This window comes from Dama dama, chromosome 23 (genome assembly GCF_033118175.1).
Source record: "Dama dama isolate Ldn47 chromosome 23, ASM3311817v1, whole genome shotgun sequence".
NCBI lineage: Eukaryota > Metazoa > Chordata > Mammalia > Artiodactyla > Cervidae > Dama > Dama dama.
In genome coordinates, this window is record NC_083703.1 from 59916790 (window position 1) to 60060000 (window position 143211).

The window sequence follows — 143211 nt, forward strand, 5'->3', positions numbered from 1 at the left end:
CAGTAACCTTTAATAAGTTCCTTTCTTGCTTAAGTAACCCACAGCCAGTTTCTGTTGATGGGCGATCACAAACTCTGGTTGACTCCCCTCCTCAAGCCCAAATGCTGACACTTCCCCTATCCCCAAGTTGCTTGTGTGTGTTTAGATGCTCTGCCTGTGCCTCTGGTCAAGAAGTTGGCTGCTGCGACCAACTTTCATCAGCAAATTACCAAGTTAGACCCAGGGCCAGGCTAATGAGTGTGGCACAGCCGCCATAACCTGCAAGGGGAAAGCAGACAGATCCTGGGTTCAAATCCCAGTTCCACGGCTTACCACGTGTGATCATGGGCCCTCCACATACCTCTCCGAGTCTCAGTTTACTTGTCACAACACCCCAGTGGTTCTGTTTTAGGGGTTTCAAGGAGGTAAGGGGTGGAAAGCCCCTTGCCCCATGCTTAGCACACTGTAGGCACTGGATCTGAGAAGAAACTGGGTCGGGAAGGAGCAAGACGTTAGCTCTCACGTTATGGGTTATGTCCCGGTCACCTGGAGAGGTGAGTCAAAGGTAGAGTAGGGTGCAGCAAGCCTGGCTGTGCCCTGGGATCTGTCTTTTTAACAATGTTCTCTACCCAGAGGTCTCTGTTGCAGGTGGCTGGGGTCAGTGCCCTTGGAGAAATACAGGATTCAAGGGGAATATTAGAGGAAGCGAGGGCCCAGATGGTGGGGCCGCCACAGTAGTGGGCCATCTGGGGACCTCAGCTTCCCACTTGCTGGAAGCTTATCCTGGGAGAAGCTCCAACCTGGATGGATGGTCCAGAAAGGATGTAAGTAATTTGTTTATTTGATCTCTGATCACATGTAAAGCAGTAATGGATACACTTTTTCTCACCTGGATAAAACAAAAATTCAATAACGTGGATATTATAACAATTCAAATTTAGCTGGCTCTTCCCATGGGCCCCGTGTCATTGCATACTTTGTGCTAATAAATACAAAGTGAAATCATTCTCAAAGGTGAGGAAACTGAGGCCCAGAGAGGTGGAGTGACCTCTCACGCGGCCTAAGCTCACGTGGCCTAAGCATAGAGATTTTAGCCCAGGCAGGCTGGGATTCCACAGCCATACAATATGCTGTGCCCCCTTTAGGATATCACTTCCGGGTATTTTTTGAGGGGGTGGTATTGTAAGGGGTCTCTGACCGGTGCCTGTCTTCCAAGCAAGGGGCTAAGTAGAGCTAAATGGGGTGAAGCATGAGGGAGTCAGCCCTCTGGCTCTCAGCTCCCACCTGGGAAATCCATGACTCAGCTATGTGGGGATGGGGAAGACTTCCAGAGCCCTGACGGCTAGATTCAGTTCACAGCCAGGGCCTGTTCACACACTCTGGCTGTTTGGCCTTAGGCAGGGTGCGCCACCCTCCTCATCCGGGGGCTGCGGGGAACAGCGTGAGATCAACGCAAGAGCAGAGCGTCCCACGTGCAGGCGGAGCACTTCCTGTTACCACTTAGCGGTACTGATGCAGCTGTGGTGACGTAACCCGGGTTTTCTACACCATCCCGGTTCTAGGCAGAGGGTAGAAGTATGCAGTTGGCACTTCGCTCTGCCCAGCAGCCATTCGCCCTTCTTCCATGAAAAAACCCCCTGTTTTCACTTGAACCAGTTGACTTTTGTTTCAGTAACTTGTAGCTGGATTCCTTCCAGGAGGAACTTGGAAACAAGTTTATGGAGTGTCAGCTATGTCCTAAGCACTGCATATGATTCATTTAATTCTCATGAGAAACTGGTAAAGCAGGTCCCACTACTCCATTTTTAGACGTGGAGACTGAAGCCCAGAGAGGTTTAGTAACTTGTGCAACGTCATAGATCTGAGACAGAGATCTGATGCCCCAGCCCAGCCCATCTTTTAAATGAGTTAGTCATTACATTTATATCTGTTATCGACTTTTCTAGGAGGGCATTCATTCGCTCAATAGATACTTACTGAGAGCCTATTATATGCCAGGCACGGTGCTGGCCCTATAGATGAGAATCCCATAGACAAGTCCCTGCTCTCAAGGAGTGCCTATTCCAGATGGCACAGAGGTTTCATCTCACAGGCCAAATCCAGGTGGTATTAGTTACCTGCCACATTATTCTGAGAGAATTCTGAGCTGCCTCTGGGCTCAGCAGGAAGGGGTGTTACTGGCTGATCTGTGAAGGGTGCTGTTACAGAGTTTCTGAGTGTATGGTACATATTGGATACCAATGGTTTAGATTTTTGAAGACGGTTATGCGAGTGTATGACAATGCAGAAACATATCCTGGTCGGAGCACAGGTTCTAGTTTTCATTTTGAAAATAGCCACTGTAGATCTAATAACTAGGCCCTACCCTCAAGAACTTAGGCTCTAATTGGTGGTTAGCCACCTTGATGGCTGAGATAGTAAAGAATCCGCCTGCAATGTGGGAGACCTGGGTTCAATCCCTAGGTTGGGAAGATCCCCCGGAGGAGAGCATGGCAACCCACTCCAGTATCCTTGCCTGGAGAATTCCCATGGACAGAAGAACCTGGCAGGATACAGTCCATGGGATCACAAAGAGTCAGACATGACTGAGCGACCAAGAGTGCACATGCTTAAAATATAAAAAAAATTAAAAAGGACACATGAACAATACAAGATGATTACTATCAAGGAACAGAACGGAATAGCACAGTCTGATCCAGAGTTCAGAAGCGAGACGGGCCACATGGATGGGAGTGATCGTGGAGGCTTCCTGGAAGAGGAGCTTGGAGTTGGGGCAGGGGGAAGGCATTCCAGGAGAAATAGCAGCAAAGGCAGAGGTAAGGAAGCTTGAGGTGAGAGTGGAGAGGCTTGCAGCCTGGCTGAGGTAGGATTGCTGGGGCAACAAGGTTGAAATGGTAATGATGATGAGATGGGCCATGGAGTCTTAATGTCAGGCTACGAATTTAGTCCTGATCCTGACCCTCCCTCTTTCCCTTCAGTTGTTCAGTCACTCAGTCGTGTCCGACTCTTTGCCACCCCATGGATTGCAGCACGCCAGGCTTGCCCGTCCTTCACCATCTCTTGGAGTTTGCTCAAACTCATGTCCATTGAGTTGGTGATGCCATCCAACCATCTCATCCTCTGACGTCTCCTTCTTCTCCTGCCTTCAGTCTTTCCCAGCATCAGGGTCTTTTTCAACGAGTTGGCTCTTCGAATCAGGTGTCCAAAGTATTGGAGCTTCAGTTTCAGCATCAGTCCCTCCAATGAATATAGGAGGGACTATATTCAATAGGGAACCACTGAAGACTGAGCAAGGGCATGCTACAGAAAAGTATCAATTCTTCTTGGTGACTTCGATAGGAGAGAAGTCAGCTGGAGGTGGCTAAAACACCAGGGCACGGAGGGTGCGCCCTGCATGTAGGTGGGGGTGAGGGGACACAGATCTTGTCCCAGATCTGTGTGGACAGACATGCTGTGTGACCACAGGCAAGTTCCTCACCCTTCTGGGCTGGTTTCTTCCTCCATCTTCTTGAAAAGCCTGCCCCTCCCCCACCGTGTTTTTTTTCCTTTCTTTTTGCAGTGCTATGGGTTCTTAGTTTTGCACTAAGGACCGAATCCCTGCCTGCTGCAGTGGAAGCATGCAGTCTTAAGCACTGGACTGCCAGGGAAGTCACGAAAAAGCCTATTTTAGACCCTGACTGAGTGAACTGAGTTACGTGTGTGTGGTGGGGGGTGAGGGCAGGGGATGTCACATGGTTCAGTTAGGGTCTCTATTTGCTACTTTTCTTCGGACTTGAAAACCTGACCTAAGGTGAGTCCATCACCCGCGGTCTCCCACACACTTCAGGCCCCTGTGGCTCAGCCCTTGGGTGTGTCCACACCTCAGCTTCAAGTGCATTTGTCTCATAGAAGGAAAAAAAGGACCTTGGAGCCACTTTGCAGCTGCGTCACTCAAGAGAGGGACTTTGCCTCTCAGCCTACTTCGCAGGGATGGCAGGAGCCACTGAAGTAATGACTGTGAGGCACCTGTGGTGGGGTCTTATGCTCTGCGTCCTTGCTGCTGCTCCTGTTTCCTGCTCTGGCTTTCAGTGTGGGGCTCTTGGCTATAAGTCCCTGAGGCTGGCAGTGTCTCCTCCGTGGGCTGAACACTTTCTGGGCGCCAGCCAGGATCTGACGCCCCAGTGCCCCCTGTCCAGGCTCCTCACAGGGACTGTGACGTGGGCCTGCCCGGCCTGCTGAGCCACCCTGACGTTCACCCCGCCCTGGGCGGCTGCCCTGCATCATTCCTCCCGGGACTGCCCAGGCACCAGGTGTGACAGTCACCTCTGTACCACCCAACCCACCAGGACCTCAGCTAAATTCTTCCCTGCTTTTTGTTTATTTTACATGATTATTTGGGGGGATGGTCAAATACATTAAATTTTTTTCAAAATTTAAAAGGCAGAAAAAGTGTGCTAGTACAAAAAAAAAAATCCCCTCCCACCTCATCATTGAGCCCCTTAGTTCTCCTTCTTGGAGATAACCCATCTAAATTCCTTTTTAAAACAATTAACCTTAATTTGATCCCCCCTTACAAAAATCATAAACATTCAAAGCAAAAACTAACTTCAAAAGAAAACCCCATCACCTTGAAACAGACACAGAAATACAAATCAAAGCCTATCCCCACAATCCCACCATCCAAATTTCTAGTGTTTTAGGATATGACCACCCAGACAGTTTTCCGTGCATATTTACTTTTTAAACAATGAAAACAAAACACAGGATGGCCGTCATAATACTGATTTTTTTTTTCAATATGTTGCCAGAACATTTCCTTGTGGCTTTTTAAAAAAAAATGAGACCATATTTTGTATTTTATTTATAAATATATATTAAAATTATAAATATTATGTATTGATATAATTAATTTATATAAGTCTATACTATTTATTATGTTAAAAACCAGGATACTGTTGAGAGGGTTACCGAATTTTTGGTTTTGTTTTTAGTTCTTTAATGATTTTGCCTTTTCTGAGCTTGCACAGTTTGTGGTTGTAGGTCCATAGTAAATTGAAGCTGTTTTGACTCATAAGAGAACAAACCCATGGTTGGTTACCAGAAGAGAAGAATTCAGGCAGCGGACAGCCAGGGAGCCCCAGGACTGACGCGCACACACTGCCACATTTAAAATGGAAAACCCACAAGGATACCCTGCACGGAGCAGGGGACTCTGCTCACCGCCACGCGGCCTGGACCGGGGAGGAGCCGGGAGGAGGACAGACGTGTGTACGTACAGCTGAGTCACTCCACTGTGTACCCAAAGCCGTCACAACATTGTCAATCAGCTATATTCCAATACAAAATAAACAGTTAAAAAAATTAAAACCTTACAAAATAAGCAAAAAAAAAGAAAAAATAAAGCTCTTTTCATCATTCATCACATGCACCATAAGATTTGGCCACTGATTTAGATGTAGGAAGTATAAAAGAAGTAGAGATCTCAGATGTGTCTAAGTTTTCTCATTTGTGTTACTAGGTGACTACTGATCACATTTACTAACAGGCAATGAAAAATGGAAAGGGTAATTTTGATGAGAAAAAAAGTTATAAAACATATTTCAAACTCCTCTAACTAAAACAATACTGATAAGAAAAACACACTTAATCCTTGTGTTTTTTCTTAATCACCATCTTTTTAGAACTTTGCATTTATCGTTGTGTAGTGATGTGTTACAGCAACCAAGAATACAGACTTTGTATTACAGGATGTAATACAGGATGCCTCATTGCTTCTTTAAATGACGGTGATGGCTTTCTGATCTTCCAAAGACACCTTATTTAACTGACCCTGATGATGGGCATTTGGAGATTTCTAGATTTCCCTATTATAAGAAACAAAGTGATGGGCCCTGAGACCCCACCCTACCCTACTTATTTTCTTATGACAAATCCCTAGAAGAGGAATTGCTAGGTCACAAGGTATGGCCATTTTTTAAGACCCATCAAACTGCCTTCATGTTTAGAGGAGTAGGTGACCTATCCAAGTCTGATTTCCTCAAGGTCAGGAAGTCTGGTTCATACCCCTCCCCACAGGAGCTGTGAGCCCCTAGCCCCATTTCTACATCTAGACTAAGGCCAAAGCCCTCCTCTGAACCTGGTCACCTCGGGCAGGTTGACCCAGCTGCAGGAACTTACTTGGGCCCATCCCAGGTCCGGGTGAGTCAGCTGACCAGGGAGCAGGAACCCAGCTGGGACAAGGGCCACCACTTTCCAGGGAGGGGACCAGAGTCCGTCAGCAGTGGCTGGAGAAGGACGAGCAGCAGCACCTGACTACAGGTAAGAGCCGGGCGCAGGGCCTCTCGGTGGGGGGGTCACCTCTCTTCTTTCCCTGTTTCGACCCTTCTGGGACTTCCAGGCCTATTCTTCTCAAGGTGCCTCTCTCTGGCATTGAAATGTGAACTGGGGTTTCCTCTTCTGAGCCCAGCCCTGGGCCAGGTTCAAGGATAGGTGATCTTTATCCAGACATCACTAGGGCTCCATCCAGGCTCCTTCTGACTGCCTGGGACAGTGATCACAGGGACGGGACCCACACTTTGTTCCTTGAAATGGGCCCCTGGGAACCAAAGAGCAATCTCTGCAAGGAACTGAATGCAGGCTTCAGTTTCTGTTACTTACTTCTCTGCCTGAAGCTGTTTCCATCAACAAGCTCCCTACCAAGGAAGGAGAACCTGCTGGGGGACTGGGCCAGTGGCCTGACCCAAGAACTGGTTTCCTCCTGTGGGGACTCCCACACAGTTGGGGAAACTGAATGAGGTCATGGATATAAGGAACATGTCTCCACACAGCTAGCCTCAGAAAACAGTGCTTAAGACGGGGCTGCTATGTGCTGGGCAGGCACTGCACTGGCTGTTGTACATACGGTGGTCCAAACTACTAACAACTGTACCACCATCACCTCTAGCCTGGGCTCTCTGTTCACTCGTGCTCCCTCTTCTATCTTCCAAATGAAAGTCAGACCATGTCATTCTGCTGCTCAACATTCTCCAGTGGCTGGCTCCCATCTCACAAGAGTCTATGCCAAGTCCTCAGCATGACCCACAGGCCATAAAGGATCCAGTCTCTCTCACCACCTCTCCAAGCTTCTGTCCTACTACTTCCCCTCTGAACAACTGACTTCAGTCTCATTGGTCAGACATTCCCTAAACAGAATAGGCACTCTGACCTTAGGACCACTGCAGTGGCTGTGCCCTAAGCCTCACTGCTTTTCCTCCGCCATTTAGGCCACTTGTGGCCCCCACCCCCAGCAGTGAGGCTCTTCTGGACTTCCAGGCTCTATCCTTCCCTATCACTTCCCTAACCACCTAACTACCTAACACTTGCAGAGGCACTTATTTATCCAGCTAGGTGACATTCAAAGGCAGGTTTTCTTTTGTTCCCTGCCTTATTACCGGTACTTAGAACAGTACTGGGACTTAGGTGCTAAGTGAATATACTGAATGAACAACAGCTAACGATTACTGCATGCCCTTTATTATGGTAGTACTTTCTGTACACATCTCTTCTTAAGAATCTTTTAACCTCCACAACAACTCTGTGATGCAAGTATTGTTATTCATATTACAAAGGAAGAAATGACATGCGGAAGGGACTTGTCCATGCTTGCTCTCCAGCCAGAGCACATCAGTCTGAACCCATCCTGCCTGCCTCCAAGGTCCTTGCTCACATTCTGCCTCTCCTGTGCCTGGGTTCGGAAGCATCCACACTCCTTGAAAGAAGTTCACAGTTTTTCTCCAGCAGGCAGTACAGCCTGAGAGAGGGAGGCGGGTATAAGCTGGTGGCCTAGCAACAGCCTCTTCTTTTCCAACTCACCACATCCCTGGGCTAATTTGGCCTTCCAGGAGCTATTCCTCTGACACCCTAACCCACGCTTCCCTCCCGCACACTGTCTTCTAAAGGATGGATGAGTTGTCCACAGGAACAAGTGGGTGTCCCGTAGTGTCAGCTCTTTGGAACAAAGTGTTCTCATTTCAAAGCCCAAAGATGGGGGCTGGTGACCCCTTTTCAGGCCTGCTGGTCTCTGAGAACCTGATTGCTGCTCGGTTGTGGGAGTTGCTATCACTCAGAATACAACAAAGTACAGAAGCTGAGATGGAAATTGTGGAAAATGCCGTGGGAGAAGAACATTTCTCTGGGTGAGCTAGGTTAGATGGGTTCTTTCCTTTCACAGGAGTCAATTAATTGTAGGAAATCACCAGCATCATATTGAGCAAACTCTTCCATTGTCATTACAGGAGCCAGCCTTTCCATCTGCTTCATCAGGGCACTGTTTTATCGCCCTTTCTAGGCCCAGAGTTTTTCTTCAAAGGTCTTTTTGGAACTTTTTGTCTTTCCCTTGAATCTGCTTCCATTTCAAGAAACAGTAATTGGACCTCTGCTGTGTGCCAGGGAGTGGGCACAGCACTAGGGCTTCAGAAGTGAACAACATTCCTCACCACAGAGGGAGACAGGCAAACAAATACAGAGTAGTGGACATCCAACTCAGAAAATGCAGACCTTGCTCACAGTAGGTGCTTAAAAAACAGTAGTGGATTGAAACGTGAGATTAATAGTGGAATGAGTATGAGATTCTGTGGTTTAGAAAAGGGAGATTTGCTTATCTGTGTCTGGTTGGGGGAATTTGGGGGTAAAGTGAGTTCACCAGATGAACAAAGTGGTGGGGGCAGGGGAGATGTGAATGGCATTCAAGACAGCGGGAACAGCACCTGTAAAAGCACAGAGGCAAGAACTAGCAAGTTGAGTTAGGATCAACAGGAGTCTAGAATGAATGAAATGCACGGTAAGTGCACAAGAGTGAGGTTATCAGGAGTCAGTGGAGAAGGTACCTGGAGTCAGGTCAGGGAGATTTGAATATCAAGATGAAGTCGGAGATTTTACTCTGAGGGTAGGAAATGGGTAGGCTGGAGGGCAGGAGCCAAGGCTAACTCCCAGGTTTCTGGCTCTGACCACGGGGTGCATTTGGTGGGGTCACTGTAGAAGGGCAGCAAAACTGGGAAAAATGAGTTTCAACCAGCGGGAGGTAGTAAAGACCTGGAAGGCGGCTGGACTCTTGGGTCTGTGCCTCCCATCCCTGGAGTAACATACTCCACTCTCCTCCTCTGGAACCTCCATTCTTCACAGTCCAGTCTGTGTTCCTTGGCTTCCTCCGGGAGGCCTTCCCCCTTGCTCCAGGCTTTTATCCTGCACCCCACAGACCCACCTGCCCGAATCTCTAATAACGAGCAGTGGGTCGTTTTGCTGTGGGAAGTGATCTGCCAGGCTAAGCCCAAGACCCTCACGCCGAGCGGCAGGGCCTCAGTCATTCTCGGGTGGGATCCCAGGGTGAATCTTCCTGGGGCGGAGCACCAGGACAGGAAGTCAGGGTGGGACAAGAAGCTTGGGAAGGTGACGTCTCAATGGGTGGGAAATACTCGGGGATCCAAGGTGCTTCCGAAACCTAAGGAAGCGAGGTTTCTTCCTCTTCCCTCTTCCTAAAGAGCAACAGGCAGGCCGGAGCGCAGGCGTGTCAACTTTGCCCTCCTCCCTCCCACAGCTGCCTGAGAACGGAATCCTATCAGTCAGGGGAGGGTTCAGCCGCACCCACTCTCCTTCGGGAAGCCGTTAATGGACTAACGCTCAGGGGCGTGAGGAGGTGTAGGAAGACGTTCCCATTGAAAGCGCAATTTGATCCGCGTAGCTTCCACACCGGTAAAGAGGCTATGCGGAGCCCGATAGAGCCTTTCCACCCCTTATTCTGCTGCTCTACCTGATTTTGTGTGTGTGTGTGTGGATGTGGGTGCCAGCCACGAGCGTCCGGAAAAAGCAAAAGGCCGAGGGGACGCTAGGATCCCACCGAACCAACTACCCGCAGAGGAGGCTGCCATTTTCCACTCACAACCGCGGAGCCCCCTGGGAACGCCGCGTAGTCGCGCGCAGCCCCGGATGGGTGAGACGCATGCGCTCTAGCCGCCGCAGCGCGCCCTAGCGGCCTGGCGGGAGGCTTTCCCGTAACCCATAGCAACCAGGGGAGGTCGCCTCTCTCATTCCGAGCAGAGTTCGGAGCTACGGGAGGGTCAGAATGGGAGTCTTGGAGATCTTTGATCAGCGATCGTTGGACAGATTAGGAAACAGGGCTGGGGTGAAGAACAGGCCCTAGGGACCTGTGGTGCTTTCTCCGGTCCTCCTATTCACGGAGTTGTGTGCCTGGCTGCTTCCAAAAAAAGCAGGAAATTGAGGCTGAGGGAGAGGGTAGGTTTGTAGGTTTGTCCAGAGAGTCTATTCACCCCCCACCTCTTTAGGAGGCATTGCTGTGAACAAAGCTAGTGTAGGTGATGGAATTCCAGCTGAGCTATTTCAAATCCTAAAAGGTGATGCTGTTAAAGTGCTGCACTGATATGCCAGCAAATGTGGAAAAACTCAACAATGGCCACAGGACTGAAAAAGGTCAGTTTTCATTGCAATCCCAAAGAAGGGCAATACCAAAGAATGTTCCAACTATTGCACAGTTGCACTCATTGCACATGCTAACACAGTAAGCTCAAAATCCTTCAAGCTAGGCTTCAACAGTAAGTGAACTGAGAATTTTCAGATGTACAACCTGGATTAAAAAAACGCAGAGGAATTAAAAGGCAGGGACATCACTTTGCTGACAAAGGTCCGCCTAGTCAAAGCTACGGTTTTTCCAGTAGTCATGTACAGATGTGAGAGTTGGACCATAAAGAAGGCTGAGCACTGAAGAATTGATGGTTTTGAACTGTAGTGCTAGAGAAGACTCTTGAGAGTCCCTTGGATAGCAGTGATCAAACTTGACAATCCTAAAGGAAATCAACCCTCAATATTCATTGGAAGGACTGATGCTGAAGCTGACTCCTTTGGCCACCTGATGCGAAAAGCTACTCATTGGAAAAGACCCTGATGCTAGGAAAGACTGAGGGCAAGAGGAGAAGGGGCCGGCAGAGGATGAGATGGTTGAATGGCATCATCAACTCAATGGACATGCGTTTGAGTAAACTCTGGGAGATATTGAAGGACAGGGAAGCCTGGCCTGCCGCAGTCTGTGCTAAGTCACTTCGATCATGTCCAACTCTTTGTAACCCTATGGACTGTAGCCTGCCAGGCTCCTCTGTTCTTGGGATTTCCCAGGCAAGAATACTGGAGTGGGTTGCCATTTCCTTCTTCAGTGGGTCTTCCTGACCCAGGGATTGAACCCCTGTCTCTCACGCCTCCTGCATTGGCAAGCAGGTTCTTTACCACTAGCACCACCTGGGAAGCCTTACTCTACAGTCCATGGAGTTGCAAAGAGTCAGACGTGACTGAGCGACTGAATAGCAACAAGTTGAAAAAAAACCCTAAAACAGCATGTTTCCCTGTCTGCACTGTAAAGAAGAAATGAGGGCAATGAAAGAAGTTTATAATAAAAGAAGATGCACTTCACTATGTAAAAGCTCAGACTGGGTTACACCGGATGACACTTGTACCTAACTTAAAATGAGGAAGTTTGGATTTGTGTGCTCAGATGCTCAGTCGTGTCCTTCTCTGGGATCCCATGGACTGTAGCCTGCCAGGCTCCTCTGTCCATGGGATTCCCCCGGCAAGAATACTGGAGTGGGCTGACAGTTCCTCCTCCAGGAGATATTCCCGACCCAGGGATCCAACCTGGATCGTCTGCTTGTAGGCGGATTCTTTGCCTCTAGGGCCACCTTGGATTTAATAGATAGTATTCAGCTGAATTTTGCCAAAGTTTATATTTGGCATCTTGAGTCAAAGCTTAAATGTATTTGTATACAGGCGTGGAGTGACTGTGCAGACACACACGAGTGTGCTGGTGACCTACCCGTGTTGTGGAGAATTGACAATGATTTTTCAAAATGGTGAACCAAACCAAGAATAACTTCCTCAGATAAGCTGGTGTATATATTTCTGGATGATATATTGTATATTAAAACCAGGGAGGAGAAGGAAATGGCAACCCACTCCAGTATTCTTGCCTGGAAAAGTCCATGGACAGAGGAGTCTGGCGGGCTGCAGTCCATGGGGTTACATGACTGAGCATGTGTGCACGAGGATGGAGGGAGATGGGTTGGTAGCAATAAAGTGGTAGAACTAAAAAAATAAAAATAAAACCAGGGAAAGTTTCATTGTATTTGTATATAAAACAGGTTATACACAGTTTTTTTTGTTGCTTCCATGAAGGTTTGATGGGATATTGGAAACTTGTGCGGGGCAGTTTGTTGTGATGAGCTGTTCTGTGCATTACAAAAGGTCCCGGTCACTACTCCCTGCTTCCTAAACGCTAGTAGTGTCCCCTCAGTCTTGTGACATCCAAGAAGGCCCACGCAAATTTCCAGTCTGTTTCTTGGAAAACCACTTATCTATTCAGCCAAATAGCAATTTTTGTCAGCATCTGTGTGCTGGGTGCTGTTTCAGTGGGGAGGCATAGGGTGATGAACAGGACACAGTCCCTGGCATTCTGAGTTGAAGTTCAGAATGAGGGGATACCCAGATAGTAATTGTATAATATGATAAATAACTTGACAGTAGACGCGGTACCAGTCAGTTTGGGAACACAAGAAGACCTAGCCAACTAGCCAGGGGTCCTATGGCCTGAAAAAGCCAAGCAGAGAAATCGCATTTGAGCTAAGTCTTGAAAGAGCGCTATGCAGAGAAGGGTGGTGTGCCCAGCAGAGGGATCTGCGTAACCAACAGGTCCAAGGTTGCTGGCACACAAGGGACACTCAAATAGTGTGAGTGAGTAGATGGATAATTGAATGAGATATGCATATTTCCTGGCAGGGAGCCATTCCCCACTATATTGTGAACTGCTAAAAGGCAGGGAAACACCTGCCTCTTGATTTCACCCAGATCCCTAACGTTGATTGAGACCCAGAGAAGATGGCAGTGGTGAAAGTGTCCCAGACCCGGAGGACAGGTTGTGTGATCCCAGCCTGGAAAGGATCTCCAGGAAGTGGATCTCAGATTCTGCTCGCCCAGATGGCAGCTGCTACAGATAGAAAAGCTCTGCTACTTTGGTGTTTGAAAAAGCAGGGCAGGGATGCCTCTTCTTTTCACATCTGTAGCTCATGTGTGATCCAGGGTGTTTTTGATGGGTGGTACCTTCTGAGGACTGTCCCAAGATCCAAGTCTCCTGGAGTGTGTGCACAGAAGGGAAGACCACAGGCAAAGGGGCCTCTCCCCTCAGCTGGTTTAAAGCAGGTCAGAGCCAGTCTCCCTCTCCCCATTGGACCATCCCTTTCTCCTTAAGATGGTCATTTCTGCCCCAAATACTAGGTGAGGGCAACGATCTGCAACTGCCTGTCCCCAGGAACCAAGCAGGCAGTGTGAGCCAGCTGGATGGGTACGTTGGGAAACAAGAGGTGTGTGCAACCTCATCTAAGGGCAGGCTGTGACTCCGGCCTGGCTGAGTGTTGCTTGTGTATGATTCCTGCTCTTGCATTGCCAAGTTGTTTTTTTTTTTTTTCCTTCCCATACAAGATAGAAGTGGAGAATTTTATATTTCCAGATTTTAGCGCTTTACTTTACAAGGAGAAATGTGGAAGCCCAGGCAGAATGCATTGCTTCTGGAAATATTGAGTTGATGTCCACGCTAGGGGCTAGGGGCTCCACAATAAATTAGAAAGTCCAGTTTCTGACCATTTGGAACTCCCAATAGGTAGATCAAGAGGCAACTTCGGAGCAGTGAATGATCAACAGACTAAGAACATGATTTGGGAGGGGAGGTGGGTGTGTGGGCAGGGGGAGCACACATCAAGGCAAGTTTCCTGAAGAGCCCTCTGATATGGAACTTGAAAATAATTGGAAGTTAGCCAGGTGGGGAGCAGAGGGAGTAGAAAGGTATGCCAGATAGAGGGCATAATAATACAGGCAAAGGCCTGGGGACATGAGAAAGTTCAATTAATTCAAGGATCTAAAAGTAGCTCATTGTGGCTGAAGCTGAGGGTGGGGGTTGGGAGAAAGATGTGTGGAAAGAAAGAAAGCGGGAATTAGGCAGGGGTGCAAGCAAATGTCTATTGGGACTCAGGGCCAATGAGTAAATCGGTCTTGATGTAAGGGACAACAGAGGCTGAGGGGGTCTGGGGTGCCTGGGAGTCGACTACGACTCAGATGTAGCCACTCAGCAGTGGTCCAGGGTTGCTAGAGTGTCCTGTTTTTCAGGAGCAGTGTGAAACTAGATTTTTAAATGCAGTGTCTAGAGTTCTAGACATTTAGGCTGCTAATTTTGAATGTACAAGGTCCTTGGCAAGATCAAACAACATCTGTTTGCATCTGGCCTGTGAACCACTGGTTCCAATCTCTGGAGGAATCGTAAAGGGTGTGTGGACTGGATTCTGAAAGTGGGGAGCCATTGGGTGGGGGGTGGGCTTTAAGCAGGGCCATGGCGTTCCAGACTCACACAGAAAGGACCTTTTGGCTGGAGAACAGCAGTCGAATTGACTCATTTTAGATGTTGTGGTTCCTGCAGGAGAATGCGGAGATGGAGGAGGACAATGTGGGGATGGGTGGGGAGACGGAGGAGGACAGTGTGAGGATTAGGGATGGAATATTGGGGAGATGGGGCGGATAGGCAGACTAGAAGGGATGGTGTGTGTACGGGGTCATTGGGGAGGCTTAAAGTTGATGTGTGTTAAGGCAGCAGGTGCAGAGAAAGGACAAGGAAGAGTGATGGAGGGAGATGACCTTGACCCCTGGCGATCACTCAGGGGAGATGCCCAGAGATTCTGAACCTGGTCCATGAATGTGGGCCCAGTAGAGTGAATAGAGTCCCCCTGGGTCCCCAGGAACTGCAGTTCAGGTGGGAAGACAGACTGAGGACAACTGAAGAGTCCAAGACGGGAGGCTGGTCCGAAGTCTCTGCTGAGGGCAGGGCCCTGGGTGGGAGCAGTGGTGACCTCACTGTTTGAGGAGCCAGGGCAGGAGGGTGGCGTAGGGGCTTCCAGCTGGTGAGGACTGGCTGAGCAAAGGCTGGTAGATGTGATGGAGCCAGTGTGTTAGTGGGTAAATGGAGAAGAATCCAGAAACACAAACCGCTCCTTGCTCACATATCATCTAGGGGGGAAATAAAGCTTTTCTGTGGGTAATTTCTTTCAATTTCTTTGGGTACCTTGCTCTAAGGTCCTGCTGGTTCTCTCCCCGACAGGTAAGAAGGTTTTTAGTAAATGCTTATGGTCCCCCATCATTTCTTTATCCCTCTGAACAATATTCTGCTAAGCATATAAACTCTGTTACAGTTTGTGTGCATGTTTTTTAAGAGTTTCCATTGGCCTTCATCATGATCAAGATCAATACTCGCCAGTGAAGCCAGAAATGGCAGTAGGGGCTCAAATGCCCAGAGATGGAGAGGGGTGTAGGGGGGCAGGGGAGGAATCCTAAAGTGCCTGCTGCCTTTCTGTTGTAATATGAAGTCCCCACCCACTTGACACTGGACTGAACCCCGAGTAGTTGTGGGAGGATGCTGCACAAACCCCTAACGCTGGCTGGGTATACAGCAGGTGCTCACTGTGCACCAACTGGACTGGGTTTAGGTCTTGAGTGATAAGATCTTGTAAGGCTGTCTGACCTCTGAAACAGCAGGGAAGGATATGGCCCCCCAGTCCTGCTTTACCTGGTCAGCATGTCCTGGGTGACCCCTGGGTCCAGGTTCTAAAGCCCAGAGTCGGCTGAACATGGTGCAATGGGATTTTGCAGGAGTGGAGAACATGGGCTTGGGAACCAAACAGTCTCTGGCTCAATCCCAGCTCCTCCATCTCTAAAATGGGGATAATAATACCTATTATATAACTGGTATAATATAATAATATATTATTATATAATACATAAATATATAACAATAGAATATATATTATATAATATATGACAATATATAATATATATGATATGTCATATGTATTATGTATAATAATGTAACAGTAGTGTAATAATAATAATACCCTTCCTGACATCTTTCTCATCCTGAGAGCGCTGAGTGGCACTGTCTCTGCCTCCTGTCACCCTCAGCACCCCGCTCTGTGCCCTGCAGGGTGTTCCAAAGAGCAACCATGGCCACGCTGTACCCATCTCTGGAGGACCTGAAGGTGGACCAAGCCATGCAGGTAACCTTTCAGGCTGTTAGCCCGGGTCCCCTGATGGGGCTTCGGGATTACCCGGGGATGCCTAAGGGAGGCCTGTCTTGGATCACGGTTGGAGGCCCCTGGGAGTTCCTTATTGGCCCCAAGGCACGCCGGTCCCCAGGGCAGGGCCTGCTGGGCAGAGCAGGAGTCCAGAGGCCGAGGCAGTGGGACCACAGCAGGTGGAGGAGAGGAGCAGCTGCAGGCAGGCCTGTGTCTGGTGCTCGCTCGGTCCCAGCGCTTCCTCCCTCGGGGTTCGTGCAGACCCCATGCTCTAGGGCAAGCTTCCAGGGTAAACCCCGTGGCTGTGGTGTTTGGCCTCCTCAGCCCCCAGAAGCCCTTTCCTCCTTCCATCCTGCATGAGGTCTTAGTGGGTTTTGAGAACTAGGGGCTTTTTGACTGACAATTACCTTGGCTGCCGCAGGTAGTAAACGAGTTGTGACATTCCGTGGGTTGCGGGCCCCTGGGAGAACCTCCTTCCTGAGGCATGGAGGTGTGCGAAGCCACATTTATTGAAGGGTTGGATACCCGCTCAGGCCACGAGCATACCTATTGCCCTGACCCCCAACCTCAGGGAGCCCCAAGCTCCAACGGCTCTGGAGTTCTGACCACAGCTGACTGGCACTCCCCTTCCATCCCCAGGCCCAGGCCAGAGCCGTACCCAGGGTGCCTGCCCTGCCAGCATGGGGAAAAGGGAACTCCCAGCCTCCAGGTGAGTGATGCAGATGGGGTGCTTCCTGCCGAGAGTGACTTCTGCTGGCCATTTCCGAGAGCCTGCCTCTTGCCTGCCACCGAGCCATGGGCACTGTGTACAGTTGTCCCCTCTACTTTGAGGGGGACACTGAAAAGCTGTGACCTTGTGAGGGCCCCGATAGCCCTGACTTAGGGCCACCAAGGAGACCAGGATGTATGCGGTGGCCCTGGAGCTTCTCTGGCCATCTTGACTCTGGTCCTGTGGTAGCAAACTTGAGCTCAGGCCCAGCTCCTCTCCTCCTCACCATGCAGTTTCCCAGAGCTGCCTCTGCGTCGGCTGGTGCCAAACAAAGTCAACTGAGCTGAACACCAAAGTGATCCGTGAGGGACTCTGTGTCCCAGGCTGCTCCTGGGGAAAGCAGACCACCTGAGGGGAGGACCCACGTTGCCAGCGAGTGTTCCCTGGGCTGCAGAGCCATCTCAAGAATATACTGCATTCTTGGGAGTAAACAGCATCACGAGCCCTTTTATTTCTTAACAAAGATGCGTGACCCCTTGGGACCAGGCAGGTGTGGCTAAGCTCATGGCCAGAGTAACATTTTTCTTTTCTCCCCCTTCCCTTCCCATCAGTTTTGTACCCTAACCTGGCAGAATTGGAAAACTATATGGGTCTTTCCCTCTCCAGCCAAGAAGTCCAGCAGAGCCTGCCTCAGACTCCAGAAGGTGCCAGTGTAGGTATTTTTCTCTTGCCTGATGCGGGCCCTCCTTCCTTGGTCTTGCCGTTTAAACAGACTTGAATCTCCTCTCTCTCTAGCATCCCTGAGGCTCTGTTTCTTGATGACACGTTTCATTTTGAACCTTCATGAGAAGTGCTGTGGGGTTTCATGGTTTCCTGCAGGCCTTGGGGCTAGAGGGCCATTGCCTGCCCTTTGACCTCTGATGTGCTGATCCGAGCCTGCTGGATGAGAAGGGAGGACGCTAAACCTGGCCTGAGCCCGGGTGCTTCTAATGAGGGGCTGCCTGTGACTTGCAAGCGACTGCATAGTTAGGCAGAGTCTGTGAGGACGAGCTTGTCAGCCCCCAGTCCCCAAATGAAATAAAAATCCTTGATTCTTATTCTCCATGGCTTCAGGGAGAAAAAAAAAAAACAAAACAAAACCATAACATAGAAATATTCACTCCTGAAAATGTATTCACTTATAGAATCAGTCCCAAACTGTCTCCCCATCAGCTTCAACATTCCTGGTTGGTCCACTGTGCTGGTCCAGTGCAAATAGATTGCAAAGTGCAAATACAAATCTTGGTAAGACTGCGGGATTTCATGAGATTGATGGAAGTGATGATGAGAGCTGCCACACTGACAAATGGGGATTTTACAGGAGATATCAACAAGGATGAGGACATGTGGGATTCTGAGCAAAGCTGGTGACACCCTGGAGTGTTTCTCCAAAATGACACCCTTGACAGTCACGTAGGGAAGCACACACAGGAAGCAAAGTAGGTCGCATTGTCCAATTTTAATCCATTGATTGATCTCTCTTTGGTCAATACCCTAGACAACCTACATTTGATAAAAAAATAAAATATGACAGATAGTGCACTTTCATAATTAAAATTTTTATTTATTTTTAGTTTAAGTAATCGGAGATTCAATCAGGAAGTTGCCAAAACAGAGAAGTCCTTTGTACTCTTCACCCAGTTTCCCCAATGGTTCCATTTTATGTAACTATACTATAACGTCAAAACCAGGCATTTTACATTGGTACAATGTGTGTCTAAGGTTCTGCGTCCTTTTATCACCTGCAGCCACCAGCACATTCAAGATCTAGCACTACATCATCACCACAAAAGTCTGTCTTATGCTGCCCCTTTATAATCATGCCCAGCCTCCCCTTCAGCATCCTCAGCCCCTTGGCAATCACTAGTGTGTTTTTGTCCCTATAATTTGATCATTTCAGAAGATTATGTAAGTGAAATCACATGGTGTTTGACCTTTTCAGATGGGCTCTTTCAGCATCGTGCCCTGGAGATCCTTCAGGCTGTCGCCTGTTCCAACAGTTCATTCCTTTTTATTGCAGGATTGCGTTCCATGGAGTAGCTATAGCTCAGTTTGTTTAACCTCTTGAGGGACATTTTGGTTGTTTCCAGTTTTTGTCTATTATAAACTAAGATATTACAGATGTTTGTGTACAGATTTTTGTACAGACATAAGTGTTTGTTTCTCTGGGATAAACGCCCAGGAGTGCAATTCCTAAGTAGTGTAATACTTGTATGGCTAATTTTCTTAGAAAGAAAGTGCCAAACAATTTTCAGAGCGGCTGTATTATTTTATTTTCCTGCCAACAATGCATGAGTGTTTTGTTGGCACATCCTTGCCAGCATTTGATATTATCACTATTTTAAATTTTACTCATGTGGGTGTGTAGCAATGTCTTATTGTGGTTTTCATTTGCACTTTCCTAATGGCTAGTGATGTTGAACATCTTTTCATGTGCTTATTTATCAGCCATATATTCTTTATGATAAAATGTTTATTCACATATTTTGCTCATTTTCTAAATGGATTTTTTTTAAAGTCAACTTTTGAGCCCTTATTCTAATGTCCTTTGTCATTTGATTTGTAAATATTTTCTCCCACTGTGTAACTTCTCCTTTCATTGTATTAAAAGAGTTTATTGCAGAACAAAAAGTTTTCAATTTTGATAAGGTCCAATTTATTGATTTTTTTTCTTTGTGGATCATGCCTTGGTATCCTAAGAAACTTCACTGAGCTCTAGGTTCTGAAAAAATTTCCCTTTTACTTCTAAAACTCTTATAGTTTTTGTTTAAATTTATGATTGAACTTGAGTTAATCTTTGCATCAGGCATGAGGTCACGATTCATATTTTGCCTATGGATGTTCAGTTGCTCCCAGGCCATTTGTTGAAAAGACTCTTCTGTCTCCACTGAATTGTTCTCACACCTCTGTTAAGAAGCAGTTGCCCCTACTTGTGTGAGGCTATTTCTGGATATTCTCTCTTCTGCTCCAAAGGTCTGTCTCTCCCCAACATCACCCTATTTTGGTTACTGTAGCTATATAGAAAGTCCGGAAATTTGGCAGAGTGATTTCTCCTGTTTTTTTCTTTTTGTCAGAATAGTTTTAGCTATTCTAGTTCCTTTGTGTTCTCAATGTAAAGTTTAGATTAACCTTGCCTGTATCTATAAAACATAGAGACTGTGATAGGAAATGTATTAACTATGTATATCAACTTGCAGACAGTTGACAGCTTCACCTAGTTTTTCTGATCCATCAATACAAAATATCTCTTTGTTTATTTAAACCCTTGATCAGGCTTCCCTGATAGCTCAGTTGGTAAAGAATCCACCTGCAATGCAGGAGACCCCGGGTTGATTCCTGGGTCAGGAAGATCCACTGGAGAAGGGATAGGCTACCCATTCCAGGATTTTTGGGCTTCCCTTGTGGCTCAGCTGGTAAGGAATCTGCCTGCAATGCGGGAGACCTGGGATCAATCCCTGGGTTGGGAAGATCCCCTGGAGAAAGGAAAGGCTACCCACTCCAGTATTCTGGCCTAGAGAATTCATCCATGGGGTCTCAAGGAGCCGGACATGGCTGACTGAGTGACTTTCACTTTCAAACTCACAATACATTAAAAACAACAGTAATGAGTACTCAAAATTTCTCTTTTTAATAACTTAACTATTTTCTACTAATATCTATCCTACTGAGGTTATTTCAGTTTATTTTATCTAAAGGTAGAAATATCATATGATGATGTGATGGGAATTCCATGGACTGTATATTCCATGGGGTCGCAAAGAGTCGGACACGACTGAGTGACTTTCATTTCACTTCACTTCTTTCATCTCCTTTATCAGTGTTTTGTCTTTTCCAGCGTACAATTCCTGTATATGTTTTATTAGCTCCACACCCAAGTATTTCTTTCTTTTTTTTTTTGAGTGATTGTAAGTGGTATTGTATTTTTAATTTCAGTTTCCATGTATTCATTGTTAGTATCTAGAAGTACAATTGATTTTTTTGGTATGCATTGGTCTTGTGTCCTGTGACCTTGTTGAACTCACTTATGAGTTCTAGGAGTTTATCTGTAGATTCTTTGCACTTTTCTAGTAAAGCATCATCTCATCTGAAAATAGGGACCATTTTATGTTTTCTTTTTTGATCTATATGTCTTTTATTTCCTTTCTTTGCCTTATTGATCTGGCTAGTTCTTCCATTACTGTATTTAACAGTAGTGGTGGGAGTGGACATCTTTGCCTTGTTCCAGATCTTTTGGGGGTGGGTTAGTATTCACTCATCTTGATACTTCTGACATAATTTTTTTCAAGGCAGAAATCAACTTGAGCTCCTTACCCCCCTCATTGTTCACTATTTTCTGTGAATCTTTTTATTTTTAAGTGGATTTTAAAAGGTTCTTCTGACACCAAGTTGTCTTGGAAAATGAGGACCCTTTTTCTATAATACACACCTGTCTTCCCGTCTCTATTTTCCAGGGCTGTGTTTTGGGAGGGGGGCGAGGGGGGGGTGGACTTTGACGCCCCCTAGTGGCTTCATGGCGCCATGTGTCCTCTTGCGCGCAGGAGGGAAGTGCGTGGTCTGCGGTGGGCTGTGGCTCAGGGTCCACCCCCTTCTCTTTTCCCAATCCCCGCTCCCACGCCTGGGCCTTTTTTTTTTTTTTTCCGCCTGGGCCCTTGAGGCACGAGGCCCCACGGCGCCGGCTGACCTTTGCTCCCCTGTGGTCTGCAGGCAGCGGTCTCGGGCCCCTCGCCGGGCCAGGTGGTGGCGCCGGTGTCCGGGAACAGCCTAGGCGCACTGCGTGCGGAGATCAAGCCTGGGGTGCGTGAGATCCACCTATGCAAGGACGAGCGTGGCAAGACGGGGCTGCGGCTGCAGGCCATCGACAAGGTGGGGCTGGGGTCGGGCGGGAGAGGAGGGTAGGGGCCCCGCGGAACGCAGAGGGAGAGCTCGCCCGCGGCCGGGCTGCCTGCGCTCCCCCATGTGCCTCCGGGGTTCTGGCCACATCGCCCACCAGCGGGAGGTGGTGGACCACAGTCAGGAAGGTGCTGCGCCGGGCGGAAGCCAAGGCCCACCTGAGCCCTAGGCAGGCTCGTCCTCTCCATCCCCTCCCATAAGGCACTAGGGCTTGCTCTAGGTTGTGCCAGGGACCCTCCTCTTGCCCCTCCTGGGACTTCATGCCTCCTTGCTCCTCACTCACAGGGATCTGGCTTCTGGGAGGCTTTCTGCAAACAGTGGAAGGCGAGGGTTGTGGGGGTGTTGGCTCAGATGCCAGTGTGAGAGGCCTTGTAGTCTGGTGACTGGGGATGCAGCCACTAGTTGGAATTCCTGAAAGTGTTAGTTGCTCAGTCATGTCCAACTCTTTGCGACCTCATGTACTGTAGCCCGCCAGGCTCCTCTGTCTATGAAATTGTCTAGGCAAGAATACTGGAGTGGGTAGCCACGCCCTTCTCCAGGAGATCTTCCCAACCCAGGGACTGACCGAGTCTCCTGCATTGCAGGCAGATTTTTTATCATCTGAGTAACCGGGAAAACTCCTGAATTCCTGACTCTGTTGCTTCCTAGCTGTGTGGCCCGTTTCCTTACCAGGAAAATGGGTACCCTGTATGTTACTGTACAGAGTTATAGCCCCAGGGCCCAGTAGGCTCTGAGAAGATCAAGAGGCAAACAGCAGCCCAGGAGGAGGCACCTGGGCTCAGGGTGGGCTGGGGGAACTGACTGCGGGGCTCACCTCCTTCAGGGGCTCTTCGTGCAGCTGGTCCAGGCCAACACCCCTGCGTCCTTGGTGGGGCTGCGCTTTGGGGACCAGATTCTGCAGATTGATGGATGCGACTGTGCTGGGTGGAGCACGGACAAAGCCCACCAGGTGGTGAAGAAGGCATCGGCCGAGAAGATCGTCATAGTCGTTCGGGACAGGTGAGCACCCGGGTCCCAGGAGCCTGTCTGTCTGCCCTTGGTTATGCCCCAGGCCCAGCTCACTGTCCCCTCCCTGCCAGGCCGTTCCAGCGGACCATCACCATGCACAAGGACAGCACAGGCCATGTCGGCTTCGTCATCAAGAAGGGGAAGATCATCTCTTTGGTCAAAGGGAGTTCTGCAGCCCGTAATGGGCTCCTCACCAACCACTATGTGTGTGAGGTGAATGGGCAAAATGTCATCGGGCTGAAGGTAAGTAAGGCGGAGCGTGGCTCCATCCCAGGGCCTCAGGGGCTGGGAGATCGAGAGGTGGTGGGAAGGTTCGTGTCTGTGGGTGGCTGCTGCCCTCACCCCAGCTTCAGTCCTCATCCTGAGGCTGCAGCAGGGATTCAGTGAGACAAAGGTACGAGAGCTCTGAGGACGGTGCAGACACTAAGTGCTCAGTAAATACTCACTGTTGTTACTTACGCATGAAGGCCAGAGGTGCGATGACAGGTGGTGGTGGTGGGACAGGGTGGGTGCCTTCAGGGAATGGACCCCAGAGGAGGATGAGTCACATGGCTTCTGGTCCCTGGACAAGTGAGAGTGGTTTATCCTGACTGATGCCACCAGGACTGAGAGTGGTTCTTAATGCCCGTTGTGATTTAGAGTAAGGGTCCCCCCTCCTTGGGCATCCAGGGCTTTGGGGCTCGCAGGCAGGTGGAGGTGGCTTGGGGGGGATGCCATCTCACCCCACAGATGACAGTCTTGGCTCCACTGCTCCTCCCTCATAAGGGCCATCTCCAGGTCACTCTTGTCACACATCTTCTCCCCTGTGCTTGATGGTCTAGTCCCATCTAGCACATCTCCCGTTGATCCTGGCACATCTAGGAAAGCACACAGCCTGGTCGGAGATCTGTGTAAAGGTCACGGTCTCCGAGTAAGGGCCAGAGGCTCGTCTCGTGGCCTTAGCGTTCGTGGCATACTCTTTGTAGGTGCTTTTCGTGTCTTGTTCTCCCCACAATCTGAATGGCTTCTGTAGGCCTTTCTTTTTACTGGTCAACAAGATATAAGAGGAAGAAGTACCCCGCGGGCTCAGCTCAGGCCGACAGGAGCCCAGAGAAGAGGGTGGGTGGGTGCCTACTGTCCCCCCTTTTCCCCCCACTGCAGCGTGGTTCTCTTTCTGCTTTGGGGTAAGAATCCCAGTGTCACTGGGGCCTGGGAGACGGCACACACGTGTGCTTGGTGGGATTCCCAGGGCTCTTTGGGGGAAGTCATGTCTGTGAGGCCAGTTTGGTGTCAGGCCCACACAGGTCCTCGAGGTGAGGGTAGGAGAGGTGAGTCCATTTTACTGAGAGAGCCTCAGATGGGAGGCCCACATTCTTGCTTGAGCTGGGGCCCTGCCACCCTCACTCAAGGGGCAGCCTATTCCCTACCGTCATTGTCAGTGGTGGACTCCAGCAGGGCCACGCTGACCACTTCACAGAGGTGCCTCAGAGTTGCCCCTGGTCCCCAAGGTGACCACTCACCTCTTTAACAGGACAAAGAAGTCACAGAGATTCTGGCCACCGCCGGGAATGTCATCACCCTGACCATCATCCCCACCGCCATCTACGAGCACATGGTCAGAAAGTAAGGCTGCCCTCCTCCCGACGCCCCCCTCACCTTCCTCCCTTCCCTTCCCCCGCCCGCCCCCCTCACCTCCCCACCTCCTGGCCACCGGCTTCCTCTCCTCTTCTGCAGAGCCTCCGCTCTCCTCCCCTCGCTTCCCTTCACGGGAGCCAGGGGCTTCTGGTAACTTGGGGTGAGGCAAGGGAGGCACAGGTTTTTGGGGGCAGGGGGAGAAGGTGTTGCCAGTTTTGGCGACTGTCGTTGTTACTGTATCAAGGTTGTCCCCGACCCTGCTCCACCACACCATGGACCACTCCATCCCTGACGTCTGAGGCCACGGGACAGCAGCTCAGCCCTGTCAGCCTCCTGCCGGAAAGGGAATGTCCCTGCCTGCGGAGGCGCGCTGTCTGGGGGCGGGGCCGTCTCAAGGGGGCGGGGTCTTCTCAAGGGGGCGTGTTCAGGGCGGGGCGACATGGCATCCTGTGCGCCTGTCATTTACATACACTGGCCTTGTTGGAGTCTCAGCCACTCAACAGGGCCCACAGGCAGCCATTCTCTGTGCTGATTTAAATGCTCCGCACGTCGTCAGGCCGGCTAAACACTTCCTAAAGTTGCAACTGGGTCCCTTTCAAATTTTTGCCTCTACCAGTAAAACAGTTCCATGTTTTGAGAACACAAATACATTTTTTTTTTTTTTTGTAAGAATTGTTTCTTTTTCCTTTACTTGTTCTTTGTCACAAACTGTATAGAGTTATAACCCTTCACTGTCTTTTGAATAAAGATTTGATTTTAAATAAAATCCCTTCCTCAAAAGTAATTGAAATTCCAGAATCCTCAGTCCCATGACGCACCAGTGTTGGTTGTCTTTTACGCAGTGGTGAGACCGATCCCTTTTCTATGCGTTGCCTCTGGGAACATGACTTGCCGCCGTCATATGCCGCCTGTCGGTGTGAAGCAGGGATGACTCGGTAGTGGTGGGGGGTGGTGGGGATAGTGTGGGCTCTGGAAGGGGACACTGGCTTTATAGCACCCCCTGCTCAGTGAGTACAGCTGGCTTCTGCATCTGTAGGTGTGAGAATCACTTCAGGGGTGCTAGAGAGGATGAAATGGGTGCACTCTCAGGGCCCAATGGGGCTGACACCCAGGGGGTGCCAAGTGACCCTGAGGAGGGGTCAGATGCATGGTAGAGCTGAGCCAGCTTGCAGCTCTCAGGTTCCCTCTACCTCAGGAAAGATCTCTGCCCACTCAGCTCTTTCCAGGGTGTGAGTTTTGACTCCCATGCGGGTAGGGACAGCGTGAGCCCCCTTCATCCCCCTCACTGCCCCAAAAGACACAATATAAAGAAAACAGGCTATGGATCTGGTTGTGTTTTCATGCTTTAATCCAGAGCTGTTCTGCTGTAGGTACAACTCTGTCAGATCAAAAGGACAAAGGAGACAAAAGTGAAGACCCCTCCCCACCTCCCACCCCCTTCCTGTGTCCCCTGAATTCTCTGTCAAGGGCATGGCTGAATATAACAGTGCACTATGAGTTGTTTGTACTGACCCCTAGGTCACAGAGGGGTCATGAGTTCACTGGGCAGAGGCCCCTCCGTAGGCCTTTACCCCAGAACCTTGTCACTTGCCTCCTGCGCTGCCCCCCGACCCCCAAGGTGCTGCCAGGTACCCCGGTGCTATTGGCAACTGGGAATGGTGTTCATTGAAAAGCTAAGTTACCCCCTTGGGAGATATTTGGAATAAACTTCACTTGAGGCCAGCTCTCTGAGCAGAGTCCTGCCCCTGACTCTGATTCCTGCTTGAGTCTGGACCAGAGGAGCAGCAGGGCCAACTCTGGCCTGGACCCCACAACTGAGGGGAAGCCACTTCTGGCAGTGGGGCTCCAAGGGACCGGCAGTTCCAGAAGGTGATTCCTGAGAACAGTGTTGCTCAGGATCTAATCAGCTCCAGCCAGAGGCTGGGGAGAGGGGAGACCCCAGAGATCTCTGCTCTAGAAGCGGAGGGCAGGAGAGAAGGTCACAGCCCAACAGGAGGAGGTATTAAGCAGGAAGGAAAAGGGGAGCCTTGGAGGATGAGCACTCAGCGGGAGGCTCCGGGGCCCTGGCTTTGCCTCCAGCCCCACATTCTGGGCCCTGCAGTCTGGGCTTGGAGCCTGAGCCGGCGGACTGCTGCCTCTCACCGCCAGAGCCGCCCAGGCAGCTCTGCCCCTTTTGCATAGATGCGGGATCCTGAACACACACACACGCACACAGGCACGAGCTGGAGCCCGGCCGACACAGTCCCAGCACCTGTCCCGGGCCTGGGCCGAAGGTTCGCCTCCTCCATTGACAAGAGACAAAGCCTGTCAAAGGTCCCACCAGACCCCACAAAAGAGAGGACCTGGAGTGGGCTGGGGCCCCTCTGACCAGGCAGGCAGGTCTCAGCCAGAGCAAGAGTAGAGGGTGGCACCAGGTCCTCTCCCCTTGTCCACAGACCTGATCCACATTCTTCCCGAGGGGCTTGTTCAGAATTAGGGACAGCGTGGACCATGGCCCCAGCCCTGACCACATCCACCAAAACACAAGACACAGTAGGAAGGCCACAGACAGCAAGACGCAGACAGGAGCAGAGGGGCTACGCAGCTCTACTAGATTCCAGGGCTGAAAAATATATAGATTTTATGTTGTCAAATATAGTCATACCTTTATTTTCTCGGCAAAGCTTTTGACTATTTCTAAGGAGACACTGCGCAGCTCCGTGAGTACACGGCATGAGGCGGGGTCCACGGCCAGTCTTGGCTTGGCTTTGGATTGGGGTTGTCCACTGCCCCTCCGCGTCACGACCCCAGGGTCCTGTGGGGCAGCCCAGCCCTGCCCCCAGAGTTCAGGTTTGGCTTGGCTGGGATGGGGGAAGCTCCACAAAGGATGGCAGGTCTGAGGCCTGGAGTGAGGACGGGGGGCTTCGGAGGCACGAAGCACGTGGCTGAGGGGCTCCCCCCCGACCTGGGGGTGAGGCTGGCTGCCCCCCCAGGGCATGCAGGCATCCCCCGCACCAGCGGAGGGCACAGAGAGGAAGGGCATAGTCCACGAGTCAGGGGACAGCTGCTGAAACAGCGGGGGTGGGCAAGCAACCTTGACGGAACCAGAGTGCCCCCCTAGGCCAGAGGGGTGGGTAAGACACAGGGTCCCACCAATGCTCCCCACCCCTGCTCCAATGTAGGGCATAACTCTGAAGAGTGGGTGGGGTGAGCAGACAGGTATACGCCCTGAAGGGGAAGAGGAATGGGTTTATTCTGTAAAATAAGAATGTTAATAAAGTGTCAGCAGCTTTGCTGGGGGACCCAGACATGGTCCTAGGGAAGGAGGGGGGGGCCAGTGAACCTTCCCAGGTTGACTGGGCTTGGGCTGGGAGCCCTACTCCACTCCCACCTAGGAGACATTTCAGGGCACCCTGCTTTGGCCTGGACGGACATCACGGCTTCAGCACCTCATCTTGCCATTCATCCTGTTGGATATTCCTCCAGAGGCAGATAGGTGTAAGATTTAGGAACCCTCATCCTAGAAAGCAGGCAGCCACCTCAGGGGAGATCCTGGGGTGCATGAGAATCAAGTCCCAAAATGAACATAGTGCAAAGAAGAAGTTGGTCCTAAGGTCCCCGGAGAAACTCAGGCAAGCTCCAGGGGCTGGAGTCAAACCAGCTGGGGTTGCTGAGCCCAGCCCCACCTCCCAGGCTGCAGGGCCTTGTCTCAGAGACTGGAGGAGCCCCCTTGAGCTGCCAGCCCCATCTCCTCTTGTGCTGGCAGAGTCTCCAGATGGGAGCTGGGGCTCAGGCCAGTCTGACTCTAATAGAAGAATGACCTGACACCCTCAGAAACGCCAAGAGGAAAAGTGAGGTGGGGAAGATATGAGATGAACAGACAGACAGGGGACCCACACTGCCCTCTGCCACCTCTTGCCCATCACCATCTTTCCTCCAGCCCGTGGCCTGACTGCGCTCCCAAATCCCAAGTGGGGAGCAGTCTGAAGAGGCTGGAGCTCAGCGCACGCCGAGTGGTTCCAGACCTGTTCCGAGTCCCAGTCCCCTGCCTGTACTTTGGGTCACAGCTGCCTCCATCTGAGGAGATAATACTGGCCCAGAAGCCTGGGCTGAGGGCAAGGGGTGGCTTGGGAGACAAGGCCTGGGGTACGCAGGGAAACAGACAGGACCTGGGGGCGGGGGATGGGGAGGCCGGGCTGACAAGTCAAGGCTGGCCTCCTCAGATCATCACACGGGAGACTTCCTGAGCAGCGACTGCCCTGTGTGGGGGGCTGGGTGGGCAGGGGGGCTGGGGTGGGGGCCTCGCCATTTTCTCTCTCTGCAGTGTGTCTGATCAGCGGGCCTCCCGGCCGGTGGTCTCTCTTCCCTTCTCTCCTGTTGCAGTTTTCGGACACCTTTCCCCAACCTTCACTCCCAGCCTCTGACACGGTTCTCATCCTGAAAAAGCCACCTCCAAACCCCAAACTAAAGAAATAAGATGATGCCCCAGGGGAAGGTGTGGGAGGGAGGGCGGCACCCCTACAATCGGTAGTTGGGCCGTGGGAGCCCCTGCCCGGGCCAGCCCTCCTCAGAGCTGGGAGCTGCCTCCGGCGGTTGTGCCAGCAGCACTCGGGCCCTGATGGCTTAGCGAGCGGCAGCTGATCCTGCGGATGGAGTGCAAGGCCACGGTGCAGCAGCCCCGCAGCAGGGAGCTGATGTTGTAAATGGGCTGGCCCTGGCGCCGCTGGGAGCGGCAGAGCCAGGCCACCGTGGGCACGGCGGGCACCACCACGGCCAGCAGATCCACGATATAGTGGCGGCTCCAGTAGCTCTTGGGCTCCTTCTCGGCCGTGGCTGCCTCCTCCTCCTCTTCCACAGGGCACGCCACACTCACTGACGGGCTGAGGTTTGGGTGGGCACCAGGGCGGTGTGGGGTGGGCCCCCAGATGATGGGCTCCGGGGCCTCCAGCTCGTCCCCCACCGTCACCACCACTGCAGAGTTGGGGTCTCTGGGCCCCGGGGGGTGGGGATCCGGCTCTGGGCGCCTGTCCCCTGACTCGGGGACCATCCCGCAGACCTGGGCCTGGGTCACTTTCTCCAGGATGGTGTCCAGGTCAGGCTGGGATGGCATGAAGTCCGTCTGGATGGCGCGCTCCTGCATGCAGCTGGCCTGCACGCCGGCCTCCGTGCCACACAGCAGCTTCTCGTAGGTGTTGCTGGCGGGGAAGCGGGGCCCCAGGCTGAAGGAGCTGTGTAGAGATGAGGGCTCCTCGGGGCCGCAGTCCACCCCTGACGACAGCAGGCTGCTGGCCTCCAACGCCTCCGTCCGGCTCAGGGTGTCATCGTTGGCCACGAAGCCGCTGTCGACCCCATCCTCGGCCGAGGTGCCAGGGTGGTCCCCGGGCGGGCGGTCGCCGCAGACAGCGGGGTCGCTCAGCTTGGTGTAGGTGGAGCTGCGGGTGAGAGAGCGGGCCGGGGAGCCACCAGCCGACTCAGCTGCGCCGTCCTCCTTGGCCAAGCCGTTCTGGGCCACTTCCATGCTGTGCAATAGCGTCTCCAGCTTCTTGTTCTGGATGTTGATGTCCACAAAGTACTTCTGCAGCCCCTTGTCCTTGTCGATCAGGTTGTTCTTGACGGTGTCGATGACCTGCTTGAGCTGCTTGATCTCCTTGCGGGCCTCCTTCAGGGCCAGCTGGGCCTCCACACGGTGACACTCCTCTTCAATCCAGTCCTCCTGCATGCGCGACAGCTGTGTCTTCAGGTCATCTATCTCTGTGTCCCTGTGAGCGGACGAGACACCCGCGCTCATCACCTGGCCGGTCACTCCACTGAGGACAGGCAAGGAGGGGGTTGTCCCCAAGGACAAAAGCACTAAAAACAAAGGAACGGCTCGATGTCTCCTTCCTCATCCTCTTTATTCCACTGGAGAAGCAGTGGGGTTGGGAGAGGCGTGAGGGGTCAGGACAGAGGAGCCTCCTCCTTGGGGACAAGAAGCCACCGTTGCATTCCCAACCACCCCAGAGCCGAAATGCGGACGACTGTCCACTTTGACATCCACTACCCAAAGAAAAGAGTTGATGATGAAGACCTCGGTTTAAAAATGCAATTCCTATAAAAACTTAACACATCCATTTAAAACTCTTAACATAAAACAACAAAGATGAAACCTAAAATCTCTGCCCAGAGGGATGTGACTTCCTACAAAAGCCGGTGGTGGAAATTTTCAGTGGAGGGTTATTTGGCCAGCAACTGCGGGGAGAGGGTGACAAACCACTTTGTTTTCATGAGAGAAATTACTGCCGCGAATGTAGTTGATAATGTTACATCTTCCCTCCAGGGGAGGGGTGAGAAGTGGTGGATGAGTCCAAGGAGAGTAACGAGAACAGAGTGGCTGTCTTTTATCTGTGCTGGATGTGTCCTTCTTATAAGTACTGTTGAGAGGAGAGGCCCAGAAGATTGCTGAAAAAGGCACAGAACTACTCCCAAGAGAAGAGGCAAGAGCAGGCAACACAGACTGTCAGAAGAGTCTTGGCCAGAAACTCTCAGGCTTTTAAAATCCCTAAGGCTTAGATGAATCTGAGGGGCAATGCAGGGGAGGGAGGTGAAGTAGGAAATGATGCTATCTAGTCCAGAGGTAAAGCCAGGGTGAAACTCATCAGGATGGGCCAAAAGCAGTAAGAAAGGAAAATCTTTCATGGAACTGAACCTGGCCTGCATGCAGCCACTCAGCCCAAACCCTCCATTCACATAAATAAAATCCAAATGGCATGTCCGTCACTTTGGGGTTTATAAGGCCAGCAGAGGGACCAACCCAGATCCAGCATCGTGCACTTTTCAAAGGTGGATTAGAAATTCAGGAAATGGGCCTAGGAATCTCACTCTGCAAAACACTGAAAGGCCTGGGCCTGGGGGGCTGCAGGGGCCACAAGATCAGCAATGGTATCAACTGGAAGGGAACAGAGGGGAAGGGATGCCCAGCAGGGCACAGCTCGGCAATGGAGGTGCGGTGGCAGCGGGAACTTGGAGGGGCTCAGAGCCCCCACAGGTGCGGGGGAGACTGTCCACTCCTCCTGCCTCGGGGTGGAGGGTTCACTCTAGGGTAACCCTGCTCACTGATGCTGAGCCCTGGGAGGAAGGGTGAGTTTGGAAGAAGGGACTGGGCATGATCAGCTGGGCTGGACCCTCTCCTCCTTGGAGCTGGCAGGACCCCAGAGCTGCGGCTTCCCAGCCCTGCCTCCGTCTCAGGTGGGCTGCAGGACGTTATATTTGAACTGGGTCTTGACGGATAAGTTTGCCAAGGAAGTGAGATGGGGGGAAAGTGCATCCTGGAAGTGGGGATACAGTGTATGAAAGCACAGCGTGAAAAGCCGTATTTGAGGAGCAGGCAGGCTACTGCAGGAATGAGAACATCACTGTTCGTAGCGTGTGTGGAGGGCAACAAGACAGCAAGTAGAGAACGGCCACAGTTACTGCACCAGTCATGGGTGGAGAGGCCAGGGAGCCGAGGGCAGGCACGTCCACAGCAGGGCATCCTGCCCAAACCACACAGGGCAGGTCGCCTGCTCTGAGCCACAGGGCAGTCCTGGAAAGGCAGCAGGGAAATGGGCTGTCTGCTCCCTGAGGGCATCGGAGCAAATGGCCAAGCAGGCCCAGGGCATCACTGAGAAGAAAACGGGAAATAGAAATTCCGGCTCTACAGACAAGGAGGCCCACAGAATGCCACCTGTGACCTCAAGTTCCAAACCACAACAAATACATACTGAATGGGTTACTTGGCAGAGCTCTGGTCAAGAAAGATGTAGTCTTATTTACTTTATATATATAATAGACACATTCACAGAGGGAGAAAGATTACTGGCTGCCAAGGATGGGGTTCTTGGGGAGAAATGGGGGCATGATTGCTACTGGGAACAGGGTTTCTGTCTGGAGTGATGAAAACATTCTAGAATTAGATACTCTTGATGGTTGCACCATTCTGTGAATATACTAAAAAACCACTGAATTGTTTACTTTAGATAAGTGAATTGTATAGTATGTGAATTATATCTCAATAAAATTGCTATATTAAAAAAAGAAAAGATGAAGGAAGGCATAGTCATGGTGCCCTGACCCCCAGTGCCCTGCCTGGCACCTTGTCCAGCTCACAGTTAGCTGTGTATCTGAATCCACACAGTTTGAAGAAGATGGGTAGATGATGCAGAGGTCAGAGGGCAGCCCTGCAGCTTCCATCATAAAGATGAAGCCGTCTGCCTGGAAAGGTGAAGGCTGGGAGGGTCAGGACTGGCCCTCGGGTCTGGATAATGAGCTCAGACAGGCTCATGGGGTCTCCTGGGAGACCCCTGGGCTGGGTGGGCGCTCAGAGAAAGGTTTCTCACAATGGATGAGGAAGAAGGCACCTGCGCCTGAACGATGGGTCAGGAGCCCCTGGTGACCCCCTGGGAGGAGGCCAAGGAGGGTTAACAGGTTGTTTCTCCCCCACCCCGCCCCCCCACCCCAGGGGCAGGTCAGCCAGGAAGAATGCCCTGGGCTCCTACTCCCCAGGTAGAAAGGAGCCAGGGCACGAGAAGTGGCCAAAAGGGGCTGCCAGGCTCCGACCGAGAGAGCACTGCCTTGGAGTGAGAAGGGAGGCGGGAAGGCCGGGGAAACCGCTTTCGGCTTGGCCCTAAGCAGCCACCTGAAGCTTCTAGGAGCAGCTGAGGGAGGGAAGGGACGGATGGGGTTTTGCGGGAGAAAGGAGCCCCCAGCCACTCCTTCCTCCCAGAGATGCCGCGGGCCCTGGCCTTCCGCTCACCGGTCCTGGAGCCGGTCCTGCGTGTCCTTAAGCCGGGCCTTCAGGTGCCGGATGCACACCTCCTTCTGCTGCAGGGGCGTCAAGTACTGCTCCGGGGTGGGGGGCTTGATGCCATGGTTGTCACTGCACAGCGTGTACTTCATGGAGCGCCTGCCAGGGGGCGCTCGTCAGCGGGGAGGGAGGAAGGGCCTGGCGATGCGCTGTGCCTCCAGGAGCGAGGGAGCCCCGCCTGCCCATCCCGGTGCCCCGCCCACTCACCCTGGAGCCCCGCCTGCCCATCCCTGTGCCCCGCCCCCTCACCCCGGTGCCCCCGCCCACTCACTCTGGAGCCCCGTCCACCCATCCTGGTGCCCGGACCCCCTCCCCTCCTCCAGCGCCTTGCAGGCCAGGCCTTCCCCTGTGCCCCTGTGGGCACGAGAACACCCGGCCCTTCTGGAAGGTGGGTTTTATTAAGGTTCTTCTGAGGGAAGGGCATAGCGTCGAGGTGGGGAGGTCAGGGCTCCTGTAGCTCGGGGTGGGGAGATTCGTCACAGAGCGTGTGGACAAGCCTGGTACCACCCAGGGCAATGCCATCTCTGTCAACCCAATCCCAGCGCTGCAGCCCAGGGCTGAGTCTCCCATCCCAGAGAATGAGGCTGAGGCAGGGAGAAGCCTCCCTCTCCTTGTAATTATCCCGGGGCCTGCCTGGTGGGTAAGGACTTATCTGTAGTATATGTGAGTGACTCGGTGTGGAAATCTAATAACTGTACCGCAAGAACCATATGAGCTGGCTCTGTGTTGTCATCACCGTCGCCTAAGCGTTCATTCTGTGTAAGGCAGGTACCGAAGTGGTAGCCTGTCCTTTCCCTGGCGTAAGGTGGGTGATAGTAAATATAAAATTAATAGTGTGTAAGTTTTCTTACTGTTCTACAACTGTGCTTTCAGAGGATCACATTACCCTACAGTATGCCTTTCTCTTGTAATTGGAGAAACTGCATATCAGCCTGTCATCACTGTAAGTGGTTTTTAGAAAAATGTAACAACGTTTCTCATACTATATTATGAATATGACTGTAATACTGTATGCCATAAAATTTTGATAATGATTCATTCATTAGATAGGCTGGGCTACCGTGAAGCAATCGTATTGCTGCTTCTTTGTTATCAATGTGTATTGTTATCAATACATGCATCATTATACTTGTAAGTAAATATGAATTTCTTTTTCACATGATCTTTTCATTTTTGATGTCTAGTCTTAGTGATACATATAATTCCTATAGCACTTTGTGTCATATAAGACAATATTGCTGTACTGACAGATGATTCATCTTAGAAACAATGTAAACATAACATGTCAATAAATACAGTGCTGTAAACATATTTTCTTGTGCTTATAATTTTCGTAACATTTTGTTTTCTCTAGTTTACTGTATTGTAAGCATATTGTTGATAGTACATATAACACACCAAATATGTGCCAGTCAACTGATTATGTCATAAAGGCTTCTGCTCAACAGTAGGCAGTTATGTTTTGGGGCAGCCAAATGTTATATGTGGATTTTCAACTGCACAAGGGGTCAGTGCCCCAACCCCCTTGTTGGACCAGGGTCAACTATTCTAGGACACCAGCTCATGAACTCGTTCCCACAAATGCAGGTGGATCCTTCCCATCTACACATGCCCACTCATGCTCTAGAGGCACATGCGAGCCCAGATGTGCTATGAGCATCGACCTGTTCATAGCTGTACCCTGAGGTGGAGGCAGGCTGGATACGCACCACTCCCAGCAGCCACATTCCCCTGCATGGGGTTGTGCAGACATGTGTGTGTGGTGAGCACACCCAGGTCCCACCAGTGCCAAGGAGAAAGAATTCCCACCCAGAGGAGGCGGGAGGGCCAAGGCTTTCACCCAGGGGCAGAGAGCACCCCAGTCCCACCAGCAGACCACGGCCTGACCTCAACTCACAGCTTCCTGCCTTTTCCCTGACAGAACTCCCATTTTGCTTGGGTGGCCCTGCAGCCAGTCAGTCACACCTGCACCCACCAGCACAGTGTAGACAAAACTTACTGGGGAACATGTTCTGTCTCAGAAAATATGAGCCTGGTGTAGGGGGAGGGAGGGTTGGCCTCCTGCCTGCTTCTTCCCTGAACGTGGATCTGATGCCTGAAGGTGTCGGAGCCAGCTGTACACCAAGGATGGTGGAGGTGGGGTCCTCGACACTTTGGGGAGTCGCCCACCTCTGGCCCCTTGTTCTGAAAGCATCACCCCTAGTTTGTCTCAGCCAATGTCTTTGGTTACATGCAGCTGGGTATGATCATATTCATGTTACAGATGGGAAACTGAGGCTCAGAGAGAAGGGACCTGCTCAAGGTCACATAGCCAGGGAGCTGGGGATGGTTAGAACACCCACACCCCCCAGGCCCCAAGGCGTTCAGGTTCCCCGCGGGCGGGGAGGCAGGAGGGAGGGGCCGGTTACCTGGGCGTGGGGCTGCTGTCACTGCCCTTGCAGGAGCCCGAGTTGCTGCTGCTACTGAGAGAAGAGGTACCGTAGGCATCCCGCACACTCACGGGCGGAGAGGTGCGCCTGGGGGCAGGGAGAAGAGGCAGGTGCTCGTTCTGGATGGTGGGCAGCTGCGGACACTGGGCGAACACCGCCAGGCCGCTGCGGCCCAGAGGGCCCCCACTTTGGGGTCACCGCCGGGGAGAGAAGGAGAGGAGAGGGTGGGGGGGACAGAACAGACAGGGGTGACAGAACAGACAGTGCAAATCAAGATGGAAAACCAGGAGGAGGCAGGTCCTCCTGGCTCCCCAGGGCAGAGGTGGAGGCTGAGCAGGGCTATGGGCCAAGGGTGGGGCCCAGCTACCCCTACCGAGGGTCCTCAATGTCCAGGGTCCCCCAAGCCCAGAAGCAAAGTGCCCTCCATGAACTGAGACGGAGGTGGAGAGGAATGGGCAGGCAGGCGTAGGGGCAGGAGGATGGGCATACGGGGAGGCCAGGTGAGCCTGGGTGGAAGGCTACATGATGTCTTTATGAGGATGGAACAATATTAATGATGGGAGAGATCCAATGGTTTAAGTCTTCAGAGAACTTTTCTATCCACGGTGTCATCTGAGCCCTTAAATAGTTCCTGAGGCAAGCGTCAGCAAGCTCATTTTAAAGACGGGAAAAGTGGGGGCAATGACTTGCTCCAAGACAAGTAGATGGTGGAGCGGAGGCAGAGACCCCCTCCCCCCACTTTCAGAGGCCAAGGCTCTGGGCAAGGGGGAGACTCACCTGCGGGATCCACCAGAGGCCCGTCTACTGCCTGGCAGGGACATGGCCATGAGGCTGCGGGTCCGGGTGAGGGGCGGGATGGGCGGTGTCCCCGGGGCTGAGGAGAGAGGGCGGGTTGGGGGGGCCGTGGGGAGGGCCGGGCCCGGCCACGTCATCCTCTCGCTGGGGCCACTGCCCGGCATGGCTTCTCCTCTCACCCTTCAGCAGGATACCCGGGACCAGATGGGGGGCTGGCAGGCCAGGTTCTGCCCACAACTGCCTCCACCAGTGAATTTAGCAGGGTCCCACCACCCAACTTAAAATCATGATCGTCAGAGCCTCAAGACAGCCAGAAATCATCAGTCCAGCCCCGTGTCCTCAGATGAGTGGATGGTGCCCCAGAAGAGCAAAGGCCTCCCCCCAGGTCACACGGACACTGGGGCAGGGCCTCCTGATTGGCTCAGCTCAGCACCGAGTCCGGCTGTGAGCCAGGGCCCCCAGACCCCTGACTCTCAGACCCCCCACCCCTGTGCTGGTCAATCCACCCTCCTCCTTGGAGGGGACTGCAGGCTGGAGGACTCCTGGAGCATCACCAGGAAGCCCAGATTAGGCTGGGCTAGTCTCGACGTCACCTTCCCAGAGGGCCTGTTGGTGCGAGGCTCAGGGCTTCCCGTCTATAGGGGAGACAAGACAGACCAACACACCAGCACACGTGTAGAAAGACATATGGATACACATGAACATGAAAAGGTACCGCATCCCTGCCATTCCAAGGCGTGCCGCACAGAGCTCAGGGAACATGCTCAGGGGGCCTGAGCAGGACATGCAGCCCGTGCCCGCCCTGCCCCCACTGCCCACATGCTACACACAGGCATGCCTTTGCCCATCCATGCAAATGCGCATGCTCATTTTGGGATGCATGAGGAACTCAGGGCACAGGCTCAAAGCAAATGAGGAAGGAGACAGATGGGAGAAGAAGACAACCCCCCCCCCCCCGACCCATTCAGAGCATCAATGTTGGCTGGACCCAGTAGGAAGTGACCATGCCTGCAGAGATCCATTCTTGGCCCTCTTGACAAGTGGGTAGGGAGACTCAGACCTGGGCTCCTGTCCGGGGATCCCTAGGGCCCTTTCCTGGGTAGGGGCTTGGGTTCCGAGGGCAGCTTTACAGATGTTTAAGGGAGGGAGAGGCCCCATGCTGGGCTGGTGTTGGCTGTTGTGGGAGGAGGCCTGTGCTGGGCTTTAGCCCAGAGCTCCTGAAGGCCAGGGCAGGGGGTGGGCCTGGACTCTTTGCAGCCAACATGCTAGTTCTGTGCCAGCTCCAGAGACCCTAGTCCCCTCCTTCCACACTCAGAGCAGGGACTAAGGACAGTCGCCTGGGTTACAGGACTTGGCCGAGGACACCGTGCACTGGACCTTCCTTCATGCTGGGAGAGAAGCGGTTGCCAAGCCCTACACCACGCCAAAACCCCGTGCCAACCACCTTACGTACATTACGCCATCGACTCCTCCCAACAACCCTATGAGGAAGTGCTGTGATTAGTCCCTTTTCAGATGAGGGATCTGAGAGGGAAGGGACTGCCCGAGTCCCTGCCCCAGTGTGGCAGGACCAACACCTCAGCCAGGCCAACACCAGATGCTGAGGGGCTGGATCACGGAGCCTGGATCCCCTGCCCAGGGCACCACCCCTTCCCACGTCAGGGCCTCTGAGGATCCCGGCTGCCCTGGCCAGTGGCAAGGCTGCCTCCTGAGCAAACAAAGGTGCTGCTCAGGTGGCCTGTTTCCTGGCTGGGACACAGACACGGTCTGTTCCCTGGAGGGCCTGGACACAGCCAGCATTGTCTGCCCAGAGGTGTCAGGTGCCAGGTACGGGAGCCGCTGGCACCCTACCTGTTACCTGAGCTGCTCGACCTGGCTTGGCAATGCATTCCACCCGCCATGCCCCAACCACCCAGGCAGGGCCTCCTGGAACTGCAGGGCTGGCCCTCAGAGGAGGAACCGTGGGACAGGGGCTAGGGGGACAGGGGTGCTCCTCCATACTTGCCAGGAAGGCCACCAATGTCTTAATACCTCCTAGGCACAGGAGGGCCTCAACCAGGAGCATGGGGGAGGGGCTGATTGTCCTTACTCATGGGTGGACAAGGGCTTCAAGCATCACCTGTCTTTTTTTTTTTTTTAATTGGAGGATAATGGCTTTACAATATTGGGTTAGTTTTTGCCATATTATAGCAAAGAGAATCAGCTATATGCACATACGTATCTCCTCCCTTTTGCGCCTCCCTCCCATCCCCCCACCCCTCATTCTACCCCTCTAGGTTGTCACAGAGCATGGAGCTGAGCTCCTTGGGCTACACGGCAGCTTCCCACTAGCTATCTTATGGGAATGTATATATGTCAATGCCATGCTCGAATTCATCTCACCCTTGATCATCTGTCATTGACGGAACTCTTCTGCCTGCTGCCAGGTGACCATGCTGAGTGCTATTATGTGCCTTGGCCCATTATTCCAAATAAAAAACCTTCGAGGCAGGTTCTGTTATCACATTCCGGTTCAAGGTCACACAGCTGCACGTCCAACAGACCCTGGCCTCTAGCCCCAGTCAGCCTGGCTTTACCGGCCATCCTCCCATCATCACTTCTGGCTTTTGGGAGGATGCTGTGCCTTCAGGAGGACTTTCAGCAGAGGCAGGACTCAGAGCTGAGGCCAGGCCTCACTCTTCCAAACTAGCTCTGGTGAGTGTTGCTAAGGAGCTCGCAAAGCCTCGGTGGAGCTCTAGGCTCCAGTTCTGGGAGGCAGGCACCAGGCCTGCTTTGCCTTGGAGCTGCGTGTGGCCTTGTACAATGAGGGCTTTGTCCCCATTCCTACCTTGCTTGGCAACCAATCCCACACCTCCCTCCTCTCTTGCTCCCTCTTCCTTCCTCTCTGGCCTGGGGAAGGGCGGGGCAAGGGGATGGCATTTGTACCTGGATGGAGCCGACAGTCTCCTGGGAGGCCAAAGACAGCCATTCATCCGGGACAGAGGTGGAAGTGGCATTTCCCCTGCTGGGATGAGACCTTGCAGGCTGGAGTCCCTCTGGGAGGGCAGAAGATACCCAGGCCCAAAGGGAGTCACCTCCCCAGGATCCAGCCCAGAAGTGTTGGTGAGCACCTGTGCTCTCTCAGGTCCTCCCTCCCCTCTGAGCCCCAGAGAGGAGGTAAGTTGCCATGGTGTTTGTTGCCATGCCAACTGCTTGGCCTGGAGTCCCGCAAGCCTATCCCCAGGTGGCCATTGGAATGGAAGGTGGAAAGGAAACCCCTAAACGTGGGGAGCTGGGCTGACAGTCGTCCCTCACCTCCACCCCAGGGTAAGCCCAGCCCCATTTCCCCATCCTGCCCACACCTTGGCAACCCTGTTGGATCCACCCCTTTCATCAGTCCCTCACACACCCAACAATGGGAGCTTGGGAGATGGAAAGAGTCAGAAATAGTCTAAGAGATCTGGGCTCAAATCCCAGCTCTGTCACCCTCTAGCTGCCTGCCTTGGGCAAGTCATGCCACTTCTCTGAGCCTCAGCTTCATCATCTGTAGGTATAAGCGAAAGCTCCTCATATGGTTACTGTGAGGATGAGATGGGATAATTCAGGCACGGGGCTTAGCCCAGTGCCCACCATACAATGAACACACAAAAATGGGAAGTGCCAGGATTTGGGTAGTAGGTAACTGCAGTGCAATGTGAGCTTTGAGAGAGAAACATTCAAGGCATAATAGTGTCTTCAGGAAGGTCAGGGAAAGCGTCTTCAAAAGGAAATTTACACTGGGCCTTAAGGGGTTAACAGGAGTTCACCAGGCAGAAAAAGTGCATGGGAGGGATGGAGAAGCCTGGGCAAAGGCAGTGAGTAGTTCAATAGAATAGTGTGGCTGCTTGAGGAAACTAGGGGGCCTAGTGGAGGCAGGGGCACAGTGGGAGTGAGGCTGCAGAAGGAGATGGGGCCAGATCACACAGTGCCACAAAAGCCAGAATCTTGTCCTGTGGGCAACAGGGAGCCATGGAAGAGCCTTAAAATGGGGATGGACATGATCAGATTTGCATTTTAGAAAGCCCTGCATAGGGGATCTTTGTGGATCATAGCTGGAAAGGAAGAGAGACCAGTTAGGAGGTTATCAAAAAATTAGAAGGGCCTGGTTCAGGGCATGGGCTTCCCAGGTGGCGCTAGTGGTAAAGAACCTGTCTGTCAAAGCAGGAGACATAGGCGACGTGGATTCAATTTCTGGGTTGGGAAGACACCCTGGAGGAGGGCATGGCAACCCACTCCAGTATTCTTGCCTCCATTATTCTTGTCTAGTATAACCCATGGACAGAGGAGCCTGGTGGGTTTTAGTCCATAGGGTCACAAAGAGCTGGACATGATTTAGTGAGAATGAATGCAGAACAGCCCAGGAACAATGGAGAAAAGGGCATGGGGGCTCCTAGAAATTTATCAGAGGCCCTAAATTAAGTAAAACGTAGGGCGTAACTCATCTTTTTTTTTTTTTTCTTTTTAGGTAAGAATTGGATTTATTTAGAGAGAAACACACTCCATAGACAGATTATGAGTCATCTCAGAAGGGGAGAACAGCCTAGGGCAAAACTCTTGACCATGGCATTCAAGGGCCTCTCATCTCTACAGATTCCAACCAGCTCTCAGCTGCTTGCTGACCCCCGAGGAAAGCCCTGTTGTTGCTCCCATGTCTGCAAAGGCTGTTTGCCCAGCTGACAGCCCTTGCCCGGCCTTGTCCTCATGCATACATTGCACTTTGTGTTAGGGTCTGCCCTGCAGGCCTTTCCTCCTGCGACTTCACCGGTCACTTATTCTCTCGACCACTTAGCATGCCATGGCTTAGGTTGAAACTCAGGGAACACCACCCTCTGGGGAACTTCATAAAAATAAACACAATCAACACACAACTGTTAGTAACACAATGGATTAAACAGACACGTATGATAGACCAAGCAGTTGGATTAGATGGTCTCTAAGACAGTTTTGGATCCAACATTCTCTGATTCTAGAGCTGTGAATGAAATAATAGAGTTCTAATTGATGCTTTCTTCCCTTTCAATGACTAGAACCCCTGGGTTTCAGTTTCTCCATCTGTAAAATTAGGAAGCTGCCTTCTTCAAAGCGAGACATGATGGAATTTTACTCAATCAGTGAGTCATGGGGGAGAAACCAGGCTCTTGAGTTAATCTAATATGCTAGCTAAGTGAAAGTCCCTGTATGTACCATAAATTATCCTCCCCCACCCCCAAAGAATTAGCCATCAATAAAAGAAGAAAGCTATCCAAAAATCCAAGGGAACAGAACAATCTGTGTCTGATGACTCAAGCCTCTCACAGCTGTGGAAAGCAAAGCAACACAACCTACAGACCAGAACTTGGGTGAAATCCTCTCTCTGCCAAGACTACACCAGAAGGCAGAACATTCCACCTGTCAAACTGCAGAGCGCCTGGTGCTCCTAGAACGCTAATGCAGAGAGGAGTGGCAGGTGGAAGACGGGCCTGGGAGTGTTCCAGCCACCCTCTCTGGATCTCCAGGTTAGTGCTCTGAGCGCTGCTCATGGCTGAGGGGTTTGGTAAACTTCCCCTGGCTTCAAAACCTCATCACCCACTACGCTTCTCCACACTGTCAGCAAAAGCCAGGACCTTTCCTCCTGGACACGGAACGGGAGGCAGTGGCCGCACGTCTCCAGCTTGCTCCTTGTTTCCTACCCAGGCTTCCCGCAGAGCTGGAGCCACAGATGCAGCCACTGGACCCCTCCTCACTGTGGCGACCCCAGCACAGCGCAGGGCAGACCCACAACTTGGCCACGCGCTGCGAAGGCTCTCAAGGCGAGCAGAATGGGAGTGAGGGCGCAGGCATCTGCTATGCTGGGTAGTCTCCGGTGGTTACACTCAGATCCCAGAGCTGGGAGGGCATGGAGCCCAGTGGCCTTCAAACCACCCAGAGAACTTGCCCCTGGGACTAAAAGGGGCTGTGGGCTCAGGCCTCCTTCCCCATTTCACCTGGAGAGGCTCCTCTTGTTTCTGTTCTACCTATGGAAGGTCAAAGTAAGACTACCTTTTTGGGTTTTGCAGGTTAAATATCTATGCAATGTATATTTTCTGTGATGAGATACTCCTTCATATCCACTAGGATGGCTATAATCAAAAACACAGATAATAATAAACAGGGGTGAGGATGCAGAGAAATTGGAACCCTTGTGTGTTGCTGGTGGGCATGTAAAACAATATGGTACAGCTGCTGTGGAAAACAGGCTGGCAGTTCTTCAAGTAAAACATTGAATTACCAAATGACCTAGCAATTCCACTGGTGGGTATTTACCCCAAAGAATAGAAGACAGATGTTCAAACAAAAACTCACATAGGGATGTCCATAGCAGCACTGTTCACAACAGCCAGAAGCAGGAAATGACCCAAATCAAATGTCCATTGAAGGATACATGGACAAAAAGTGAGGTTTACACATTTGGTGGAATACCATTTAATCAGAAAAAGGAATGAAGTATTAATATATGCAACAACATGGATGAACCTTGACAGTATTATGCTAAATGAAAGAAGCCAGACACCAAAAGACACATACCGTGATTCCATTTGTATGAAGTGTCCAGAACAGGCAAATCCATAGCGACAGAAAGCAGATTGGCGGTTGCCAAGGGCTGGGGGAAGGAGGAGTAGGGAATGACTGCTAGTGGGCATGGGATTGACGAAAATGTTTTAGAATTAGAAAGCGGTGACAGATATACAACTTTGTGACTATGCTAAAATCCTTTGTATTGTACATTTAAAACTGTGGATTTTATGGTATGTAGCTATATATCAATAAAAAATATATAATCTATATAATATTAATTTCAAATGAACTGGTGTAAAATGGCAGGCATGGTCCAAGAAGGGGAAGGGAATGATGGCTCAGCAAGCAGAGACTGGACACGGACAAGAAGCAGCCCTCCTGTTCTACCTGACTCCAGGCTGCTGGGCCCAGGGCGGCTGCTGTCCTGGTGCCCGTGAGAGCCTGGAGGAGACAGGTGACTAAGGCTGCCCCTTTTGAAGGTTTGGAATACACCCAATTCCATCTGATTCTCACAAATTCCCTGTGGAGGGAGGCCAGGTAGAGACCGATCCATGGACACATGGGAAATCTGAAGCTGCAGAGCTTTTGAGATCACTCAAGGTCACACCTGGACGTCTAGGTCTCAATGCCTGCATTTCTACTGCATCATGAAGGTCTCATAGCACAAGAGATCTGGGACATGTATTGTTATGCTGCATGAAAAAGCAAAATTCTACTCTCCCGGGAGATCCTAAAATACTGTGGGGGAGATGTGGGGTTACAGCCCCAAATCCTGTGCTCTTCATGCTTCCATAAAAGGAGGACATCGCAGGTGGAGAAAAGGGAAGCCTCATATACTCTTGGTGGCAGCATAAAATGAGGCAGCCTCTGAGGAAAACAGTGTGGAAGTTCCTTAAAAAACTGAAAATAGAACTACCATATGATCTAGCAATTCCACTCCTGGGTATATATCCAGAAAAATCAGTAACTTGAAAAAACATATGCATCCTAATGTTCAATAGCAGTGCTATTTACAATAGCCAAGACATGAAAGCAACACAAGTGCCCATCAACAGAAGATTAGATTAAGAAGGTGTATATATATATATATATATACACACACACACACACACACAAAATGAATATTACTCAGCTGTAAAAAGAATGAAATGTTGCCATTTGCAACAATGTGGATGGACCTAGAGAATATTATGCTTAGTAAAATGTCAGACAGAGGAGAAATATGTGATATCACTGATATCTGCAATCTAAATAATAATACAAATGAATCTATATACAAAACAAAATATACTCACAGATACAGAGCACAAACTTGGAGTCACCAGAGGACAGAGGGAAAGGGAAGTGACAAATTAGAGGCTGGGGTTAACAGACACAAACTACTGTATATAAAATAGATAAGTAACAAGGATATACTGAAAAGCAGTGATCCCCAGCCTTTTTGGCACCAGAGACCAGTTTCATGGAAGGCAATTTTTCTGTGGATCAGTGTGGGGAGATGGCTTTCGGGATGATTCGAGCTCATTACATTTACTGTGCACTTTGCTCCTATTATCATTACATCAGCTCTGCCTCAGATTACCAGGTATTAGATCCTAGAGGCTGGGAATCCCTGCTGTCAAGCACAGGGAATTATACCCATTATCTTGTAATAACCTAGAATGGAATATAATTTGAAAAAATACTCAATCATTAAGCTGTACTGCTGAAACTAACACAATAGTATAAATAACTATATTTCAATAAAAAGATGATAAAATAATACACTTCCTGAGACAAAAAAGTGGGACATCACAGAAACAGGAGGTTAGCAGAGCAAGGATGATTATTCAAAAAGAAATTCTTCATGTCTTCTCCCTAACCAGCATAAGTCTCTCCACATCCCTCCAAGAATCAGCCATGTGGGCAAAGGAGAAGCCCTCATTGCGAGGACCATTGTGTTCAACTCTTCCAACAGCTGTTGGCTGCACCCTGCTCTCTAGACCAAGTGCTTTGTGAGCCCAGCACTGAGAGACCCTCAGCTCCCCAAGCCATATCGCAGGGTCACTGTCATGACCTTGGGCCCTTGACATGTCTGAGTCTCAGCTGCCACATGCGTTCAGTGGGAGCCACCCACCTGACCTTGCCTGTCTCTTTAAGATCCAACCAAGGCAACGAATGCAACAACGGAGGAAGTGCTTAGACAAACAGAAGACAGAATATTTCTTGCCATTACTACGAATATCACTACCTTGAAGGGGATCTTCTCTCCTTTTTCAGAGATATTATTCTTTGCTTTATGTCAAGTCCCAGCAGGCACAGGGGGTGACTCTGAAATTACTGGCACCCTCTGCCCAGCTGACTGCCCTGGGCTGGCTCTCCAGGGCAGTGCCTGCCAGGTCTCCTATATGGGGAGGGGCGGCAGGGGGCAACACTGGTTTCTATCCCTCCACCATCCAGCGTGCCAAGGCTGCCCCTCTGCAGACAGCCACAGGGAGGCCTGGGGGACAGAGGGGCCCTGGTGCAAGCCCCAGCTGGGCAGATGCCTGGCAAGTGGCTCCTGGCAGATGGAGGCCCTCCAGTGACCTTGGACACAGCATATGCTTCCCTGGGCTTCCTGGCTGATAGAGCTGTCAAGCCATCGCCTGGCTCCTTTCCCCGCTGCCTCCTCTGCCTGAGGTTCCAGCTCTAAAGCCTCACAGGATGGGACCTCTGACTCTATGGATTCTCTCTCTCTCTCTCTCTCTTTTTTTTCTTCAAATCTCTGCCTTGGTTCTCAGAATCCTTGAGTTGGATTGAGTTGAGTCCACACCTATCCTAAATTTATCCCAAGTACCTCCAGGGGCTAACAACCTCACAGAATTCTAGAATCCTGGGTAGACTTTGTCACAAGCCATCATTTTACAGAGAGACACTGAAACCCAGGAAGAACATGCAATTTGTTTAAAATTGCCCAGCAAGTGGGGGATAGAGTCTGGGCTGGGAGTTCAACTCCTGGCTCCAGTGACAAAGCTTCTGCACTGTGGCCTCCACCCCACACCCCTATTTGAATCCAGGCAGAAGCATCCTAAAAGATGTTGCTGTGAAAGTGCTGCACTCAATATGCCAGAAAATTTGAAAAACTCAGCAGTGGCCACAGGACTGGAAAAGATCAGTTTTCATTTCAAATCCAAAGAAAGGCAATGCCAAATAATGCTCAAACTATTGCACAATTGAACTCATCTCACACGCTAGCAAAGTAATGCTCAAAGTTCTTCAAGCCAGCCTTCAACAGTACATGAACCGTGAACTTCCAGATGTTCAAGCTGGATTTAGAAAAGGCCGAGGAACCAGAGATCAAATTGCCAACATCTGCTGGATCATCGAAAAAGCAAGAGAGTTCCAGAAAAACATCTACTTCTGCTTTATTGATTATGCCAAAGCCTTTGACTGTGTGGATCACAACAAACTGTGGAACATTCTTCAAGAGGTGGGTATACCAGAGCACCTTACTTAATTCCTGAGAAATCTGTATGCTGGTCAAGAAGTAACAGTTAGAACTGGACATGGAACAACAGCCTGGTTCCAAATTGGGAAAGAAGTATGTCAAGGCTGTATATTGTCACCCTGCTTATTTAACTTATATGCAGAGTACATCATGCAAAATGCTGGGCTAGATGAAATACAAGCTGGAATTAAGATTGCTGGGAGAAATATCAATAACCTCAGATATGCAGATGACACCACCTTTATGGCAGAAAGCGAAGAAGAACTAAAGAGCCTCTTGATGAAAGTGAAAGAGGAGAGTGAAAAAGTTGGCTTAAAGCTCAACATTCAGGAAACTAAGATCATGGCATCCGGTCCCATCACTTCATGGCAAATAGATGGGGAAACAATGGAAACAGTGACAGACTTTATTTTTGGGGGGCTCTAAAATAACTGCAGATGGTGACTGCAGCCATGAAATTAAAGGATGCTTGCTCCTTAGAAGAAAAGCTATGACCAACCTAGACAGCATATTAAAAAGCAGAGATATTACTTTGCCAACAAAGGTCCACCTCGTCAAAGCTGTGGTTTTTCCAGTAGTCATGTATGGATGTGAGAGTTGAGCTATTAAGAAAGCTGAGCACCAAAGAATTGATGCTTTTGAACGGTGGTGTTGGAGAAGACTCTTCAGAGTCCCTTGGACTGCAAGGAGATCAAACTAGTTAATCCTAAAGAAAATCAGTCCTGAATATTCATTGGAAGGACTGATGCTGAAGCTGGAACTCCAATACTTAGGCCACCTGATGCAAAGAAGTGACTCATTGGAAAAGACCCTGATGCTGGAAAGATTGAAAGCAGGAGAAGAAGGGGACAACAGAGGAGATGGTTGGAGGGCATCACTGACTCGATGGACAAGAGTTTGAGCAAGCTCCAGGAGTTGGTGATGGACAGGGAAGCCTGGCATGCTGCAGTCCATGGGGTCGAAAAGAGTCACACATGACTGAGTGACTGAACTGAGAAGTTTGATAAATTAAGAACAAAAGCTAGCTTTTTGTGTAAAGAGGTCATGGAAGGAAAGCTGAGGGTAAGATAGAAATCTCACTAACTTTAAGGCAGCTCACAAATGGCACAGTAAAATATACACTGAAACTGAGGTCTGGGGAAGAAGGGAATACCTCAGCCTGACCACACATGCAAACGTGGTGGCAATAATGAGGTTCAGGGTCCACTCTGAGCTTCCTGACCACCAAAGCAAAGAGAGAAATTATGCCCAGTTTTCTTGTTCTTATAGTTAGAGGAGAGTGGGAAGCAGACTAATTCTTCCGGATTAATAAAGCTCTCCCTAAAATGATTGCTAAAAGAAACATTATGGCATGGGAATTGCTGTAGGGATAGAAGACTGCCCATTGTGAACCTGCAACAAGGGTCCCAAGGTAAGGGAAAGACGATCATCTCAGAGCTCACCCAAGTAGCCCTGTGTGTGCTATGCTCTGCTGACACGAGATTGAAAGACCCATGGAACACAAGGACCAAAGGCTAAAAGGGTGTACAGATATGATCTGATCTGCCCGGGACCACAGCCCCTTTCCATGGAGATAGCCCCACCCAACCTGAGATGAGAGAGCTTCTGTCTTTCTGTGTATCCAAACCAGGAGACCACAAAAACTCACACTGTGTCTTGCATTCTTTCTCTCTCCTTCTCTCCTGGCATTTCATGACAACCTAGTCCAACGGCCACATTTTCTAAAACGTAAAACCAACGACTTGCCAGAGGCCACGATGTGAGCTGCAGGGTCAGGGGACAGGAGACTGAAGGTGGGCCAGCTGAGTCCAATCGCACCAACCACTCTGGGCATGCTGCTTCTGTTGGAAGCCAAATCTCATCTATCTTCCAGAGGCTCTTGGGGACTTGGAGACACAGGCCCAGTTCATCCAACCGTTTCTTGGCCCAGGGGCCATGATGATCCTACATCAGCGTCCTTCACCTCTCCTCCCAGGTTCTCCTTCTTTCTCCAGCTGCCAGCTACCCTGCCATCCTTGGCAGCTGACTCTTACCCAGCTGATTTCCAATGGCACGTCCACTCTCAAGCTGAATTCTCTTGCCTTCACCAAGATCCAAGGTATTTGACAGTGCCCAACATAGCTCAGACTTTCTGGAAGAGGGTGGGTAATTATAAACCCCTGTTCCCAAAAGACTTCCTACTCTAGAGAAGCTGTGTGTGTGTGTGTGTGTGTGTGTTAGTTGCTCAGTAGTGTCCAACTCTTTTGCGATCCCAGGGACTGTAGTCTGCCAGGCTCTTCTATCCTTGGAATTCTCCAGGCAAGCATACTGGAGTAGGTTGCCATTTCCTTCTCTAGGGGATCTTCCCGATCCAGGGATGGAAGCCACATCTCTTATGGCTTCGGTACTAGCAGGCGGATTCTTCACCATGTGAGCCACCTAGAATTCTCTTTTCCAAACTTATGAATCCTTGGGATTCTTCAGTAAGTATTGGCTTCCAGGTAGCCAACACCCTTTGACTCAAATTGGAACACAATTGTAGGTCTCTGGAATTGCAGGCAGATTCTTCACTGTCTGAGCCACCAGGGAAGCCCCAGAGAAGCTGCTCTACCCCTTAATTTAGCTAAAGTGAACGTTTATAAATGTTTTAAAGGAGAGATTCTGTAAACATCTACATCTGTATTAAAATCCCTTTGTCTCAGAATGAGTTTTTACCCTTTGCTAAGAGACTAATTGAACAGAAAGACATGGCTTTGGGATCAGATAATAAGTCTGAATCTGAATTCCAAACTGAACCATCCACTATCTTCATGACAGTGAGAATCCCACTTTACTTCTCTAAGCCTCAGTCTCCTTATCTGTAAAATGGAGCTAATTACAGTTGTTGTACACAAGTATAGTCACGATTAGCAATTATGTGTGTCTAATTAGCTATTATATATGTGAAATGCCTGGCGAGGAAAGCACTCCATATGCTGTATTTATTTATTCACCTACATAGTCTTATTCTTGGGCTTCCCTGGTGGTCCAGTGGTTAAGAATCTGCTTTGCAATGTAGGACACATGTTCAACCCCTGATCCAGGAAGATCCCACATGCTGGGGAGCAACTAAACCTGTGCACCACAACTACTGAGCCGGTGCTCTAGAACCCACGAGTTGCAATTACTGAGCCCATGAGCCACACTTACTAGAGCCTGTGTGCCTAGAGCCTGTGCTCGGAACAAGAGAAGCCACTGCAGTGAGACGTCCACGCACCACGACAAAGAGTAGCCCCCACTCTTGGCAACTAGAGAAAGCCCAGGTGCAGCAACAAAGATCCACCACAGCCAAAAAATAAAATAAATAAATCTTAAGAAGTCTTATTCTTAATGTTATTCACACATGTTACATTTTTATCCCACCTTAAAATCTTCCTCTGAAATATCATCATAGTTTGTATTTCAGGGGGCCCTCTGTCTCTTCCCAGGCTTTGTTTTCTCCATAGTCCTTCACCACAGCTCATATATTTATATATTTTGTTGATTGTCTCTAGAACACAAGCTCTAGGAAGGTAAGAATGTTTGCCCATTTTGTTCTTAATTTAGTTTCCAGCACCTGGATTAGTGCCTGGCACCCCGCACACCCTCAAATATTTTCTGAATGAATTCGTGGTTCTGCATCCACTTTGATTGATGTCACTACCCAGGTAAAAGTAGGCTTCTGGCAGAAAGTGAAGAAGAATTAAAGAGCCTCTTGATGAAAGTGAAAGAGGAGAGTGAAAAAGTTGGCTTAAAGCTCAACATTCAGAAAACTAAGATCATGGCATCTGGTCCCATCACTTCATGGCAAATAGATGGGGAAACAGTGGAAACGGTGGCTGACTTTATTTTTTTGGGCTCCAAAATCACTGGAGATGAGTTCCAAGCTTACTCCTTGGAAGGAAAGTTATGACCAACCTAGACAGCATGTTAAAAAGCAGAGACATTACTTTGTCAACAAAGGTCTGTCTAGTCAAGGCTATGGTTTTTCCAGTGGTCATGTATGGATGTGATAGTTGGGCTATTAAGAAAGCTGAGCACCAAAGAATTGATGCTTTTGAACTGTGGCATTGGAGAAGACTCTTGAGAGTCCCTTGGACTGCAAGCAGATCCGACCAATCCATCCTAAAGGAGATCAGGCCTGGGTGTTCATTGGAAGGACTGATGTTGAAGTTGAAACTCCAGTACTTTGGCCACCTGATGCGAAGAGCTGACTCATTGGAAAAGACCCTGGGAAAGATTGAGGGCAGGAGGAGAAGGGGGCGACAGAGGGTGAGATGGCTGGATGGCATCACTGACTCAATGGACATTGGTCTGGGTAGACTCTGGGAGTTGGTGATGGACAGGGAGGCCTGGTGTGCTGCGGTTCACGGGGTCACAAAGAGTCGGACACGACTGAGCAACTGAACTGAACTGAACTGAAGCAAGTCAAAATGGGGCAAAAGAAAGTTTAGCAGTACTTAGTTTGTTACTCTAGTCCTTTTCACACATGGTGTCCTATTTAGGTGGGCTTGTCTCTCCTGCTAGATTTGTAAGCCTGGATTTTTTTTCCACTAATTTATTTTTTAATTGAAGAATAATTGCTTTGTAAGCCAGGGTTTTATCCAACTTCATATCCATAGTATCTAACAGGGTCTTGAGTGCAAAACTCTTAAAACCTGTATCTTGAAAGCATGAAAGCAGCACAGTTTGAAAGCTGCCATTTTACCAGTCTCTTGCCAGGCACTGTCCTGCGTGCTCCACATTGATCCTGTCAATTCACCCTTATATTATGGGGTGTTCTGTCTGAAACCAGAAACCAGTGAACTTGCATGAGGGCAGGTGGCAAGTAGGTGGTAATGCTGAGAGTAGAACTCAAACCATTCCAGCTGCCCCTCCAAATTATTGGGTTGGCCAAAAAGTTCATTCAGGTCTTTCCAGAACATCTGCTATAAAAACCCGAATGACCTTTTTGGCCAACCTGATACATCTCCCCACTCAGAAAATCCAATTCACTGTGTCAACAACCCCAAATACTAATAGCATCCCTCAGAGAAAAGTGAAATATTTATTACAGTGGATCCTCATTTTTTGGGGAGTCCATAGTTGTGAATTCACTTACTTGCTAAGGATTTATTTACAAGTCCTGTCAGTTGCCTGATGCCCACATTCCCAGCTCAGGTGGAACAAGGCAACCTTCTTACTTCTTTCCTTTCTTTCTTTCAAAATAAAACTTGATAAAAAATTAGTGTTTCAAACTGGAGTCACCAAAAGTACATAGTTATTGAAAATATACATACTTCACTTGGTTTGTTTCATTTCTTAAAAACAAATGTCTTTTTGTGGTCTATTTAGAGCCACGTTTTAACAGTTTTGTGCTCTTTTTTGCAGGGTGACTTTACTATTTAAAATGGCCTGCAAGTATAGAGCTGACATGCTCTCCAGTGTTCCTAAGCTCAGGAAGGCTGTTAGGTGCCTTACAGAGAAGATAAATGTCAGATAAGCTTCACTGAGGTGTGAGTTACAGGGTTGCTGGCACAAATTCAATGTGAATGTATCAACACTGTATATTAAAGGTGCTGTCTTAAAACAGAAACACAAATAAATAAAACAAGGTTTTATTGATCAGTTGATGAAAACATGACAAGAGACTTCCAGGAACCTAGCTCTGTTTTCCCTCGGGAGCAATGGTTTTGCATTAATTCAGGGTTCCCAGTTGGTTTATAGCGATAGAACATGACTATTGTAAATAAGAATTGACTGTGCTAAGCATAGGTGCCAAGGACACAGATATGCACAAAACAGGTCGAGTTGTATTCATGTGCACACTAGTACACACATATAACTATGTTCATCTGTGTGTGTGCAGTCCATGTACTCAACACTGCCATTAGCACCAGCATAAGTCAAGCATTTCGAGGGGCTGAGGAATAAAGGCAGGAACTCAGAGGGTAGAGCCAGACGTCCCTGGATTCAAGTCCCAGCTCAGACAGGAGCTGTGTGCCTGCAGGCCAGTCACAATCAGGGCCAGTTTCCTTATGTGCACATGAGGTTAATCACCGCCACATGGTGATGTGGGCCTGTGCATGTTAAGGTGCAAAGCACAAGGCCGAGCAAACCACAAGTCACAGAGGGGATAGGGTTTGGAGCAAGCAACAGGACAGGGCCTTTTAAGGCCCTTGTTATCTATTCCAGTAGTCAGGTACAGATGTGATAGCTGGCCCATAAAGAAGGCTGAGCGCTGAAGAATTGATGCTTTCAAACTGTGATGCTGGAGAAGACTCTTGAGAGTTGCTTGGCCAGCAAGGAGATCAAACCAGTCAATCCTAAAGGAAATCAACCCTGAATATTCATTGGAAGGACTGATGCTGAAGCTGAAGCTCTGATACTTTGGCCACTTGGTGTGAAGAGCCGACTCATTGGAAAAGACCCTGATGCTGGGAAGGGTTGAAGGCAAAAGGACGAAAGGGTGGCAGAGGATGAGATGGTTAGATAGCATCACCAACTCAGTGGACATGAATTTAAGCAAACTCCAGGAGATAGTGAAGGACAGAGGAGCCTGGCATGCTACAGTCCATGGAGTCACGAAGAGTTGGACATGACTTAGTGACTGAATGGCAACAATAACAATCTATACAGGGCATGTGTGGGGGCCCAGGAGTCAAACTTAGGGCCTCCTCCTTAGCACACTGGCCTCCTTGCTCTCACAGACCTGGGCTTCACTCTGCCCAGTGCTACTTCTAGGAACACCTGAGGCTAGGAGTCCAGGAACCAGAGGCTTGAGAAACGGAATATTTCCTGTCATATCAGTAAACAAGGCTGTCACAGTCATCAGTGATGGTATGTAGCCTTCCAAGCCACTGAGCCCTAAGAAAACTCAGGAAGGTGGAGAACACCTGCCACCTAGCAGCCATCAGACTGCAGCCACTCTCTACCGTGAGCCCTGAGGAACTCAAGGTGTAAAAACAGAATATTGGCCCCAGATAGCTGAAGTGCATATCAAAAGAATGGTGACTTCAGCACAGCCAAAAATATAGAAATAAAAAGACATATACACACACACACACACACACACACACATACATCTTGCATCTTCCCCAAAATAGAAAAGCACTAAATTCTTTAACTTGGGATATTCAGCTTTCTTTGATTAACAATAATCTTTTGATTGTTCAGACTGCCTGTTCTTTGTTGCAAAACTTCTGTATAATCTGGTTCCTTCCCTTGCCTCCTCAGAGCCGTTGTCTCAGGGTTACTTGAGATGCTGTCTCTTGGGCTTGAAGTCCTAAAAATTCCCACCAAATAAAACATAACTCTCAACTTTTAGGTTGTGAACACTTTCTAAGCTGACAGGGTCAAAACCAGAGGGTGCTCAGAGGCAGGCAAGTCCAGAGGTCCCAAACTGGCAGCCCACAGGCTGTATCGTGCCAGTAGACTAGTTTGCTTTGGCCTGCGTATGTGTGTATTTTATTTTCAGTCAACATTTATAACTTGAAAGATTTCATACTTATAAAAAGATTTCATACTTAAAAAACCCAGAGATTTCTAGCCTATCTTAACCCCAAAGATCCTGTGGCTCTGTCCCCACATTCCTGCAGGGCAGTGATGGACTGAGGCTGAAAAGTGGCTCCTTTTGGCTAATTCTCACCTGCACACTTGTTCTTTACCTGGTTTTGTTTTGTTTTGTTTTTTTTTTTTTGGTTAGCTGTCTGGTGTTGGAGTTTGGATTCTCTAGTCTAGTCTGACCCCATTTTATAGGTAGAGGATCTGAGGTTGGGGGTTTTTGGCCCTTGCCCAAAGCCCCAGGATGAACTGGTGGAGCTGAGACTCGAACCCTTGCAGTCCTGAACCCAGGCACTGGACACACAGGGGAGTTGGGAACATGGAATGACGGACTTGGGCTGAAGGGTAATTCTGCTTAGGAGAAGTCTGCTGGGGCAGAAAGGTAAAGCAGAGACCAACAGCTCTGGCTGCAGTTAGCACAAAGTTCTCTCTTCCCCACCTGCTGGCAAACACCGCCTCCTGAGTATATAAGCTAAACTCCTCTTGGCTGTGTTGACACAAGGCTCTCAGGTGTCCCTCTTCCTGACTTTTCTCTGGAGCACACAAACATCTCCATAATCACAGGGGCCCCTGAGGAGGCATGCAGAGCAGGGGCTTTTCCTAGGGCAGAATCTATCTGGAAAACTTAATTCTCAGCAGAGGACTAACCATGGGCTTTAGCTTCCTCATCTGCAGCATGGAGTTTCCATTGGGAATTTTAATCATATAATGCTTGTGAAGAGTCCTGGCACACACTACCCAATGAGCAATAATTCCATTTCCTTATTTTATAAACCAAGGCCCAGAGACATAACTCATCCCAAGAAGGTCATAAATTAGGTACAACTGGATAATTTTTAAATGTTAAATATAGCTCTACTTATGAATATTGTTACTATAGCTATAGGGCTTTGCTGGTGGCTCAGATGGTAAAGAATCTGCCTGCAATGCGAGAGAGCCTGGTTTGATCCCTGGGTCAGGAAGAGCCCCCAGAGAAGGGCATGGCAACCGACTCCAGTATTCTTGACTGGAGATTTCCATGGATAGAGGAGCCTGGTCGGCTACAGTCCATGAGGTTGCACAGAGTTGGAGATGACTGAGCAGCTAACACATTACAATTATAAAAGTAGCATACACCTTAAAAGAAACAACCTCCAGTTTTGCTACTCAAAGATAAACCACTGATTAATTTTATTGTTGCTCCTTCTAGTTTTTTCTAAGCATAAAAGAAAAACTGTATTGGTTGGGGGGGGTTGTTATTTTTACATAGTTATAGCCATGGTAGAGAGGGAACTTTGTATCTTTCAAAAATTTAACACAGTTTATGAATTGCCCATGATATGGCATTTTCTTTATAAAAAGTATTTCATGGGCTGTATAATAGTCCATTTCATGGCTCCATCATAGTTACCCTTAGCATTCCCTTTTGTTGAACATTTAGGCTTCTTCACTCTCAAAAAGGATGCCACAGTAGGCATCTTCGTGCATAAATGTTTTTCTGTATTTAGAATTACTTCCTCAGGATGAGTTCTCAGGAAAGATTTGTAGGGTTAAAAAGTATGAATATGCTGCCAACTGCTTTGCTAAAGGGTTGAGTTGCCAGTTGATTCTCCCCCCATAGCATATGCACAGCAGCTGTGTTTCCCCTCGATAAAACCACAGGCACTTAGTTTTGCCTCCTAAAAGGCAAGGAGTTCCAGTTCAAACACAAGAGTTACCCAAGATGGTCTTTCTGCGTCTCTTTGGCTAGTGACAAGTGTCCTCACCCCCATGTGGCAAAGAGGGAAACTGAGGCCTCCTGGAGAGCCTGAGCTCAAAAGTGGTCTACCTCTATGCCATCTCAGGCTTTCTCCCTCTCCTACTCACAGCCCTTCTTATCTGTGTGGCAGCTCTGGCAAGGCCATTTTGGTCAATGTTTACCAAGTGTCTATGTGCGCTGGGTTCTCCGCAGTGGTCCCAGTAATCAAAGCGTGTGTCAGGGAGGGGCCGGGCAGAGGATGGATGTCTCTGCAGAACTCAGGAGCAGGTTTCTGCGGATGGACGCAGAGCTGTCTTAGGGGATCATTCCAGATTGAGCACAGGGGATGGGAGTCAACACTCCAGAGGCCTGTGGGAGGAGGGCAGAGACAAGGGGCTGGGCACACCAGGTCGGACAGGGTAGGGCCCAAAGGGGAGCCGAGGGGAGACTGGGTGCTGTGGGAGCACCTTCTGAGGCTACAGTAAAGTTCTGAGCAGAGGAAGGACAAGGTCAGGTTTAGAGTATAGAAGGCAACCCTTCACCAGCTCTGCCGAGAGTGGGCTGGAAGAGATGAGGAGAGGCACCAGGAGACGGAAGATGGGAGAACAGGAGAGGAAGTAAGAGAAGTAAAGACGGCTTTGAGAGAAATTTATGAGGAAGACGGCCGGATGAGATGTGCGAACCAAGGAGAGGGAAGAACCGTGATGGCACCCAGGCCTCTGGACAGGTGGGGGTGATGGGCACTCATCACTGCCCATCCAATGTTCCTCTCCCCTCTTCCCTTAATAACAGAACCCTATTTTTGTTCAGGGGGAACTATACACCCAGTTTAAAACATACAAGTGTCCAGAGTGGTGGTGGCAGTTCTGGCCTGTGCACTGTGAGTAGTAACATCCCGGCTCGAGAGTTGGGCTAGCTGTTGTTTAGCCTGCGAGGGCCAAAAGAGAAGTGGGCATCACGCCTTCAGTGGCTCAGAGTCTCCCAGGTGCCAGGAACAGGATTGCACTCAGAATCAAGGCCTAGCGGACACCAGCTGAAGGAAGTCAGGCAGCCAACCAGGTGATCAGGGCCTGAGAACCCCATGTAGTCAATTCAGGCACCTGGGAATGGGCCCTGAGGGAGTGTCACCATCCATCTGTCCTGGGAGCACAGGAGAGAGAGCATGGAACTGGGAACCCGGACCCTCAGCTCTGCCACTGACTCACAGACCTGAGGGTGCCCCTCTCTTGAGCTGGTCCCTCAGTGTCCCCATCTATGAATGGAAGAAACACTCCAACCTTATGGAGCTGTGTGACCACCTGGCCTCTGCCTTCCTTGTCAGCCTTACCTCCCATCACACCTTCCCAACCATCTTCACTCTCACTGATTCATCCTGTGGATTCACCATGCTCTGACATGTGCCATGTCCTCCACCTAGAATGCTCTTCCAAGCTTCTTCCATCTGCTTATCTTCCAAGTTGAATTCAAGCATAGATGCCTGTGTGTGGCTCCACACAAGACAAGAGTTCACAGCTCAGCCATGGTGGCCGAACTGTACCTCTGACTTTTGGAGCACTTGTTACACCAATAAGACACGGGCTGTTTACACACATCAGCTATGGATCACTGTCTTCCATCTTTTGAGGGCTTCTAAGCCTACAGACACACACACACACATACACACACACACACACACACACATGCAGCATATAACTGCTGGAGAGCTGCACAAGGGCGCTGGCAGAAGAGATAATGATGTCCTGATCCAGGCTCCACATGCCCAGAGCAAAGCAGAGAAGTTTACCCTGCACTGTTCTAGCCCGTGCATCTCAAACCTGGCCTTCCTTAATGAATTCATGGCGCCTCCTCCTCTGTCTCCCGAAGGCCTTTTGTGGCAACAGGTGGTGCTGACACACTCCTTGTCCTTGGAGTTGGGATGGTCAGGGAGAGAGCTCTGCACCAGCCTCTCACCCACAGGAAGGCACAGCTGTGCCCATAGGACGGACAAGGTGAGGGAGGCACAGAGAGGTGACCTGCCTCTCTGGGGTCACAGGAATCAAAGACATCAAGACCTCCAGCCTGGGACCTCTTCCTCTAGAGATCAGAGGTCTATGTGGGCTCTGACACCACACCCCATGGTCTTAGGGACCCAGGCCCCCTGTTTGCAAAACGAAGTTCTAGAGGTGTGTGAACTTGAAGTATTTCTAGGTCTGTCTTGTGATTCCACATGCTAGTAGAGAAGGATTGAATTCAGAGGCTAGAGTCTCCCAGGAAGCTAGTTTCTCTCTCTTACACACATACGTACACACACGCACTGAGTCTGAAACTCCTACAGGGCCCTCTGGGGCAAGACAGAGATTGGGAGAAAAATAGTTGCAAAATATATATTTGACAAGGAACTTGTATCAAGAATGCATAAAGAACTCTTACAACTCAATAATAGTAAGACAGCCAAACGGTTAAATATTTAAAAGTTGGAAAAATTTTTGAACAAGTAATTCACCAAAGAAGATATATGGATGGCAAATAAGCACACAAAAAGATGCTCAACATCATCAGTCTTTAGGAGAATGCAAATTAAAGCCATAAGGAGACACTGCTATACACCTATTGGGTGATTAATGATAAAAAGATTGATCATACCCAGTGCTTTGAGGATGTGGAGAAACCAGAACTCTCATACACGCTGCTGGGAATGTAAAATGGCACAACCGCTTTGGAAACATTTTGACAGTTTTACCTTAAATATGTATTTACTAAGGGATCTAGCCATTCCACTTCACTCCTAAGTATTTACCCCAGAGAATAAGAAGGTATATCCACACAAAGACTTATACACAGATGTTCACAGTAGCTTTATTTGTAATAGCAAGAAACTAGAAAAAAAACCAAAATGTCTGTCAACAAATAAAGGGAAAAGCAAATCATGGTTTATCCTTACACACAATGGAGTACTACTCAGAAGTAAAAAGGAATACACTATTGATAAACACAACAACTTGAATCTCTAAATAATTATGCCAGGTAAAAGAAGCCAGACCCTCTCCCCCAACCAAAAAAAGTATATGCTGTATGGTTCCATTGATATAAAGTTATAGAAAATGCAAAGTAATTGATAGTGACAGACAGCAGATCAGTGGTTGCCTGAGGAGGGGAATGGAGAGGGAGGTATGAGAGGAAGGAATTACTACAAAGGTACCAGAGGAAACTTTGGGGGTTGATGGATATGTTAATTATCTTAATGGTGGTGATGGTTTCATGGGTCACATACCATGTCAAAAGTTACACTTCTAAGTAGGTGTAGCTTGATGATCAAGAGCTGGAAGGAAGGGAAGGGGCCGGAGAAAGAGAAGAAGGCAGGGCAGCAGCGAGCAGGAGGGGTCTTTCTTGGAAGTCTGGCACATGCACAGACGTGGACACAGATGCACGGATGTACATGCACTGAGTATGAAACCACCACATGGCCTCTCGGGAAGTTCTAAGAGTCTCTTAACTCAAGAGATTCCATCTGCAAAAAACATCAAGGCTATCTGCCATTCGCTCATTACTTGTCCAGAGTACTTCCTGCATGCCTGGCTTGCTCTGGGCACTGGGGATTCAGAGACAAATCAAACACAGGCCTTGCTCTGGGCAGTTCATGCTATCGACCATGGTGTAGCCTTCCCAAAATTCAGCCTACGCATTTAGCCTCATAACCTAAACATCCCAGCCGGGTTCCCTTCACAGGATGTGTGAGAACTCTTCTTCTTCGACCTCATTTTGTTTCTAGCCTCGTCATCTCTTGGGAGAAAGCCTTCAATTAGCTCATACCTCCAGCAGATTTTTGTCTTTTATCTGTGCTAAGCAGACATCCAAGCCAAACCCTAACTGTTTCTCATAATTGATTAATGAGATCTGAGTCAAAGTCTTCACAGAATCACAGAACTTAAGGACAGGAAAGAATGTGAAGATTTCAAAGCCCAACATCCAATGATGCTGATTGAAGCATCATTTCTCTGAATAACATTCCCGTTCTGCAGTTACCTAGACTCAGTTTGAATACCTCCAGGGACAGGAGAGCTCACTACCAACCGAAGATGTATCAGATCTTTGGAAAACTAGAGAAGTTATAAAGTTCTTTCCTTCTAACTGGGTGGAAGGGCACTAGCATTTTTTAAGCACCTACTGTGTGCTAAACCCTGTGTTGTGGGCTTTACACTCATGGGATTTCTAATCTAGTTTAATTCTCTACCCAGCTTTGCTCCTATGAGGCTGGAATGATGACTATGAAGCCCATTTTTACTACTGAGGAAACAAAAGGGTCAGACAAATCAAGTGACTTGCCCACAGTCACAAAGTAAGTCCATGTTCAAGACCAAGGCGGCAGTCCAAGCTTGTCCAGCTCCAAAGTCCGTGCTCTCAGCTGACCACTCAGAGAGCAGGGCAAGGGATCTGATGCTGTCCAGGCTTGGATCCTGGGCTCCTTCACTGGAAGGCTGACCTCTGAGATTCCTCACAACAGCCATCTCCTGCTAGTCCCAACAACTCCGAGGCCCATCCTCTCCCCGGCGTGGAGCCTACCAGCCCCCTGTTTTTAGAAGGAAGCCACAAGCCAGGCTGTTGGCTCAAGTAGTCCTACAGCTCTAGGCTGGGCCCTGGGTACCGGGGGCTGCTCTCTGTAGTGCAGGAAATGGGAGGGCTTGGAGGGTGAGGAGCTCTCCATCCTCTGAGAGCACAGAGCTTGGCCTGGTGACTAGGAGCCCGGGTTCTGGGAAGGAGCTGACGAACAGGGACTCCTGAAAGATAGCACATGAACTGGGCCTTGAGACAGATGGGAACATGGGGAGATAGCAGTGGTGATGCGAAGAAAATTTCAGGATGAATTAAAGTAAAAGAGGTAGGAAGGAGGGGCCCGTGGAGGGAATACTGCTGACTGGGATAGAATTTGACCAAGGGCCCCTTAGGACATTTCTGAAGCAGCAAAATACCTTTCTTTAGCTCTTAGGCTGGCTCATTCCAATCAGCCCCAGGGCTGGTAATCTTGCTCGCAAGAGCCCAGCTAAGGGCTGAGGGGGGAGGAAGGGATACGCACAGGCCCAAAGGAGCAGAAACAGGGAGAGAAAGAGAATGAAAAAGCAAAGAGATAAAAAGGAATGGGGAGAAGCTGGGCTCAGGAATCGGTTATTTGGTAGCTCAGCCACATACAAAAGACAAGTCATCTCATTTCCCTGTGACTTGACTTCCTCTTCTGTAATAATACTTTCCTTGCAGAGCGGTAGGAGGATGGGCCATGTCACACATCTCTGTGCCTCTTATCATTCGCCGGGACAAGGGTTGGGACCCAGCGGGGAGAGAAGCGATTGAGGCCATAGAGAGGAGGCGCATTTGTGGGGCCATCTGCCATGCGACGGCCCTTTTGGCAGATCATCCTCTCCTCTCAGGCGCAAATGATCGATCCCTCTTTGGTAGATGAGAACATGGCCCAGGGGTGGGGGCTGGGAGGGGAGGGTGGGGGGTAAGATAATTTGTCTGCGGTCCCAGGCTGACAAACAGCAGAACTGGAGATGAGCCAGGCCTGACTCTGAAGCCAGAGCTCACCCTGAGCAGCAAGTAGCCCCTGGGAGGCCCAGGTCGGCTTCAGCTCTGTGCCCCAAATGAGAGGAAGGTGACCTTACTCAGCGCCCTAGGCTTCGCCTCACTGCAGAGGCCACATTTGGCACACCTGTCTCCCAGGAGAGCTCAATGTCCGAAGTCTGCCACCTCCGAAAGGGAGGATGGAAGGAGGTGAGTGGTACAATGAAGAGAGGAGCAGCGGCTGGGAGGGAGGAGGGGGACGTGGTGCCAAACTAGCCTCCTAATGAGGCTTGGGAAAGACCTAGGAGTCCCTGTGCCATTTCTACCATTAAAAAAGCTCTGGAGAACAGGGGAGTGCCCTTCGCCAAGAGGTACTAACCCTCCAGCCCAGCTAGACTGGTGGGCTCACCACCCTAGGACTTGCTCAGCTTACCCAGTCCTACTCCTCTCCCTTTTCCCAACCCTCAGATCCTGCTCTAGTTCCTCCCACTAGGAAGCCCTCCCAGATAGCCCCAGCCTATGGTTACCCTTTCTCTTGGGGACGCCAGTAGCACTCACTGCTTGCATCACCTGTGACCAGTCCTATGCTAGAATTCCCGACCCTCTAGAATGCAAGACTATTGAGCATCGCCATTCCAAATCCCATCACAGTGCAAGAATCCCTTCTAGAACATTAAGACCTATGTGAGCAGCCTAGAGATGAGGAACTAGCTCTCAAAACATACTGTTTCACTGCTAGATGGTTTTTCAATTTAGCGTGTTCTTCCTTGAACTGAGCCTAAATTGTCCTCCCTGGCTGGCACCTGTAAGTGCTGATCTGGGGACTGCCCCTCAGGGCATGTGGAAGCCCAAGATCTCTCCTGTGACGGAAATTTGAGTTTCTGCATACAACTATCTTCACACCCAATGACCACTATTCCATCCCAGCAGTGTGGGAAGCCATGTCCAACATGCCTGGGTTGGGGTCCCAACCTCACCACTTTTTTGGTTACATGAGTATAGCCAGTTCCTTCTTTCCACTGGCCTCAGCTTCCTCAATGATAAAAATGCCCCACCTCACCAGGTGGCATGGCCTCACCTGTCGAATGTGGTAGCTTTATTGCTTTATTCATTAACCACTTTTTTTGAAAGAATATGGCTTAGAAGAAAGAACATAGCTTCGATGCCAAACGGACCAGCATTTAGTGTAGGCTCTGCTACACAGTACCTCTGAACAAACTACTTCCCCTCTCTGAGCCCCAGGGTCCTATCTATAAAATGAGGATAACATACACTAGGTGGGACTGAGTTGTTTTGCATCTTGTTTTTTCTAATAAGTGTCTTGGCCTTTCTTCTGGATCTGCCCAGTTTTGCAAGGTTACTATAAAGCAGCTACCCTTTTACTGAGCACCAGCATGTGGCAGGCACAATAAGTGTTTCAGATGAAGACTCCACTCAATCCCCATACCCACTCTCTAAAACAGGTACTACAATCTAGCATCTAACACTCGAAAGGCGCGCAATCCAATGGCAATTGTTATTAAATATTTCTATGAGCCAGGCTCCATGTATCATCCATATAGCTTTATCAGCCTCAAAATCTCCCTGAGGGGAGGGACTGCCCGTCAGCACCTGCTTATAGACCCGACACTGGACACACTGGCTGAATGAATGATGGAAATATTTCTTTGCATTCCCCCACAGTGGCCCGGGTAAAGCCTGACCACGGTAGGTGCTTGATGAATATTTGATTAAGTGGAGCCACAAAAATGTAAACTGTCCTCAGTGGCTTTAGTCTGAATCTCAGAATGCCTTGAAAGCATGTCAGTGGGGTTCCTCCAGCTAATCAGGAGGCCCTCTCTGAGAATGCTCCAGGCTTCCTTCACAATCAGATCCAAGCTTTTCCTTGGGGGTGGCTATGTGGCAGAGCTGTCAAAAAGAGACCACTTACTGTACAGACCTCATCATAACCCAGGCAGAGGTGGTAGAACCAGCGTGGCTTCCAGAGAACAGGAAGTGCCCCTCCTGCTGAGGAGATACCAGCACCTCTCCTCACACCTGCTTCTCAAGGGTGGCTTTTGTGCCAGCTTCACTGGCCATCAGTCAAGTTCCCCCTTCTGAGGCTGTTGACCAAGCTTCCAGAGACCCTGTGGTAGGGAGGCTGGCAGGTGCCAGGGGGCTCAGAGAGGTTTGGAAGCCTCAGTCTCCAGAGAATCCATCCTGACTGTGCTGCCAGAAGCGAAGGGGCACAAATTGGGCCTTTGAAGCAGGCGGCCCAGAAGCAGAAGATCCAAGTGGCCAAAGCAATGTGTTCCCCTGTCTTGCAGAGAGGGAGGGCAACCCTGGTCCAGGTCTGTACTCTCAGCTTCATTTCCTTTCTCTGTCCTCATCCTCAGCCAACAGCTATGAGCAATAAGTGTCTGGCATCTCACACTGTACATCAGGGAGCACAGACTGATGGCCTGACACAGACACACTTTAATTGGCGATTTTAAAAGGCTGCTTAGTTGGCCACATTAAAAAAAAAATCAAAAGATGTCACAAACATTCAGATTTCTGTCTTATTTTTTATTATTGTAATTATTTATTTTTTGGTCACGCAGCTTGTGGAATCTTAGTTCCCCGACCAAAGATCGAATCCATGCCCCATGCTGTGGAAGCATGGAGTCTTAACCATTGGAGAACCAGGGAAAGACCTGGATTTCTTTCTTATATATGAGATGATCTGACAACATGTGACCCACATTCTTGCATGGCAGCTGCCTCTTTCAAGCAAACACTCTCCAATTTGCTATCATCCTCCAAAGCCCAACATGGACAACAGAGTTTGAGGTCCCTTCCTTTACATGTTTTATTATAGCATATGGACCTCCTCTAGTGACCTTAGGAGGTAGATAGATAGCATCATGTCCCCATTTTACAGATGAGGAAGCAGAGGCTCTAGAGAAAAAATTACTTGGCCAGGATTTGAACCCTAGAGCCTGACTTCAGAGCCAAACTCAAGGACAGTAAGTGTGTGCAAAGTCACTTCAGTTGTGTCCGACTCTGTGTGACCTTATGGATTATAGCCTGCCATGCTCCTCTGTTCATGGGATTCTCCAGGCAAGAACACTAGAGTGGATCCTCCTCCTCCAGGGGATCTTTCTGACCCAGGGATTGGACCTGTGTCTCTTAGGTCTCCTGCACTGGCAGGCGGGTTCTTTACTACTAGCACCACCTGGGAAGCCCCTTGGTCTGCTGCAAAATATGGACAATGCAGTGAGACTTTTTTTTAATATTTATTTTTATTTATTTGGCTGTACTGGGTCTCAGTTGTGGCATGTGAGATCCTGTTCCCTGACCAGGGACTGAACCGAGGCCCCCTGCATTGGGAGTTTGGAGTCTTAATCACTGGACCACCAGGGAAATCCCTGCAGTGAGTTTTTAAATAAAGCAAAATGCATTTGATTTGAAGGAATCATTTTTTCCCCCTGATTTTATATAGCCTTCTTACTTTGGGAATAAAGGTATTAAAATGTTCTTTTTCTCTCTATATGACTGTAATAGTAAATAGAGCAAGTGTTATTTGTCCTTATTTGGCAGAGTAAAAAGTTGGCCAACCTAGGATAGACTCTCAAATTTACTGATCTTTGAAATCTGTCTGAGGACCATTGCTCTGCTATACAGCCTTCCTGTCCAGAATGAAAGCATGTTTCTGCTACTCCTCATGGTTCAAAACCCCCCCACCTTGATCCACATCTCATCCTATCTTTGAAGAGGTAGCTTTTGAACTGAGCCTTTCCCAAATCCTCTCCTTCCAGCAAACCCACAGAGCATGTGTTCATATCTCTAGTTATATTTATCTTATTCTTCCTCAGGTTACAGTTATCTGTATTCTATCCATTCTTGTACCCCTTAAAGTGGTTCTAGAACAGAAGAAAATGTTGCTGAATTGTTAACCAGTCAGTGCTTAAAGAGATCAACACCTCTGCCTATCATTTTGCAGGTGTGGAAAAGCAAAGAGCCTTGCCTCAGGCCACCCAGGGAGTCCAGGCAGAACTGAGGTCAGTCTCCTGGCTCCTTGGCACTCACTCTTTCCACTGTACCAGCCTGCTTCCCAGATGTTCCCTTTTGGTTGGCTCAGTACCTCAATTCAGAGGTGCTAGCATATGACAAACACTTCGTAAATATCTGCTCATCAAGCAGTACAAAGCAGCCTGGGAACACAGGCCTCCTCTCTCTAAGGGCCCTTCGCTTTATATCATCTGCACCAAACCTCGACTCGGTGTGAGCTGCCCATCAAATGAAGAAACGGCCCCTTAGGTCCCTAGTGACCTAGATGTACAAAGATACCCTTATGGTTCAGAAATGCAATCCCCATAAGGCCAGAGTTCTGATCCCAGCCTTGCTGAGTAATTTTGGGTAAATGCCTTCATCTCTCCAGGTGTCAGGTGCTCCAGACAGATGGAATAATGACACGAGGAAGTCCCCAAGCCTACTGGATGGTTATAAGCACTAGACAGGCTTTCCAAGAGGAGCCTCAGAGTCCTGCTTCGAGGCCTCTGATGACAGGGAAGGTTCCAGTCCCCCTGAGACAAATGGATGGTTCCTTTGGAACTAAGCCACAGAGTGAGTTGGGATGGTCCCTCAGATTGTGGCCACTTTTTGGGTTGCTGCAGTGAAGAGTCAAAAACTCCTTGGAAACGTCCTAATCTGGGTAGACCATTTATTATTATTACTATTATATGCAAATTTAATGCAGAAAATGGCATCATCTCTCTAAAGTCTTCCTGACCCATGGAATAGGAGAGGCCATCCCTTTCTCCCTGTCCCATTACATCCACATCAGTGTTATCACAGCTCCTAGATGGTCCAACCATACCCACAGGCTTAGATATTTGTCTCCCTCTATTAGCTGTGAGCTGCTTGAAATTAGGGATCGCCTCTTACTCTTTTCTGTATCCTATGTGCTTGGTCTAGGGCCTGATAAATAAATAATAAACAAAGGCTGATCTATGTTTAGCCAGACAAGGAAACCCCTCCACTCCTGTTCTGGGACAAGGAAGCATTTAGGCCATTTAGAGTCACAGAGGCATCCAGTGCACTGGGACATGCAGAGAGAAACTGGCTAACCCAAAGTCACGCTGTCAGTGAAAAGGCTCCGACTAAAAGCGGTTCTTTCAACTCTCAGCTAAACTGTCTCTGGTTCTATCACATATTAGCTGTGTAACTCTGGGCAAGATCCTTTGCCTCACCGCCCTGGCTTCCTCACTTATAAAATGGGTAAGATTAAAGTCTAAGCCTATATAATAGGATTATTTGAAGAGTAAGTGAGCCTGTGTAAAACAGCACAGGACCTAGGGGGAGCTCAAAACGTGTGCCTGTCAGGACTGGCATTCACTCCCAGCCGTTCTCCTTGGTAAAGGGGCACCGGCCACTCATCAGCAAAGCCGAGCTCACGCTGCAAGGAAGGCTTCACAGCACTAACTTACACACTCGTCAACCCAGCAAGTTCCCCCGCAACAGTCCCTTGGGGGAAATGCCTGATCTTTTGTCACGAATCCTTCACAGCTTCCCCTTCTCCAAAGCCCTAGGCACAGTTACAAGTGTACACACACCTCACAGCAACTAGAAGCAGGGTAGCAAAACCTTGGCAAGAGCTCACCCTTTCGACTCAGACAGACCAGGTCTCGGATAACAGTTCTGCCACTTGGAGCTCTGTAGCCTTAGGTCACTCTCTCTAAGCCTCAGACTCTTCCACTTTCACATCAATATAATCTGTTACAAGGATTATCTGAAATAGGTAATGGTCTGCTATTCCATAAATGATACCGAGAGTAATAATAGTTGTCTTATTTTTATTTAACAAAATCCACTTGACAAAATGTCAGAAGCAGAAGGAAGCTTCAGGATCATATCTTCTCATTTTATACCTGGGGAACTAGAGGTCCTGAGAGGAGGTATGATTGACCCAAGATCACTCAGTGCGGTGGTCGTAGAACAAGACCTGGGACCTGGGTCTCCTGATTTTTTGCTACATGTCCATTTTGACTTGTTTGATTCTCCTTATCTGCTCCTGCCCCGAAATACAAGAGGCTGGAATCACTCTCTTCCCAATCTTCTTCTCTTTATGCTCATCTTTCACCAGCCAGAACCACCTGTTTGTCAACATCATCACTCCCCAAGGCACATCTAGTTCTTTCAAGCCTGACTCAGGCAGAAGGTAAAACAACTGTTGGCCACTGGCAATAGCAATAGTAAGAGCAATAATAACGACAACCAACAACTGGCACAGTACTGTACTTAACAATGCTTTTCCCTACACTGTCAACACACTCCTGCAGTTTCTCTCTAACCTAGTTGGCTTAGGGACATAATTCCCTCAAACTTATTTGATCCAACACTTACTGAGAACCTGCTTTATGCCTAGCCATGGGCTAGAGGTTGAAGACATAGAGAGAAAAAAGTTCAGGCCTCTGCTGGGAGGAGCTCACAAACTAATGGGGAAGTAGTGGAGTTGGGGAAATTTCTTATGGCCCAAATGGTGCAGCAGCAAAATGCCCTGCACTACCCTTATGGGGAGTCTTCTTTATCATGCTGTCAAGAGGCAGAATATATCTGTGGAATAAACTGCAACAAGAAAGGCTGAATGTAAAGCTGAACAGGACAGCAGGAGGGAAGATAAAGAATAGGAAATGCAGACACCAAAATCTTGACCTCCGTATCTCATGGAGATTCTAGTGAGAGACTCCTGGAGCGCAAGGGAGCAGGAGTGGGATCCAGGTGAAAACAGGAAGGCTTGGTCCCTGCCTGCGTGTCAGCACATAAGATTTTGATGCTTCTGTTCCCTAAAGGACTCTGATCTTTGACGCCAACATTTTCCAAACCCAGTGCTGGGCTACATGTGCCTCCTTGGGACCATCATTTGCTGGAATGATGTCAGCACCCTTGCAGCAGAAATGTTTGTACCTCCTGCTTGCTTCCTAGGCCCCTCAGCCTGGCAGCCCAGCCCACTCCAGCACACATTATCCCCTGGCAGGGAACCATCTACAAGGATGTGGAAGAGACGGGTGGGGTCGGGGAGGTGAGAAAACACAGGACTAAGAGGAGCCACCTCTCCCCTCTTCCTCCAGTCTACCTCCCAAGTCCCACATCCCTGAGAACCTACTATGTGCCGGGTACAGGCAGTATTTTTAGTGCTTTTATATGGGTCTCATTCAGTCTTCACATCAACCCTCTGAGAAATTCTTCCCAGATTTACAGATGAGGAAACTGAAGCTTGGGGGAGGGAAGTAACTTGACAAAGGTAATTCCAGTGATGGCACAGGAGATGCCAATTCAGGACGGTCTGAAGCCTCCAGTTCTATAAGGCCCACATAGTCAGTGCTTCCCTTGAGAAGTCCTGAGTTTAAAGAGATCAACTGAGGAAACCCCAAATATTTCATAGACCCAAGTTTAAATTCTAGGTTGCTTTTAATAGAGATGTCCCCCTGACATGAAAGAGCTGCTTGAATGGCATATTAAAATTGTACAGACCATCTAATCCAACTCCTGCATTTAAAAGACGAGCAGACAGACACCCACGCCTAAAGAATTTTAAGATGGCTACTTGGGGCCTCTGAGCAGGCTAAGGGACATCGAGAACCCCAATCTCTGGCACCTTCTCTCCCCCACCCTGCCTGCAGAGATCACCTTCTTTGGGGAAGCAACTCCAGCCCATCCCACCTCCAGATGGACAGGGAAGGCGGAGGAAACAGGCCTCTCCTCAGACTGCAGGGGTGAGGGAGGGAATGTGGGACTCCCCTGGCTAGTTGGTGTCCCCAACAGCCCAGCTCCTGGCTAAGGAGCAGAAGGAGAAATTATCACATCTCGAGGAAGCTCCAGGGAGACTGAGGCTCAGAGCTCCTACTCTAGGGGTCAGGGGCATTTTTTTACAGATCTACCGCAGGGCCTTGATTCTTCTCAGGAGGGGAATAAGGGAAGGAAGCAGTCATTGGCATTTGACCTTGGGCTGGGTTTGAGGTTCCATCCTCCCGCCACCCTCAGGTACCCTTGCTCCTCCTCCAAGAAGGAAAGAGGCTTAAATGTTTGTCAAATGCTGGAACAGGAAGACAAATAGGAACGGGAGTGGTCCCTAAAATCCCCTAAAATCGCCCACTTCGGGCATCTTCTCTGCTGCCACCAAGCATCCTCTAACTGGTGAATTTCAAGGTGGTGGCGGTGGTGGGGCGCTTAGAAGGGTGTAGGGGAATGAAGGGAGGGTAAGAATGAGTCACTGTTAACCCCTCCGCGGCTGGTGCCCTCTGAGGTATTCTACCGCAGCGAGCGGCCCCCGCCCGCAGCCCGCAGCGGTGCAGCACACGCGGCCCCCCTCCCGGCTCCGCCGAGGCCTCCTCACCTGAGTCCACTCGCCCTCCGCAGCCCTGCCGGCGGCTCTCACCGCTCCGGCCCGGCTTGGCGCAGCGCCTCTGCAGTCGCTGCAGCAGCTGCCTGGCCCAGATCAGCAACCTGCGGCGGTGGGGAAAACAGACAGACAGGGGCTGGTGAGCGTGGGCGGGGACCCGCGGCGGTCGAGTCCCCCGGCCGCTGACTGCCTGGCCGCCGCAGCCCGAAAAGCCTGGAGGGCTGGCTGACCGCTGGGCGCTCCGGCCGCTCCCCCGCGCCTCCCCTTCCCCCACCCACACTTGGCCCTTTGGGCCGCGGCGGCACCCCTGGGGCGGTGGTCCCCGGAGGTCCCTGTCATCACCTGCGGAGGCTTCCATGGCTTCGGCTGCCCTGCCCAGGCCGCCGAACTGCTCTCCGGAGCCCCTGCTGGAGGCGGCTAGCTGGGTGCTCGCCGGGGCTGGGGCTGCCGGGAGGGAGGGAGGGAGGGCAGGGAGGGTGAGGTGGATGCAGGGGACCAGCCAGTCGGCGGCTCGCCGGCAGCTGCGTAAGCGCCCCGTCTTCACTTTCCTTCTTAAAGAGATAGTTAGCATCTTGCTCCAAGAGATTTCTGGAGCGGCGATGCCAGCAGGCACCGAATAGGGGTGGCTTCTCCCACTTCCACACCGGCCTGTACGTAGAGCCGGTGGTGGCACCTGGCCAGAGCATGTTGGCTCACTGGCAGGTCGTGTGACCCTGGACTAGTCCTGTCACCTCTCTGGGCCTCAGTTTTCTCATCTGTGACATGGGATATTGATACCAAACTCACTTCTTGTCATATGGTGGTCTTAAATAGTCATTTGATCTTAATTCCTTGAAGACTATTTTCACTCAAGTACCTCTGAGTATTTAATGCAAACAGTACTCAGACCACTTAGAAAAATGATAGTAAGAATCTTAAATATCTGAAAACAAAAAATGTTCTTCTTTGAGGTATTAAGATGGTGAATCATCAGAAAGATGGAAAGATAAAAACAATCACAACCTAAAATAAGTGTTCATTATACACCTCTCCCCTCTGTGTCTGTCTTCCATCCACTGTCACAGGGAAGAAGAGAAAAAAGCAAGTGGGAAAAGTCTAGAAAACTGGACTCTCTGCCTAGCCCTTCCACTTCTAGTCCTGTAACTTTAGATAAAGTAACTTACTCTCTGGGCCTAGATTCTTATCTGCTCTATGTGTGGGAAGCTGGGTGCAATGGGAAGGTGCTCCCTCCTTCAGAACCAGCCGTATCTGATCAGTAACTCCTTTACTCAAATCTTCCCTCAGTTCTTCCAGTTGTTGTTTAGTTGCTAAATAGTGTCGAACTCTTTTGTGATCCCATGGACTATAGCCTGCCAGGATCCTCTGTCCGTGAGATTTTCTAGGCAAGAACACTGGTGCAGGTTGCCATTTCCTTCTTTAGGGGATCTTCCTGACCCAGGGATCAGACCTGTCTCCTGCATTGGCAGGTGGATTCTTAACCACTGAGCCACCAGGGAAGCCAGGCCTTTCTTGACCACCCTAAATAAAATAGTGACTCCCTCCTCCTTCACTTCCTCTGCCCTAGTTTTGCTGTATTTCAGCACCATATTAAATTTTTACTATTTGTAGTCTTTCATTATTACCCCCACTAGAATGTACACTTCATGAAGGTAGGGACTTTGTTTTATCTCCTGCCATATTCCCACTGCTTAGATGATGCCTGACACATATCACATGCTCAATAAATATTGACTATGTAAATGAAAGAGTAAGCATGCATTGTGCCAAGCCCTAGTTTCTATAGAACATGAGGTCAGATACTATCCTAGTCTCCAAGATTCCTGTCCTTAAGTCTCTGTCTACTCTTGGCAAGGCTTAACTTGGTACCCTTCGCCCCAAGCTGACTTTTCCAGAGAAGTATTTGTAAAGTGAATTCTCTGACCTCATATCATGACTCTGCAATACTGGCCTGGTAAGAAATAGTTAATATTTACAACACATAATTATAATATTTACAATATACTATATATAATAAGAAATAATTATTTTAAGTGAACTGTTACTTTTCAGAGTTAAATCTTTTTTTGTAGCTCTGATTTGTGGTAAATCCATCATTCTGTAACAATACATATAATTTTGCAAAAAATGCCTATAAATTTTTTGGCATTGGTTATATTTACCCCTCATTCATTTAAACTGAATTCTTCTATCAGATGGCTGTATTATATTATGCTTCGTGGAAAAATATGACAGAGCAATCATAGTAGGAATAGGAAATTCTAGTTGAAAAAGCCATGTAAATTAAGGCCTGCTGTCTAAAAAACAAAAACCTAATGCTAAATCAGCAAGTTAATTGATGGAACATTTTATCTGCTCTAAAGTCCACCTAAATTATATAAGTGACTTACTTACACTTAAAGCAAAACCAAAGGAAGCCATGTAATTATTGTTTGTTTATCAGGAGATAATTTCTGAAATCCTCATTTAAAAATATTTTTTGTCTGTCCTCATGTTTTTTTCCTTGATACTTAGAAGACGACATTTCCCAGAAAAATCCATAAGGAACTTCACCCCCCAGAAGACAGAGGATCTCTATCCACATTACTGTCCTCTGGGATGGTGTTAGCTAGCAAAGACTCCTCAGCAACATAAAGCATGTGATTGAGAAGAAGATAGCCAATGTTTAGTTACAATAGAAATTGTAAGCAATGAGGATTTTAAACACAAAATGAATTATTCAAAAGAAACTAGTAGTTTTGCTTTTGTTTTGTACAAATTGAGAAATACTTAAATTTGTTTATTTTCAAAAGCATTTCTGGTTCCAGTTCTGGGTAAGTACATTCCTCCCACTGAATGTCACAATAAACCTGAAGAAAATGCATGTAGCATTTTCGAGGACTCTGAAAATACTAGCAGGCAAAATGGGGTAAAGGATAGAATTTGACACACCACTGACTAGTGAATTTACCAATTTTGCTTCCTCTGGTATCCCCCAGCCTGGTCTCAAGGTAGCCCCAAATCTGGAATTGGGGAATCAACACAGAGAAAATGCTTAGTTCTGACTTGAGGGTTAGGAAAAGAGACCCCTAATGCTCAAGGTGAGTGAGGGAAATAATTTTATTTTTATTCTCTAATCTTATCTCATGACCCAGTCCTAGGAAATCCTGCAGTGGTGGCTGTGACATCTGGGACCCATAGGTCTCTAAAACTGAGGGAGAAAAAACTTCTCCAATCAGAGTAGCTGTGGGCCTGAGAGTGTGAGCCTCTGCTGGTATTTGTGTCTTGTTTCTTTCTGTTCCTCCCACCATTTGGGTCCAGATACAGGTGCAATTGTGGGAAGAAGGCAGGAAAACAGAGTGGAATAAATAAAGCTACAATCTCCAGCTTTCTGGTGAACCCCAAAGAGGATGAACTAAATCATTATAAGGGTAATAATAAAAAAATAATAATTCTGGTTACTACTGAAAACTAAGAATAAAGAAAAATCTTGCAAGCAATCACAGAAAAATTATGTGTTATTTACACAGGAATAATGATTTGAATAACTGTGAATTTCTCAACTGAAACCATGAAGGGCAGGAAAAAAATGGAACAAGAATTTTATATTGCTGAGAGAAAAGAGCAGTCAACCAGGATTCTACACACAGCAAAAATATCCATCAGGAATAAAAGTAAAATAAAGACATTCTAAGATAAAGGCAAGATAAGAAAATTTATTTTCAGCAGAGCTGCTCTGAAAGAACTGTGAAAGAAAATTCTTCAAACAGAAGGGAAATTATATTAGAAGGAAAGTTAGAACACCAGGAAGAAAAGGACAATAAGAATCATAAATTTAATAGGCTATTCTCCTCTTGAATTCTTTAAAATATGTTTGACAGTTGAAAGCAAAAATCATAACACTGTCTAGTGGGTTTTCAATGTAGATAGATGTAATATATAAAACAATTATGATTACAATATAAAGTAGGAAGGCTAAAGGAACTTAAATGATACAAAGTTTCTACACTTCACTCAAGGCGGTAAAATATTGATTCTAAGTAGTGTGAAAATTTAAAAATTTAATTTTTAATCCTTAGAGTTACCATTTAAAAATATCTACAACAAAAGATATACTAAAAAAAAAAAAACCAAACAGATAAATTATATGGCATTCTAAAAAAAAGTTCAGATATTCCAAAAGAAGGCAAGAAAGGAGGAAACAGAAGTGAGAAATAGAAGACACAAATAGTAAACAAATAATAAGATGGCAGATCTAAATCCAAACATGTCAGTATTTACATTAAATGTAGAAACACATCAACTAAACAGAGATTATCAGGATGGACTTAAAAATGACTTAATTAGATGCTTTCCATAAGAAACTCACTTTAAAGAATGATGTAGGTAGGCTAAAAGTAAAATATGGGGAAAGATACACTGTAATACTAATCAAAGGAGAGCTGGAATGACTTAATATAAGAAAATGTAGACTTCAAAGAAAATAAAATTACGAGAGACAAAGGACCCATTATACAAAAGTAAAAGAGTTACTTTACCAGGAAGATATAATAATTGTAAATAATTGTAGAAGAGCTTCAAAATACATGAAGCAAAACCTGTCAGAACTGCATGGAGAAATAGATTCACAATTATAGCTGCAGACACAAACACTCCTTTTTCTGTAATCAGTAGAACTAGTAGACAGAAAATAAGCGAGGATATGGAAGGACTGAAATGCACTATTACAACTAGGTTCAATTGACATTTATAGAACAGTCCACCTATCGACTACAGAACATGTTGTTTTCAAGACAGACGCTATACTAGATCATAAAACAAACGTTAATAAATTTAAAAGAATCAAAATCATTTAAAGTATGTTCTCAGATCATAATGAATAGAATAATTACATAAAGGTAACAGGAAATTCTCCCTTGAAAATTAAACAACATACTTCTAAATAATCCACAAGTTAAAGGGGAAGTTTCAAGGGAAATTAGAAAATATTTTGAACTAAACAAAACTGAAAATACAACTTATCAAAATTAGTGCAATGCAACTTAAAGCAGTGCTTGGATGGAAATAAATAGCATTAAATGTTTAAAGAAGGAAGGTCCCAAATCAATTAAGCTTCCACCTTAATAAAACTAAAAAATAAGAGAAAAATAAACTCAAAGCAAGCTGCAGGAAGGAAATAATATCACAGTAGAAATCAATGAAATTGAAAAAAGAAAAGCAAAGGAGAAAGTCAATGAAACCAAAAGCTTTGAAAAGACCAATAAAATTAATATGCCCCTAATATGACTGAAAAGAAAAAAGAAGACAGAAATTAACAATATCTAGAATGAAAGAGGAGTTATTACTATGGACCCTGCAGACATTAAAAGGATAATCAGGGAACATTCCAAAAAACTACACAATTTAGATGAAAGGGAACAATTCTTTGGAAACCACAAACCAGTAAAACTCACCTAAAATGAAATAGATAACTGCATAGCCTTACAATTATTTAAAAAATTGAATTCATAGTTCAAAACGTTTCAAAATATAAATCTCCAGATCCAGATGGTTTCATGGGTTAATTCAACCATTCACTTAAAGAAGAAATAGTACAAACTCTGCATAGTCTTTTCACAGAAAAATAAAATAGGAAGAAACAATTTCCAATTGTTCCAACTGACCTCATAATTTTTATGAGGTCAGTACCATCCTGATCCTAAGATCAGAAAAAGACAGTACAAGAAAAGACAAATACAGACAGACCAATGCCCCTCATGAACACAGATGCAAAAATCCTAAACAAAATGCTAGCAAGTCCATATGGAAAGATGCTTAACATCATTAGTTATTAGGAAAATGAAATCAAAACCATGAGATATTACTTAAAACTCACTGCTGCTGCTAAGTCGCTTCAGTCGTGTCTGACTCTGTGCGACCCCATAGACGGCAGCCCACCAGGCTCCTCCATCCCTGGGATTCTCCAGGCAAGAATACTGGAGTGGGTTGCCATTTCCTTCTCCAATAGGATAGCTATAATCAAAAAAGGGGGCAATAACAAGTACTGGTGAAAATATAGAGAAATTGGAACTCATACATTGTTGGTAGAAATGTAAAAAGGCACAGATACTTTGTAAAACAGTTTGATAATGCCTTTAACGCTGCTGCTGCTGCTAAGTCGCTTCAGTCATGTCCGACTCTGTGCGACCCCATAGACATCAGCCCACCAGGCTCCTCTGTCCCTGAGATTCTCCAGGCAAGAATATTGGAATGGGTTGCCATGTCCTTCTCCAATGCATGCATGCATGCTAAGTCGCTTCAGTTGTGTCCGACTCTCTGCGACCCTATGGACAGCAGCCCCCCGCACTCCTCTGTCCGTGGGATTCTCTAGGCAAGAATACTGGAGTGGGTTGCCATTTCCTTCTCCAAATTCCTTTAATAGTTAAACATAAAATTATCATTTGACTCAGAAATTCTACTCCTATGTATATATCCAAGAAAGATTAAAACATGCATACACAAAAACTTGTAACTAACAAACTCTTGTTCACAGCAACATTATTCATAATAGTAAAAAATGGAAAAAACAACAACAATAAAATGGAAACAAGCCACATCTACCAACTGACGAATGGATAAATAAAACAAATATCCATATAATGGAATACTAATTTAGCCATTAAAAGGAATGAAGTACAGATACATTCTATAACATAGATAAACGCTGGATCATAGAAAAAGGAAGAGAGTTCCAGAAAAACATCTACTTCTGCTTTATTGACTATGCCAAAGCCTTTGACTGTGTGGATCACAATAAACTGGAAAATTCTGAAAGAGATGGGAATACCAGACCACCCGACCTGCCTCTTGAGAAACCTGTATGCAGGTCAGGAAGCAACAGTTAGAGCTGGACATGGAACAACAGACTGGTTCCAAATAGGAAAAGGAGTACGTCAAGGCTGTATATTGTCACCCTGCTTATTTGACTTATATGCAGAATACATCATGAGAAATGCTGGGCTGGAGGAAGCACAAGCTGGAATCAAGATTGCCAGGAGAAATATCAATAACCTCAGATATGCAGATGACTCCACCCTTATGGCACAAAGTGAAGAAGAACTAAAGAGCCTCTTGAGGAAAGTGAAAGAGGAGAGTGAAAAAGTTGGCTTAAAGCTCAACATTCAGAAAACTAAGATCATGGCATCTGGTCCCATCACTTCATGGCAAATAGGTGGGGAAACAGTGGAACCAGTGTCAGACTTCATGTTTTTGGGCTCCACAATCACTGCAGATGGTGATTGCAGCCATGAAATTAAAAGACGCTTACTCCTTGGAAGGAAAGTTATGACCAACCTAGATAGCATATTTAAAAGCAGAGACATTACTTTGCCAACAAAGGTCTGTCTAGTCAAGGCTATGGTTTTTCCAGTAGTCATGTATGGATGTGAGAGTTGGGCTATAAAGAAAGCTGAGTGCCAAAGAACTGATGCTTTTGAACTGTGGTGTTGGAGAAGACTCTTGAGAGTTCCTTGGACTGCAAGGAGATCCACCCAATCCATCCTAAAGGAGATCAGTCCTGGGTGTTCATTAGAAGGACTGATGTTGAAGCTGAAACTCCAATATTTTAGCCACCTGATGTGAAGAGCTGACTCATTTGAAAAGACCCTGATGTTGGGAAAGATTGAGGGCAGGAGAAGAAGGGGACGACAGAGGATGAGATGGTTGGATGACATCACCGACTCAATGGACATGAGTTTGGGTGAACTCCGGGAGTTGGTGACGGACAGGGAGGCCTGGTTCATGGGGTCGCAAACAGTAGGACACGACTGAGAGACTGAACTGTAACTGTAACAGGGTATAAAATTAACCTGCAAAAGTCAACTTTATTATAATGACAAAATTATAAAGATGGAGAACAGGCTAAACGTCTTCAGGGGCTAGGGAAGAAAGTAAGGAAGGAAGTGGCAGTAGCTACAAAAAAGTAACACAGGTCATTCCTGTGAAGGAACTGTTCTATTTCTTGACTGTGGTGATGGTCACGTGAAGCCACTTATGTAATACAATTGCATAGAACTAAACACACACAAACAAATGAGTGCATGTAAAACTGGTGAGATATGAACAAGGTGAGTATACTGTATCAATGTCAGTTTCCCTGATACTCTACTATAAATACGTAAGATGTTACCATTGGGGAAACTGGGTGAAGGGTATACAGGATCCGTATTGTTTTTCACAAGTTCATGTGAACCTACAGTTATCTCAAAATAAAAAAGTAAACAAAAATTCAACTGGAACTCACATACATTGCTAATAGGAATGCAGAAAGGTACATCTGGAAAATAATTTGTTAATTTCTTATAAAGTTAAACATGCACTGGCTATATGACCCAAGTCTAGGTATTTACCCTAGAGAATTAGAAACTTATATTCACACAAAAACTGTACACAGGTGTATTCAGCAGCTCTATTTTTAATTGTTAAACAATTTAAATGTCCTTCAGGAGTTAAATGGATACATAAACTGTGGTATATCCAGACAACAGAATACTACTTAACAATACATAGGATTGAACCCCTGATACATGCTACAATTTGTACTAATCTCAAAGATAGAATGCAAGACGTCAGTATGAAAAAGGTTACTTACTATATAATTCCATTTGTATGACATTCTTAAAAAGATAAAACTATAGTCATGTAGAAGAGTAGTTACCAGGAGCTAGAATGGGGGAAGGGTATGACTATAAAGGGTTAGTACAAGGGATTTTTTTGGTATCCTGGTTCTGATAGTGATCACAGGAATCTATACCTGTAAAATTCATAGAACTGTGCACTAAAATAAAAAAGTCAATCTTCCGTTTGTTAATTAAAAATTAAAGGAAATTTTTAAAAAGGCAATTTTGACATCTAAAACTTATAGTTTATAATGTATAGACTAATGTATAGTTAATACATTCAAAGGGGCCATTTAGAATTTAGTCTGCAGCATAATTCCATATACAATAGTATGGAGCTCACAGAGCAGTACATGAAAATTTCTTAACTCAAACTTCAACTAGGAAAAAAGAAGCTTTGGTTTTAATGTCAAAAATGCTCAGTATACACCATATAAAGAACATTTATTTTAGTTACATTTACGTGAATTATAGCTGAAAACAACATGCTGAATAAACATCCATTAATTTTTTCTAACGTTAGTTTTGCTGATACATAAATGATAGCCATAATAATCATTAATAGTAAATAAACAGGTTGCATGACCTATAATTAGACTAAAGCCATATTATATTAGACTCAGATAATTTGAGACTAAGAAAAATTTTATAACTCTTCGATTAAGATATTAGATTAAAAGCCAGGGCATTATATCAAATCAAGAGTGATATGCATTATAATCAAATAAATTATTATCTGTGGTGAAATAAGAAAGTGTTAATTATTAATTACTAATATTTATTAATAATTAATAATTATTAAATTAGAAAATTTAAGTAAATAATCCACTTTATAAAAATCCTTGAAGACACAAAGTATTTTTAAAATGTATCCTAAATGCAACATTCAAGTCAAGGAAATGGTAAATAATATGCATTCAAGTCAACTAAGTTAAAAATATTACTTAGCTACAATTATATCTGGAAGCATATAGGTTTCTAATTATGTCTATGATTACTCTGAACTTACAAAGAGGAAATATGAGCTCAACCTATCTATCTATGAAATATGAGCTCAACCTATCTACGAAACGGATCAGACCTTCAGCTGCTTCCAGACGGCTTTTGCATTAAACTGAACAATCTATACAGAAATTCCAATGATGACATAAATCTGCATGTTCTGGATTTCCTTCACATTTTATGGAACATTGGTCCCACTGTAGCTATAATATCTGCATAGGGAGCACTCTGGCTCAGCTCAATAGCCTGCTGTTTTTTTAGGACAAGAAAGCTATAGAATTTGGCAGCAGTTTGTTTTCGGTCACTATTTCTGCAGAGCTTCATCAGACTAAAGTACTGCATTCCCATCTTGTTGGATTCCTGGGAAAACAATTATGAAAGAGGAAAGGGAAATAAGATCATTAGAAACAAAGCAGGCTGTGGATGTATAATGAACAACAAATATTGGTATTTTTGATAAGTGACTGAAATTCTTAAATGGAGAAATGCAAATGATTCATTAGAACATAAAAAAAACATAGGTCATTGAGCACAGCTTGGTTCATTGAGAAAATACACGCAAAAGAACTCTAAAGTGTTACACAAATTTCTAATGTGCTATACAGATGTTAGGTCTATTGATGTTAACATAAATGACTCATGCGGAAAGTGCAATTAATTGAGACTTGCAGGCAGAAAAAAGTCCACAGGACCTTGGGAATCTTCAAAAATAACGATTATCAGCCCATCAGGTTTATTTTATAGGTACTGCAGTGTGGGGTTAACTAAACAACTCTAGTGGTAAATGCAATGGCAGGGGAATATGACTAAATAAACATCTCCCAGTTTCTTTGCACAGATTAAAAAGACATTGGTTCACTACATTGGTTCACTTGAAAAACTGAGGTACAATAAAATATTTAATTAGACTGCACTTGGAATCAGATTTCTAGAGTAGGAGTATTGTGTTTTAGTTAGAAATACTATGGTTAATACTGACCAGTATCCCTGTGACAATTGTACTAATTTGGTAGCTGTGAAGCTTTTTTTTTTTTAAAAAGACCATATAAAAGGGTTTTTTTTTTTTTTGCCAGTCCATAACATTTAACTGGTGGCTCAGATGGTAAAGAATCTGCCTATAATGCATGAGACACAGGTTCAGTCCCTGGCTTGGGAAGATCCCCTGGAGAATGGAATGACTCTACCCACTCCAGTATTCTTACCTGCAGAATTTAATAGAGAGAGGAGCCTAGTGGGCTACAGTTCATGGGGTCACAAAAAGTCAGACACAAGTGAGCAACCAACACTAACTTTTAACAAATTGACAAGTTACATATTTTATCATACTTTAATCTCAACCAAAGGAGTAGCACAGTGTCAGCAACCCTTGAGATGGCATGCCAAGCCTTCATTTATTCCCTCTCTTTGAAGGAGACAAGATGTGGATTGGTTGGTTTTCCCCAGGGAGAGAGCAGGGACAGCCTTGTAAATTTCAAGAATCCTTTTGAAAAACACCCTGAGAGGATTATTCTGTTTCCTCCAGGAGCTCCTCTAAAATGAAGGTAAAGAAATAAAGGAAGAAGAGAAATACAAAGTGGAAGACTTATCAGACGTAGAGAAAGCTGAAACCTAAATGCCAGTAGAGAGGATAGCCAGCAAAAGATACAGATACAGAATCTAAACCCTGCTTATGGAAAGCATTTTAGGAACTTACTTGGAGAACAAGAATTTTTGAGGAATGTAGTAACCTCTAGACTGAGATTAGTGAACTGCAACATCCAATGGATTTTCAGCCTCTAGCCAGCCCTGCTTACTTCTGACTGGCCAGACCCTATGACCCAAATTGGCATATGCCAATTCCTTAATCAATCTTGTTCCTTTTATTTCTCATGACTAATAGGGATTTTACACAATTCAGTGGTTTTTGTATGCCAATCAAAAAACTTACTAGTTTGTCTAAAGTCTGAAGTCAGGGGAGATTCTGTCAGCAACCAAGGACCTCTCAGTTCAGTCCCAAATGGGTTTTTCCTCCAACTGCAACTCAAAGCTTCACATCTGTCTTCCTCTCCCTATAGAGTTTATTTGTGCCACTAAATGTGTAAATGTATATAGACAGAACTTTACTTTCCCTCTAGCTTCTCTAATTGTTTAATATATTTTACAGTGTCTATTATATCACATTGTTAAAGCCAGTCATCTATTTATCTTTACATTTCAAAAGTCTGTACATAAGGCCAGCATTTACTTATGCTCAGTATTTAATGGTGAAATTTGAGTGTAAGTACAATAAGAGATGAAAACTGTGGGAAAAAAGCATTTCTACTAGTGAAAACCTTCCCATGAGAACATGCCTCTTGCAAAGGATCTCCTTCATCCTTCTCCGAAAGAGAAGAGGAAACACAGGAAGAAGCACTTGATCCAGAGCCCCAATTCCTACTCTATGGATGTGAAATGCCCAGGATACTATAAAATCACCACTGGCTCTAGCCGTGCACAAACACTAGTAGTTTTGTGTGTTGGCTGCTCCTTGTTCTTGCCACCCTACAGGAATAAAATCAAGGCTTACTGAAGGATGCTGCTTCAGACAGAAGTAGCACCAAAGAATCCAAAATCAAGATGAGTGGGAAACCATCCCAACAAACACATTTGAATAAAACAGAAACAAAACCCCTAAAAGAAACAAAACCTAGGAAAAATTCAGTGATTATAGGCAGCAGTATGTCATAAGCTAGAAATGAAGTGTGAAGTTAAAAACATGAGAATTCCTTAAAAGGCTACTTGGAAACAATTAGACCCTCAGGTTTACTCCACCACCTCACAGAGCCAGGAGACCATTAGTTGTCTTTCTGGAGATACCAACCATGAGGTTTTAGACTTGGGATATGAGGCACTGTGGATAGTGGAGGAGAAGTATTACAAACTGGGGGATTAAGAGAAATTCTAATGTCTAAACAGTGAGACCGCCAGCTTTTCCCTTACACCCTTTTGGTTCCTCAACCACGGACGTCATGCTTATATCTTCTAGACAGTAGATCTGACCATGCAAAAATAGACCATTCCAAGGAAAAAAATTCTATAGATCATGACATCTGTGTGCGTATGTATTGGCAGGGGTGGGGACACCCAAAATTATCGTGCTATGAAGACAACAAGGCTATAAGCCCCACTCATGCTTATATAACCTCCAATCAGCTTTTTGTTGTCTCATTCTTAAACAAAAACCAAAGATCTATTAAACACTTGGATAAAATTTCTAATATCTAAGAGAATCACTAAGGAAACAGACAATGTGGGCAGTAGAAGAAAGCTATAACCTCTGAAAATTAAGAGAAGATACCATCCACAAAAAATGATTAGGATGCTATTGAGAGAAAACAGATCAGTGGTTGCTGGGGTCTGGGGGAGGGGGACCAGTGGGGAACGTGAAACAAGGGATTATCAAGAGACACAAGGAAACTTCTGGAGATTATAGATATGTTCACTATCTTGACTGTGGTGAGTTTCCCTTGGTATACACATACATCAAAATTTATCTAACTGTATATTTTTAAATAGGTGTGGTTTATTGTTATGTTAATCATACTTCAATAAAACTATTAAATATAAATAAATAGATTGTGAGAGTCACTCAGTAGTGTCCGACTCTTTGTGACCCCATGGACTATACAGTCCATGGAATTCTCCAAGCCAGAATACTGGAGTGGGTAGCTGTTCATATGCTATAAAATAAAATAATTTAAAAATAAAATAATTAATAATTAAAAACTGAGAAAAAAACTCCTGGAAAACAAAAAAATTATAAAGATGAGGATAAAGCTGAAGAAATCTTCTAGAGAGCAATAAAGAAGAACTATGGATGGAGGTTCATGACATTGTACAGGGGTCAGGAAATCAAGACCGTCCCCAAGAAAAAGAAATGCAAAAAGGCAAAATGGTTGTCTGAGGAGGCCTTACAAAGAGCTGTGAAGAGAACAGAAGCAAAAGGCAAAGGAGAAAAGGAAAGATACACCGATTTGAATGCAGAGTTCCAAAGAATAGCAAGGAGAGATAAGAAAGCTTCCTCAGTAATCAATGCAAAGAAATAGAGGAAAACTATAGAATGGGAAAGACTAGAGATCTCTTCAAGAAAATTAGAGATACCAAGAGAACACTTCATGCAAAGATGGGCTCAATAAAGGACAGAAATGGTATGGACCTAACAGAAGCAGAAGATATTAAGAAGAGGTGGCAAGAATACACAGAAGAGCTATACAAAAAAGATCTTCCCGACCCAGATAATCATGATGGTGTGATCACTCACTTAGAGCCAGATATCCTGGAATGCAAAGTTAAGTGGGTCTTAGGAAGCATCACTAAGAACAAAGCCAGTGGAGGTGATGGAATTCCAGTTGAGCTATTTCAGACGAGATCTGGCACGTTCAGGGTGGTATGGCCATAGACAAGTTGAGCTATCTCAAATCCTAAAAGATGATGTTGTGAAAGTGCTACACTCAATATGCCAGCAAATTTGGAAAACTTAGCAGTGGCCACAGAACTGGAAAGGGTCAGTTTTCATTCCAATCCCAAAGAAAGGCAATGCCAAAGAATGCTTAAACTACCACGCAATTGCACTCATTTCACATGCTCCAAAGTACTGCTCAAAATTCTCCAAGCCAGGCTTCAATAGTACGTGAACCGTGAATTTCCAGATGTTTAAGCTGGATTTAGAAAAGGCAGAGGAACCAGAGATCAAACTGACAACATCTGTTGGATCATCGAAAAAGCAAGAGAGTTCCAGAAAAACATCTACTTCTGCTTTACTGGCTATGCCAAAGCCTTTGACTGTGTGGATCACAATAAACTGGAAAATTCTTCAAAAGATGGGAATATCAGAGCACCAGACCTGCTTCCTGAGAAATCTGTATGCAGGTCAGGAAGCAACAGTTAAAACTGGACATGGAACAACAGACTGGTTCCAAATAGGAAAAGGAGTACGTCAAGGCTGTATATTGTCATTCTGCTTATTTAACTTATATGCAGAGTACATCATGAGAAACGCTGGGCTGGAGGAAGCACAAGCTGGAATCAAGATTGCCAGGAGAAATATCAATAACCTCAGATATGCAGATGACTCCACCCTTATGGCACAAAGTGAAGAAGAACTAAAGAGCCTCTTGAGGAAAGTGAAAGAGGAGAGTGAAAAAGTTGGCTTAAAGCTCAACATTCAGAAAATTAAGATCATGGCATCTGGTCCCATCACTTCATGGCAAGTAGGTGGGGAAACAATGGAAACAGTGTCAGACTTTATTTTTTGGGGCTCCACAATCACTGCAGATGGTGATTGCAGCCATGAAATTAAAAGACGCTTACTCCTTGGAAGGAAAGTTATGACCAACCTAGATAGCATATTTAAAAGCAGAGACATTACTTTGCCAACAAAGGTCTGTCTAGTCAAGGCTATGGTTTTTCCAGTAGTCATGTATGGATGTGAGAGTTGGGCTATAAAGAAAGCTGAGTGCCAAAGAATTGATGCTTTTGAACTGTGGTGTTGGAGAAGACTCTTGAGAGTCCCTTGGACTGCAAGAAGATCCAACCAGTCCATCCTAAAGGAGATCAGTCCTGGGTGTTCATTGGAAAGACTGATGTTGAAGCTGAAACTCCAATACTTAGGTTACCTCATGCGAAGTAATGACTCATCAGAAAAGACCCTAATGCTGGGAAGGATTGGGGGCAGAAAAGGAGAAGGGGACGACAGAGGATGAGATGGCTGGATGGCATCACTGACTCGATGGACGTGGGTTTGGGTAGACTCTGGGAGTTGGTGATGGACAGGGAGGCCTGTCTGCTGCGATTCATGGGGTCTGCTGCGATTCATGGGGTCACAAAGAGTCGGACACGACTGAGCAACTGAACTGAACTGAACTGACTGATACAGCTTATAAAAAATTTCACTATAGAGTAATTTGGCCTCAATAAGAACACAGTGAAAATGGTTTCATTTTTATTAATATCTAGAGGACTGAACTCAACTTTTTATTTATTTTAAAACTAAAAACAGTGTTGATAAACCCTACGAAGTCTTACCTGCAAACTATGTAACATCTTAAGTATTCTTGAATTCCATCTTTCTGCTTCAATGCTTTGTTCATTCCCCCATGATTCCTGTTTGAATAATTGATAAAATATTTACCTTAATCAAAAGTTACTGAATGTTTACTATCTGCCAACCATAGTGTAGAAATACAAGACACACAACCGTTAACATGGGGTCCTGCCAAATAAGGAGGTTATCATCTGCAGTTGAGAGAATAAGACTAACAAACAGATACAGCTCAGTTTTTATAGCCTGATATCTATGCTCCCAGGCTATCTTCTGACAAGGGGCTCCAGAGTAGGAGATTCTGCATCTGTATTGGTGATGCATCCCAGGCATTGTGCCCTTACTTTTAAAAGTAAAGATGACCACTTTTGGCTAGGACTGTCTCAGCTCTGGTCAATCTGAACTCAGATGACAGGAGTAAACATAAAGCTAGAGAAGAACTGCACTGTAAAGATGTTTATTTGAATTTATCTGGTGATATAAAGGTTCTAACAATAACTGATGTTTAGTGAGTTGTGTCCAATTGGGTTAGGAACCTTTCAAATTTCAAGGGTGCCTTGTCCAAAAAAGATCAACACACTGCCTTTCATGTTATGTGAATAGATCCAACTTTTCAATCTTATTTTCAGTTTTTAGTCACTTGCAGAAAGACTGTAATATTTAAAAACTGTAGACTTGAAATCCCTTCACAGGAACTCACTCTAAGTTTCCTTACCAACTAACAACTTATAAACTGAGAACAGAACTGAGCATAGGACAGGTGCTGATAAGTCTGATAAAAAAGCATGCCTACAAAGGGTCTGGGGCGGGGGGTGGGCATGGGCAAGTGGCACAGATTTGACCTATTAATACTTTATAATTTTTCCTATGTTATCTCTGTTATCATGCAACCTAACAGCTTCTGTGTTACCCTTATCACAGCTCCACTGTTTGTCAAGCTTTCATGTATACCTCTGGAGCCCAGACACTTCCTAACAGTGCTTTCAATTTCATCAACTCCAAGATGACTTCAGAAAGCTTCAGAATATCCTATATGATATTTTAAATCATCTAAGGCTAAAGGGACTGCCAAGTCCCCAGTCCTGCCAGCTGCACTGGCTTTCTGGTTCTGCCTATACAGCATCCTTTATTACATTTCAAAGAGACTGATCTGAAAATATGGTCAATATTATTCTGAAGAGTTTTCTAAATTCTTCTAGGTAAAATTTAAGTTTATTCCTTACTGGTTGATTCTGGGATAAATTAGTTCACCCCATTACTAATGTTTTATTTTATTGTTAAATACACAAAAGCTACTTTTCAAATGTGAAAAGTAATGGCCCAACTCCTTGTTAAAGACCGATGAGACTGCAGCTTCATTTATATTGCACAACTAAACTAACCAGGAAAAGCCTCAGAAAAAGTCGTCTGTACACTTTGCTGAAGCCTGTCTACTTGATCTATCTGGATATCCTACAGCTGAGTCCATTGTGTGGAAAGCCTAGTTGATTATTAAAACAGTTGAACTTGTGCTATGTTATGGTTTTCTTGACCAAATGTGAAAATATCCTGTGTCTAGAAGCAAAGAGAAAGGTGAAAGTAACTCAGCTGTCTTCTGGTTCAGCTGTTTGGACGTTTCAGGTAAAAATTTCAGGTATTTATTCTGTCCTAGATTATCCAGAGAATTCAGTCATATAAAAAAAATCCAATTTAATAGACTTGGAACTCATTATAATTTATCTGAAAACAAACTAACATTAGGCATTAGTAGGTGCTTCAATATTATTTACCAAGAAACTTTCTGTCAAAATTTATTACAATCTTAAAAATGCCTTCAGCACTGTGGGACAGGGATTATAGAAAGGAGACAGTAATCTCTGTGGAGTCAGGTGAGTCAGATATTAGCTCAGGCTTTGCTATTGACTTGTGGTCCTCTGCGCAGACCATCCCCTTTGAACCTTTTATTCCTTTACCCGAAGTTTATGCTTTAATCTTCAATTCCATTCTTATTCTATTTCCACAAATGGAGAACAGATAAGAAATACAGTCAGGAATGGGAAATGGTCAGTAAAGACCATTCCCTTTTTCTGATCTCTAGAAGTCAGAACATTTTTTTCATTTGAAAAATGAAATTTCAAATGTCTTAAGGCATACCCCTGATACAGCTCTGTTTCTTTAGAGATGTTTTAAGAATAACTTAAAAAAATGACTCTCAATATTTTAACCAGGACTATATTTGATAAGCATAAAAATCTCTTACCTTTAAAAGCATTACTTAAAATTTTAAAATAAATCAAAGAAAGAATAAAAGATCAAAGCAACTCTACATATGCTCTGTCAAGCTAATCATACACATCTTTGTTAAGATCACAAATTTAAACTGCAATTTTAGAAAGTAACATGACAGCTAAAAATAATTTTGGGGTAAATAAGGTGTTAACTATTTAGGAACAAAGTTTTAAAGAACATTCTCAAGACTATACATCTATTTACCAATTCCATTGGACAATTTTCAATTTCCTGTGCCAAGATGGCATTTGTTGAAGATGATTCCTCAGCAGCTGAAGACACCATTTCAACAATATCCTGCTAAAGCAAATTCGGGAAATATAGGTAAGTCATCACAGTAGTAGTAGTCATCACAGGAACAATCTCATTTTGTTAAATGATTTAATCACATGGATGCTCATTTCTAAAACTAATTTAAAATACTATCTGCATTCTCAAAATATCATTTCTGAAATATCCCAGACTTAAATATTCCTGTTTTCTTTATGCCTCCCACACATGAAGAACTTGCATGTTCTGCCCTCCTTGCTTTTTTCCTCCTATATCCTATTCCTATATCCTATATTATATCTTATATTCTTGTTCTTCCAATATCTTTTTTCTTCTATTTCTGTCACTACCACAAACCTCATATCAAAAGTCTCTGCTGCTGTGCATCTGAGACCATGTCTTTTGAAGGAGTCTGTCCTTGCCCTCGTCCCCTACCTTTATTTTCATGCCAGAACCAGGTGGCAGAGGAAGAACTGTAAGCAGAGGGAACGAGAATGGGAGAAGCACTATTAATATCCCTTCCTAGGGCTATGACAGGATTCCTGTCACTGCTGCTGGAGCTGCCAATGGCAAGAGGGAAGAAAAACTGTGTCCGCTGGAAGGGAAGTGGAAGAAGAAGAGAAATTCTCCATTCCCCACTGCTCCTTCCTCATTGCTGTAGAAGCTGTTGGCCCCCTTTTCATCTTCAACCTGTCTCCAAGCTTCATTCCCCAGCTGTCATCTATGATTGTGATTAAGTTAGAAGCTTCCTACAATATAGCTTACTTGACTTTTCACTTTAGCTTTAAAAATTTTGCATGAGTATCAGTCCAGTTCAGTTCAGTAGCATGAGTATAACAGGGTGCATTTGATTCTTTAATATACATGTTTGCGGAGCCCTATCATGTTTTCCCTTTTAATTTCTGTGAATATTCCACATTTTAGATAGTTTCTATTATGCAGTTAATTTACATAAAAATTGTTTGAATTTTTGAAAGATTTGAAAATGATTAATCAGAATCAACATTTTTCTGTGTATTCAAATTAACTGTGATTCCATTCCTGACTATATTTCTTATCTGTTCACCATTTCTGAAAGTAGAATAAGAAAGGAATTGAAGGCTAAAGCATAAATTCAGGTAAAGAAAGAAAGAATGTTCAAACTACTGCACAACTGCACTCATCTCACACTCTAGCAAAGTAGTGCTCAAAATTCTCCAAGCCAGGCTTCAACAGTATGTGAACCGTGAACTTCCAGATGTTCAAACTGGATTTAGAAAAGGCAGAGCAACCAGAGATCAAATTGCCAACATCTGTTGGATCATAGAAAAAGCCAGAAGATATCAGAAAAAATCTGCTTTATTGATTACGCCAAAGCCTTTGTGTAGATCACAACAAACTGTGGAAAATTCTTCAAGAGATGGGAATACCAGACCATCTCACCTGCCTCCTGAAAAATCTGTATGCAGGTCAAGAAGCAACAGTTAGAACTGGACATGGAACAACAGACTGGTTCCAAACTAGGAAATGTGTACATCAAGGCTGTATATTGTCACCCTGCTTATTTAACTTCTATGCATCATGCGAAATGCTCGGCTGGATGAAGCACAAACAGGAATCAAGATTGCTGGGAGAAATATCAATAAGCTCACATACGCAGGTGACGCCACTCTTATGGCAGAAAGCAAAGATAAACTAAAGAGCTTCTTGATGAAAGTGAAAGAGGAGAGTGAAAAAGCTTGCTTAAAACTCAACATTCAAAAAACGAAGATCATGACATCCGGTCCTATCACTTCATGGCAAATAGATGGGGAAACAATGGAAACAGTGAGAGACTTTATTTTCTTGGGTTCCAAAATCACTGCAGATGGTGACTTCAGCCATGAAATTAAAAGATGCTTGCTCCTTGGAAGAAAAGCTATGACCAACCTAGACAGCATATTAACAAGCCGAGACATTACTTTGCCAACAAATGTCTGTTTAGTTAATGCTATGGTTTTTCCAGTATTCATGTATAGATGTGAGAGTTGGACTATAAAGAAAGCTGAGCACTGAAGAACTGATGCTTTTGAGCTGTGGTGTTGGAGAAGACTCTTGAGAGTCCCTTGGACTGCAAGGAGATTCAACAGTCAATCCTAAAGGAAATCAATCCTGAATATTCATTGGAAGGACTGATGCTGAAGCTGAAACTCCAATACTTTGGCCACCTCATGTGAAGAGATGACTCATTGGAAAAGACCCTGGTGCTGGGAAAGATTGAGGGCAGGAGCAGAAGCGGACGACGGAGGAGGAGATGGTTGGACGGCATCACCGACTCAATGGACATGAGTCTGAGCAAACTCTGGGAGTGGGTGATGGACAGGGAAACCTGGCGTGCTGCAGTCCGTGGGGTCAGAAAGAGTTGGACATGACTGAGTGACGGAACTGAACTGAAAGTAACATTGGGAAAATATTGGAAAGCACATCATTTCCAACTATATTTTTAATAAATATGTTTTTCAAATGGAAATTAAAAATAATTTTATTGGTAATGGATCCTTAGATATTCTTTCAGATTCAAGGCTGGGCCTCCCTGGTAACTCAGCTGGTTAAGAATCCGCCTGCAATGCAAGAGACCCCAGTTCGATTCTTGGGTCAGGAAGATCCCGTGGAGAAGGGATAGACTATCCATTCCAGTCTCCTTAGGCTTCCCTGATGGCTCAGCTGGTAAAGAATCTGCCTGCAATGTGGGAGATCTGGGTTTGATCCCTGGGTTGGGAAGATCCCCTGGAGAATGGAATGGCTACCCACTTTAGTATTCTGACCTGGAGGATTCCATGGACATATAGTCCATGGGGACACAAAGAGTCGGACACGACTGAGCGACTTTCATTTTCACTTCAGATTCAAGACTGAGGTAATTGGTGGCTCTAACACATATTATTCATAGAGGTAGGAAGGGTGAATTTATGAATAGAAGGAAAACATGGGCATATTTCTTTTTAATAGGTGTATTGTCTAGAGTTTTTAAGGATTCCTTGATATATTGAATGTGAAGCCTCAGCATATGACCAGGTTCAGGTATAATAATTTATTCAGTGTACCATGCAAAATACTATTTCAGCATGAAACTACTTATCTTGTGATTTACTATAATATCTTAAACTTCTAGAAAAACTGTTTTGGATGGAAATTATGTATTACCCTGCAGTACTGCTGCATACTAAAGAAGATATAGAGTAACATAAGATGAAATATAAACTATAAATGTAAGAAGATAAACCAGAGTCTCAATTTTCTTTCACTATAAATGTCAGGAAGATAATATTTTTATGATTCTCTTTGATTAACTTACATCAGAGTTAATGTTTTTATTGGTATCCTCATGAGAACTACATTTTGATCCATCAGTCACTTCCTTCCAAGTTTTAGGTTGACTTAACTCTTGCAGGAAACTTGGCTCTTCCATCATGGAGGTCTCTGAATTGTTAAGGAAGTAAAAAAGGTTGCACCAAAGTATCTTTCAAACTTAAAACTGGAATATGGTTTTTACAAAAGAAAAGTTTTGACAGACAACTTAGAATCCACGAATTTAAGGATGCACAAGCTTTCTTATAGCACCCCAAGTCTCACATATTTATTTTACCTTTCCCCTCATTTGCCTCTTTATCACCTCTACTGAATGTTCCACCAACTGTCTCCTCCACACTCGCTCCCACACATTCAACTCTCAAGACAACATGGATAGCTCAAGCCTATCTTGGTATATTGTTCAGCAGATTTTAATGCCTTCAGGAAGCAGGAGTTCACTCACCACAATAATAAGTTGGTTTTATTATTCCTTTATAGTAGTCACAATAATAATTATTAATATCTCATGTCTTTTCTGGGGGATAGAAATATCTATGTCTCAGGTTAACAGTAGTGTTTAAATGCTATTCTTATCAAGTGATTTCTCAGGTTAGTTGTCTTAAAGTGATATATTATCCTTCTAGATATAAAGTATTTCTTTATCAAAGGCTTGCGAGTACTAGCTCTGAGGGTAGGAGAGGTGGGAAAGAGTGAGATTAAGAATAGCCCACAAAGTATACATGCTTCATCTTTTTAAGGTGGTTTGTTGGACAAAAATTTATTTGCACATAGAAAAATGCAATGTTGATTTAACAATTTCTTTTAAGTATTCTTCTAAGAGCATTTACATTTGGGAATATGGAATTAGATCCCATCTTTATTTTGAAATGTAAAATCAAATTTTTGTTTCTACAACATTCCCTCAACACCAACAGAATTAGTATGTCTCACCTACTATATTTTCGCTTCTCATTTCTTCCCTTACTGACTCCTTCTGTATCAATTTTCTTCCAAGTTTAAAGCCAGAGGACACAAAGCATTTTGTAAACAACTGTAAAAATATACACTTTTTCTCATTTTTTGTACAAGTAAAGCAATTCAACAAAATACAAGCACATATGCTAAAAAGTAAAAACTATAATTCATGTACATACATCGAGCAAATTAATTCAAAAGTAAGGGGGTACTTTTTCACGGGTTTAAATTCTGTTGCATATATGAATATAAATATGTATTTATTTATCACCAAACATTTCACCCATGTCAAAGTATGGAAACTGTTACCATTTTCAGTTTAGCATGAGTCAAATCCTGGGCAGCAGTTGACAGAAGAGTATCTGCTCCTCCCTTTTGCTTCCACATCATCAGTCTTTGGGTAGGAGGTGCAAGTTCCAAAACCATGAGTGTGTCCGTAAAGGAAGTAAGCTGTCTATGCATAATTTTGCTACTGATCTCCTTGACTGGATCTATGAGCAATTTCCTGTTTTTACCTTTTCTTTTTTCAGCAATATCTAAATATAAGAAATATGTACAAATGTGATAGGTTGAACAGCTCTGTAAAATGATATTCTAGGGACTGCAGATCTAAGAAATGTCTAACACAATACACCCTACAGAGTTGCCTTAAGAAAAATCCCCTTCTTTCTACTGAAAATTATCCTTTTAAGGTTTTTGCACAGCTACTGTGTCTCAGCAACCAAGGGTTAACACATTTTGTAAACTGCTTGGGAGACAGTTGACCTACTAAGTGGAGAACTGAAAACTGTGGAGCAGGGAGTACATTGAGAGGGAAGTCACTCAGTTTTGAAGTTCCTTAAAATAACTAACAGGATAACAAAAAAAAAATTACTGATAGATTAAATATTGATTTCTTTATTTTTCAGGATAAATTTTTGAAACATTAATTTGTATCTGTCCAGTGCATTTTCCCCTTTCCCACTGAAATTCATATGTAAATTCCAAGTAGATAGCTAGAGTCATGGGATTTGCTCCTTTAACTAATTTTGCCAGGTAAAAAGTCAAGCTTTTCCTTAGTAAAGATGCAACAGTTGGGGGATGGTTAGATTTCTTGGACAGGGTGGAATTCTGAGATCAGATGGAGCCAGAAGGAACCTGCTTGCTGATGTGTCTCAGTAAAATCCTAGGAATATGACAAGATTCCAAAGAGGCTGGCTGTGTGATGACCACAGAGACTATGCAGGCTGGGACACTGGGTATCACCAGGTGGTATGGCTGATGACCAGAGGTTCCCTTCCACCTACTGTATCCCTCCTTCAAACTTGATACTACATGGTTCAGGGCAGATAGGGGAGCTATGCAGATTGAATTTCTTGCCAACCAAGTGGAATAGGGGCTCAGAATTGAATTCTGTAAAGAAAAAGTTAAATGTTTTATTCTTTGCATGCCTGAATTTATAAACTGAAATTCATATCAAAGATAATACTTAAAACTAGGATATGCTTAAAAGATCTAGGGATATGTTCGATTCATATCCAGTGCCTCTATTTGGATCCTTTCACTCTGTCTTATTTTAAATATGCAAACATTCATTTGCATGTTTATCTTCCCAATCAAATTTTAAGCTTCTTAAAAGCAGGAACTATGTCGTCTTCATTTCTGTGCTCAGAATAAACGGCTTGATAACTACTAGAACTGAACTCAGGTTTAAATTTTCCAGTTTCCCAAACTGGATAGATGGTTTAATCAGGACTGGGTATAATAAAATTATCATCTCAAACTTTCTTCACATTCTTCCCTTATTGTATTATAAATGTTATTACTAGATTGACTACCTCCTACAACATTTTAAGAATTATCAAAATATCTCAGGGTAAATAACATAGTAGTGCCTCAAAGCTAAAAATAAAAACATGAATGATTCTGACCTGAAGTATCAATTGGGTCAAGGGTAAATTCTTCCTCTTCTTTTGATACTGTAGTTTCATCCATTTTTTCATTTTCAGGTGAACACACACACTCTGGATTATCTGGTTCTACTCAACAACATTGCCATAAAAGGATTTATTAAAAAAAATAATGATTATGTTGCAAACTAGAAGACTATATGAGAATTAAAGTGAAAGATTAACTATAGATTTATATTGCTAACTGGAGCCACAAATGAATTTTTAGAATCATGTGTTTAATAGAGTTGAAGAGGTTCAGAGATTATATAGTCTGGGACCCACAGTGTCCAGGTGGGTCAAATATTAATCACCCACTTTTGCGCCTGTGACATCTAAGGCTAGGCTACAGTCATGGCAGAAGTAAAAACAGTGGTAGGAACCACAATAAATGACTGACATAAATTTGACAATATGTCTGCTAAAAACTGTATTCTGTTAATGATTATTTGACCCATAAAGAATCATACATAACTAAATTTTTATTGCCCATCTCTTTTTATTTTAAATTTATACTACTGTGTTAGAAAGCAAATGCAACACACAAAAGTGAAAAATCAAAATGGGGCTAATCATTTTTTTATTTCTCAAGAAAAATAAGACTACAAAGACTTCAAATCATCTGAAGTACTTTCACAATCAATTTCAAGTAGAAAATATCCCCATATTTGTGATTTCTATAAAACTGTATGTAGATCATCAAGCCATGTTAATATTAATGTGGTATTAATGTTAATAATAACAATGTTAATGTCAAACATTAATGATGCTTTTCACTATGTAACATATTATTTTAGTGATTCAAAAGCAGGATATTTTGCCAGAGTATTTAAATATGCTCTCATAACAAATAAACCCAATCCTGATTAAACACCCATCATTGTACTTTTCTCAAAACTTAATTTTCTATGTTCTATTGTCGAAATCATGCTAAGAGTTTGAGGGACAACTCTCTTTAATATCTTTCACTATACTATACTGCTACTTAAACCTAGAAGTTTTGAGGCTTAATTTGAATATTAATATCTATTCACTTTCTACACAAAAGAAAATTCCTACATACCCACTACAGTATTAGGAGGCTCAGGAAGCAGGGAAATTTCTGTATTTAAATGCATTTCTTCTGACAGGATATTCTGATCATCTTGCAGTAGATTGTCTTGAAAACAAAATAAGCACTTTTCTTATACAGAGCTGAATCTGTCATTTGTTCACTAAACACTTGATCGCTTAGTATGCAACGAGTTGTCAAGGGATATAAAAAAGAGTGAACTCTAATTAGATTTGATTGGTTACATGGACTACCATAGGGCTTCCCTGGTGGCTCAAATGGTAAAGAACCCACCTGCCAATACAGGAGATGTGGGTTTGATCCCTGGGTTGGGAAGCTCCCTTAGAGAGGGAAATGTTAACCAACTCCAGTATTCTTGCCCGGAAATCCCATGGACAGAGGAGCCTGGTGGGCTATAGTCCATGGGGTCACAAAAGAGTCAGCCATGACTGAGCGATTAAACAACCACCTAGACTAGCATATTTCATGCAGTAGGATATAAAATTTTATATATTTAATTTCCTTTCCTTTATTAAACATGTATTTTTAAGAGTTTAATGTCAGAAAATATTTACCAAACTACCAAGATAGTAGCCTTGTTACAAAGCCATGTTTAGACTTCAAATCAAGAAATAAAAGTTCTCAAACCCCTTTAGTAGAGATCTAAGGTAGAGCCACTATTTTTCATAGTTTTCAAATTTCATTGTTTGCCATAACCAGCCTTTTATTGTAAATTAGATAATTAAAAAAAGATTTGATATATAAAGGTTAGTATCATTATAATTAGGTACATTTAGACTTTCCAGTTTTGTCTATCCTATTTCTATGATTACTTTACTGTAAGATCATAATAAAATAATAATATAAAATGCTAGACAGATCCTTTAGACTAGCCATCCCACAATTTTTGCTAAAGAAAACAATGTTTCTAGTATACGATCTAGTATATTTTGTGAGGAGTACACTAACCTCACTTCTTCCTCTCTAGAAACTAGAAATTTGTAGAAAGAAAAACAAGAACCTATATGATAAATGTATTTCACCACCTATATAATAAATGTGTCAAAGATGGCTATTTACTTAGATCTAGCCTAAATGTTTAAATATACTATAGACTTTGAAAACTTATGTAAAAAATATTTTAATCTATATGACACAGAAGCATATCCGAAATTTCTGTTTGTTGGAATAAATCTTGCAGTTTGTTATAGTAATTTGACTGAAACAAATATCCAGTTTCTATATGACCAGAGAGCATACCAATCATTTCTCCTGCAGCTCCTTCATCTCCAAATCCATCTCCACTGCCACAGAACAGAGATTTTTCTCCAATGGGGCTTTCAGAACTATGTTCAAGTAAAAGACCACTGGAACTCAGCAATATGTTGTCATCAAATAAGCTATGTCTTCTGAGAATTTCAGGTTCCTCCCCTAAATAAATACATATCATTAATACTGAGTTGGTCATAGCAACACAAAATTTTAAGGTTAGAAGCTAGAATTTAGATATCATCTTGTATAGCTCATCTCATTTTATAGATGAGAAAATTGAGATCTAAAAATTTACTTGAATTATTCAAAGAAGACAAACAGATGGCCAGTAGGCACACAAAAAGATTCTCAACATCAATAATTATTAGAGAAATGAAAATCAAAACTACAATGAGGTACCACCTCACACTGTCAGAATGGCTGTCATTAAAAAGTCTACAAATACTATCATATGTAAAATGGATAGCTAGTGAGAAGGTGTTGTACAACACAGGGAGTCCAGCCTGGCACTCTGTGATGACCTATAGGAGTGGGATGGGTGGGGGAGAGGGAGGCTCAAGATGGAGGGGATATATGTCTATTTTGCCTGATTTGTGTTGTTGTACGGGGACTTCCCTGGTGGCTCAGATGGTAAAGACTCTGCCTGCAGTGCATGAGACCGGGGTTTGATCCCTGAGTCGGAAAGATCCCCTGGAGAAGGGAACAGCTACCCACTCCAGTATTCTGGCCTGGAGAATTCCATGGACTGTATAGTCCATGGGGTCGCAAAGAGTCGGACATGATTGAGTGACTTTCACTTCACTTCACATCACCATCAACCCTTGCAGCCCTGGTGCCCTCATCTGTAACCAGGTGTTTAGTGGCCTGAGACTCTGGGCTCAGATAATCAGACTTTCATTTCCAGGAGCCCTACCTTGGACAAGTGCTTCAACAACCATATCAAATTCCTAGAGGTGCTGTGGGGATGAAAGCAGACAGTTATTGTGGAAGTTCAAGCCAGTGCCCACACACTGTCAGCACCATTCCAAAAGGCTCCCTGGGACTTCCCTGGTGCTCCAGTGGCCAGGACTCCATGGGCATAATGCTAAGGGCCTGGTTGGGCCATCCCTGATTGAGGAACTAAATTCTGCATGCTGCAAATAAGACCCAGAGCAGCCAAATGAATAAATATTTACAAAATGCTCCTTGGAATCCAGGTTCAGCCACTTACTAGCACCATGACCTTGGAGAAAATCACTTAAACCTCATTGTGCATAAAAATCTGTGCTTTGAGATTTGACAAACTCTTGGAAAGCAGTTTCTTCCTCCTGCTGGTTGTGGATGCATTTTCCCTGCAAAAAGTTGTTAAGATGCTTGAAGAAGTGGTGGTCGGTTGAATATGCTGGATGAATATCCAGGATGAATATGCTGGATGAATATTCAGGTGAATATGCTGGATGAGGCAAAACTTAATAAAGTTTTTGTTCAATTTTTGAAGTGTTGGTTGTGAGATACGTGGTCGGGCATTGTTGTGAGAATAACTGAGCCCTTTCTGTTGACCAGTGCCGGCTGTATGTGTTGAAGTTTTCGGTGCATCTCGTTTTTTTTTTTTTTTCATGGAAAAGGTCTTAGTTTATTCTTTCATGAAAAATCTGCACAAGCACCACAGATACAGTCACTGCAGAATCTTTACTCCTTCTTTTTGCCAGCACCAACATTGGCCTTTGCAGTCCCCCTGACTTTCTTCATTCTGTTCTTGCGTTCTTTTCGCTGTTTTCTTGAGGTCTTTTTCTTCTCATACAGGCCATGTCTTGCAAGCCTATGTTTGGGCTCATTCTTCTTCGCGTAATCCAAGGAGTCATAAATCATGCCGAAGCCAGTTGTCTTGCCACCACCAAAATGGGTTCTAAATCCAAATACAAAGATGACATCTGGTGTGGTCTTGTACATTTTGGCCAGTTTTTCCCGAATTTCTGTTTTAGGTACTGTTGCCTTTCCAGGGTGAAGAACATCAATGACCATTTGTTTCCGCTGAAGCAGTCGGTTGGTCATGAACTTCCTAGTCCGGATAGTTACTGTGTCGTTCATGATGGCGGCTGATCTTCAAGTAGCCAGGGAGGAAAAGGGCATCTCGTTTTTTTACTGAGCATACTTCTCAGATGTAATGATTTCACCAGGATACAGAAAGCTGTGGCAGCAGGCCACCAAACAGTGACCATGACCTTTTTATGGTGCAAGTTTGACTTTGGGAAGTGCTTTGGAGCTTCTTCTTGGTCCAACCACTGAGCTAGTCATTGCCGGTTGTCGTATAAAATCCACTTTTCATCACATGTTACAATCTGATCGAGAAATGGTTCCTTGTTGCACAGACTAAGAGAAGATGACACTTCAAAATGACGATTTTTTTGATTTTCAGTCAGCTCATGAGGTAACAAGTTCATGAGGTACCCACTTACTGAGGTTTTTACCTTTCCAATTTGCTCCAAATGCCGAATGACCATAGAACGGTCAACACTGAGTTCTTTGGCAACTTTTCACGTAGTTGTATGAGGATCAGCTTCAATGATTCTCTCAATTGTTGTTGTTCAATTGCTTAGCTGTGTCCAACCCTTTGTGACCCCATGGACTGCAGCATGGCCAGGCTTCCCTGTCCTTCACTATGTCCCAGAGTTTGCTCAAACTCATGTCCATTGATTTGATGAAGCCATCTGACCATCTCATCCTCTGTTGCCCCCTTCTCCTTCCCTCAATCTTTCCCAGCATCAGGGTCTTTTCCAATGAGTCAGCTCTTTGCATCAAGTGGCCAAAGTATTGGAGCTTCAGCTTCGGCATCCTCTCAATTGGTCTCTGTCAACTTCCAACGGCCAGCTTCTACACTTCCCATCTTCACCTCATCTCGTCTCCTCTGCAAAATTTCTTGAACCATCATTGCCCTGTATATTCATTAGCAGTTCCTAGGCCAAGCATGTTGTTGATGTTGTGAGCTGTCTCTATCGATTTACAACCCATTTTGAACTCAAATAAGAAAATTGCTCTAATCTGCTTTTTCTGTCTAACATCATTTCCCTAGTCTAAAATAAATATAAAATAAACAGCAAGTAATAAGTCATTAGCAAGAAAAAAACACAAAGTAAGAAATGAGCATTAAAATGATGTATAACATAACCACATTTATTTAAGAATGTATTCCAATGTCAAACAGCAAAGTTCAACAACACACAACTGCAATTACTTTCACACCAACCTAATATTCAGCCATTTGAAAAAAGAACAAAATAATGCCATTTGTGGCCACATGAGTGCAACTAGAGACTATCATACTAAGTGAAGTAAGTCAGAAAAAGAAAGACATATGCCATATGATGTCACTAGTATGTGGAATCTAAGATATGGCTCAAATGAACATACCTACAACACAAAAATAGACTCACAAACATAGAGATCAGACTTGTGGTTGCCAAGGGAAGAGAGAAGGAGAGGGATAGACTGGGAATTTGGGGTTGGTAGACGCAAACTATTACATTTAGAATGGATAAACGACAAAGTCCTACTGTATAGCACAGGGAACTACATCCAATCTCCTGGGGTTAAACCATAATGGAAAAGAATATTAAAAAAAAAAAGAGGTATATATGCATAAGGGCTTCCCAGGTGGCTCAGTGGTAAAGAATCCACCTGTAATGCAGGAGATGTAGATTTGATCCCTGGGTCAGGAAGATCCCCTGGAGAAGGAAATGGCAACCCACTCCAGAATTCTTGCCTGAGAAATCCCATGGACAGAGGAGCCTGGCAGGCTACAGTCCATGTGGGGTGCAAAAGAGTCAGACATGACTTAGCGACTGAACAACAAAAGTTTATATTTGTAAAACTGAGTCACTTTGCTATACAGCAGAGATTGGCACAACACTATAAATCAACTATACTTCAATAAAAAAGAAAAAGAGAAAAACTTATTTGAATTATTCAAGTAAATTCATCCTGCTAATCAGTAAAGACCAGATTTCTAGTCGAATGCTTTTCCTAATACAATGAAGAAAAACTGCCAAAATACTAGGATTGAGTTTTTAGTGGTGATACAATTTAATAACTTCCCAGAAAATTATTATTGGCAGTAGAATTATTTATCCTACCTTAGGTGGGTCATATCCTGCTTGATCGGAGAAGGCAATGGCAACCCACTCCAGCACTCTTGCCTGGAAAATCCCATGGACGGAGAAGCCTGGTGGGCTGCCGTCCATGGGGTTGCTAAGAGTCAGACACGACTGAAGCGACTTAGCAGCAGCAGCAGCAGCATCCTGCTTGATCAAGTATTATTTCATATTATTTCAAGGACATTAGAGCTTCAGTTGTTTGAGTTGTTAGTCCAAAATGAGGGTTTGGAATATAAGGAGTATGTTTGCCTTCTATATAATGGAAAAGTAGGTAGAATATTAAAGAATGGGTTTACAACATTGTTTAGTATTTATTGAACGACTAAGTAAGTAAGTGGTAGTCACTCAGTTGTGCCCGACTCTTTGCGACCCCATGGACTGCAGCCCACCAGGTTCCTCTGTCCTTGAGATTTTCCAGGCAAGGATACTGAAGTGGGTTGCCATTTCCTTCTCCAGGGGATCTTCCCAACCCAGGGATTGAACGCAGGTCTCCTGCACTGCAGGCAGATTCTTTACCAACTGAGCTACAAGGGAAGCCCATTGAATGACTAGGTATTAGGCAATATGCTAGGGGTTGGAGACACAGCAGTAAGAAAGACAAAATCTGGTCAGCTGAGACTTCCCTGGTGGTCCAGTGGTTAAGAATTTTCCTGCCAGTGCTGGGGACATGGGTGCAATCCCTGGTACAGGAAGATCCCACATGCTGCGGAGCAACTAAGCCAAGCACCACAACTACTGAAGCCTGCGCTTCCTAGAGCCTGTGCTCCACAAGAGAAGCCATCACAGTAAGAAGGTTGTTCACCTCAATGAAGAGTAGCCCCCGCTTGCTGTAACTAGAGAAAGCCTACACGGCAATGAAGACCCAGTGCAGCCAAAAAGAAATAAATGAGTAAACGTGTGTATGTGTCCAACTCTTTGCTACCCCGTGAACCCACAGCCCTCCAGGTTCCTTTGTCCATGGGATTTTCGTGACAAGAATACTGGAGTGAGGTTGGATGCATGAGACAAGTGCTCGGGCCTGGTGCACTGGGAAGACCCAGAGGGATCAGGTAGAGAGGGAGGTGTGAGGGGGGATCGGGATGGGGAATACATGTAAATCCATGGCTGATTCATGTCAACGTATGACAAAACCCACTACAATATTGTAATGTAATTAACCTCCAACTAATAAAAATAAATGGAAAAAAAAAAAAGAATACTGGAGTGGGTTGCCATGCCCTCCTCCTGGGGATCTTCCCAACCCAGGGAACAAATTCTCCGATTCTCCTGCGTCTCTTGCATTGCAGCTGAATTCTTTACCACTGAGCCACTGGGGAAGCCCAAATAAGTAAATAAATCTTAAAAAAGAACACCTGGTAAGCTAAGATAAACTGAGTGCTTATTATGTGCATGCATTATATTATGTAGTAGAGAATACTATTACAGTCCTCAGTACAGACAAGGAAACATCCACAGAAAGGTTTTATAACTTGCCTACAGTCATATCCTAAGAAGTGATAGAGCCAGGATCTTAACCCAGCAAAGACAGTCTTCATATCAGTGTTAGAATTCTGCCAAAATGGAGACTTATGACAGAAAACTCCTAAGACACTGACAGCAGCAGATAAAATGAACTCCCTGCTTCAAACAGACCTGCTTCCAGATTGGCTGTCAGTACATGCATATCCCTTTCTTGGATTTGAGTCTCTTGGTCCAAAAGTCTAAACCTCAGAGATGAGAGTCTAGCAGTCTGAAAATCCTAGAGGTTAGAGGTTGGTCCTCTCTTCCCTTCATCTAACAACCCATGTTAATGCTAATCGATAAAGAAAATCATGAAGTATCAGTGCAAGACCCACATTTCTTCTAGAAAAAAAAGAGCTAAAAAAGGCAACTTTGACTGCACTGAACTAAAGATCTGCTCAATAGAAGAGATTAATTTTTCCAAAGAACTAAAAATATTGTTCTCAACTTCCAGGTACACCTTGATAGCCTCCAAAAGAAAAACTGGTCTTGGTCAATACAACAATAACATTTATGAATAGTACCATATTCTGAGCACTGAGCATCATGAGAACCTGAGATTAAACCAAAAAATTAAGGAAACAGTCTTGGTTTCACTTTTATTTTATAATCCAGAATAGGATGAAATAATATTAAACATCTCTTAGAGGACATTAGGTTTGAGCTAGTGTTTGAAGGAGAGAAAAGTTTCTTATTGGTAGAAAGTACTGAAGGAGAGAGTATGGGAAATAACTCTGTGATGTTGCTAGCAATATCCCAATTTTACGAATAGGGCAGTAAGGCTCAGATGAGCTAGGTGATCTGCCCAATATCACACAGCAAATCAACAGAGGAAGCTCAGGCTCAAACCCAGGTCTGTCAGTCTACTATGAACATATTCTTCCCACCTTCTTGAACTGTAGAGGAAGACAGAACTGAGAACAATTAAACTGTATCGGGTGACTGGTACGACATTTGCTTGACTGGAGCAAAAAGTCTGTATTAAGGTAAAACAAAGTTAATAGAATAAAGATGATGATAAACCGGTAGAGTGCCCTGAGGATAGGCAGAAGTGTCTATCAGTTAGTTATAAGGACCCAAGGCACTTAAGAGGAATGTGACATGGAAAAAAAAAAGGAATTTAAGGACAATTGCTCTTGCACAGATGTATAAAATGTGGGAAGAGACTGAGAGACATGTCCAACTTTAAAAAAAAAAACAACAACAACGGACACTGGGATGAAGCTTAGAGAAAACATAATTAAAAGTGATCCTAAAGCATCAGGGCTGAAGAGTATTTACAGGAAAATGTACATAGAGTGCCTTGGGCAGTAAGAACTACGATTAACTCTACCAATGTGTTAGATTTCAAGGTTTGGTGTAACAGCCAGTAAGAGATGTGTGCTACTCGAAGTAGGGTCTGTGGACAGTGATGATCCACAACAGAGTAAATACACAAATTAGAGGTAAATGTTTACAAAGTTTTAAGATAATGTCATAGAGTAATTTTATACATGTTGGATTTAATAACAAAAACGTAAGGCTTATATGTTGATTTAAAAATTTTTAATTTTTCTAGTAATTCATTTTTATTATATTTTACAAAAGTATCACTCCATGACAGATCGGAAATTGACAAAGTATAAAGTTGGTCCTTCACCATAGCTCATTTGAGAAACACTGCTATAGATCATAAGAGTTACGGAAGAAGAGTTAGGATGAAAAGCGGAGGTTACGATGTAGCTCAAACATTACTATCCTGACCACCCTCCTCCATCTAAGACAGGTTTAGGCCATCCTTCTCCTATGCTCACGCATTGCGCATTAAGAAAATCGAAGATGAATATGACACAGATCTTCCCCTCATGGAGTTTTCAGAATAATACAGACCAATACAATAAATGTCATGATACAAGTCAGAGAGTGGTAAGTGTTACAAAAAAGAACAAATACTATAAAGTTAAATTACACCATACAACTTCAATTTGAAAATACATTAAATAGTTTCTACTTCCCAATCAATGTATATTTAGTGTGTATTTCTTCCTCATTTCCAAGCTATTTTAAAATCTTGTTATTGATATCATATTTAAAAGAAATATATTTTAAAGACTCTGTATGCAGCACACATGCAAAGCCTTGTGTACATGTTAACTATAACAACTGTTATAGTTGTTCTCTCCCAGCCTGAAGTTCCTTGAAGGCAAGAAATGCTTCTTTAAACTCTGCATTGCCCATCCTGTGACAGTATCTGACATATAGTAGATATTCAATAAATGGTTGTACACTGAGAAGGGAAATATAGGCTAAGACTGAGTCTTAGCATTTGACACCTATATCAGAAAAAGGCAAAGATAAACTCACTGCAGGGGTTAAATTCATATATCAAAAATTCATTCTACAGATATTTCTGCTGGCATAGAAATAGCTTTGGTGTTGTTTTATTTATACAACAAAAATGAAAATATAACTGATTATGACTTGTAGCTTTAATTTCTCAAATGTTCTCACCAAAGCTTCCAGCGTGGAAAAGTAGATCATTGCCATAATCTTCTCTAAGTGTGATTTCTTCTGGTTTGCTTTGGTTCTGAATAGAGCATTCTGAAACATCAATAGCACTATGGAGAAATACAAGATTGAGGGAAACATGTGAACAGAACACAGTGACTTTGCAGTATACTAAGAAACAAACAAAATCCTTTAAAAAACAGGTTTTATTACAAAAATAAAGGAGAATTTGCTCAATAGTATTACTTATAAACATTAGTTTATTATACATGCATATCATCTTCAGGTTGTCAAATCCAACCAGTAATTCTCAATCCTTATTTTACTCACCATAATCAACAGTATTTGAAATAGATGTTCACTCCCTTCCTCATGGAACACTTTCTCCTCTTAACCCCTGCAATAACTACTGACCTCTACCACACTACTGTATCTTGATTTTCTTTCTGCCTCATTGGTTGCTCCTTTTCCATCTCCTTTATTAGTTCTTCCTCATCTCCCAGACTATTAACTAATAGGAATGAATCAATATTCAGTCTTCAGATCGCTCTCATCCCCCCACTTTCTCTCCTTCCTTCCCCTCTCTTTAAAATCTACACTTATTCCTTTAGGGATCTCTTATGACTTATGGTTAAAGTTCCATCTACATATTGAGAGAGTCAATTCCTAGGCAGGTTGATAAGAAGTCTAGGTTCCCAGAAGAGGAGAAAGGGGTCTGAAGCTCTCAAGGAGGAGATAGGGGTTTGGATCTCTCAAAGAGGAGGAAAGGACAAACTTTTTTCCTCTACATTCTTTAGTCTTAGTCACATAAAATGTTTTTTTTCTTTAAGCCGGGAACTGATGATTACAAAACAAACAACTCAGTTTAAACTCTGTACTAGCGGATAATTGAAAAAGCAAGAGAGTTCCAGAAAAACATCTATTTCTGCTTTATCGACTACGCCAAAGCCTTCGACTGTGTGGATCACAGTAAACTGTGAAAATTCTGAAGGAGATGGGAATACCAGACCATCTGACCTGCCTCTTGAGAAACCTGTATGCAGGTCAGGAAGCAACAGTTAGAACTGGACATGGAACAACAGACTGGTTCCAAATAGGAAAAGGAGTACGTCAAGGCTGTATATTGTCACCCCGCTTATTTGACTTATATGCAGAGTACATCATGAGAAACACTGGGCTGGAGAAAGCACAAGCTGGAATCAAGATTGCCAGGAGAAATATCAATAACCTCAGATATGCAGATGACACCGCCCTTATGGCACAAAGTGAAGATGAACTAAAAGCCTCTTGAGGAAAGTGAAAGAGGAGAGTGAAAAAGTTGGCTTAAAGCTCAACATTCAGAAAACTAAGATCATGGCATCTGGTCCCATCACCTCATGGGAAATAGATGGGGAAACAGTGGAAACAGTGTCAGACTTTATTTTTTTGGGCTCCAAAATCACTGCAGATGGTGATTGCAGCCATGAAATTAAAAGACGCTTACTCCTTGGAAGGAAAGTTATGACCAACCTAGACAGCATGTTAAAAAGCAGAGACATTACTTTGCCAACAAAGGTCCGTCTGGTCAAGGCTATGGTTTTTCCAGTAGTCATGTATGGATGTGAGAGTTGGACTATGAAGAAAGCTGAGCACTGAAAAATTGAACTTTTGAACTGTGGTGTTGGAGAAGACTCCTGAGAGTCCCTTGGACTGCAAGGAGATCCATCCAGTCCATCCTAAAGGAGATCAGTCCTGGGTGTTCATTGGAAGGACTGATGCTGAAGCTGAAACTCCAATACTTTGGCCACCTCATGCGAAGAGTTGACTCATTGGAAAAGACCCTGATGCTTGGAGGGATTGGGGGCAGGAGGAGGAGGGGATGACAGAGGATGAGATGGCTGGATGGCATCATCGACTCAATGGGCATGAGTTTGAGTAAACTCCGGGAGTTTGTGATGGACAGGGAGGCCTGGCGTGCTGCGATTCATGGGGTCACAAAGAGTCGGACACGACTGAGTGACTGAACTGAACTGAACTGAACTGAACTAGGGCTTATATAACAACAACGTATCCTGCTTGAGGACAGTTTCTCCTTCCTGAAAACCTTCTGACTAATCCTGATGTCTTAAAATGTAAATTATGGAAGTGGATCTAGTAGGATTCTTCTATTGTTAAATTCTGATCCTGTTATCCTAAAGTGCAAATTGTAGGAGTGGGTCTGGTAAAATTTTCACAAACTTGACACATTCTTTTGATTTATTGTAATAACTAATTAAAAAGTATATAATTCCCTTGCTGAAGACTAGTGAGTGGGGCATTCTCAGCCCCCTTCTGATGTCTATGTCAGAAGGTTTCTCTGTCCCTTTTCACTTTAATAAAACTCTGCTATACAAAAGCTCTTGAATGATCAAGCCTGGTCCCTGGTCCCAGAAGCTAAATAATCTTCTTTGGAGATCACAAATCTGATACTGTTCACCGTAAGTTATCAATACTCACAACTCTCAAATTTATGTATCCTATCAAATTTATATATCCCATCAAACAACTTTCCTGAATTTCAGACCCACATATTCAACTACCTACCTGCTCCCTTGGATGTGTAACAGCCATCTCAAAACTTATGTCCCAAACCTAATTTACTTTCCTTTACCTTGCCCCTTTAAGCTTACCATTCTCTAGTTATCCTAATTTTATTAAACTGGTAACTCCATTCTCACACCAGAAATCATACAGTCAACCTCACCTCTTTCTTTTTCTTAAAGCCATATCCAATCCTTAGCAAACACCATCTAGATAAAATGAAGACTAAAAACTGATCACAGAGACTGCCATTTCTCATCTGATTTCTTACAGCAATAATTTTTTCACAGGCTCTCTGCTTCCTCCCTTTCCCCCTTTTAGTAAGTAGCCAGAGGGAAGCATGTTGAAATCAAGATCCAGTCACTTAACCTGTTCAAAACCCTCCTGTGCACCCCATCTGAGTAAAAGAAAAGTCCTTATTATAGCCTACAACACCCTCTGACATCTGCACCCCAGCTACTTCTCTGACCTCATATCCTACCACTTGGGCCTTTCATTTACTCCACTCCAGGCTCACTTGCCTCTTTGCTGTTCTTTGAACAGATCCAACACGCTCTGCCTTAGAGTTTTTTCATTTGATTTACATGGAACTTTCTTCCCCACATTACTGAATAATTTATTCCTTCATTTCTTTCAGGTTTCTGTTCAGAGCTTATCAGTAAAGCCTTTCTTGACCTTTCTGACACTTTATTTTCTATTTCTCTCCATAATGTTGATCATCTCCTAGTATATTGTGTATTTACTTGTTTGTCTTATTATCCGTCTCTCTGCAACTAAAACATAAGATTCATGTAACCAGGAACAGTGTTTTATTCATTGTTACCTCCTCAGCGCCTATAACAGTGCCTGGCATATGGAAGGCACTCAACAAATATTGAATGAATGACTGTACTGTCAATATTGCAAACTATATTCAGCAAACATAATGATACATTTTTGGTGTTCTTCTTTGAAATTTTGCACTAAATTTAAGTCTTTGTCAACTACATGAGTAATTCAGCTATTAACTATGTTCTATTTGTGTTCGTGAAATCTGAAAATGTAAGCAATAAATTACCAGGAAAATCAAATTGAAGGAAAAGAAATAAAATAATTTACTTCATAGTCTGGGTGTCAAAATCATGAAATTCTTCAGGCAATGTGATAGCACTGTATGCCGCTTCAAAACTCTCCTTTGGAAGGTCAACCAATCCTGAAAACGATAAAAAAAAAAAAAAATGAAACAAAACTCCCCCCACATTCAATAAACTAAATCTCTACTTCCTCTCACTGGACTGTTTAGTCTCCTAACTCGTTTCCCTGTAATCTGCTCCTACCTCTCTTCAGTCTATTCTCTACAAAACAGCCGGAGTGATATATTAAATACGCAATTAGGTCAGATCACCCTCAAACTTAAAATGACTCAGTGACTTCCCTAGTACACTTAAATAAAATTTAAATTTCTAATCAGGGCCCTGCACCCCTACAAAACCTGTAGGCATCATCTAACAACATTTTGCCTTACTCACTCTACTCGAAACGTACTGGTCTTTTTGCTCTCTGAATGAGTCAAGCACCTTACTACCTCAAGACCTTGGCTCTTGCAGTTCCCTCTGTCCAGAATGCTATTCCTTTAGGGATGTCTTACATGGCTGGTTACTTCTCTTTCTTCAAGTCTAAGCTTAAATTCTATCCACTCAGAAAAGCTTTTCCCAACTTGCTTAACTAAAATACATGTCTGTTATTTTCTGTGGTAGTACTCTTTTCATATTTCTTCATAGCACAATCTATAATTATTATAATAATTTTAAAAATATCTTTTTCATTATCTGATTTCCTCACTAGGCCAAAAGGGACTTTGTCTTGCTTGTCTTTGTAACCAGAGCCTAACATAGTGTTTCACACAAAGTATGAGCTCAATAAATATTTATGGAATATATAAGTGAACCACAACTATCTAGAAATCTTACAAATATTTTAAATAAAGAAAAAAAAAACCTTGTCAATATTGATTCACCAGTACTAACTGAGGGAACACTATTTACATGGGACTGAGACAAGTACTGTAAGTGATTCAGAAAATAAATATCACAAAGATATTGCCTTAAAGGAGCTTGCAGACTGGTGTGAGAGGAAAGGTTTGTACCTAAATAAACATAATACAAGGTGGAAAATGATGAAAGTCATAAAATTAAAATTAAATTAAAAATTGAAGACATTCTTTTTATGACACATGTAAATCTCTAGCACTTTGGAATGCCTAGAGATTTTCTATAATATTTCATAAATAGTGTGCTACTTAAGAGTCTTCAGAATTCTGAAAACAATGACAATTATTGATATCTAGGTTCTGTCAATACCTTATTTCTAATTTACCTCATAAAGGCAAAAGCAGATATGGCAAACAAAGAAACTCATTAAAACTGAATGTCAGAGTATCTTATACAACTGTGGTAGCTTTAAATACATTTCTTATGTAAATATGCAAGAACATTTCAAGTTTTTGAAAGTATAACCTCTTGCCCCAAACACAGTAAAAGAGCAAGGAAAATAATATCATTTGTTCTTAACCGTGGAAACTAAGTTCCACTCAAAAGGAAGTTTTCCATTCATTATACCCACCCTGGAATTATGAAGTATCAACAATTAAAAGAGCCCACCCAAACTAAAAATGCAAAAGGGAAAAAAAACAAGTGAGACAAATCAATATCGCACTTATACCTGGGCGAAATGTCATCTTCATTTTAAGCAAGGCTTCACTGCAATCTGCCAAAAGATATTTTGCCTTTCTATTATAGATTCGAACAACTCCCAAAAGAAGGTGTCCTGAAGTTCGCAGTGCAATTTTCACCTTTCAATAATTTTTAAAGTATTAGAATATTAAAAATTAGATTTATAAACTCTGTTCTTTGAAAATTATAAAATCATAAGAATTTCTTCTCTTTAAAAAGCAGATGTTTTTGTATTCTTATTTAAGGTAAATCACCTTGTAAAATGATTAACTTTTTAATTTAGTGAAGATAATCTAATGTGGCATTTAAATGAAATATGCTATTGTTGATTTTATGAAAACAACATAAACTTTGCAGTCAGGCAGACTTGCGTTCAAGCCTTGGTTCAGTTGCTGAGGCTAAGTCATTTAACCTTCCTGAACTTCAATTTATTAATAATGACTATAATTTATTATACACTTGTTTTGTGTCCTAAGAGCTTTTCATACATTAATTTATTTAATTTTGACAAAACCTCTATTTACAGAAGAAAACACTGAAACTCAGACGTGATAAACAGCATACCTAAGTAACAAAACTATAAAGCGATGAAGCAGAAATTAAATTTGACCAATTCAGAAGTTCATGTTCTTAAATACCACATTCACTGAGGCTAAAAGAAGCCTATCTCATAGGGTTACTGTGAAGATTAAACAAACTAAAAAAAATTAAAGTCTAGCCCAGTGCCGGGCACAAGGTAAGATTTCAATATATAATTGAATATATTATATATTGAAAATTATTAAATATTATATATTGAATATATTGGATATATAATATATAATTCATCCTTCTCTTAAGAAGAAAAATACCTAACCTATACAAATATTAAAATAATATTTTAATGCAAATTCTAGTAACTTGTAACTGTTTTATAATGAATATAGTACTTTGTTTAATGAAGTTTTCACATATATTTTTATTTATACTCAATCCTCCTTTCCTTCTACTCTCCCTATTCATTCACTCATTATTTTTCTAAGAAATATTCACTTGGTACCTACTTTGTATATAATATTTTGTTAGCAAATAAGAAACAATCACAAAATAGTTATAAAGCATGGTCTTTATCCTTCAGGATCCAGTCTATTTATGATAAACATATTAAAAAGTTAACTACCAACAGAAACCAATATATGTTTATTTTCAGACAATAAATGCTTAGGAATTAAAAAAAAAGAAGACCATTTGAGTAGTAAAACTTCCTAGGAAATACACTGCATGGTATAATGTCTTTTAATTCCTTTCCTCTTCATAAGCCAGAGTAAATACATCCTATAATTTTAATCAATAACATACCTTAGGAGAAAGAATTTTTTCAATGGTTATCTCTAGATTACATTCAAATATATGGGCCTTTGTGAGTTTCTTCTCCCAGTGAGCTGCAAGCCAGATTTTGGCCAATGGCCCTCGCTTACTCATAAGCACATGTGTGTAGAACATGTTGCCTGTATTCCTTAATAATATTTAATGAACTAGAGAGAATATGAAAAGATATTTAAATTTGAATACAAAACACTATTAGTGTTCTTTTACAGTAAGCAAAACCATTTCTCATTAATTCTATAACAGATTAACTTCTAATTCAATACATTACTCAACTCAAATTACTTTCTTGTGAAAAGAAACTGCTTTAAAATACAAAACTATAAACTAATGACAGAACTCTATTAAAACTGTGAATAGCACCTGGTTTAAATGTATTCTGATCACTGAGCACTTCATACATTGTACATATACTATATAAAGGATTTGAACTCTAAGAGCTTGGCAGGCTATAGTCCATAGGGTCGCAGAGTCGAACAGGACTGAAGCAGCTTAGCAGCAGCAGCAGCAGCATAATCAAATAACAGGCTTCCCAGGTGGCACTGGTGATAAAGAACCCGCCTGCAATGCAGGAGGCATAAAAGATGCAGGTTCAATCCCTGGGTCGGGAAGATACCCTGGAGGAGGGCATGGCAACCCAGTGCAGTATTCTTGCCTGGAGAATCCCACAGACAGAGGAGCCTGGCAGGCTACAGTCCATAGGGTCACAAAGAGTCGGACAAGCAACTTAGCACACACACAGTAAATAAATAGAGAAGGAAGACTGGGGGGACAAAAAAAAACAACAACAAAAAACAAAAAAAACAAACAGGAAATGGAAATAGGGGGAAAGCAACAGAATAGCAAAAGGTAGAAAAAACTAAGAAAAGCGAACACAGGTAACCACTTTTCTAAAACTTTAGTTTGGGAAGTGTGAGATCATTGATTTATATCCAGGTATTGAATTCCTTTGTTTTAAGATACTATGGTTTATTCAATGATGTATTAATTAATGAAGTTAAAATAATGGAAATCCAAAGGACCATAAAGTAGAAAAATTAAGAAAACAAGAGACTACAGAAAAAGAATCAGAAGAACAAAAAAGAATCGGATTTAAATGTTTTGAAATAAGAATGGTAAAAGAAAACCTTCACTTGAAGGTAAAAAATTTATGAACATTTCTACAAACTGTACTATTCTCAGTAACATCATAAGGCTTCATTATTAGCAAAGGAATGTCAGGACACCTTGACTGACTGACAAAGAATCAAGTTATTGCTTACATATAAGTAATCTTAACCTGCCACTAGAGAAGCATCTTTTTGCTTCTTTCTTAAAGTTCCAATAAAAGGGAAAACTGAGCCAAAATAAATACAAAAACAAAATCAGCCACAGAATTAAAAACTCAGGTGATCAATGCCATTTCCACCGCAAGAATCAAATCGTTGGACCTAAAATAAATGTGGTTATGCAATCTACTAAACCACATTTCTCAGTGGGTGGGCTAAAGATTTTAATGAATATGGCCTTTGTCTGCCTTGGCTCCGCTGTCTTCCTTTTTAATCTGTGTGTTTGGTATCTTGGAATAAATTCCAGTTTGTCCTTTTCAATTACTCCCAGGTGTATGATTATTAGTAAGCTTTAAGAAAAAAAGTAAACCTGTGATTTAGTATTCCTGAGACATTGATTTTCTCAAGCCTCCAATCCCCCATCCCCCACAAAATCCCGCCCCCCCCCCCCCCCCAAATCCCTCACAAAAGTCCCAATGTCCTGAGAGTTATTTGTAGGTTGAATTGAGTTCATGAACCTATAGCTAGGGAAAGAAAAGAGTTAGTCACTCAGTCGTGTCCGACTCTTTACGACTCCATGGACCGTAGCCCGCCAGGCTCCTCTGCCCATGGAACTTTCCAGACACGAATACCAGCATGGGTTGCCATTTCCTTCTCCAGGGAATCTTCCCGACAAAGGGATCGAACCCGGGTCTCCCACATTGCAGGCAGATTCTTTACTGTCTCAGCGACCAGGGAAGCCCAACGTAAGGCTAAGGATAGTATGGTAGTAGAAGCCAGGGAGTGGCCTTAATTCGTGGGAAGGGATCCCTGGTGAGGAGTGAGGGTGGTGGGCGAAGGGGAGATTCAGGGCAGGATGAAGGGGCAGAAAGTGGACGCTCCGGGAGGTGGGGGAAGAGCCACGGGGGGTGGGGGGTACTCCTTCCGGGGAGCGAGAAGGAGGGAGGGGAGAGGAATGGAAGGCGCTAGGGTTGGATGGGGGTGGGGGTGTGAGGAGAAGACAACGAGCATCAAGGACACGAACGTCTAGGGCTTCCTCCACACACGATTCCTCAGAGTTGAAGGCCCGAGGCTCAGAGGGAGACACTGAGGCTGAGGGGTGACCGCAAGCGCCCGTTTCCTCTCCTCAGAGGGTCCCTCAGAGGGTCCCTCAGGGCTCGCGCCAGTGAGGAGCCTGGCAAGGCCACTTGTGGGGATGAAGGTGGCCGTGGCCCCCGTGACCCAGTCAGCCTCCAGTCCCCGGATCCCACCCAGCGCCCTACTTCCAGCGCCGGGTCTGAGGCGAGACGAGCCGAAGCAGCGGCAGGAAGAGTCGCCCGGTCTGCGAGGTGAGTCCTAGACGCTCAGCTCCCAGACCTGGTAGGCTTCAGGGAGGGCGCGGCAGGGCGATGGGCGGGGCGGGGCCGCGGGTTGGGGCGGGTTGGGGCGGGGCCACTGAGTGACAGGGCCCCAAACTGGGGCGGGGAGAGGGGAGGGGCATCTGGGAACCGGGCGGGGCAGTGGGCAGGAGCAGGCCTGGGGGCGGGGCGGCAGGAGTGGGCAGGGTTAATGGTCTGTCCGCAAGGAGTGGATGAGGAAAAGGGCTGGGCCCGGGAAGGAACCCGGGACCCGGGCGGGGATGGAGCGACAGGACGTGCAGCTTTCCACCTGGGGCTTGCTCGTGCAGCTCACTGTTCAGGGACCTGGTCCGTACAGAATAGTTGTGTTAGGTGGTAATGTCTAACCCCTCTGCCTGGCCTCTGAACATCACTAGAATGGAGTCTTCCACTTATGAACGAGGGGCTCCCTGGAGAAGTTATTTAATCTCTTTAACTTCACTTCCTCTCACCTGTAAATTGGAAATGCTAATGAAAGTACCTGTGCCATGGGATATTGTAAGAGATGAGTGAGATGAAGCATGTAAAAAGCCTAGCAATCATAAATGCTCAGTAAATATTCAGTTCAGTTCAGTCGCTCAGTCGTGTCCGACTCTTTGCGACTCCATGGACTGCAGCACGCGAGGCCTCCCTGTCCATCACCAACACCCAGAGCTTACTCAAACTCCTGCCCATTGAGTCGGTGATGCCATCCAACCATCTCATCCTCTGTCCTCCCCTTCTCCTCCCGCCTTCAATCTTTTCCAGCATCAGGGTCTTTTTCAACGAGTCAGTTCTTCGCCTCAGGTGGCCAAAGTATTGGAGTTTAAGCCTCAGCATCAATCCTTCCAATGAACATTCAGGACTGATTTCTTTTAGGATGGACTGGCTGGATCTCCTTGCAGTCCAAGGGACTCTCAAGAGTCTGCTCCAACACCACAGTTCAAAGCATCAATTCTTCAGCGCTCAGCTTTCTTTATAGTCTGTCCAGTCTGGCTCTACAAGCAGGGTTTCCGGAAGCGTGATGCAGCGGGAGAATAAGAAACAAGACACAAGAGTTCAGTGAAAGGCGAGGATCAGGGGACCAGCACCACTCCAAGGTGAAGGTGCCGAAACTGAATCCGTGCCAGCTTTGTTATACTCTCAGCCGTGAGGGAAGGAATGTTCAGGGGGTTAAGCAGTAACTCATGTGGCCTTCAGTGCCAAAGAACAAAGTGATCATTAACCTTTGGGTAAACGAGAAACAATAATCAATAACAAATCACTAACTAATATTCTTATCTATAGATTTCCTCCAGATACGAAAAACATGTGACTCTGAGAGGCCAGTTGGGAAACACTCTGGGGTTGGTTTTCCACCCCCAGGATCACATCTTGTTTTCAAGATTATGAACTGTTCCCTCTGGACTAGTTCCAAGAGTCCCATGCCTTAAAGCATCCAGTTTACCAATAATCATAAATTCCTTCTGTGGCCCTCGCCTGGGCCTGCTTTTCTTCTATTCTTCCTGTCTCCTACATCTCCCCCTTTTTGATTTTCCACATGATGAGAAATGGTGAGAAATGCTAGTTGCTGTTGTTGGCTTTGTTGTCTCTTGATTGTTCTTCTCCAGACTATGCAGAAACACAAACACATAATTAATAGCATTCCCATAACCAGAGCAATTCCATATCCAAATGTTTTGGTCTGTTTTAAGGGATTAAGAGAAGAAAGATTATCAGCAACTTATCAAGAAAATCTGATCCAGTAATTACATTGAGATGTTTATTAAAAGTTTTTAATATATCTTGTTGTAAGTCATGAATATCTACAGAAATATTACCTTGGTTCAATAGGTGTTGTTTAACTTTATCCCAATTGAATTGTGTCTTCTTATATTTGTAAGCCATTACACAAAAGGAAGTATAGTTCCAATCACATTTTAGTCTCATCTGTTTTTATAAACTGACTAGTTGATCTCCTAATATAATAACAGATTGTTGAAGGTCAGCCACTTGGGAAGCCAACTTTCCGTCAATTTTTTGTTTAGTGGTCCAAAGGACGTCGGCATCTCTATGCCATTCTTGTATAAAATGAACTGTTTGTGTAGACTGATGAAAAGCCACTCCAGCTATGGCTGCCATAGTGGTCATAGCTATCTATAATGCCTAAAATGACAGCGATTAGCAATCCCAGAAAACGTTTAATACATTTAAGATTTTACAATATTCCTTCAATAGCATATAATGTAGAGCTTTCTTGCCAAGGTCATTGTAAATCAACTGGAACCCATATGCCAGTTCTGGTTTTAAGAATATAAATACTTTGCCAACTTTCATTAAAAGGAATGGCATAATTTATACATGTATAAAATGAACAATTAAGACATGTTATTAATCCCAAATTTGGATCATATTTTGCTGGTACAGTCATAAAAACAAAAGGAATTCTTACACAAGTTTGAATAATGTGGGTAGAGTTTTTTGTAAAGTTAAAGGTAGCTTTTGGGTCATTATCTTCCACTCTAAGCAATTAATTTTTTCAAAGTCATGGGTATGTTCCATATTTCATTTTGAATAAGGTAATGACCTAAACGAGGCATGAGGGGAGCAAATCCTGCTCCATGCCATATGAGGGATTGACTACCATAAGTACTAAGGGCCTTATTTTTATATACCCATGGGGAAGACACTTTAGATTCTTTAAGTTTAGGGGTTCCTCGGGATCCCTAATTGATAATGGAGCCTTCTGTAACATTTAATAATAAGTGACCTTCTGATCCCTTACATAATTTCCTTTGTATCCAATTTTCAATACCATGGCTAATTTCAGCAATACAGTCAGGACAGTCAGGTGGATTCATCATGCTGCAAGTTTCCTCCTTTTCTAAAAAAGCAAGAGCAGTTAAGAGAAAGAAGAAAGTCTTATTATCATTTGATTCTTTGACAACTGACAGCCATTTTTGATATCCTGTTTTAAGGCATACACTCCAAAACCAATACAAATAGGAGTGGCATCAGAGCCAATATTATAATTTACCAACCGGCGACCTTCTTCTTCCTTTTTAATAGGAAAATTTTGATCATATGGTCCGGGGAGCCAGGCCAAATCATTTACCAATAATGGGACTGGTGAGTCTTCCCGAGTCACAGGTCTCAGCAGGGGAGGATTAGGTATATAAGTCCAATAGTGATGACTATCTATAGCTTGTGTACTTACCGCATGGTCAGCAAAGTGACCATAGCCAAGAACAGGTTGTCTGGTGTTTTGGGCAGTCTTCTATGTACCGTCTTCTCTGCCTCTAGAGATAGTTTCTCTATCTGTCCTCAAGTTGGCAAAGGTGCTTCTTGGGTTATTTTTGATAGAGATAGTCCAGTATTAAGGAGAAGCAGTGACATGGCTCCAAGCGTGGGTTCAAATAGTGGGTCTATATCAAAGTAGGTCCTTTTCTTTCCAGGGCCGGATTTTTCATTTTGGGATCCACCGATGTTCATCTTCTTCTGTTAAAATAAGAACATAACCTTGTCCTTGTTTAAGTAAAATTCCCTTTTCCAACTCTTATTTTCTTTCCATAAGACTTGTTGAGTTTGTTGTAAGGTTTCTTTTTTAGAAAGCAAGTCATTAGTAGTTTGATTATTTGTCCAGTGTATTGTAGCTGCTGGTTCTGTATTGTCCCCTCTAATATCCAAAAAATTTAAAGTAAAAAGAGCTATTGCTAATTTATTTTTGGGGGAATTAGGTCCTATTCCATACCTTTCTCCCTCTTTTTGCTTTTGTAAAGTGTTTTTTAATGTTCAGTGGACTTGTTCAACTATAGCACATCCTTGTGGGTTATATGGAATTCCAGTGATGCGTTTAATAGATCAGTCTTCAAAAAATAATTTTAACATGAGACTTGTACAAGCTGGTCCATTATCAGCTTTTTTATGTTTAGGGAGTCCCATGTAAGCAAAAGCTTGTTTGAAGTGAGAAATCCACTGATTTGCAGTTTCTCCTGTATGATGTGATGCAAATATTCCAGAATAAGTGTCAATAGACCCATGGACTAGTCCAGCATTGCCAAATGTTGGAATATGTGTTACATCTGTTTGCCAAATATCGTTGGGAAATAATCCCTGTGGGTTAACACCTTCAGGCAATGTCTGAAGTAGAATTAACTTATTGACAGGAGGGACAATGAGATACAATATCTTTAGCTTGTTGACAAGTCAATTGAAGTTTATGTTATAATCCTTTAACTTTTAAGTGTGTTAGTTCATGAAATTGTGATGAGAAAGAAATGAAATGAGTTTAGTGTCAGTAGTATTTTTTCCTTCTGCTAAAGGTCCTGGAAGTTGTGAATGTGATCGAATATGAGTAATATAAAAAGGATTGTTTCTATAAAAAATAGTATTTTGTAATTGATTAAACTGTTGAATAATAGGCAGATTAGAGTTAGGTACTCTTACAGTCTTGATTAAAGAAGTAACCTTGACAGCATATTGTGAATCAGAAACAATGTTAACAGGTTCTTTAATATCCAATAATACAGTGTAAATAGCTTCTAACTCAGCCTGTTATACAGAAGAATATTTAGATGGCCAAATCTTTAGTAGGACCAAAATAACCTGTTTTGAGGTCCTTATTTGCGTCAGTAAAATAGGTGACAGCATTGTGAATGGGCTCTATTTTTCTTATTTTATGGAGAATCAAAGCATGCTTTTTAAGAAAATTGATTAACTTAGAAGAATGGTAGTGGCAATCAATGTTGCCAATAAAATCAGAAAGAGCAATTTGCCATTCAATATTTTGAATATATAAATGTTCAATTTATATTTTAGAAAATGGTACTATTATAGTCTTTGGATCGTAACCCGACAATTGTTGAATACGAGTTCTCATCTTAAATATTAACTTGCTAACCATATCAATATAAGTAGTCAATAACTTAGTTTGTTTACGACACAAAAAGACCCATTCAATTATAGCTTCTGTTTGCCAGATTATTCCTGTGGGAGGATATGGAGTGGGCGTAATTAAAGCTGTTATAGGCTGATTTAATTCTACCCTAGTCAATTGTTGATTTTGAATTACCTGATTAATTTGTTGTATTTCTATTTTGGCTTCATGGGTTAGAGACCAAGGACTTTTTAATTCATTATCTCCTCATAATATATTAAATAGATTTTTAAAGGCATAATTAGGAATCCCTAAGATTGGACGGTGGCTCAGACGGTAAAGCGTCCGCCTACAATGCGGGAGACCAGGGTTCAATCCCTGGGTCTGGAAGATCTCCTGGAGAAGGAAATGGCAACCCACTCCAGTATTCTTGCCTGGAAAATCCCATGGATGGAGAAGCCTAGTAGGCTACAGTCCATGGGGTCTCAAAGATTCAGACACGACTGAGTGACTTCACTTTCAAGGTTGGACGAAGCCAGTTAATATCACTTAATAATTCTTGAAAACTATTTAAAGTTTTTAATTGATCAATTCGAATCTGTGTTTTTTGTGGAGATAGTGTTTCTATTTAATATATAACCCAAATATTGATAAGGAGCTTCAATTTGAACTTTATCTGCTGCAATAATTAATCCATACAATTCTAAAATCTTTTGGGTTTCTAAAAATATTTGTTGAAGAATTTTCTTATCAAAGTATGCTAATAAAACATCATCCATATAATGAATAATATAGGCTTGTGGATCTTTTTCTCTAATTAAACGTAAAGGCTGATTTACAAAGTTGACACAAGGTGGCGCTGTTCATCATTCCTTGTGGCAAAACAGTCCGGTGGTATCGCGGACTAGGGCCTTTATTATTAATATTGGGAATAGAAAAAGCCAAAAATTTGGAGCATCATTAGGATTTAATAGGATAGTGAAAAAACAATCTTTTAAATCAATAATAATAATTTTCCATCACTTTGGAATCAGCGGGAGAAGGGGGTCCAGATTGTAATACTTAATGGGTTTCATAACAGCATTGATTTTTCTTAAATCTGTAAGCATTCTCCATTTACCTGATTTCTTTTTAATCAGAGACCAGTGAATTCCAAGGGCTAGTAGTTTCTACCATATGTCCTGATTTTAATTGTTCTACTAGTGTTTGTAAGGCTTCAATTTTTTCTTTTGATAAAGGCCACTGTTCCACCCATATAGGTTTATCTGAAAGCCATTTTATTTTTAATGCAGCCTTTGGAACAGTGGCCCCCAGGCTAAATTTTGAGGAGTACTAGGGTGAAGTCCCATATTAGTCATAATTTGTTTTGTCTGAGACATTATGGGAGGTATTGTAACATAAGTTCCCCATTGCATAAGTAAATCACGGCCCATAAGTTAATAGGAATATCAGCGACCAATGGTTGAAGCATAGGAGTTTGTTGATTGGGCCCCTGGAAACACATAGGGCGTGCACTCTGAGCTATATTGCTCATTGTTCCTATTCCAGTAATAATTGTAAGAACTTGTTGTAACTGCCAGGATCGAGGCCAGTGTTTAGAGGCAATGATAGAAACATCTGCCCCTGTGTCCGCAAGTCCAGGGAATTGCCTTCCCATAATTTTTATTTCTAATTTTGGTCTTTCATCTGTGACAAAAGTTTGCCAAAATACTTGTTTTCCAGTACTTCAAAATTCCCCTATTCTCTTTTTAGGAGAATTTAATTTTCTATAAGGTAATAATAACAATTGAGTGATTTGATCTCCCTTAAATATTTGATAGGGAACATTGGTTTTTAGCATTATAAGTATTTCTCCTTCAAAATCTTCATCTATTATTCCTATTTGAACTTCGACCTCCTTTAAAGTGAGACTGCTTCTTCCTATTATTAAACCAACAGTATTTTTAGATAGGGGTCCCCAGATGTCAGTTGGTATTTTATATATTCCCACAGAGGGCATTACTACTAAATTTTCTAAGGCCAGTATGTCTAACACTGCACTCCCTGATTTGCGGGGAGTAAGTCATGAACTGATTGTTTTCTTGAGGCTGAGCTGGGTAGGCAAGGGGAACTGCATTCCAAGTGCCTGCATTGTTTTTGCGGCCCCGAGCCAGGCCCCGATTCCCGTTTCCTGACAAGGGAGTCCCGTCTTTATGAAATTTTGACCTACATTGATTTGCCCAGTGATTTCCCTTATGGCATTTTGGGCATAATCCTGGAGTCTTGATATCATTTTTTGTCTTTTTTGAATTTCCTCCTTTACAGTCTTTTATAATGTGTCCTAATTTTCCACATTGGTGACATCTCATATCCGTCTTTTTATTAGCCTTGGACAATGCTTGAGCCAGGAGTTGCATTTTATACGGTTCTGACCCAATATCCTGGCAAACTTTGACATATTCTTCTAGGGGGCACCCTGTGCTTTGAGAGGCTGAGTCGCCTTTTTACATTCTGAGTTAGCATTGTCATAAGCAAGAACTTGCATCAGCAAATCTCTCAGACCAGGCTGTGAGACTGTTTTGGTCAAATTTTGACGTGGCCTGGCGATAAAATCTACATAAGTTTCCCTATTTGATTGTTTAATTTGGGTAAATGAAACCGAGGCTTGTCGGGGTGGATTTATTCTCTCCCAGCCTTTTAAACATATAATTCCCACTTGAGTAAGTAATTGATCATCAAACCGTAACTGAGCCTGGATGCCAAAATATCCTCCGCTACCCATTAATTGATCAAGCGTTATATTAACTGGCAGGTTGGCTGTCGTGTTTCTGTGAGCTTGTTGATTTGCCTCATCTTGCCACCGGGTCCTAAACTGTAAAAATTCTGAGATGGATAGGCAAGTTCTGACTATCATTTCCCAATCATAAGGAATTAACCATTCAGTTTGTGAAAGTCCCTGAATTAGTCCCATGGTATAAGGAGAATTAGTTCCATATTGGGTACATGCCTGTTTTATCTCCTTTATAGTTTTAAATGGTATAGCATTATAATCGTAATGGATTCCTCCTTGTGGGAATTGAGGATCTGGTGGGATCTGAGTTATAGCCACCGGGAGAACTAAAGCGTCTTCATCCCCCTGCAATTGTGCCATATGAACCCTCTTTTGTAAAGGTGTCATTTTATTAGGCACAGTTATCTGTGGTTTAAAACCAAATCCATCATCCAAAGGGTTTCAGGATCGAAAGGAGGAGGCTCAACCAGAGGTACAGTTGGACTAGCGAGCGAGATCTATGCTTGACTTCTGTCATTCTTTTGGCTCTTATTTTTCATTTTTATTGATTGCTTCTCTTCCTCATCACCAATGTTATCATATAAATTCATTTCCTCCATTTGTTCTTGTAATTGTTCTGTAGAATCCCGTGAATCCGAGCCTTCTGATTGCACTGGTCCTAAAGCTGTGCTAATGAGATTCCCTACTGACCATACAGACAAAAGAATCTTTTCCCCGCGTGGGAAGGCACGGCGCAGGCAACGCATAACTTCTTGCCATTCCTCATACCTCAAAGTCCCTCTGTCTGGATCTAGCCAGTAGCAATATTTTTTAACGGCAGAAAATAATTCTTTAAAAGAGGACTGAGATATCTCAACCTCTGAACTTTTTAACAAAGTTTTTAACACTTGCATAAGCAGTCACTATGCTTAGAAGGATTTTGCCCCTTTGTCAGCCTGATTGACAAATCCGCAGGGGTGTACTTACCAACTACAACTGGCTGGACTTCCCTGCGTTCTCCGCAGCTAGGAGCGTAGCCTCCTCGGCTGGCTTCACTTTCAAGTCCCCGTTCAGTCCAGCTCGACAAGCAGGGTTTCCAAAAGCGTGATGCGGCGGGAGAATAAGAAACAAGACACAAGAGTTCAGTGAAAGGCGAGGATCAGGGGACCAGCACCGCTCCAAGGTGAAGGCGCCGAAACTGAATCCGTGCCAGCTTTGTTATACTCTCAGCCGTGAGGGAAGGAATGTCCAGGGGGTTAAGCAGTAACCCATGTGGCCTTCAGGACCAAAGAACAAAGTGATCATTAACCTTTGGGTAAACGAGAAACAGTAATCAATAACAAATCAGTGGCTAAAACTAATATTCTTATCTATAGATTTCCTCCAGATACGAAAAACATGTGACTCTGAGAGGCCAGTTGGGAAACACTCTGGGGTTGGTTTTCCACCCCCAGGATCACATCTTGTTTTCAAGATTATGAACTGTTCCCTCTGGACTAGTTCCAAGAGTCCCATGCCTTAAAGCATCCAATTTATCAATAATTATAAATTCTTTCTGTGGCCCTCGCTTGGGCCTGCTTTTCTTCTATTCTTTCTGTCTCCTACAATAGTCCAACTCTCACATCCATACACGACTACTGGAAAAACCATAGCTTTGACTACACGGACTTTGTTGGCAAAGTAATGTCTCTGCTTTTTAACATGTTGTCTAGGTTGGTCATAACTTTTCTTTCAAGGAGCAAGCATCTCATTTGACTTCATTCAGCCAGTGAATGAGGTGGACATCAATGAGGTCCACCTGACTTCACATTAGATGGCCAGAGTATGGAGTTTCAGCTTCAACATCAGTCCTTACAATGAACATTCAGGACTGATTTCCTTTAGGATGGACTGGTTGGATCTCCTGCAGTCCAAGGGACTCTCAAGAGTCTTCTCCAACACCACACTTCAAAAGCATCAATTCTTCGGCATTCAGCTTTCTTTATAGTCCAACTCTCACATCCATACATGACTACTGGAAAAACCATAGCTTTGACTAGATGGACCTTTGCCAGCAAAGTAATGTCTCTGCTTTTTAATATGCTGTCTAGGTTGGTCATAACTTTTCTTCCAAGGAGCAAGCATCTTTTAATTTCATGGCTGCAGTCACCATCTGCAGTGATGTTGGATCCCCCCAAAATAAAGTCTGTCACTGTTTCCCTGTTTCCCCATCTATTTGCCATGAAGTGGTGGGACCAGATGCCATGATCTTAGTTTTCATAATGTTGAGTTTTAAGCCAACTTTTTCACTCTTCTCTTACTTTCATCAAGAGGCTCTTTAGTTCTTCTTTGCTTTCTGCCATAAGGGTGGTGTCATCTGCATATCTGAGGTTATTGATATTTCTCTCAGCAGTCTTGATTCCAGCTTGTGCTTCATCCAGTCCAGCATTTCTCATGATGTACTCTGCATATAAGTTAAATAAGCAGAATGACAATATACAGCCTTGACATACTCCTTTCCCGATTTGGAACCAGTCTGCTGTTCCATGTCCAGTTCTAACTGTTGTTTCTTGACCTGCATACAGATTTCTCAGGAGGCAGGTCAGGTGGTCCGGTGTACCTGTCTCTTTAAGAATTTTCCAGTTTGTTGGGATCCACACAGTCAAAGGCTTTGGCATGGTCAATAAAGCAGAAGTAGATGTTTCTCTGGAACTCTCTTACTTTTTCAATGATCCAACACATGTTGGCAATTTGATCTCTGATTCCTCTGCCTTTTCTAAATCCAGCTTGAACATCTGGAAGTTCATGGTTCACATACTGTTGAAGCCTCACTTGGAGAATTTTGAGCGTTACTTTGCTAGCATGTGAAAGTGAAAGTTGTTCAATCGTGTCTGACTCTTTGCAACGCATGGACTGTACATACAGTCCATGGAATTCTCTAGGCCAGGTAACTGGAGTGGGTAGCCTTTCCCTTCTCCAGGGGATCTTCTCAACCCAGGTCTCCCATATTACAGGCAGATTCTTCACCAGCTGAGCCACAAGGCAAGCTAGCGTGTGAGATGAATGCTATTATGCAGTAGTTTGAGCATTCTTTGGCATTGCCTTTCTCTGGGATTAGAATGAAAACTGACCCTTTCCACTCCTGTGGCCACTGCTGAGTTTTCCAAATTTGCAGCATATTGAGTGCAGCACTTTCACAGCATCATCCTTTAGGATTCGAAACAGCTCAACCGAAATTCCATCACCTCCACTAGTTTTGCTCGTAGTGATGCTTCCTAAGGCCCAGTTGACTTTGCATTCCAGGATGTCTGGCTCTAGGTGAGTGATTGTACCATCGTGATTATCTGGGTTGGGGAGATCTTTTTTTGTATAGTTCTTCTGTGTATTCTTGCCACCTCTTCTTAATATCTTCTGCTTCTGTTAGGTCCATACCATTTCTGTCCTTTATTAAGCCCATCTTTGCATGAAAATTTCCCTTGGTATCTCTAATTTTCTTGAAAAGATCTCTGGTCTTTCCCATTCTATTGTTTTCCTCTATTTCTTTGCATTGATCAATGAGGAAGGCTTTCTTATCTCTCTTTGCTATTATTCAGAACTCTGCCTTCAAATGGGTATATCTTTCCTTTTCTCCTTTGCCTTTCCCTTCTCTTCTTTACATAGCTATTTGTAAGGCCTCCTCAGACAACCATTTTGCCTTTTTGCATTTCTTTTTCTTGGGGATGGTCTTGATCACTACCTCCTGTATAATGTCACGAACCTCCATCCATAGTTCTTCAGGCACTCTATCAGATCTAATCCCTTGAATTTATTTGTCACTTCCACTGTATAATTGTAAGTGATTTGATTTAGGTCATACCTGAATAGTCTAGTGGTTTTTCCTACTTTCTTCAATTTCAGTCTGAATTTTTCAATAAGGAGTTCATGATCTGAGCCACAGTCACATCCCGGTCTTGTTTTTGCTGACTGTATAAAGCTTCTCCATCTTTGGTTGCAAAGAATATGATCAATTTGATTTTGGTATTGACCATCTGGTGATGTCCATATGTAGAGTCTTCTCTTGTGTTGTTGGAAGAGGGTGTTTGCTATGACCAGTGCATTCTCTTCACAAAACTCTATTATCCTTTGCCCTGCTTCATTCTGTACTCCAAGGCCAAATTTGCCTGTTACTCCAGGTATTTCTTGACTTCCTACTTTTGCATTCCAGTTCCCTATAATGAAAAGGACATTTTTGGGGGGTGTTAGTTCTAGAAGGTCTTGTAGAGCTTCATAGACCTGTTCAACTTCACCTTCTTCAGCATTACTAGTCAGGGCATAGACTTGGATTACAATGATATTGAATGGTTTGCTTTGAAAATGAACAGAGATCATTCTGTCATTTTTGAGATTGCATCCAAGTACTGCATTTTAGACACTTTTGTTGACTATGAGGGCTATTCCATTTCTTCTAAGGGGTTCTTACCCACAGTAGTAGATATAATGGTCATTTGAGTTAAATTCACCCATTCTAGTCCATTTTAGTTCGCTGATTCCTAAAATGTCAATGTTCACTCTGGTCACCTCCTGTTTGACCACTTCCAATTTACCTTGATTCATGGACCTAACATTCCAGGTTCCTATGCAATATTATTCTTTATAGCATCGGACTTTACTTGCATAACCAGTCACATCCACAACTGGACATTGTTTTTACTTTGGCTCCGTCTCTTCATTCTTTCTGGAGTTATTTCTCTACTGTTCTCCAGTAGCATATTGGGCACCTACTGACCTGGGGGTTTCATCTTTTAGTGTCCTATCTTTTCGCCTTTTCATACTGTTCATGGGGTTCTCAAGGCAAGAATACTGAAGTGGCTTGCCATTCCCTTCTCCAGTGGACCACGTTTTGTCAGAACTCTCCACCATGATCTGTACATCTTGGGGGGACAGGCATGGCTCATAGTTTCATTGAATTAGACAAGGCTGTGGTCCATATGATCAGATTGGTTAGTTTTCTGTGATTGTGGTTTTCAGTCTGTCTGTCCTCTGATGGAGAAGGATAAGAGGCTTATGAAAGCTTCCTGATGGGAGAGACTGACTGAGGGGGGAACTGGGTCCTGTTCTGATGGGTGGGGCCATGCTCAGTAAATCTTTAATCCAATTTTCTGTTGAAGGGTGGAGCTGTGTTCCCTTCCTGTTACTTGACCTGAGCCCAAACTGTGGTGGAGGTAATGAAGATGATGGTGACCTCCTTCTAAAGGTCCCATGCAAGCACTGCTAGACTCAGTGCCCCCATCCCTGCAGCAGGCCACTGCTGACCCACGCCTCCACTGGAGACTCCTGGACACTCATGGGCAAGTCTGAGTCAGTCTCTTAGGGGGTCACTGCTCCTTTCTCCTGGGTCCTGGTGTGCACAAGGTTTTGTTTGTGCCCTCCAAGAGTCTGTTTCCCCAGTCCTGTGTAAGTTCTGGCAGCTCTATGGTGGAGTTAATGGCAACCTTCTCCAACAGGGCTTATGCTATACCCAAGTCTATTGTACCCAGAGCCCCTGCCCCTGCAGCAGTCCTCTGCTGATTCGTACCTTCTCAAGAGACACTCAAACACAATTCTGTCTCAATCTCTGTGGGGTCTCTGGGTCCTGGTGTGCACCAGGTATGTTTGAGCCCTCTGAGTGTCTCTGGCGGTATGGGGTTTGATTCTAAATGTGATTTCACCCCTGCTACCATCTTGCTGGGGCTTCTCCTTTGCACTTGAACTTGGGGTAGTTAATAATTCCCCTCCATTTGTGATGAGGAAGTAGCCTGGAGAGGAGAAGCCACAGGTGCAGGATCACATAGTTGGGAATGGTTTCACTCCCTTTTTCCCACCTGAGCGAACCGTGTCACAGTGATCACTCAGGCAAACATCTGGGGGATGCCCTTGATGCTAGCTTCTTAATATTCAATCCATAATCAATCCCATCACTTTACCTTCCAATAGGACTTTATCCATTTCTCACTGTCTCTACCCTCTCTACCACTTCCTCTTAGAGAAGCGCTAACAGCTTACTCAGCAATCTCCCTCATGTCACTTGCCTCCATTGAGCCCATTGCCCACATTGCAGCCAGAGGGGTCTCCCCTTTTAAAGCTCTTTAAGTCTTCCTGTTGCTCTTAGAATAAAACCAAACACCTTTCTGACAACTACAGGGTCCTGCCTAATCACCCCCTTACTTATTATTCTAGCTTCATGTTCTATAAGTTGATTTATCCTGACCACAGTGAATCTTCAGTTTCAGGTCCTTGCTTGCCCGGGCTCCTCCAAGGTCCTGGGAGAACATAGCAATATGTTCAGCAGGGTATATGTTTTTATAAACATTGCAGAAGTAAGATATTTAACTATAATCCTTTACAATCATTGTCTTTCAACTCTCCCTCTGTCATAGTATATTGTTCCAATGCAGTACTGGAAGGATGCAGCTAAGACAAAGTTGAGTTAGGTGTACATTAGTTTAGAGGTGTTATGGACTGAATGTTGTGTCCCCCGAAATTCATATGTTGAAGTCCTAATCTCCAATGTGATAGTATTGAGAGATGGGGCGCTTGGGAGGTAATTAGGTCATGAGGACTCCACATTGATGGGTTAATAATGTGGAATTAGTTCCCTTATAAAGGAGACCTTTCAACCTTTCTGCCATGTGAGGACACAATGAGAAGACAGCTGTCTATGAAACAGGAAACAGGTTCTCACCTGACACTAAATCTGCTGGCAACTCGATCCTGGACTTCCCAACCTCCAGAACTGAGAGAAACAAATGTTTGTTGTTTAGCAACCCAGTCTGTGGCAGTTTGTTGTAGCAGCTCAAACAGACTAAGACAAGAACCACTTATATGCTTCACAGTCCCTTTCGTCTACAGTTGTGTCATCACTGTCCATCCCAGGGCAGGAATGGCTTCCAGGAGCACTCCTATTGTCCACTGTGCTGACTCGCCCTGAACGATGACAGGAAGGTGCAGGGCCACAGGTCACAGTAGTGGCCAGCATCAGGGGTATGTACAAAACGGGTGGGGAAGAGATTTGAAACATACAGTACCAGAGCTAGTCCATAGAAAACTCTGTTGATCATCAGATGTATTAAACTATATGCAGAGGATTTGGTTCTTAGCAAAGTCCGGTTAGGAAATGGCAATACACTCCAGGAGTCACTTGCCTCCCTTGGGCCCACTTAAGATCGTTGTCTTTCAACTTTCCCTCTGTCATAATATATTATGCCTGGGAAATTCCAGGCACAGAGGAGCCCAATGCGGGTCACAAAGAGTCGGACATGACTGAGCAGACATACATGCATGCAAAGCCTGGTTAAAAGCAGTATGTTTGGCAGTGCAGCCTAAACAATTATAAATGTACTGCACGTTTTTTCCTCCTTTCTAATAGAAACTGAACAAACTAAAAGATATCAAGGTCCTATGTTTGTAGGGATATGGAGAACTGTAAACAGCAAGTATAATATGTCTACGAGGAAATTTGAGTGTTTTATAATCTCATTGTGTTGGGTTATGCCTCACTTAGCATTTCTGTCCTAGCAGTGTCTTACAAATGAAGTGGCCTGTAGATCATAACAAAAGTGATAGAGTAGGCCCTCTGTATCTATAGGTTCTGCATCCGTGGATTCAGCTAACCTCAGCAAAATATTTGAAAAAAAATTCCAGAAATTTCCAAAAGCCAACAGCCACATGGTGACAACTATTTACATAGTATTTACTTTGTGTTAGATGTTATAAGTAATCTAGAGATTATTTAAAATATGGGGGTGTGTGAGTAGGTTATATGTAAATACTATGTCCTTTTACATAAAGAACCTGAGCATCCATGGATTTTGGTATCTTCAGGGGAATAATTGCCCTGCAGATTGTTGTTATTTAGTCACTAAGCCGTGTCCAACTCTTTTGTGACCCCATGGACTGTGTAGCCTGCTGGGCTCCTCTGTCCATGGGATTTCCCAGTAGGTTACCATTTCTCCCGCAGATACCAAAGAGTAACTGTCATTCATTAAGAGGAAAAGATACATTTCAAATCAAAGTAATGAATAGACTTGATTGTGATAATCTAGTTAATTAAAAGAAGTGAATTATAGGACTTCCCTGGTGGTACAGTGGATAGGAATCTGCCTCTGCCAATGCAGGGGACACGGGCTCAATCCCTGCCCGGGAAGATTCCACATGCTGAGAAGCAACTAGGCCCGTGCAGCACGACTGAGCCCACATATACTGCAACTACTGAAGCTCACGTGCCTAAAACCTGTGCTCCACAGTAAGAGAAACCGCTGCAGTGAGAAGCCTGTGCACGGCAACGAACAGTAGCCCCTGCTTGCCACAGCTAGAGAAAGCCTGAATACAGCACCGAAGACCCAGCGCAACCAATTTAAAAAAAAGTGAATTATATAAATACATTTGGGGGAGGATTCAAATTTCTCACTTATTTGACATGAAATACTGATATGGATGAAGATAACATGGAATTCATATTATGCCACCACATGGGGATGCTGACAATAAAACTAGTTAATGGACTGCCAACCTGAAAAGTATTGAAGCTTAGTCACTATATGAAAAGGCTTATGTCTGTGTTTCCATTGCTGCCGTGCAAATGGCAGTACTATCTTTCTAGATTCCATACACATTCGTTAATATACAGTATTTGACTCTCTCAGACTTACTTCACTCTCTGCAGTAGGTTCTAGGCTCATCCACCTCATTAGGACTGACTCGAATGCATTCATTTTTATAGCTGCAGGGCAGCAGTGGAGACATAGACATAGAGAACAGATTTATGGACATAGTGTGGGAAGGAGAGGGTGAGACAAATTGCAAGAATAGCATGAAAACATGTACATTGCCTTATGTAAAATAGATAGCCACTGGGAATTTGCTGTGTGACACGTGGAGCTTAACCCATGCTCTGTGACAATCTAGAGGGGTAGGGTGGGGTGGGGTGGGAGATGGGAGGAAGGTTCAAGAGGGAAGGGGCATATGCATGTACATGTGCATGCTAAGTTGCTTCAGTTGTATCCAGCTCTTTGCAACTCTTATGGACCGTAGTCTGCCAGGCTTCTCCCACCATGGGATTCTCCTGCCAAGAATACTGGAGTACGTTGCCATGCATTCTTCCAGGGGATCTTCTTGACCCAAGGATTGACCTTCATCTCTTACTTGTCTCCTGCATTGGCAGGCAGGTTCTTTACCACTAGTGCCACCTAGGGAAGCACCAAAATATGTATACCTGTGACTGATTCATGTTGATATATGACAGAACCAGCACAATATTGTAAAGCAATTATCCTTCAACAAAAAAAATTTTTAAAGAGTTATAGCTCATGTATTAATGTTAAAGAAATTTAGAAGTTTTTTCAAATTTGACAATAATCCTAAGAACTTACATGGCATTAAGCTTTACAACTTAGAGAAAATTGTTCAAACTACCCACCAAAAAAGTAAATCTTGTCAAGACTGAATTATTGTATTTATGTTTTTATAGAAATAAATCATTGTCTTATGACTATATGGTCAAAGAATATATAGAAAAATGTTATGGAGCTATATCATGGCAGCTAATTAATAAAAATATTATGCTATACTTCCAGAGTTTATGATTTTATAATTTGTATCCGTTTAAAAATTTTCATCATTTGCTGTTATTTCTTCCATAGTTATAAAAGAAAAATCCCGCTCTTTAATGTACTGCTATACTTATGACTTTTTATTCTTTTTCTTTACTCAGAGAATACCCTAAACTTTATAAGCTTCAGGCTGCATAAAACCTGTCTCTGTCCCTACCCAGACCTGTGTTCTTGCTCCCTGTTATATAGCCATATATTGAATCACTTCTATGCCCATTGCGTGGGAAAGTGCCTGGCACACCAGAAAACTACTTGTAGATAAATGAATGAAACTGGAATGCAAGAATGTCAACTATAGGAAAACATGAATTTTATCCATTTAATTGTTTTCCTACATTCCCACATCCAGAACAGTGTCTGACACATAGCAGGTGCACCATAAGTATTTTTTTTTTAATTTATTTATTTAAAAAATACTTCTTTATTTATTTGGCTGTGCTGGGTCTCAGCTGTGACACTTGGGATCTTCAGTTATGACCTGTGGGATCTAGATCCCTAATCAGGGATTGAACCCAGGCCCCCTGCATTGGGAGTGCGAAGTTTTAGCCACTGGACCACCAGGGAAGTCCCTTAAACTTACTTATTTTTAATTGAAGTATAAATGCTTTACAGTATTGTGTTGGTTTCTACCAAGTACAGTAAGTATTTTTCTAAATGCGTCCAGACCTGTTACCCATTTTATTGCAGATAATGCTTCTTTTCTTTGTCTCTGGTTATTCCATTTACAAAGCACTTCCGCAAGATCTCTCCCACAGCTCTGACAGGTGTCATTTTCATTTCAGAGTTAAGGTTCAGAGGAGGAGAAGTGACTTGCCACAGGTCATTCAGTCAGTGGTAGAGCTGAACCTAGATCTCGGGACCAGAAAGCCTCGGTGTCCCCTCCCAGTGTAACCCGTTCCTCAGTAAGAAAGTAGACAATGAAGCCAGTCCTACAATGCAGAGCAGGCTGCTTAACAGAAGAGTTACTCCACATGGACACCAGGTGGCGCCCATCCACCGAGTAATTCCCTTAGACGGTCCTTGATAAGGAACACAAAAACCTTTATCAGAAACCAAAGTTTGAACCACCAGTTTCATTTGCTTTTAATGAGAAACGCTGGGCTGGAAGAAGCACAAGCCGGAATCAAGATTGCCAGGAGAAATATCAATAACCTCAGATGTGCAGATGACACCACCCTTATGGCAGAGAGTGAAGAGGAACTAAAAAGCCTCTTGATGAAAGTGAGAGTGGAAAAGTTGGCTTAAAGCTTAACATTCAGAAAACTAAGATCATGGCATCTGGCCCCATCACCTCATGGGAAATAGATGGGGAGACAGTGGAAACAGTGTCAGACTTTATTTTTTGGGGCTCCAAAATCACTGCGGATGGTGACTGCAGCCATGAAATTAAAAGACGCTTAGTCCTTGGAAGGAAAGTTATGACCAACCTAGATAGCATATTAAAAAGCAGAAACATTACTTTGCCAACAAAGGTCCATCTAGTCAAGGCTATGGTTTTTCCAGTGGTCATGTATGGATGTGAGATTTGGACTATAAAGAAAGCTGAGCGCCGAAAAATTGATGCTTTTGAAGTGTGGTGTTGGAGAAGACTCTTGAGAGTCCCTTGGACTGCAAGAAGATCCAACCAGTCCATCCTAAAGGAGAGCAGTCCTGGGTGTTCATTGGAAGGACTGATGCTGAAGCTGAAACTCCAATACTTTGGCCACCTCATGCGAAGAGTTGACTCACTGGAAAAGACCCTGATGCTGGGAGGGATTGGGGGCAGGAGGAGGAGGGGACAACAGAGGATGAGATGGCTGGATGGCATCACCGACTTGATGGACTTGAGTATGAGTCAACTCTGGGAGTTGGTGATGGACAGGGAGGCCTGGCATGCTGCAATTCATGGGGTCATAAAGAGTCAGACACGACTGAGCGACTGAGCTGAACTGAACTGAACTGCCCTGCTTTTCCTTCATTGACCATCCGCTCTTTGGGTCTCAGTTTCCTTTTTGTCAAATGGGAATATCAACAGGTACTTCGTAGCCAGGTGGTATGCTATGGTGCCCATGCATAGCCCATGTTCAATAAGCATGTGTCCTCCTTCTTCCGACAGGGCCCATGGTAATCCCTGGCTGTACAAAATTCTTTTTAGCCCTGCACATTGACAGAGAATGATTTCCAGTAGGAATGAGAAGGAAATTCCCTTTTGTTGATCATCTGCTGTGCTAGATGGAAAAGTGGCCCCTACATCCTAACCCCTGGAGCCCATGAATGTTAGTTTACATGGGGGTGTCTTCGCAGATGTGATTAAATGTAAGGATCTTGAGATGGGGGATTATCCTGGATTATCAGCTGAGTGCTAAATGTAACCGCACATATCCTCAGTAAGGGGAAGGCAGAGGGAGATTGTTCACACACAGAGCAGAAGGCAGAGGTGTGGCTTCAAGCCCAAAAATGCCTGCAGCCATCAGAAGTCAGACAAAATTGGGAACAGATTCTCCCCCAGAGCTTCCAAAGGGAGTGCAGCCTGGCACACATCTTGGTTTTCATCCAGTGAAACAGGAGCAGGACTGTGACCAGGGGGCAGAGGAAGGGCAGAATTCCCATCTTATGAACTGGGTTCATGATTTGCTGGGAGCAAGGAAGGGGCTGCACTCCAGGGCACACTCCGACTCTGGGTCTGCTCATCAACCATCACCATGGTTCCAGGGGGTGTTGTCTAAAGATGTCTTTGAGTTCCTTTCACACACACACACACACACACACACACACACACGCACACACAAGACAGTAGACTGTCTTGCCCTAGACTCTGCCAGAAGGAGGGGCAGGGGAGTGGGAGACACATGAACCCAACATCTCTGCATCTTCTTTCTCACGGAACCCCTCCTTCCACTTCGTCTGATAGGAAGAACACCATTGTGCTGTGGGTCAGAGCTCTGCTTAGGCAGAAGGTGGATCTGAGATTTACACAGTGTGTTATTTGGGCCACTTAGTTCCACTGACTGTGTTAGTCACTCAGTCGTGTCTGACTGTTTGCGACCCCACAGACTAGCCCACCAGGCTTCTCTGTCCATGGAATTCTCCAGGCAAGAATACTGGAGTGGATTGCCATTCCCTTCTCCAACCTTATGGCAGAAAGTGAAGAGGAACTAAAAAGCCTCTTGATGAAAGTGAAAGAGGAGAGTGAAAAAGTTGGCTTAAAGCTTAACATTCAGAAAACTAAGATCATGGCATCTGGCCCCATCACTTCATGGGAAATAGATAGGGAAACAGTAGAAACAAACAGTGTCAGACTTTATTTTGGGGGGCTCCAAAATCACTGCAGATGGTGATTGCAGCCATGAAATTAAAAGACGCTTAGTCCTTGGAAGGAAAGTTATGACCAACCTAGACAGCATAATAAAGAGCAGAAACATTACTTTGCCAACAAAGGTCTGTCTAGTCAAGGCTATGGTTTTTCCAGTAGTCATGTATGGATGTGAGAGTTGGACTGTGAAGAAAGCTGAGTGCCAAAGAATTGATGCTTTTGAACTGTGGTGTTGGAGAAGACTCTTCAGAGTTCCTTGGACTGCAAGGAGATCCAACCAGTCCATCCTAACAGAGATCAGTCCTGGGTGTTCATTGGAAGGACTGATGCTGAATCTGAAACTCTAATACTTTGGCCACCTCATGCAAAGAGTTGACTCATTGGAAAAGATTCTGATGCTGGGAGGGATTGAGGGCAGGAGAAGAAGGGGACGACAGAGGATAAGATGGCTGGATGGCATCACCGACTCAATGGACATGAGTTTGGGTAAACTCTGGGAGTTTGTGATGGACAGGGAGGCCTAGGCGTGCTGCGATTCATGGGGTCGGAAAGAGTTGGACGCGACTGAGAGACTGAACTGAACTGAACTGAGTTCCACTGAAGCCCAAGCCCTTCATTCCTAAAATGGAGATATAATATGACCCTTGCAGAGCTGCTGAGTGGGTTCAGTGCTACATCTTTACTGTTTCATATGGTTTTGGTAGTCAGAGTAGATGACTGATAATGAAAATGAAGGGCTTACATGGCATGCACACAACCCTTATTAGGCGACAGGCATGGTTGTAATCATTTTACATGTGTTAGCTCACTTTCACGACAACCTCAGAAGGTAGGTATAGTATCCATTCCCATTCTGTACATGATGAAACTGAAGCACAGAGAATTTAATGACTTGCCCAAGGGCACATCATTAGTAAGTGGAGAGCTGGGATTTGAGCACTGGCAGTGAGGCTCCAGGCTGTACTTATAGCCACTACACTATCCTGAGCTAAAAAATGGTAGCTGTTATTATTCATTATAATAGCTGAGATTGATGTGCCAGGACCATGCTGATTCACTGCATTTGCTCAGTTGGTATGTGAGGTAATTAACTGTTGTGTCCACACTGTACAGAAGAGCAAATGGAGGCGAGAAAAGTTATGTTATTTGCTTAAGGGCATAGAACTAGTATATAGCAGACCAGGGATTCAAATTCAAGCATGCTGGTGTCACGGCCCTTACTCAGTTACTGCATTATACTTCCCGTGTATTGACAATGATGATGAGGAGAAGAGGCAGAAGAAGAAGAGGTGGAGGAGAGAACAAACCTACCTTATACTAACCTGATGTGATGTGCTCAGATTTAAAGGTTGAACTGATCCAACAGATTCCCTTTCCATAGACTTCAACGTAGAGAAATAGCAGAACCATGAAATCTTTAGTAATAGAAGTGGATAAACAAAAAAATGCAGAAAGAAGACCAGAAAGTAAAGCCCAAACATAGTTAAAGGACGCCAAAGCCAGGACGTAGGACAGATGGCAGAACAGCCCCTGTCCCTTGGTTCTTGGCCTTCCCTTGAGGGTGTGGGGCTAGTGGAAACTCAGTTCCCCAATCCCAACTCAGAGGCTCCTTTCAGCAGGCCTAGGTGAGCCTGGGTGTCCCCGTTCCTAGAGTGCACCTCTGGAGCTTCTGGGGGATGGTGGAGACTGATGAGGACCCACTCTGATGTGGTGAGGAAGCCAGTTGTTGAGGGAGAATAGAGAGTGTGTTTGTCACAGTGATGCTTGCCAGACTGTCAGCCACACCCCACATTTCCCAGTCAACCCCCTCCCCTGGCTGGGACAGACCATGTGACTAATTCTAGCCAATGGGCTATGGGCAAAAGGGACACTTGTCACCGCCTGGTTAAAATGTGGACGAGACAGTGTGTGACTCTCCAAAGGTGTCTTCCCTGCTGTAGCATCTGATGACATCGCAGATGGTGGCTGGGTCCCCAGCAGGAGCACCTTCCCTGACACACACCCCCTGCCCCCCAACAGAGTGTAGGACATGTAGTATGAACCAGGGAGGGGCCGTGGTTGGGGTCTTGAGATCTCAGGGTTGGTTTGTAAAAGCAGCAGAGCTGAATGCACCTCTTAGGAACACAGTGAATGAAACAGTAATGCTGGAGTGACAAGCGAACTCTTGTAGACCCAGACCTATGCTTCACCTCCTCGAGTTCCTTCTGTTGGATTTTGATGAAATTCTGCTTATCATTCTGCCTGAGTTTATAATAAGCCCCACCTAGTCCTTGCAGCTGGTGTGCCACACTGGAAACCTATCCGGTCTTACACGGTGTGGTGGCTTTAAAACACATCTGCAAGTTTTTGATGCTCCTCCCATCAAGAGGTCGTCTAATTCTGTTCCTCTTGCATGTGAGCTGGGCTTGGTGCCTGGCTTCTCCTGCAAAGGATACAATGGATGTGACATTGTATGACCTCCAAGGCTGGGTCATCAAGGCTGTACAGCTTCCTCTTGATTCTCTTCAGATTCTTGTTCTTGGCACCAGCCACTATGCTATGAGGTATCCCAGGCCACATGGAGTGTTCATGGGTAGGTGTTCCAGCTGACAGCCTCAGCTAAGGTTCCAGGTAACAGCCTGCATCCACTGCCAGATGTGTGAATAAGCCTTTGGGATGAATCAAGCCAGACACCATCTGACTGCAGCTACTTGAAAGACCAAAAGCAAGAGCTCCCCACCTGAGCCCAGTCCGTCCCCAGAACCATGGGAAGTGTGATTTGCTGCAATGATGAATGGTTGTTGCAATAATAAAATGATGTTGTTTTAAGTTTGGGAGAATTTTGTTACACGCCAGTATACAGTCAGAACACACTCTGCAAGGTTGTCACACCTGGCCCAGGGCTGGATGCCAGCAGCAAGTAAAGACAAGCCTCTGACCCTTCTGGTTAAATCACAGCGTGAGCCCTGAACTGCCTGTCCTGAAAATAAGTATCACATCTTGTACTGTTGTTCTGCTCCTAATTTTTTAGCTTCTGACCTCGTCAGTCCTTTTCTGGTCTGTACCCCCTTCTCTCCTCACCCTTGGATGCGAGGCTTGGGTATATAGTCCTGTTTTTCCTGCCTCAGCAGAGAAAACCCTTAGATTTTCCTTCATGATCATGATCCCCAGGCCCCCTCTGGTGTGCATTGGCTGTCTTGGACAAACATGATCTGTAACCCTGCCCTCTGGGAGCCCACACTGAGGATGTCATTTCCACTCCAATCCCCTTGTCCCCCAGCATCTGGGCTCAGTCTGAGTTTGTTATGACCTGGGATCAGAAATTGAACATTGGTTCCAGAGGTGGGATCTCGAAAACAACAAATACTCCAGCAGAGGGGCGGGTTTATCTTTCCAGATTAGTAGAGAGGGGATTGGCAGATGGTTTTGGTCTGAGGACCCAGCTGTGGGAAGTTGGGAGAGGTAAAAGGGTCTAGCAGTTGGCATTGGGCATGGGAAGCAAATGTCATTGTTACTTTGTATGGTCAGGCAGATATTTCTCCTGATGATGGTTGCTAACAAGCTTGTCTTTTTGTAATAGTCATAGTTTCACAAATCAATATCTTTGTGATTATACAGTAATAATAATGTTATTATTTATTAGCTTTTATAATGCCAAGTGCTATGTAAGTTGGGTTCTATGCATTCTACTATACAATATGTATATTAATATCATGAGTTAGATACTATTTTTATCCCTTCTTTTATAAATGAGATAACTGAGCCTCAGAGAGGTTGCGTAACTCATCTAAGATCAAAAAGTAAGTAAATGGTGGAGTTAGAAATAAACTCAGGTTAACAACTATGTAAGTAGGAATATGCAAGTTAAGGTCACAATGTAACACCATTTTGTACTCAGTATATTGGCAAAAATTAAGAAGATTGATAATACCAAGTGTTGGCGAGAATATGGAGCAACAGGAGCTCTTGGACACAGCTTGTGGGAGTGTAAGCAAATGCCCCACTTTGGAAAATACATATCTTGTAAACTTGAGTATTCACATACCTCTAATTCAACTCCTTGCTTACAGGTATCTATCGCTTTTCTAAAGTTCACTTTACGCCATTTCACTTTTATGAGACATATACATTTGTAACTGTTTTTGTGAATTGAAAGAAAGCCCAAGTTGATTTTCATTTTTACAAAAATGAATGAAAAGTGAAAATGATGTTCAGTGTTTGATCTGGGGCGAGCTGTTACAGAGGCGGCGAACACCCTGGGGAGGGGCAGCAGGGGGGAGGGGTACTGGGGCCACCAAGCTCCTTCCCCAAGAATTTCTCCTGAAACTGCACTCGGCATCTCTGCACCAGGCCACCATAGCTTTGGTTTGGCTTTGACCTGTGTCTGTGCTTTATCTCAGTTTATCTCATTTTGTGCCTCTGTTAGCAAGATCTGTCCTAAGGTAACTGTTTCTTCACTTTACACAGTTTCAGCTTTGAGATGTTTCATAGGAACACTCTACTTTTGGATAGCGGGGGAAACCTGTATATCCTAGAGGCACTGTGCTTATGTTCATGAACAGAAGTGATCACAACAGCATCAGTAATGACAGCCCAAAGTTGAAAACTGTGTCAGTCAGAGATAGGCAGGAGACAGAAACCATCCTAGTTATTTTAACAGAGAGAATTTAATATAGAGAATTGCTAACCAAGTATAAAGTTGTTAACTGGATGACCAAAAGGTTATAAAAAGATCTCTAAGACAGAATGAAGGTAGCACTTGCAGAAGCATCTAGCATACCCCAGGCCTGAGGGAACAAAGAGAAGAGGCTGAGATTATCAAAACGGAAAAACATAAAGCAGAAGACTTGCAGTACTCCACTTCAGGTATCTGAGAAAGGAGGTGTGCTCAGCTGGGGCTCAAGAGTCTTAGAAAGCAGGGCAGGAACTCAGACATCAGGAGAGAAGATTCTGGCTGGAGCTGATGGCTCTACAGTTGGGGGAAGTGCCCCATGGAGCTGAACCTAGAGCCCTGAGAAGGGGTTGCTGACTGGTGCCACAGAAGGAATTGCTGCTGTGAGGTGAAGGAGCATTACTGGGTGATGCTCATGGGGGCAGGAAGGCCACTGGAGAAGCTAAAGAGAAGAAAGATGAAGAAGCAAGTCTTTTCTCCCTCCTCCAGCCCTGCAGTGTCGCTCTAGCTCACCCTGCTTATTGGCAAAGTCTAAGCAGCAGCAGCAGCAGCAACCAGCTCCAACTGTATCGTCACAGAGCAGGTCATTTTTAAATTTAAAGTATTTATGTTTAACTGTGGTGAAATATAACATAGGATAAATATTATCATTTTAACCACTTTAAGGTATATAGTGGCATCAAGTACATTCACGCTGTTATACCACCATCGCCATCCACAGCACTTCTGTCATTTGGTAACACTGAGGCATGGCAACCCTTAAATGGCTCCCTGCTCCCCAACTCCTGACAACCAGAAACAGGAGACAAACTCCCGTCTCCATGAATTTGACTACTCTAGGTACCTTGTGTGAGTGGAATCATACTGTATTTGTTCTTTTGCGACTGGCTTATTTCACTTAGCATTATGTCTTCAAGTTTCACCTATATTATAGCAGTGCTGAAATTTCCTTCCTTTTTAAGGCTGACTAATGTTCCATTGTATAAATGTGCCACATTTCGTTTATGCATTCAGCCATTGATAGAGTACAATTTTTCATACTATCAAATACTGTGTAGAAACCACCCCAGGTTAGTCTGACTATAGACATTGTATATATAATACAACCCTCTCCCCACCCTTTGCCTCTGTATGCAATAGGTTTACTTTTTCAAACCCATTAAAAACAATATCCTAACAACATGCCAGAAGATTTTCAAAAACAAAAAAAGCCTGATGATAACTGGACCATCTTAACACCAGGACTTTATTTTCACCTGTTCCATTTAAAAGTCTTTCTTCTAGGCAGATGTAATTTTCAAAGTTATGACTCCATCCCATACAATTGAAGGTTCTGCCACATCATACATCTTGTTGCCTGCCAAACAGGGTTGTCGTTGCTAACCCTGGATGAGGGAAAAACCATTTTTTTCTTGATTTTTCTTCTTTGCTTCTTTGACCATCTGGACAGTTTTGGTTGCAAATGAGGGGAAGCCTACTCAAATCAGCTTAAGCAAAAACAAACTGGTGCCTGAGTTCATAGGTGGTAGTGGTGGAATTTTCTGGTTTTTTGCTCTGGAAAGACAACAGGAGTAACTCACAGAACTAGAGTCTGAAACCAGGGACTAAAGAGACCCAGCACCCTTCTGGCATGCCCGTCTCTTGTATGACCCCTTCTCTGCTTCTCTTTGATCAGCCTCTTTCTTTCCTACTGCAGGCATGTCTCTGTCACCTCACAGCAATCCTGGCCACTGGCAGCCCCAGCTTTGCAACTGCAGTAGAACAAGTATCAAGAGGGCAATGCCAGAGAAGGTCTGTGACTGGCTCTGTCAAGTCACACGGGCCACCCATTGGGCCAATCATGCTTTTAGGATGATGATGAACTGTAATTGGCCAAGCCTGGTCACATGCTGATCCCTATGGCCAGAGTAGTTGTAGGGCCTGTTGCTTTCAGATAAAGGGAAATAAAAGGCCTGAAAACAACCATCAAGTCACTACATGGGGTTCTGTTTTTCACCATGGCAACACTGGATAAACACCCTGGCACACGGAGTTCTTTCTTTGTTTTAATAATCACCTTGTGAGAAATTCCCAAGAATAGGATTACAACCATGGTGCTGGCTGGAAGCCATATAACGTTTCTGTTTCCCAAATGTATCCACATCTCTTAGCTTATTTGTGAAATACTGCTAAGTGACAGCAGAGGAAAGAGTGACATAGAGAAGCTGAGTGACAGTTCCAGGGACATCGAGTGAACGAGGGCAGGGGTAAATCCAGAGCCCGGACTTCCCGACTCCCAGTTCAGTGCTCTCTTTCAACAGCATCACAGTCAAAGTTTAGACTGGTCGGGGGAGGTTTAAAGTCAAGGTCATCTCCAGCCTGTTAAGGGAGGGAACTTCGTCTGCTGTCTACCCCTTGAAGGAGGTGGGCCAGGCCCCTGGAGGGAAAGGGTTGGCGGCCCCTGCCTTCAGAGCCTGCTCGAGCTCTGATGGGGGAGGTCCCGCCACTCGACCTGGCATCCTCCCAGTGGACACTCTCTGCGCGGAGCTCCTCCAGGACGCTGCGAAGGTGCCTCAGTGTAAGCAGGAGTCTCTGGTCTTGGTCCTGCATCTCAGCCTAGGAGAGAGAAGAAGCATGCAAGGCAGCGGCCAGAGAACTGGACATGTCCTGGGAAGACATCTCCTTCACTGTCTCATTGGAGACAAGCCCACATCCTCACAGAAGCCATGTTTTCACTGAAGCCTCCGTTTCTTCATCTGCAAAGTGGAAAGCAAATTACTTGCCTTCCAAGGATCTCTCCCTTGTTTTAGATCCCAGCAGGACTTTGGGGGCTTTGTGATTCCAGAACTGGAGGAAGAGCACCAGACTTTCATCCATGGTAGCTGTTGGTGTTACTGATCTGTTCTCTCAGCTGTGTAGAGTGACGGACATGCTTCCCTGATAGTCAACTGGGGCTTCTTGGCCGGGCTCCAGAGGGCAGTCTTTGTGGAGCCATGCAAATTCCCAGTGATAGAGGTTAAAGCAGGCTTGACTGGGAAACTTACCAGTCAGGGACCAGTAAGTGGAGACTCAAAACTCATCTCTTGGCATCAAGTGGAGGTGGGGGTGCATTTGGGCCTGGGAGGCCCCTCTACCTACAGGTCATCCCCCCTACCCCCACCTGTTCTTCCTCCTCATGGGTAGGAGAGAAGTACTTTATCAAATGAAAATCAGCGCTTTGAGTTCAGATACTAAGCAGTCTTAATGCGGAAGCCCAGTGTTTAGGGGAGCACAAGGAGGGAGCAGCACACAGCCTATAATAAGCTGTGGCTCCTGCTATTGGAGTCCCCTGGACCCATGAGAATCCCTACTGGGTCAGCCCCTCCCACCAAGGTGAGGACAGGGTTGGGTCCCAGCTGGTCCGTTGCCTGGCAACCCAGGCAGGTCTTTCTTGGACAATTCTTTCTGTCCCCACATCCCCCCCACCCCCACCCCCACCAGCCAGAAGTAGAAGCTCACGTTTTTTGTTTCTTTCTTTTTTTTAAGTTTTTTTAAGTTGTTGAATTGATCAGTCTATTTTTAACGGCCCTCTCCTTCCTCTTCAGGATGATAAATTCTCCCAGGGTTGAAACTGGCATATTGAGATCCAAACCTTGGGTGCCCTCTGGGGTTCCCCCAAACCACTCCCTTCTCTCTCTCGGCTAATGTACCCACATACTATGGGGGCATCCTTCTATTTTTGGACTCGGAAGAAACACCTCAAGGAGAGGTGTAAGACCTGGCTTCCTGAGCAGTTACTGAGGGACCAAGTAACACTGTTCATAAGTTCAGGGGAGTTAGTGCCCCACGGCATGGACATTTACAGACAGGAAATGGGAGACAGGAGTGAGCGGGGTGATAAACTTCTCTCGGGCAAGGCGCAGATCCTCCTCCAGGCAGAGAGGCCCACAGCGGGCAGAACCAGCTGCCAAAAGGGCTGCTGGCCTCTTTAGGGCTCCTTCGTAAGTGGCATCTGGTTGGGTAACAAGGCATCTGCTGGACTAGTACTGGTCTTTACCCCTGCACCTCTTCCCCTCACTCTCACCCCTCTGGGCTTGTACCTCCAAATAAGCAGGAATACCCCCGTGTTTGTGCAAGTGTCTGCTTTCTAGAAGGCCCTGGCTAAGACAGCTCTGGTGTACTCCATTTCCAGCTGGGCCAGGACTGTTAAGAGCCAGTGTAGATGTGCCAAGCAAGCACTAAGTGAATTATACCATCTTCTCACCAAACTCTCACAACAACCCTTGTGATGTTAGTGCTATTGTCATCCCCCTTTTACAATCAGGAGACTGAAGTTCAAAGCCATTTGCTAGAGGCCACAAGCCACAGAGCTGGGCACATACCAGGACTCAGTGGAATTCTAAAACCA

At 44.7% G+C, this 143211-nt stretch overlaps 5 protein-coding genes across 12 annotated transcripts in view; 1 reads left to right on the forward strand and 4 right to left on the reverse strand.

The window, feature by feature from the left end:
* Positions 1 to 6181: 6181 nt before the first annotated feature.
* On the forward strand, positions 6182 to 25126 carry SDCBP2 (syndecan binding protein 2). 4 transcript variants are annotated; one of them, XM_061126964.1, is made up of 9 exons: positions 6182 to 6276; positions 16010 to 16082; positions 16740 to 16809; positions 17421 to 17521; positions 21553 to 21711; positions 22562 to 22737; positions 22818 to 22989; positions 24257 to 24348; positions 24605 to 25126. In XM_061126964.1, the coding sequence occupies exons 2-9, from the start codon at positions 16029 to 16031 to the stop codon at positions 24657 to 24659; spliced, it is 879 nt and encodes a 292-aa protein (XP_060982947.1). In that variant the 5' UTR covers positions 6182 to 6276; positions 16010 to 16028; the 3' UTR covers positions 24660 to 25126. The 4 variants fall into 4 exon arrangements, with proteins under 4 accessions (XP_060982947.1, XP_060982950.1, XP_060982948.1 ...); XM_061126967.1 differs by having other exon boundaries at positions 6216 to 6276; positions 17476 to 17521; XM_061126965.1 differs by having other exon boundaries at positions 6223 to 6276; positions 15948 to 16082.
* Positions 25127 to 25802: 676 nt separating this feature from the next.
* On the reverse strand, positions 25803 to 69989 carry SNPH (syntaphilin). Of its 3 annotated transcripts, XM_061126971.1 has the most exons (6): positions 69895 to 69989; positions 69547 to 69656; positions 36367 to 36463; positions 35569 to 35676; positions 33110 to 33259; positions 25803 to 30098 (listed from the first exon to the last, which is right to left on the reverse strand). In XM_061126971.1, exons 3-6 carry the CDS (start codon positions 36414 to 36416, stop codon positions 28907 to 28909), a joined length of 1500 nt encoding a protein of 499 aa, XP_060982954.1. In that variant the 5' UTR covers positions 36417 to 36463; positions 69547 to 69656; positions 69895 to 69989; the 3' UTR covers positions 25803 to 28906. The 3 variants fall into 3 exon arrangements, with proteins under 3 accessions (XP_060982954.1, XP_060982952.1, XP_060982951.1); XM_061126969.1 differs by lacking the exons at positions 69547 to 69656; positions 69895 to 69989 and adding an exon at positions 42946 to 43018; XM_061126968.1 differs by lacking the exons at positions 69547 to 69656; positions 69895 to 69989 and having other exon boundaries at positions 36367 to 36548.
* Positions 69990 to 79358: 9369 nt separating this feature from the next.
* On the reverse strand, positions 79359 to 113704 carry RAD21L1 (RAD21 cohesin complex component like 1). Of its 3 annotated transcripts, none has more exons than XM_061125814.1 (13): positions 111044 to 111187; positions 109695 to 109824; positions 108093 to 108186; positions 104439 to 104545; positions 96307 to 96477; positions 95059 to 95154; positions 93978 to 94088; positions 92377 to 92603; positions 92044 to 92143; positions 91097 to 91221; positions 87718 to 87810; positions 85230 to 85307; positions 79359 to 79547 (listed from the first exon to the last, which is right to left on the reverse strand). In XM_061125814.1, the coding sequence occupies exons 1-13, from the start codon at positions 111185 to 111187 to the stop codon at positions 79359 to 79361; spliced, it is 1665 nt and encodes a 554-aa protein (XP_060981797.1). The 3 variants fall into 3 exon arrangements, with proteins under 3 accessions (XP_060981797.1, XP_060981796.1, XP_060981798.1); XM_061125813.1 differs by having other exon boundaries at positions 87718 to 87813; XM_061125815.1 differs by lacking the exons at positions 93978 to 94088; positions 109695 to 109824; positions 111044 to 111187 and adding an exon at positions 113601 to 113704 and having other exon boundaries at positions 87718 to 87813.
* Positions 97908 to 98425, reverse strand: LOC133044426 (small ribosomal subunit protein eS24). Its single transcript, XM_061125812.1, has one exon. It carries the CDS (start codon positions 98383 to 98385, stop codon positions 97987 to 97989), a length of 399 nt encoding a protein of 132 aa, XP_060981795.1. The 5' UTR covers positions 98386 to 98425; the 3' UTR covers positions 97908 to 97986.
* A 27475-nt stretch (positions 113705 to 141179) lies between the features above and the next one.
* Positions 141180 to 143211, reverse strand: part of C23H20orf202 (chromosome 23 C20orf202 homolog) — a 2437-nt gene continuing 405 nt past the window's right edge. The window contains exon 2 of the mRNA XM_061125904.1: positions 141180 to 141440. Within this exon, the coding sequence (XP_060981887.1) occupies positions 141207 to 141440 (234 nt within the window). The 3' untranslated portion in view covers positions 141180 to 141206. The remainder of the gene's footprint in view (positions 141441 to 143211) is intronic.

Coding starts and splice junctions, on each gene's coding strand:
- RAD21L1 (XM_061125813.1), bottom strand. CDS start 111,187: ATGTTCTACACACATGTGCTTATGAGTAAGCGAGGGCCATTGGCCAAA. Junction 92,144..92,376: donor CTCATGCTAAACTGAAAATG/GTAACAGTTTCC, acceptor ATATTTTTACAG/TTGTTTACAAAATGCTTTGT. Junction 85,308..87,717: donor AAAATTGTCCAATGGAATTG/GTAAATAGATGT, acceptor TTATTCAAACAG/GAATCATGGGGGAATGAACA.
- SNPH (XM_061126968.1), bottom strand. CDS start 36,548: ATGCCGGGCAGTGGCCCCAGCGAGAGGATGACGTGGCCGGGCCCGGCC. Junction 35,677..36,366: donor GCCTCTGGTGGATCCCGCAG/GTGAGTCTCCCC, acceptor CCCTGCCCCCAG/GCGCACCTCTCCGCCCGTGA. Junction 30,099..33,109: donor CAGGACCGGCTCCAGGACCG/GTGAGCGGAAGG, acceptor GTCCGCTCACAG/GGACACAGAGATAGATGACC.
- SDCBP2 (XM_061126964.1), top strand. CDS start 16,029: ATGGCCACGCTGTACCCATCTCTGGAGGACCTGAAGGTGGACCAAGCC. Junction 16,083..16,739: donor AGGTGGACCAAGCCATGCAG/GTAACCTTTCAG, acceptor TTCCATCCCCAG/GCCCAGGCCAGAGCCGTACC. Junction 21,712..22,561: donor GGCTGCAGGCCATCGACAAG/GTGGGGCTGGGG, acceptor CACCTCCTTCAG/GGGCTCTTCGTGCAGCTGGT.
- LOC133044426 (XM_061125812.1), bottom strand. CDS start 98,385: ATGAACGACACAGTAACTATCCGGACTAGGAAGTTCATGACCAACCGA.